At 44.4% G+C, this 144179-nt stretch overlaps 2 protein-coding genes across 2 annotated transcripts; both read right to left on the bottom strand.

Annotated features, from left to right (window-relative positions):
• Positions 1 to 5013: 5013 nt before the first annotated feature.
• On the bottom strand, positions 5014 to 5879 carry LOC121835953 (glutathione S-transferase Mu 1-like). Its single transcript, XM_042290534.1, has one exon. The coding sequence runs from the start codon at positions 5841 to 5843 to the stop codon at positions 5139 to 5141; it is 705 nt and encodes a 234-aa protein (XP_042146468.1). The 5' UTR covers positions 5844 to 5879; the 3' UTR covers positions 5014 to 5138.
• A 39195-nt stretch (positions 5880 to 45074) lies between these two features.
• LOC121835952 lies at positions 45075 to 138702 on the bottom strand. The gene is made up of 13 exons (XM_042290533.1): positions 138642 to 138702; positions 105168 to 105238; positions 99742 to 99822; positions 96236 to 96308; positions 93978 to 94033; positions 91130 to 91216; positions 75119 to 75197; positions 67042 to 67091; positions 65245 to 65322; positions 62695 to 62794; positions 53046 to 53116; positions 49187 to 49264; positions 45075 to 45179 (listed from the first exon to the last, which is right to left on the bottom strand). The coding sequence occupies exons 1-13, from the start codon at positions 138700 to 138702 to the stop codon at positions 45075 to 45077; spliced, it is 990 nt and encodes a 329-aa protein (XP_042146467.1).
• Between the last annotated feature and the right edge of the window lie 5477 nt (positions 138703 to 144179).

Genomic DNA, 144179 nt, shown 5'->3' with positions numbered 1-144179 from the left:
AAAATTTCTTGATCTTTCTTTGCAACTTAAAACCCAAGTTACAGTTGATAAAAGTCGGTATTTCGGCGAATCTTTGCCAAACTTCATATCTACTTCACCGGAGAAATTTTGGCGATTAATATCTCCACATTCTAGAGATTGTGATTTTTTCAAAATTGGTGGTAGCTTAACCCATGAAGAAAAAATAATTTCAAACGCATTTAATAAATATTTTAAATCGGTGTTTACTCAAGACGATGATGTGTTACCAAATTTTGACGCTGACTATCCGCCTATGCCTGATATTGTAATTAGTGAATGTGGTATATTGAATATGCTTTTGAAATTGGATGTAAACAAATCCCCTGGGCCTGATGGTATCCCCAACGCATTTTTTCCAGGTATGCTGAATGGGTCTCAAAATATTTGTTTGTTCTGTTTTCACGATCGCTGTCCGAAGGTCGGGTTCCAGACGACTGGAGAACTGCCAGAGTCAAACCACTTCACAAGAACGGAAACAAGCACTGCATTCAAAATTACCGTCCAATTTCATTGACTTCAACTACCTGTAAACTTCTTGAACATATAATATATAATCATTTATCAAAATTCCTAGACGAACACAACATGTTGACTAAAAATCAGCATGGATTTCGAAAAGGTTTTTCAACATGTACTCAATTAATTGAAACTGTTCACGATTTCTCGTGGGCAATAAACAATAGAAAACAAATTGATGCTATTTTTATGGATTTTTCGAAGGCATTCGATAAGGTCTCGCACAAAAAGTTACTATACAAATTGGAAAAAATATGTAAGAACACACAGTTAGTTAAATGGATTTCAGCATACCCTTCAAATCGTCGACAATTTGTAGTTTATGGTGAATATTGCTCTGAACGACTTTCGGTTGACTCTGGCCTTCCCCAGGGCTCTGTGTTCGGACCTCTCCTTTTCTTGTTGTTTATTAATGATATAGTAGAAGATGTTCCTGTAAAAATCAGGTTATACGCTGATGATTGTATAATTTACTCAGAAATAGCTAGTACTTCCGATCAGCTTTTGTTGAATAGAGCTTTTCAAAAAATCCTGGAATGGTGTACGTAGTGGCAAATGACTGTTAACTTTGAAAAAAACTGTTTTTATGAGAATTACTCATAAAAGAAATCCTTTGAAATTTGTTTACAATACTAATAATATTCTTCGATCAGAAGTAACACAATATAAATACCTTGGACTATGGATCACTCATAATCTTACTTGGACAAAACAGCTTGATTACGTAACTTCAAATGCTCTTCGAAAGTTATTCTTTCTTAGAAGGACTCTAAGACTTTCTACCCCTTCCTTGCGTCTTCTAACATATGAAGCCATAGTCTTGCCAACGTTAGATTACGCGGCTATCATTTGGGACCCCTTCACCAAACTAAACATTAACAAGCTCGATCGTGTGCAGAAAAAGGCAGTTCGCTACATTTACAATAGCTTTGGACATACCTCTATAACCGAACTTTTAACAAGAGCTAACTTAAAGTCATTATCTCTCAGAAATCAGCATTCTCGACTAAAATTTTTGTTTCAATTAATAAATGGACATTATAGGATAGATCTGTCTCACTTAATAAAGTTCTCATCAGGCTACGCTACTCGACAGAGGCATGCGCTAACAATAACTCCTTTTCAATCGCGTAATAATTGCTTCAAGTACTCTTTTTTTCCCCGAACGGTAACTGATTGGAATAGCCTTTCTGAAAGTTTCGTTATGCAGCCATCATTGTCTTTATTTGAATCCCTTCTAAATTAGTTTTGTCCCTCTGAAAAAATATTTGTTCTTTGTTTCTGCGACTTGTTTGTTATTTTGTATGCCTGCATGTCTTGTCAATCAAGTGTATACCCACCTGCTAAAATCCCTTTCTGGGGTTGCAGTATCAATAAATAAATAAATAATAAATAAACGTTTCGTCCGCGGGCGGCAATTTCCCACCGGTGGGCGTCTCCTTGCTGTTGTCTTCAGATGCGGCGACCGCTGTCTGTACAGGTAGTACAGGTGTAGTTGAAGGAGCAGGGGTGTTGCTGAACTGGCGTTTCCCTTCCACGCCGAGCGAATGCAGAAGAATGGCTTTACGTCTCTGCGGAGCGAGGTCACTTGCCCCCGACGCTTCCAAGTAGGTGAAAAAGAGGCTCTTCCACTGATTCCATGGAATAGGTGGGTGCCCGGGCGTTTGTAGGAACGTCGGAGGCGGCGTAAGTCCCGTGAAACTCGTTGCTTTTCCTCGTCTCCACTTTGTAGTATCGGCCAAAGGAAGGCGGCCGAGCAAGCGAGCCGAGCCAGCCGGTAGCAAAAACGCAGTAGGCGTATTCCGTGGTTTTCTGCCTGCTCGACTCAAGCAGCGCAATCTTTTATTGGCATCATGACGTCAGCGTTTCAGCAAAAAAACAAAACATACAAGAGTTGGCAAGGTTGCCGACGCGATACAACACAGTGTCACTTACGTCGTGACGTACAAGACATCCACAAATAACATCGTTGTTGGTGGCAGTCGAACAGTGAATGGAGTACGCCAAACGTTTTTTGTAATCGGCCTTTGAAGGGCAACTCCGCTCAATTCCAAAAAATGTAGGCTTACATGTGATTCAAATTCACAAAGCACTACTAAACAACTCTACGTCTTCGGGTTCGCGAAATGTAGAATAGTATTTGTGTAATCCTAATTTAAACATCAGCTGATACCGAAACCGAAACTTCGGTTGCGTCAGGCAACATTGGTCTCGGGTCGTCAGAGTCATGGCCACGTCACGTCGAACCACCTGGTCTTGTGACGTTCTGGAGGGAGCGAGAAACAGGACACGCAACGCGGGCCGGTCTTCTTTTTTTTTTTTTTTTGACGCGAGCAGGTCGCTTCGCATGGCGTGGACAGTGGTGGCCCGGGGGAGAGAGGAGGAAGGGGAGAAGGCGAAAGAGGAGAAGGGGTGTGGAGAAACAGACCGATAAGCGCGCAGGGCAGCGCAAACTAGCGCATCCGTGTTACGGTGATCACGTGAACGCCCGGTCAGCCAACACGGGGAGGAGAAACTCATGACGTCATAGTTCAATTTCGCCCTGAGAAGTAAAAACAAGCAAAACGCGAGAATGACGTAGTGGTTCAACGTTGGCCGCTCCAACTCCGTGGCATTGACTGCGCTGATGATTGCGCCTCGCGCCGCACGCTAGAGTTGGCAGGCTTCGGCGACTTGGCTCGCTTGAAGGTTTGCTGGCCAGTTTATTAAATATATAAACGGAATTAGATCATAATATTTGACATGGGGTCTTCCTATATGATACTGGAGAGGGCTACATAGTTTTCTAAATATCAAAAATGAAGCTGAGTTGCCCATTAAGGAGCTCTAGCTCCTCAACGAAAAGCTAATGATTCAGGTAACGTATGGCGTGTCATATTTTTCTTAGCAAAAATTGCTTAGAGCGTACTGGTTGCGTCAATTTATATTTCAGGCCATCAGAATAGTCTGCAGTCGACTGGCGTTATCGTCGAATAACTCGTGTTTGGAAACAAAAATCGCATTGTAAACGGTGTGTTAAAATTGTCGAGATCATGTTGCAAGCAGGAATGTCCCTGCAATATCTATTTCAGTTGGAAAATGTTAAATACCGAAATAATGGCATGTCTAGAAAATTCTTGCTTAAAAAACGAAGAGTACCAAGTGAGAGACCTCTCAGGGTAAATTCAGTAAACCCTTCATGTATTGATCTTTCAATAGCATATCATTCGCTTGGTCACTAGTATAGGCTGGACGTCGGTAAAAAAAAGTTTTAGAACGATTAATCATCACTCCTTATTGAATTAATTATTGATTAATTGGTTTTGTTTAGTACCACGAATAAAAGTTTAAAAAAGTCAAAATGATATATTTTGCTTTTTCTGAATATTGTTATAAACATCGGAAATACAATTCAGGATTTTAAATGAGCCTTGATGTGTAGTTGAGATCTGTAAAAAAAATTAACACTCCCCAATTGTTAGTCCAGCCGCGGAGGCAAAGAGGTTCATTCATATTCTCCGGCAATAGCGAACTCTTTTGATTATGCTCTAAACGGACATTCACCAGGCGTTAAACGTTACTGGAAAACGTTTAACCTCCACTTGCATTGCGGCAAAGAAGTTTCAGTCGATCGCTTCCCGGCTTTGAGGGAGTGCGAAGAAATTCTTAATTTACTAAGAATAATATTAATTTCAGACAATCATTTTTGTTTCCACAGATTCTCAACAAATTCGAGTGGCGCAGTGATGAGATACCCTATGAAAGCCTCACTGTACTTTTCGAGCAAAAGTCGGACCCGATCCTTAGGCTGCACATGTAGAAGATTCGCTCACGAACAACGGCTCGCGGTTCCTCAAACTTGCGCAGCTGGAGACGGCAGAGGAGAAGGACCGTAAGCAACACTCTCCGACATTTTTTCGTTCCCATTTTGGACGCTTCTCCCTCATCTCGCGTCCAATTCGCGTAGGTTGGAGCCAGCAAGCTTTTCCCATTCGCGGCGGCTCCTGCCATCTCAAAGTGACGTCACCGCATTTCGCCGCGAGTTTCGAAAAAGCCGCTCTCCAACCGCCTCAAATTCTCCGTTGTGACGTCACGACCTAGGGAGCGACGGCGCGCGTCATCACGCACGGCTCTGATTAATCGCGGCGGGTGGCAAGTTTGGCGCAGAACTCGCCTTAGATCTCTCCGTGCCGAACTTAGCCCCCCCAGATGCCTCTCCAGGTTGTCGACAATCATTCTTCTTGAAATACCGTAACCAGGAGCATAACAGTAGGAAATGATACACGTGATTAACTAATATATTTGACATCTTTACACTTTAAGACAAAGTTTAATTTTGAATGTCTGAAGCGAGAACACAAAAACGATATAACTGTCTTAGGCTTAATGCAAACCGTTAAACTAGTAATTCGCACAGCAGTATGCATCTCTTCAAAAATGAAACAAAAACAGGACCGACAAATTGAAGATTCGAGTTGGATTTTAATAAATGTCAACACTTTCTAATTGATCTCTTGATACAAAAAAGGTAAAAGCTTCTTATAACTATATCTACCACCTCAATTCATTGCTATTGAATATAAATTAGCAGCGGTAAGGTCTTTTTGAGGACACACAATAAATTATTTGTCACATTCATTAAATCCCCACTTGGCACGAGGTCCAAAGATGGGAAACTGGAAGTACCTTTGCGACTGGAAGTAGGTCTTGAGGTTGGGCAGGTCCTCAAATTTTCTCACATACGCATCGAGAATCGGGTAATTCTTGAACACGTCAGTCTTCCATAGGCGATGCCAGTCCAGCCCCTCGTAGAGGAGGAAGTCCACGTAGGTCAGACGATCTCCAAGAACCCACTGTCGACCTTCCAGATGCACCATCCAAGGTCCCAGTACTTCGTCCAGCCTGTCTTCGTACGGTCTCATGGAATGAGGCTCAACTGGAGAAAACGCCGCTTCGCGAATACTCTCGCAGAGATCTGTGGCTTGCTGCTCCAGAACGTCAAGCTCAGTAGTCTCTGCTTCTGTTTCAGCTGCCAAGCTGTGCTTCCTACCGAGGTGCCTCAGGATACACAGGCTTTGCGTCAATTTGACGTCTCCTTCAACGTAATAAGGCAAGTTTGGAAATTTCAGGCCAAGGTGAGGTTTCTCCGATAACCACTGGGCGTCAAAATATTGCAGTGGCCTGTGAATGAGATAGAGTTTTTCTTGAAAATTGACACCTTTGAAGACTAACAAATTCCTAATCGGATGTCCAAGTCGCCTCGATTTCCAATAGCCAAAAATTGGCTCATTAGACACAGAGCCCAGTTTCCACTCCTTTGACTGCATTGCCAAGCAGCCGACTGGTTGCTATTGCCAAAGAGGATATTGTGACCTTTCGCTGTATCGGTCATTTTATAGGCAATAGGCATTTATGATCTGACCGCAATAAACATAGAAGTGAATTCCCTGGATAATGGCACCAATTAAGTTTGCGCAAAGCTTGCGAGATAAAAGAGGCAGAGAAAGAAACCAGCTAGCAAAGATTGTTGGAAACTGTCGTGAGCCGAAGGCAAGAGACGAGGACCCGAGACCAGAGCTATGAGCTAGCATCGGAACGATCTTTATCTCCTGCGTGCAGTGACCCTGGTTCACGCGCTTTCTCACGAGCCTAGTTGTTCTGCTCTCCTATTGCCTGCTCCCTGACTCCACATCTCGCCAGAAGCGCTTACCCTGCCATGTGGGAGCTAGTGCTAACGCATTAGTGAAACACTGGGTCGGCACTCTAGATAATAGTCCCTGGAAATTTTACGACAAGGTTACGAGATAAAGAGGTACAAAAATGGCGGGTAACAAAGATTGTTTGCAATGACAATTAAGAAATGATCGTCTTTCTTTTTTCACAAAACAGACAGCGGTCTGCATAACTTCGAGTTAGGAATGACAAACAGCGTGACGTGATAATGTATCACGTTGGATGGCGTTTTGCGCGTATATCTTGGTCCACCGAGATCATAAATTTGCATTGCAATTTTTTTCAAACTTCTGCTTTTAGTTCAGGGTTTTTAAATTAATAACATACATCTAGACTAGAAAAACACGTTTTTAAAAAACACCTTATTTATTGAATTGTCTTAACACTGCCGCACCTGCATGAGCCCTTGGTCCTCCTTTTCTCTGCGTCAGTAATACTTTTCCCTACAGTTTAGTCTTAACTCATTCTGTTGTTTTTATGCCCCATCTCACTATTATTTTCCGAACAGCATTTTCAAACTCCGAGATATATGTCGGACATATGTTAGTTATCCCCTGGCTTTGAAACATTCTCTGCTATTGGTAACCAAGCACAATCAGACAATAATTCACGACGGTAGAGTGATTTTGAATAGTGTTATAAGGACTTGAATGCGAAATTTCATTTCAGGTGACCTATTTTGTAAGATACGTGTTAAAATAGGTCACCTGAAGCGCAATATCACATTGAAGTCAACATATCCTTATTCAAATTCCCTCTATCGGGCCAGGAGCGGGGGTTGAACCCGCAACCTTCGCCTGTCCGGGGCGACGCCTTAACATATTAGACCATCCCGGTCACCGGTTTCAGCGGACTGAATTCTTGACCAGCTCTTTGTGTACTGTTAGTTTCGAATTCGCTGAACTGGGTAGACGAGTTGTATATATATATAATATATATAAATATAAGTCGTCTACTTTGTTAAGCGAATTCTAAACTAACAGTACACAAAGGGCTGATATATATATATATATATACGTCGTAATAAACTTCGAATTAGTAACTCCGACTGTACGCATCTTTGACTTATTAACTTTTCCCGGTCCAATGTTTTTATATTTACCTTACTTCACCTATATATATATATATATATATATATATATATATATATATATATATATATATATATATATGTATTATCCGTAAAAAAAAAAACTAAAATGACCGACCGAAAACGATGTCCTCATGTAAGTAGGGTATTTTTCTAGTTGTTTTAGGTCACATGCCGTATTGAAGAACGAATGAAATATTGATGATAATTGGTAGTATTCCGACTGATTTATGTTTGTTCGCCGTTTTCACTGACAAATTTAGTTAAAGGGTCATAAATATTTACTTTAACCGATAACATAACAATTGTGGAGAAAATTATTGGTAACGTGCAAAACCAGTAATATTTCCGCGTGCGCAACGGAGTTGATCACGCACGAGTATGCCACACAGAGAGATGGGGTTCTAACCCCGCTTGGCCCGTTTTCTACTTTGCTATCCTGGTAAGTTCCATCCAACGTTACTAAAACTCTCTTTCGGGAAACTCACCCCTGAAACCTGGACCGCTGGCGTCCACCGAGACCGAGCAAAATAACAGCGCCATCCTTTAGCGACGAGTTGAAACATGAAAGTTGCTTTATATGGCAACTGCTAGAGTCACTGAATGTTCTCAGAGTACCGAAATTCCCAGGATCGAGGTGCCAAGATGGCGACTATTTTTTTTTTATTTTTTTTTATTTTACTCTTGTCACTATGAGCTTTCAGAAAGCTCGTGGTGACATCACAGGTATAGAAAGCTTGAATGTCATGTATGTTTCGAAAGAAGTGTGCCGGTAATCGCTTCTTTCTGAAATATTTATGACTGCAACTTCCGGTCCTCAGTATGCCTGCAGCAGACGACGAATGCAAGAAGTACGCTGTCTGCCACACGCTCGCCGGCCAAGCTGGCGCAGTCGTTTGAATCGTGTGAATAGAGACGATATTCTGATATTGCATTTGTTTGAAATATAATGAGTTTCAGAGACTTATAAGAATTCATAGTGTGATGCGATGCAAAATATGGTTTACCGAAAGCCCGAGCGTCGATCGAGATGACCGCCTGCTACAAGATCGCATTGCACCCGTGAGAAAAGCACTTTCAGGCAATCGGTTAAGATCCTAATTTTTTTTTTTTTTTTTGCAGACTTGCGTTATGAAAGGGTGCTTCGTACCTAGTTGTAACCATCACGCGGAGAAAGATTCTTGCAGTTTCTTCAGATTTCCGCAAGACCCCAAAGCGCGAAAGAACTTAATAAAAAACATAAGGTGAGTACATGTAGCACTGGCGGACAGTTGCCTCCATGTAAAAAAAGGGCCAAAGCAACCGAGAGAAAACCAACCGAGAACCAAGAAAGAAAAAGCAAAATACTGCGAAATTGCGATAGACATGCAATTCTTTATTTACGTGACAAGCTCAATAACAATAATAATAATAATAATAAATGACTTACCTCGACGGCGTACGATTTGTTTCTCATGCTAACCTGCACTACGCCGGTAATGCACTTCAGGTTGTCATCATAACTGATCTGCATGACGTGGTTTGATTTTACGGCATTTTCACCCCTCTGAACTAGCTGGGTTCTTCACAGAATAATGAAGAAAAAAAAACGCACACTGCGGAGGTTTCTACAGCCATGGTGATGCACTTGTTGTTTTTTTTCGCTCGTTTACCGACGCAATTCAATGAAGACGCCCCTCTGCAACAGAGGCCAGCAAATCTATCGTGTCGTCTGCTACCAAAGCAAAGCGGAGTGTAATGCTTCGGAAATGGCTTTCATTGTTCAAGATGATACTGACACGACAAGAACATGTTCATATTTAGATATGAAGAAGTTAGGTTGCTTACAAAAAATCATTTACTTGTAAGCAAAAATCTAGCCTCATGTGGAGTCTCCATGCATTAGTCCATAGCAACGTCCCTAGCAACGGTTCGTTTTGACCCAGACGCCATGTTGTGGCGTAGTCACTTACGGTGTCAATTCGCAGCGCGTCCATTTGGGAGGCGTGGGTGCATCCCTGACACCCCTTCCACCGCATATGTTTCGGCGCTAAAATTGCCGATTAAAGCCGAAATAGAACGGTCGCAACGGACGCTATCCAATGCAATATTCCCGAACCAATACAAGCAGCCGTGCAGTTTGCCGCGTAGCCGCTGCGGGGGAAAAGGCGGCGTTACGATCATCATTAATTCGGTTCTCGAGTGCAGATCGATTTCACTAGAGCCACTTAGTTAGCTGCGTTGAAAGTATCGGCACTCTGTTCCACGACATTGTGTGGACGCCGCCATTTTGGTGCTTGCGCAGAGCAGACGCAGCAACTAATCGTCATGATTCAAAAGTTCCACTTCCTCAGAATTAGATTCGGTGTTAGGAAGCTCCGGCAATATTGCTTTGCTCTGTCGGGAACTGTTTAAACATCTGTGGAGGGCGTAAAAGCGTTTCCCGTGATTTCAGAAAAAGCTTCAGGTAACTGGCCACAATGACTTTAAGCCACAGTATAGGCAAGTATACCGTTACTCTGAAGCGTAGCTTATTTTGTGGCACCATAGTCCGTCTCACCTTACGTCCGGACGCGGCGGACGATAGGAGCAATCCGAGCCGATTCCGCTCTGTGGATGTAGTCCGTCATACGCTTTCCGCGCGTCGCTGTGCCCCCTCTCTAAGGTCACGTGACCCACACACGGCCTTGTATTGGTTCTCATGGCTCGTATCATCCGCTGCGCTCGGACGTACGCTGAAACGGGCTATAGGTGCCACGTTTCCCGAGCAGGCTCTATAGCAGTTGCCCAGTTCAATTACTCTAGTAACGTTGGTTCCAGGTCAATAAAAATCACGCGGAGCTCTTTTTCCTTGCGCAGCGGAAGAACGTGCGCCGGTAATGTCTTCCTTTCGTAATGCGGTCTCTGAGTTAAAAGTAGCAGCTTAAAATGTGAATTGGGGCGGAAGCCCAATTACTATTGGAAAGCAACAAATGCCGTCGGAAGCCTCAACTGCCACAAAAAATGACCGTCCACCCGTCCGTGTATTCCTCCGCTAAATTTAGCAGAAAAATGAACGTCATGTGGACGAGGGACTAATTAATTTCCCCCCTCTACTATTTTCAGGAAAATTTATAAGTCACTGGACCTATATATTAATTCATTGCATCCACTAAATTTACCAAAAACATTGACGTCGCATAATCTATACACCAATGTAGCTTCCTCGCTAAATTTAGCGGAGTAATTGATAAAATTGTAGGTTCCTCTTTACTCCCGAAACAGCGGTTGAATGTCCTCTGAACAAATTGAAATCCTCGCTCTTCAGACACTCAGTTTCATACATTACAGAGCTTGGAAACTAAAGGTCGCTACCAATCGTTTTAGTCTATATTTGCCACGGAACAAACAATCAGCAAATGAGACGCGATAAACACCCTGAGATCTTAGAACTAGAGGACCTCTAGGAGCCTGCTAAGCTGTCCCGGTCGGCAGTTTACTGGAAAGACCAATATTCAACACGAACAATTTGTGGATGCAACTGAAATGAACGATCACAAATAGAAAGGTTCACCCACTCCAAGACCCTCCTTATATTCTAAACACAAACGATATAAGGATTCAAGTAAAACAAACAGAAACAGAAAAATTCGCCCCCCCCCCCCCCAACACCTTGGTTTTAGAATAATACTACATTTTGAATTGAACCGCGTCTCCGAAGTAGGTTAGAAATACTTCCAATCCTGGAAAATCGCAAAACAGCAAGCTTATTTTGGGTTCCTCATAACTTTGTCGGGTTATTGTCGGTTCATCGCATCTGTTTCTGCTGTGCCATCGAATGCAACCAAACCTTTTTGTACGAAGCCAAGAAAATATTAGATATCGTCGTTGCTACTTTATCTTAGCTTTCTTGATTAGACAACGACCAATCTCCGCCCTTTGACTCTTCATGCAAGATAATAAAAAACAAATTTGGGTGACCACTTGGAGAGCGTTTTATCGTGAGCTGGGGACAACACTCAGCTGCATGCAACTGTGAGGCACTTTGTCTTCGATGCGAAAGAATGAGCGCTGAAAGTGTTAATGGTAGCACATGACAACGTTTTATGATTATAAAGCAGCATTCTGTTCCTAGTTCACAGGTATAACTCATAAGAGTCTAACTAGCATCCTTCGACTGGAGCACATCAGCGCTTGAAGGCAGTCGCAGAGGTATCAGGTAAGTTGTTGAACGCCACAGTTCATTTTTATTCCTTATTAGACTTAATATTAGCGAATATCTTTTACTTAAAATTTGTCTCAGCACACAATGCGAAGGTTTTATTTTGAAGAAAAAAGGATGTGCTATACTTCGTCTCGCCTTAAGTGAAGACGCAGCCGACGCCTATGACCTGATGGGACCAACCAAACTTCGTCATAAGCCCTCTATCTTGGTCTTCGTCATGTTTGTTGACGTGTTATATCTTTGCTGAATTAATAATAAAATAACAGTGTCTGGGGCTTCTAGTGCTGCTGGATCAATCCCATTACCTCGTAGCGTCGGCTGCGTGTGTACTTAGGCTGAAACAAAGAATAGTTTTGTGTGCTTTTCCTCGCACGAGCATTGCAGCGGATTCTATTAATCTATGTATATTTACCGATGTATAGTTGGTTCAATAATAACGTTGTTTAGGACCTATATATAAACCGCCTAGCCGAACGGAGAGTAAACAAATATTGTACTTATAATCTGTTCATGGTTAAGATTTATTAAGGCCAAACAGAATATTCATTGTGTCTTGTCAACTGTTATGTTGGCGACTGAAAGATAGAGCATTTTATATATTCCATGTTTCTTATAACTAAGAAATCATACATTTATCAAGTACGATTACGGCCCAAGAAGGTAAAAGTTCATTTGATCGCATATAATTATCTTTTGTAGTGGAAGGCGAGAACAAGGTCAAGCATATATTCCATGCGGTTAGCTTAAATGGGCTTTACTTCGCGATTGATTGATACGTACTAGTACTCAAAACATGATACATTACTAAGTCCGCATAGCTTAGAAGTTTTTCTTCTTCACCATACTTGACATTGGAAGCTGGACTTTGAGTCGTGTAAGCAAGAAATTAAAGAAACAGGTAAATCAATATTTCGAGTAATCGCAGGCTAAGAGCTGCTATCGTCCACTAATACTTCGGATATTATGCCCGTCATATATTATTCGTATATATTCTGATAAACTGTTAATAAAAACACACTTTTTTCAGTTTACGTGCTAAGCAATTGGAGGGCATTTAGCAGACTCCAACAAAGGACTGGGAATATATATATATATATATATATATATATATATATATATATATATAACACGGGCACTTCACACCATCGTACGTGGTCTCCGAGGAGAATATAAACAAATATGTGCAGATGAATGAACCGTGCTTAATCCAATGAATCAAAGAATCAAAGTTTTCAGGAACCCGCCGAAAGCCGAAAATTGGCGGAGCCAGGATTTGAACTCTGGGCCTCCCAATGTCCGGTCGGGTGTGCTAACCTCTACACCACTCCACCTTGGCTTTCTGGCGTTTCCTATCTGTCTTATTAATGCACAAGAAACGAAATGTATCCAATCGGAGGTGTTCTGGAAAAACACGCCGCCGCGTGGAACGCGGTACGACGCTTAGTGTCACGTGGTACGTGCTCGTTTGTGCTCCAAAAATCCTCCCACTGTTTGTCCCGTCCCGTGTACATGTAGTATTACTTGTTTATGAGCTTTAGAGACACGGTATCATCATCATCTGCGAGAATCAAGAGCCACGTTATTGAATATACAACACGGGCACTTCACACCATCGTACGTGGTCTCCCAGGAGAATATAAACAAATATGTGCAGATGAATGAACCGTGCTCAATCTAATGAATCAAAGAATCAAAGTACACGGGACGGGACAAACAGTGGTAGGATTCCTGGAGCAGAGCCCCACAACAAAACATGCGTCAAAAAGACCACCTAGGGTACTTGAACTGTCAAAGAATAACTAAATAGGAGCTTGCAAGAAACGTTTCCGGAAGTCTGAGGGGCAGGCGACATTTGGCTGACAACCTGGGTTGTTCGGTTGCATGCCGATTGCCGCGTGTGATGAAGGGTGTTAGCAAAAATTTCGGCTGCCACTCTGAGGCTGCTATAGTTTCTTTTCCGTTTTTTTTTTCTTATTTCTAGCTGTTTCAAGTACTCTCGTATTTTCTGTTTTAATTACGCTCGGAGACTAGTAGTGAAACAAAAAGCCCTTCTATACTGAAAGTTGCGCCTTTGACTGATCCTCCAACGCAATCTCATTTTCTAGAAAAATCCCCCATCTCCTCCTCTACACAACAAAACTCGCGTGCCACTACTGCTGATTGTTCGAGCGTCCGTCCGGTTGCGGCTCCTCACAGCCATCCGCCATTTATTCTCTTCCGTTTCGCGGCCTCGCATTCTCAGGCGGCATGCATACGCGAACACACTGCGTCGCCGGCCGCCCGTTGAAGCTTTTTTTATCGGTACGGCGTATGTCGGCGTGCTTTGCTTTTATTAACATGACTGAACTGTCGGTATGACGTGACGTTACTTAATCACTTGCGCCTTATTAGAAAACGCTCATTCATGTTTCTTTTCTTTTAAATCTCGTCATTACTTCGGAGTTTAAAGGCAGAAACGAAAAGCCGCAAGCAGTGATGATATTTGCTGTCGACTGTTTTCGAAACGAGCGAGTCGGCGACACCGAAACATGCGGTGTGGTTTGCTGCGTTCGCTGCGTAAGATCACGGGTTCGCATTCCATAACAGAAACGTGTGTATTTCGTGCTTATTCCCTTGGCTCTCGTGGCAGCTAGGAGAAAATAAGATTAGGGCGATCTGTCTCACAGTTAAATTTTATTATATAGGTGTTTATAAAGCGGAAGATTGCGCCTCTTCTTGAACCGAATGTTCCGAGAAAACACACATCCGAAGCCTCGACAAAACTCGCGTGCCTGCTCCAGACGTGCAGCAACGGAAAGACATACCCTGTAGAAAAGACTTCAAGGACACCGGCAACTCATACCCTAGCGAAAACGCCAAAACTGCGAATCGAAATCGAACAGGAAACCCCGATTTAGCAAGAGTTTGCCAACTGTCACCTGTCGCGGCGCTCGGCGGAAGGGCAGCATAGGAGGCGCCAGCGTCGTTGTGATTCGCGGAAAGGAAGAAAGAGCGAGAGATTATCAAGGGGAGGAGCACTTGGTGCTACTTTCAGCATAGATCGACTTTACGTAAACTTACACAAAAAAACTATGTATCAAAACTTTATTAATTCCACAGGGTCCTTGAAGAATCTTGCAATGTATGCCCCGACGACAGCGCAGATAACAGATACCTTCGCGCAACTTTCTCTTTCTGCGTCGTCAGAACTGCAACGACCACTTCAATTACATTGGGGCAACATCTTGAACAGGAAAACATTCTGCGACAACGGAAGCGACTGCAAGTGCGCTAGTTGCTGCCATGCATGTCAAAGTACTAAGAGCTCACGATCTCCTGCAGTTCGGAAGTCTTCGAAGAAAGATAATAAACTTTGCGTGAACAAGCCGATGGAAGAATCAAAGGGGAAATGGACTATAAATAAGCGATCGTACAAAGGACCAGAAGACAAAAAAGAGACTTTTAAACTTGACAACATCAGTGAAAGAAACCTAACTGCAACTACTGCGTCGTCGGATGGTGTACGCACTCAAGAATGTAGCACACGGGACAGACATGAAATGAAGAGAAAAGAGATGGCTGGTCGTCGCCAGCGTTCTCCGAGAACGCGCCTGCCAAGCACAGATCTACTTTCTTACCTCGAAGCTTTTTCTTGGTACAAAGGCTTCCGACCATGAGAAACATACTAAGTGACAGTTCTCCTGTATTGTACTTCATAGGCTTTCTTTTTTTTTCTAAATAAACTTTTGATTCAGCAATTTCGAGTTTCAATCACTGAAACATTCCATAGTTTGCATTCCATAAAGGAAGGAGTAGCTCAAATTCAGGAGTGCTTCCCATTTTGTTAGCGTTTGCTACCTTAACTGTCATTCTATAAATTTCGTTTCTAGAAGAAAAGCTTTCTAGTCATTCCGTTCATTTTGTTTCGTGCCTCCGCTTTTTTCATCGAGACCATAGACAAATTCCTTTAACCAGGAAGCACATTCAGTAAACAGTTCTGAATGACGTGAGTGTTTCGGAGAGTAAACCTTCAATGGGGAGGTCTTTTTACGTAGTTCTCCTGCTACTCCCAAGGATCATAGTGACCTCTATGTATTCTAACTTTTGTGTTATGTTCAACCGTAACAAAACGTTTTCAGTAATTCACAGCTACGTGGATTTTTTGTCACCACAAGTAGATTTCTGAGACATTGTAGATGTCTTGTTCCTAAACAGTATTTATTAGAAGAGAAGACTGACAATAAAAAGATACCGATTACAAAACGTAATCTATTCCTTATCGGGGTTTGATTAGTTTTCTTGACCTACTTGAAATACCGCAGTGTTTACTCTCATCGGCAGTAATTTGTAATGTACATCAAGAAAATACACGAACACAACTGAGGAGCAGATTAAATCCTACTTAGTAAGTACTTGTAGCTTTAAACTTCTGTAAAACAAGTAAATTAGTAACTGCCTACAAGCTTTTGCTACGAGTAGAGTAGTGTATGTATGCTGGATGCTTTAAACCTCGACAAAAATAAGGTAAGTACAATCTACTCTCAGACAAAAGTACAAGCGTGTTTTCTACATATTTATATTAAATGTTTTGTTCCTTTCTGGAACAATGGGGTGAAACATTTACGAGCAGTGCCAGCGGCACTGAAGTATGCAGAGGAGAATTAGTCAGTGCTCACGCTCCCCTAATAGTGTAGGCCGAAGCTAAAAATGTCCAGACATGAGTCACTTAATTGATATTGTTGAAGCTCCTACATTAGTCTACTTAACTTCTTTAATTGTTTAAATGTATAATTAATGCCGCATCCCTAACCTGGAGAGTTCTTTTATTTGTTAACCTTGTACTGTATATACCAGGTGTGGTCAAGCTGCGGCTCGCGAGCCGCAATAAAATTGATTTGCTCTGTATGTTTATACAGCCTTGATGGAGATACGCCACGACGGGTAATCGGTCTCTCAGCTGTAGATGAGAAATTTAGCCAGTGCGGTACAACCGCTAACCTGGGATTTTTAACGTGCATCACGCAGTAGTGATAAGACGAACGCGTGCCGGTACGAAACTCATCCAGATCGAAATGGGCGGGCGCGGTGGGGAGGTTCCCAGCGCAAGCTTTCGCTCCACGCTCCGAGCTGAGACACGTTAGCCCACTCGGCCACTTCCTCCCTCGCGAGCCGCATGCGGCTCTTCGCGTTTTAAAGTGCGACTCGCGGCTCCTCTCTCCCCCCCCCCCCCCCCCCCCGCCTCCCTCCCTCCCTCCCGGCCACACGAGCACTTCCCCAGAAACAGAAATGGAATGCGTTTTAAATCGAAAGACAGGTTGCGGTTTGGGAGTCTTGTGCTACTGCTACCCTACGTACAGTTTGAACACGAAATCGCAAATTTATGGTTGTGCTACTCTAAAAAAGAACGCGGACAGGAAGGAATACACAATGTGTCGGGAGACGCCCTTCTTCAAGGGCGCCCGCTCGAAACGTCGTGTACTCCTTCCGGTCCACGTTCTTTTTTAGGGTAGCACAACCATAATTTTACGATTTCGTGTTTAAGCTCATTGTGCTCGGCAGCGCCCTCATGCTCTCACGTACAGTTGGATTGCTTTTGACTCGAGCCTCGTTCATTGCTCTGGACAGAAGTTTGCCCCCCCCCCCCCCCCCCCCCCCGCGGCTCTTGGAAGTTTAGTGGTTCTGTTTCTGGCTCTTGGGCTGTGTCATCCCGGCCACCCCTGGTATATGCCTTTGCACGGGGTGACTGACGCAGATCCTTTAGGATATTTTTCTCAAAATATTAGGTGCTTTTTCAAGCAAAAAATATCACTGAGTTCCACTGAGTTGCAAACGACATATATTTTGGATACCCGAGCTGCATTGAGTCGAACTGAAACAAACAAAAAATATTCCATCGAAGTAAACCTGAGCGTCACGTTTTTCCTTATTGTTCTTTTACTCACTGGCCTATGTACAGCTGGTTAAATTGGTCACTCACTCTATCCATAGGGAGTATTCACTGGCGGCCATAGCTGTGTGCGCGAATTCTGAGCGCGCGCTGATGGCGAGCTTTCACAGTTCTTTTGCAATGTGCATTCCGCACCATCTAGAGTGCCAGTCTTAGCAGCTTATTGAAGTGAGCTCGTTCTGAGCATGCGCTTTAAACAGCACCCACAAATATGGCGTCCAGTGAATACTTCCTATTACAACCCAATCCATAAAACAGCGAAAATATACTTGGTTTCAAATATTTTAGCAGCAATACCTCTAACAGCGCAGTCTTATTTACAAGTGCGTTTGGTTGCCCAGACGCGGGTACATGAATTGGAAGAGTGCAATTTTAAAGTTTTCATGATCTCTTAATTTGCATGACACGGCGCTAGTAACTCAAATCCCATGCACACATTCATTATGAATAATACAAGTTTATTACTCAAAATTGCGGTTTTCGGGACAACTCGCGTTTATTAACATCCAGGGCAGATCGCATTATTCTACTTTTTTTTATTTTACTGTGACAATACAAAAATTAGGAAAACTGCACATATTCTTTGGAGTACCTCAGAGTCGCAAATTCTTTGTGGCAGTTTAAAACATAGAAATGACGTTAATGTGGATAATGCAAGTATAGACTGTTTTTATAATTTCATTTATTCTTTTGCGCTTCTTAAAGACACCCGAGTCGTGATTATAAAAATTCAGGTTTAAAAAGACAGCTTACTTATAGTGCATCAACATATGATTACATGTTATCAAGAATGAAAGAAATGACGTATGTCTTAACCGTCTCGGATTAAATACACAAATTTGATCGACTTGTAGCCAGGTCAGTTCAACATGTCAAACAAGATTTGATGAATGGTCGATTTCAAGCATAAGTACAAAAACGTTCTTTGTTTCCAGTAAACCAGCAAACGTTTGTCGTTACTCACCATTCGTTTCTGTTCACCTTCTTGAAGCCGACTGGGGTGAAGCGGGCATACCCAAATATTTTTTTAGATAGTCGAGACACAAGAAGTAATTATAGCAATAGCATAACTAAAACAGCATCTCTCCGCACAAATTTAATTGTTTCAAACTGTGCTGTGTTTTGGTGTATTTATAGCAACAATAAAGACGAACTTAATTTTCTAGCTTTTGATTTCACTGTTTATAATTTCGTACAAAGTTGCACCATATAATTTATTCTTCAATTCGTCATGAATTTATTTATTTGATAGACTATAACGTGTAAATGACTAAGAGAGGATCTACCAAACCTCAACGCATATAAAACTGAAGCACAACAGGTTTTGCCAGGTGTTTAAGGAAAGTAATTTCTTCAAAGTATCTTCAAAATATATTACGTTCAAGTTAATAGTCCCGATGTACATTAGAGGCTATGGGAAAAAGATCAGAAATCGAAATCGGGAACGTCAGTAACAAACTGTTTGGGGCATGATATCAGCTGTTAACTTGCGACAAAAAACATATTTGAGAACCTTGATGACAGGCCTAATAAAAACAATTGTAAAAGCTAAGCAAAAGAGCATGGAGCTGCCTTCACAACTTAATAGAATTGGAGAGTAAAATTCAAACCTGCAACTTGTAAAAAGAAAGCTCGCAAAAGACATGTTGGAAACACAAATCTTCAGGAAAACGTCTTGTTCAAGTAATGAAAATGAAGCAAACCAAATAAAACCCCAGACACCTGTGAAATTATGAAGTTCTGTTTTAGACATGAATATAGTTGTAAAAGTGGTATATGCCTGTAGGAAGACTGCATTACGGCTTCATTATGCGTATAGTAGAACTACCTTGTTGGTACGCTGTCATTAGAGTGCAGAAAGACGTAGGAGGGATCATGTACGTTTAAGCCTCATCTTTGTTTATTTCTAAGGGCCGACTTCGTACAGAAGAACATACAAGTTTTGCAAATTGCACACATAAGGTGTCTCAAAACATAACCGTGCTCTGACCTGTGCAAATGCCTCCGAGTATGCCGGACACTAGGAGCTATCTGATAACGGTCAATTGTCTGTTTGAGTGTGTAGATAACTGCTGTGCGTCGAACACAGTTGCTGCTAACCGTAGATAGACGTATTTTCCATGGGGTGTCCCTAGAGTGCTTTCGTTGCGTCTCTTGTACCAAGCTATCCACCACTGAATAACCATTGCTTCAATGTTTCTTTCAAAACAATCCGATAGTATTATCCAGTCCGTTCATTTGTTACGTTATTCTACTCTCTTATCAGTTACCGTCTCTGCTTTGATTTAGCCAGCAAGCAAACAAGGTCGAAAGAAAAACGTCCCAGTAGCGGATAAATGCATTTTGTCGCACTATATATGACCATTATGAGAAGGAGCAGTGCAAAGAAAATTACGAGAGGGAGAGATTCACATACAATACACACAACGGCGCAGCTCTACCACTAAGAAATATTCTTGTTACACTACCACGCAAGGAGAGATGACACGCAACTAACAAACACCCATGAAATCTTTGCATTCGTAGCTTTGACCCTCTCGATAAATAAATAAATAAATAAAAAATATATATATATTTTTTTTTTTGAAAAACGGAAGGTTCTACGTGACGAGTGTGAAGATTTTGCGGGTGTTGTTTATTTTCTTGGCACTACTTTTCGCAAAACTATAGATGATTGAAATACCAGAGTTGTAAGTCAGCGCCCTTGTTTGTCTTTTGCGTCTGTCTCTCCCTGCTGCGTTCTTGCCCTTTGGCGCCTCCTATAACGAAGCACAAACTCGTCCACGTTTGGGTCTTAGTTACAGTGATGGGAAGTACTTTTATTACATGTGCTTAAAGTACTATTTAAGTGCTACTTGAAGTAGGTTTAGAAAACTTGTACTTCAAGCTCATCCTCTAGTATTCTTCTTGTACTTTCCGTGGAACCTACAACTCGCGGCTCCAAATTACATTCTCCAAATTTGGTCTTGTGAAATTTGTATCACAAAATGATGCTTTGTCAACCTTGAATAAATACTGGGAGGGACATTCTACTCTCTTTGAAAACGGGAGAAGACCACGCATCGCTCATCTGGTGATTTCTCTGAGGTAAGTATTGGTTTATTGGTGGCTCTAAGAACGATACAAACAAGTGCCTTATAAGCTTATTGTATGACATAGTTCGCCAGTGAGATTAAAACAACTACTCTGAGAACATTTAACATTATTTATTATTCACCTCCACTTCGAAAAATAATTGATGCACTCCGGATTACCCCTGAATGAATGCATACCAGCTAAAAAGAAAATAATTCAAGTGCACACTGAAAGATTACGTTAAACAAAGTACTTGTACTTTACTTTGAAAGCGCATAGCATTTATAACATTTTACTTCAAGCACATTGCGTTCGGTGCATGTGCTTAGTACTTGAAGCTCATAACCTCTTATTCACTTTGTACTTCCTTTTAAGTACTTTTTAGATGTACGTTATCAAACACTGCTTAATTCACACTTTATTTAATCCTTGAATTTTTGGTTTGAGGAAACGCTATATTGAGTCAATCTAGGACAGTTAGTTTTGTACACGCTGCAATGTCCTCCTACCTTGTTTAGCAACCAAATAGGGTTTAAGTTCTTAATTGTGAGTCTGCTTTGAGTTGATATACGTACTTCTAGAGTAACGTATTGAAAAAATATTGAACCGGCCAAATATGTGAGGTCTTAAAGGGGTACAGAAACGACAATCAAAATATACGGAAGCCTTTCCGAACTGGGTGAAATATTACCTATGATATCCGTAAATGACAATCGCACGTTCGCATTTCTAGCGGATGCTATGTTTTTCGCTTCAAGCGTCCGATTCTAGCGAGCGCTTCGAGATTGGCCATCAAGGCGTGCGATGCGTCATGGGAATTCCGTTGTAATCGTGACGTCAGGCTTCTCAGCACAGCAAAAGGCTGGAGTGATTATGAGTCTCGCTACGGGCGGTGGCTTTTGCGTGTTACATTCTGGCGTTTCGGAGTGGCGGGGGACAGCACAGCTGCACGACGACCGTCGTCACATATTCTTATCGGTCCTTTGTTGTCCGCGGTGCGTTCCGCAATGATCTATGAACTCGTGAGGACGAGGATTTTGTCTACCAGGGAGACTCTGAAGATGTCAGTGAGGACAAGTAGTCAGTCTCGCTCGCGGTGACGGAGAGGCGATTCGGGTTAGAGCCGTGAGAACCATCCGACAGACCGACCGTCCGCCCGTCAAAATCTGAAGGGGGTGGGAGTTGCCAAGAAATGCATCGCATTTAAAAATGATTGGCCAACTTGGAGGTATTCGCGACTCCAGCAAAACGGACCCCACCAAACAGGAAAACCGGGAACCAGCCGGAACAGGTCGCGTTGCACCTCTTTCCGCGCCTGGCGGCTTTCGCGGACACGTGTTGTCGGCGCGGTGGCGAAGAATGTAATTTGACAAAGGTCCCGAATATCTCTTAAGTTTGCCTGTGTGATCATTAGTGTGGTAAAGCCTCAGTCAATTTTTTCCTTCCATCACGTGTTTGAAAGCCCGTTTACTCCACAGCCCACGGTCGCGTGCTTTCGATTTCTTGGATGGGGAGGAATCACGAAAAATGTTTTGATTTATTGTCTGTCTCGAATTACATTCAAAGTGACGACTGTACTTGGTAACTGATAATCTTTTCTCTTTGTATGGATATATATAAGGATATAGAACACTGGACCGAGGACGACAGACGAGGTGTTTCACTGGAGGGAACAGCAATGTTGCAGTCAAGTGAATGGGAAGGTTCGATAGCTGCTTTTCTTGAGTTTTTGCGGTGTTTAATTAGCTTCAAGATTGAACCACACACGCCGGTCGGTGCGTTGGCTATTCATATTGGCTGCTTTTCGTCGAAAAAACCTCTGAACCACACCGGTTGAGTTGGCCTGAAATCGGAATTAGTTCATTCCGGAAAACCTGCTCGCTGCATACGATTAATGAGGGAAATTGTCTGCTTTCAAAAGGTGTGTGTGTCTGTGTGAGGGGGGGGGGGGGGGGGGGGCGTCTCGCAAAGTTAAGAGCTGTCACAACATTATGATCTATAGCGCCTCCAATATTTATATTATACCCCCGTCGAAGCCAGCAGCAATATACGTCTACATTGCTCCGGTTGTTCGGCCAGAAAAAAATGCTTAATTTCTCCGTTCAGGATTTGAGGTCAGTCAAGTTCAATGCAGAGAGGTTCTGCGTGAATCTCCGATGAAAACTTTCTTCAGTTTCTCCGCATTCGTCTCCTTGCTGCCGGCTAGAACCATTTGGCTGAATTTAAGTATATCTCTCTGTCTGCCTAATATACTTTTATTCAGCAGTTCACCTAGTGAACTAAGCTCATATTTCAACCCGAAGAATACACTAACATCGCTTTAGTGCGACATAGTACGTAATGCAATACATAACCCACACATTCGTCAAAATGACTTCTAGATTTCTACTAAAACCTGAATTGAAATACAAGTATCAGCTGCTTAGTGGGGCGCCAGCGGGTTAGCATGCTCCTTGGCTCAAGAAGCGCTTGTTTAATTTTTGTAATTTTCCTACAGCCTGTGTTGTTGACCGAGCAGACGACTGGGGCTGTTTCTTAAACGCGGATACGCACAAAAGCTCGATTTAGCGGATAGATAAGTCGCATGGTCGAGGCATGCGAGTTAGCTAAAAATTACTCTTGGTGGAACAATGCTGCAGTCATGGCCGCTTTCCTTAGCTGATCAAAACTGATTAGAGTCTATAACCGTCTCTCTGGAGCCGATAGTTTCGGTTTTGAACGAAATCTAAAAAAAAACAAAATTTGACATGAAAATAACAAAAAGCACCGGGAAAACAAAACTATGCTCAGCAAGTTTATGTGCACCGGCTACATTTAACTGTCGAAGTTCAAATACTTATAAAATAGAAAATTAAACAAATGAAAGCCTGTTAAATTGAATGCGCCACCGGTTCAGGCGGCCCGGCCGAGCCGACGCGACCTGTTCCCAACCGCCATGTTTGATTGGTTGTGGCGGTCCCTATAAGTCGCTGGAGTCGCGAATACGCTATTGGGTGTTTTATTAACGGCGTGCTCGCTTACCAGTTTGCTTCGTTTTCCGAGCGGTTCACTGAGCTCTCCTGGATTTATTTTCTTGGAAAAAAGGTAGTTGGCACAACTCCTGGTAGAAACCAAATATTCTTGGTAGGAAGACCCAGATTTCTGAGAGCAGTTGGTTTCCTTTCATTGTCCTCATTGGGAAAATTGTCACCACACCGAAGATCGGTTTCCACCGGCGCCCGAGAGAGGACGGACGGTCGCGACGGATCCACACGCTTCGAAATTTCTCATCGTTCGGTCGGCGTCTCGCAGTTTGGTGCACTGTTGCCGCAGCCCTCTGCCGCGCCATGCGCCTTGCAAGTGGGCGCATTTAGGTCTTCTGCGCATGGGAAAGGAAGTATGAAGGTGGGAGAGGAGGTTATACTAAGCTCCGACTCCTCGGGGGAGGGGGGGGGGGGGGGGGGGGTTCGCCGATATAAACATCTCGGCGTCGGCAATGGCGGACGTACTGTATACAGCTGTCGCTGTAGCCGTGAAACAGTGAACTAGAATGTGAGTCTTTCGCGTGGTTGCTGATTAAAAGAAAAAGAGAAAAGAACGTTCCGCTTCAATCCTGTGTGATTTAGAGGTCGGCTGCGCTCAGGCGCTGTCCAAGGGGCAGTGTTACCAGGGGAAATGAAAACGTGCTGCGTCTTCGGATGTGGTGGGCCATTCACGACGGTGCGTCGCATTTTAAATTTCTGGGAGGATTGGCAGATTGAAAGCTCTTTCTTGATTCGGTGAATGGTGGTGCGTACCCGTTCTTCATTGGTGGAGTGATTTGTCTGGTAAATTCCGATAACGAACGAGACCCTAGCCTATTAAATAGGTGCGTGGTTCTCTGCACCTTGCACCCTTCTTAGAGGGACAAGCGGCTCTTAGCCGCACAAGAAAGAGCAATAACAGGTGTGTGCTGCTCTTAGACGTCCGAGGTCGCACGCGCGCTGCACTTAATAAAGCAGCGTGTTTTTAGCCCTGTTTGTTAAGACAGTAAGCTTAGAAAAAAGTGGCTTGAGCAAATACAGAGGGCTATTTGAAGTCCATCGGACTACTCCCGAGCAAGCGTTCGTGTGTTTAAATAACAGGGCATAGAAAAAAACGTTTCTATAAAATTTCGCACAAAAAATAAAAACAATAATTATTTCTTGGTGTCAATGAGTCTACGAAATGCGGAGAGAAAGTAGTCTGGCTTCTAGCACAGGAGTTGCTGCGACGTCAAAACGACACCGAGCTATGAGTGGCTTTGATTGAAAGGATAGTGGGTAGACCTCAAGGCTAGATGCCTTGATCTCCACCCACTATTTGTTTTCAATCAACGAATAAGAGCTCGGCGTTCTGACATTATCGCAACCCCTGCAAAAAAGCAGACGAACTTGCTCTGTGCATAACTTCCGCAATACGCTCGACGCCGGTCGGGTAGCTCGATCGATCTTGCTCGGATTTTGAAAAATGCAGATCTCTCGTGAAAAAGTTTTTAAAACTTTTCAATTAAGATTTTTTTTAACCATATTTTAGCTTAAAGTATAGCGACTTCTGGAAGGTGAGAAACCAAAGTTAAATCTTTGAATGTTTACTCAGTATGCAAAAAAGGCCAGATTTTCAGCGCTACAGGTGGCGGTTACCGACACTATATGATTATTATTGCTACTCGAAACCACTATAGCGTCAGCGTGTACCACGCTTGTAGTGAACATTACAGTAGCTGCCAGTTAATGTATGTTTTATTTCCTATAACTTTATGTCTGTCTGGCCGAGTTTCTTGTTTCCAACAAAAGAATCAATTTGATATAGACGTTCACGACTATTAGCACCAAAAAGACGAAGTGGCGCCACCTGGCGGCGCTTTGCCTTGACGTAGTACCAAGTATCACGTGAACGCTTCCTCGCTTCGTTGGTAGCATGTAGGTTGAGGTGTATCGTTTACAATTCATGTTTGATTTGTTTGGGGTTGCGTGTGACCTAATTCTTTCGTTGTACTTCTCGTCAAAATTAAACTCAAGCAGCGCGACCACAGTGGCGTCGCGACCTACGGAGCAGGACCCAGTGTACCAGTTTCCTGTTATCACACTGACCACGACAACATCGGTTGTCGTCGTTGCTTCGGAGGCTTGTCAAGTGACCAGACAGGTAGATTATATGACAGCACAATTTACTAAGCGATATTTTTCCTGTCTGTTGGAAAAAGGCTGGCAGGGAAAATAGTAACCAATCGCGATGAAGGCTGAGCAGGCGTTAAACTTGAGATTTTGACCGCCGTTTTTTTTTTTTTTCGCAGTTTGGTCGCGCAGGTTTAGAAAGACACACACACAAAAATAAAGTTTACGTAGCAGGTGGTGTGAGGGTAATCCATAGCGTGTTTATTTGAGCTTTACATAAAAAAAAAAATTTAATTCACGTACGAGTGTGTCACTGCAACGAGAGCATCCCCCACTACCTCACAACACTCAGAAAATGACAAGTGGACGACGGTAAGATGAGAATAACTTTCTAACAGAAAGATCTAGGTCAAAGTTTAAACTATTCATACAGAATGGTTCCACTGAAAATCGCGCGAACTTTTCCATTAAACAATGCCACTGATCGCAGGCAGCGAATGACGAGCGCCTTGCTAGGCCATCAGCCCACCTTGCTTGGCCTTCCCACCGACTTGAGCTGCCGCTGAAGTCGTTCGGATTGCTGTCGTGTGCTTCCAGAACCCGTGAATCGAGCGTTTCCTTTCGTTTGTTGCTTGCAGTCGTGAAGCGTGCGAAGAGCACGTAAATGTAGAAGTTTGGTTGTTGGTTTTCACGGCGGAGGTATACGGGCGGGGTTGGCGGCCATGAAGCTATCGTAGGATTCCATCCTTACAGAAAACTTCCGATCGTTTCGCTTGGCGTATTCAAATTTGTTTTTAGGTTTCGTCCTATGCACATTTTGCGTGACAGCAAAAACAGATGCTACGCGCTAAAACACACAACCAAAGCAGAGCAAAGTGGAGAAAATACCTGACGTTGTTACGTGACAAGTGTAACGGCCCTACCTTGGAGCGATCGCAGCGCTCCAATCGGTCCCGCTCGGGGCCAATACAGCATAAGGTCTGCCTTTAAGGTGCGGCGACAATGGCTTGCGTTGTAGATAACGTCCCGCCTATTGCTTCTGCCTTGTTATATGAGCTCCAAATTTTAGTTCAGTATCCATTTAACATGAATCACGCAGTAGTGATAAGCGACAGCACGCCAGTGCGATGCTCATTCAAATCCCGGGATCCCTGGATACTGCAGCGCGAGCAAATACACATCGCCTCTGTGCGGGTGAACAGATCAGTATTGAGAAAGTTCAACACCTAAAGGGTACGCACCGCTCCGTCTTGGCAGCTAACGCTTCTTTATATTTCTTGAGAAAAAATAGCGGAAGATTTTTTTGTCCCTTATTTGACAGCTCCACAATCAACAGAGTGCGTGTTACGCGGCATTGTCTCGCGCTGCACGCCCCCTACTAGATCTGCGAATGCACCTGCTGCGTCTTGACCACATCCGCACATTCTCGCAGCCGTGTTTCTCGGTATCGCTCCGGCATAAAGGTTAGACATCTTGACCTTCGAAAATCTACCCTCGTCGAGTGTTGCTCTTCCTGTGTTTTCACATTATTTGACCTGCAGGAGTGGCTCACAGTTTAGATTCAATCGTGTTCCCGCAGTTGAAAGCGGCGACGGCGGCAGCAAGCCGCCGTGTTTTCCGTTTGTCCGTCATGCTGTTACAAAACGCTTCTGTGTTGGGCGATCTGGAAACCACTTCAGAACGATGTCCACAAGTGTCAGTGATTGATAATAACATGTGAGACGAGTGTTTTGCTCCTGTTTTCGTTAGCGCAAATGGGGATCTGTGTTCTCGATTTCCATACCTTGTGTAAACCAAAGTAGCGCCCACTGTGACCCAGCACGTTTTGTATGGAGCCGTGTTTAGGTAGGCCGAGACACCGATTGAGAACTACGGTCGTCTACTACAGACGACTTCTATGTGAAATTCTTCTGTTAGGAGCAACAGCGCGGCTCCTAACAGAAGCATTTCTGACAATATCGCTAATATTGTCAGAAAAGCATTAATAATCTGCGAGAGGTGTGTTATATTGCGGAGTATTACCCGTTGGCGAACACATCTTTTCTTATTCTGAAAAGGTTGTTACACACGTCCGCAGTCACAAACATACTTCGTACTAATTCATGACAATATGCTGGGTTTGCTAACTGACATAACAACTTCGGTGTTCGATTTGCTTTATGGTGACCTTTTTTGTGAGATACCTGTTAAAATGAGCGTGAGATATTTAGATATTATTGAAACGATCAAACGGAAAAGTATATTACGGTAAATAAATTACCCAGAACGATGTCCAATGAATAACACACGCCTCTATCTATTCGTGTTTTATTTCAGGCTACACACTGTATTTAAATGCGAAGGAAACATCATTGATCAGATGGTATTTCTACAAAATATATTGTTACAAAATTTGTTCGCCAAGCTCACAAAAAAATATATGAATGAAACAGAAATATTTACACTTTTCGACAGCGTGGCAATTGTGGTGAGAGCTATCGGCAACAAACATTGTGACTGCTGTGTGTGGCAAAGCTGGCACGCACGTGGTTGCTACGTGTAGGAGCGGTGTTCGAATCCCGCTTGACTAGTTTTCTACTCTTGTAAATCATTGCTCTTCTGCTAACTTACAGCTCAACCTTGTGGGGATTGTGATCCCTCAACATTCTGTCGCGTCAGCGTTTTGGCGCGCCGTGGCGGGCGCGCTGGCGTAGCGAGAGGTGGCGCTGCTTACCACTGTGAGTGGCTTCCTCCTCTCCCCCCTTGGGGCGATTTCCGTAACGGACCCCCGCACAAAGGAGATCGACGTGTCGCTCCTTGATTGGCCACTTCGCCCCCGCCGTTATCTTAAAACCAGCGGACAGCAGTCTCGCTTCTGGGTTCTGTCTTCTTCCTGGGATTTGGCGGCGGCGACAACGGGGAACCTTCCGGCGCACCGGTGAGCGTTTACCCCGTCCTTTGTACATTTGTGAACGACCGTTCGGCCGTGGGCGATCTCCACACCGATGGCGTTCACCAGCTTATAGCCGCTGTGTTGTTGTTATTTTGTTTCTTTGTTAATAAACAGAGTTTATCACCGTTACCGACGTGACTGGTGTCTCATTGCGCTCGACGAGCAGCATGCCACGCGAGTGCGAACCCGCTTCGCGGTAGAGCGTCTCGCCGCGAACGTGGTACTCCCAAAGGCAGTGACCCTAAGGAGAACCACAACCTCAATTGTAGAAAACGCTCTTTTTTTTTTTACAGTAGGAGGACGTGCATCGGCATCTTCATCCGTTGCATTAAGTTCAAATTAGCAGCGTAGAATCGAGAACCTGATTTAAAAGTTAAGAAGTGACAAACATGTGATGATCCTAGAACTAGAGGAAATCCCGGATCCTCCTACAATGTAAAAAATGTTTGTAATATAACAGGAAATATCCTGAAAATTTCGGGCACAATAAGGAGATGGTTCTTTTAAACTAAAATACAGACAATCATAACGGTTAAAAAACAAGGCCTTTGATATTCGTCCAGAACACAAACATTTGAGAAATAAACACCCTAAGGATATTTGTATTTTTGGTAAAAAAACACTGAGTTGTACTACACTAAAAAGCGTCGTTCTTCTTTAAATAAACACTTTACAAAACGTCCCGTCGTCTGTAAGAAAATAGAGCTTCTGTTATTCCCACATCCCAAACCTTTTGGGGGAATAAACAAGGTAAACAAACGTAGATGACTAAAAAAATACGGAACTTTCCTCATTCCTGCAAACAAATTATCATGAAACAGTGAACAAAGTCATAGCTGAAATAAAACATTTTTTCAAGGAATGTTGATTTGCCATTGTTGTACATGGTATAGAGTATAGACCGCTCTACTAGGAAGAGCGGAGAGAGAAAAAAATACCCTTGCCCTCTCACCCCGTGCGTTGTCTGCTCCTCCGAGTGGGCTGTACCTAACATCCGGATGGCGTTCATACTTGGTTTAAAATCACATCATTTTGATAATTTTAAGCAAAGAGGCGCGGATTTTAATATTGAAGTTCACGCTTCATCCTAACATGCGCAGTTTTTTTTTGTTTTTGTTTTTTTTTTTTGAGTACAAGCATTTGTTATGTCATATTTTTCAATACGCACTATTTTGCAGGAGCCATGCGGTCTCGGTTTCTCACGAGGTCGACTTCGTGCTCCTGACAACTGACGTCGATCAAGCTCCACAACTCTTACATGAGCGAACGAACTGCTAACTTTTATTTCACCCTTCCGACACACAGGGTTATCATTTATTAGACGCGCTGAACAACATCCTGGCTGCCTGCAAAATGTAACTTTTCAATAGAGACTTTTAACAAACCGTGAACTTACGACCGTTACCGTACTACCGTTACCGTGGGATCGACTGCGCATGCTCTACCACGTACCGTTAAAATCATGCAAACTTTGATTTTACCATACTGAGGCCTCGTACAGTGGTGCCGGAGCTCGACTGGAGCATTCCCTGGTGACAAAAGTTGACGGCAATAAATAAATTTCTAAAAACAGTGGCCCGATAAAGTGGAATCGCGATAAATCTAAGGATCGACATAAACCGGTTCCTGATACTCAGGAACAGCGTTTTTCGGCAATGGAGTCAAAGCTATCGAGATACTTGAGCTCGCGCAACCGGGGCACCGATCAAGTCTATGCGTGTGCCCTCTATTTATTCTGGTATGCCATGAAAATCTGCCCAGAGTGGGGAGAACCGGTATTTTTATTTGCAATACTGTGAACCTTACGGTCAACACAGGAGACAAAAATAAGTTGTACAAGCCAAGCAAAATGCATTCGCACTCGAGTGAGCACTTATGTACATGCAGGGGTGCGGTCACACCCTGCACATCTGAAGATGTATTCCGCCACACATACATTATTCAGTTAAAAATTCGCGTCATGATAATTCAAATGACTTCAGATTACAGCAGCTGACGACTTCGTTTGGCAGAGCGCTCCACTCTACTATTGTCCTACAAAAGAAAGAATACTTAAATACATCATTTTTGTATTGATATGGAGCAATCGCCCTGACGTTGCTAGTCCTTTGGGAACGAGACGTTGAAGGCCGTAATTAAAGCTGCGGATCTAGGTTTGTCATTCCAGTCGTTATGAAAAAAAGTTCTTTTAACCTTGATATTTTCCTTCGCTTTACCAGCGAGTCAAGCTGCGCCTCTTGTCTCATTGAAGAAACAGATTCTGTACGTTTATATCTGGAGAAGATAAATCGAAGAGCCAGATTTTGTATTCTTTCGATTTGTGATTCGTGGCATTTTCTATACGGGCCCCATACAGTGCTTGCATATTCTAACAATGGGCGAACATAACACATGCACGCAAGTTGTCGAACATCACTATTGGCATGCCTAAGTTGCCTTCTGAGGAATAAAAATAACACCCTAAATATTTAAATTCGTCCACCTTTCGCAGATGCCCGCCACCTATGTTATAGGAATACTCTAAAATGTTATGTTTGTTTGTAATGCTGCAGAATACTGTTTTATCGAAGTCAATTACCATACCCCACGTTTCACACCACAAGTAAAGTTTTTCTAGAGAGGCATTAAGCAAGTCTTGGTCTTTGACTGTACGCACATTTGAAAACAACATGCAGTCATCCGCAAATAGCTTTACCTGGACAGCTGGCGGCATATCATCTGCGATATCATTTATATACAGTAAAAACAAAAGTGGACCTAATACCGACCCTTGTGGCACACCTGAATACACTGCAAGGCGGGTAGAACATGCATTATTGCAGTCGACATACTGTGTTCTGTTAGTTAGGTAAGACCGGACCCGCGACACTATATTGCTGTTTAGACCTACAAGGTGAAGCTTTTCAATTAATTTGTTATGAGGCACGCGGTCGAACGCTTCTGAAAGATCCATAAACACGACGTCAACCTCACCCCGCTCATTTGCAACAGATGAGAACTCATGCGCACACTCAATTAATTGTGTGACCGTCGATAGACCCCGTCTAAAACTGTGCTGATGTTCGTATATTAAGTTGTTTTCTTCTAAGTACTGAGTGACATGATCTGAAATAATGTGTTCCAGCAGTTTGCAGCAAGTCGACGTTAATGATATAGGACGGTAATTTTGGACTGTCATTTTGTTTCCAGATTTGTGAATGGGTATAATTTTATCACAGAACCAGTCTGCTGCCAATTTGGATTGTTGGAGAGAGGCTTGAAATATTATGAAAATATATCGAGACACCCACTCAGCATATCTTTTCAGAAATGCATTTGAAATGTCGTCTGGCCGCGACGCCTTTTTTACATTAATATTCAAAAGCAAATTAAGTATACTACTTTCCGAGACAACCAAATCTGACATACGAGGTTCATCAGAGCTGCTGACGTGGTCTACCGGCGGGTCAGTCGAGACTGTAAAGACTGACTGAAAATACATGTTAAATTCCTCTGCCACTCTTATGGGGCATGATACAACCTCATCGCTTACCATCGCTTCTGTTATTACTTCTTTTTTTCGACGAGAAAAACCGCCAGAATTTTCGCGGAGATTTCAGCAAGAAACGAGAGGGCACATTGCCACAGTAATTTTCCCTAGCTTAAGAAATAAGATTCTTCAATTGTCGCCCAAATTTGCAGTGTCTGAGGAATTTTGTTTTGCTTTCCTTTTGCGCTTGATCTTTCGTTTTATTTGCAAAATTTCTCTTGTGCTCCCACGCCCCTTGTCGGAACGCAGTGATATGTACAGTAGGAAACAATACTCTTAAATGTTTTCCATAATTCGGGAACATCACTTAACTGACTAAAATGGTCAAAATGTTCATCTAAATAATCGAGGATAGACAGATCATCAGCATTTTGAAAATCTCTGACAGTACGTTTGTGACGAGCATTATCGGCAGCTGTTTTACGTAGTTCTAAGTCAAGAAACACCATTTTATGATCTGACACTCCGTCTAGCACATGTGCTTTATCCGCTTCCACTATGCTGCTAACAAAAAGTAAGTCCGGAATTGATTGGCTCGTATCTGTTACTCTTGTCGGGCTGTCCACTAACTGTTGAAGATTAAAACTGAGTGCTATATCTAACAAAAGCTCGGAGGACGCGATTTCATTTTTACCTAGTTTTTGCTTTGCCTAATTAATATCGGCATGATTGAAGTCTCCAGTCGAAATAATTTTAGTTTTGTCATTGAAGCGCAACGCCGTGTAGTCGTACGATTTTTCTAAAAACCTCGGGGCGGTGTTTGGTGGCATGTATACAGCACCAACAACAAACACGTTGCCGTGAACTTTAATCTTACACCATAACACTTCCCCGTTGACAACGCAATCTAATGGTACCAGGTCCACCGAACTCTTGGCGATAATAGCCACACCGCCGCCCCTTGACCCTCGGTCTTTCCTAATCATTCTGTAACAAGACGGAATAACTTCATTATCACCAATACCACTGTGAAGCCATGTTTCCGTGATGACGACCACGTGGGGTCATGAGTTAGCAAGATTGCTTCCAAATCATCTACTTTATTCACAATACTTTGCGCATTGAAGGCAAGAAGTCGAAACGTCATTCGATGGGTTTTCCAGGAGTGTGCTTGACGTCATTTTACACTTTTTTGTCGAGTTGGCCGATTTTTTTCTTCGCATATTTGCCCCACATTATCATCCCACTCGAAAACCTGGCCTCCTATCTTAATTTTATCGTGAATCAAGAAGACAGTTTCCTTGTTATCGCGATTGGGTTTCTGGTTTCCCACAATTGTTTGCGCTTTTGAATAGTCTGCCAAGAATAATCGTGTTCTAGCGTTATTTTAATCCATTTCAAACACCTTCACTTTTTTGGCACGTTTTCCTTTTCTGCGTAGTCAAGAAATTTAACTACAACTGGGCGGTTTTTGTTTGTTTTTCGTCCCACGCGATGTATACGCTCGACTGTATTAACATGATTTCCAAGTTTTTCTTTAAACACATCACCAAGTACTTTCGACCGCAATGAGTCATTTGTTTCCTCTTAAACCTCTGGAAGACCAAAAACCATGAGGTTTTTACGGCGGTTCCGATCTTCTAAGTCGATGATTTTCTTTGGCATTCCTTCAAGTCATCATCGATTGCCTTAACATGTTTTTCAATGCTTATGATTCGAACCTTTTGTTCTTTCATTTCTTGAACTGTTGCTTCAATTTGATTTACTGTTTTAGTTAGACCTTCAATTTTGTCTTCAAATTGCTTTTGGTTATTTTTTAATTGAGTTAGATCTCTCATAATCACGTTTTGTGTGTCCAGAATCGCCTTCACCATCTCTTCCATTGTAGGGTTATACCACTTATACCTCTTGGCAGACATCAGGTCCCGGATTCGATTCAATGTCACCGCTTAACAATAAATCACGAGTGACAGAAATGCACTCAATAAATAAGGTTAAGCACATCCTGGGGCAAGGCAGCAGGAAAAGGAAAGTATTGCTGAATCGTTTACAATGCAATGAGTGACAATTACTCACCTCCGTGAAGAATAGAGAGAGATTTTGGGGGTTTATGGCGCAATAGCTACGAGGCCATCTGCGCCAAACTAATTGAAGGTTCGTACTATAAAACGGGTTTTACAAGACGGATAACCAAAGAGCTATAATCGGTGTAAAAGGCCAATACTAACAAGAAATTCAATTACTCGTTCAAAAGAGACCAGCAGATTCACTCCCAGAAGGAGAGCAGGATGAAATGGGATATGATGTTGAAAGAATTCAGGGAAATGAATGCGGCGCTTGGGCTCAAGGCCAGGGCAGAACCACAAGATATGCAAAACAGTGAGCCTATCACCACACTGATCGCAGACTGGTGGATGTTCTCCCGAAAGCAGATACCTATGGGTTATAAAAGAGTGTCCAATTCTCAGACGGCACGACAACGTTTCATGAAGTCGGCTCTTGCATGAAGAGCTTTCCCAAACCCCCAAAGCCGGTTTGGTAACATGAAGCTTGTTACCGCACTCCATTTCCCATTCCAATTGCCAAGAATGAAGAATCGAGGACTTCACCAAGGGCTTAATATCTTGATAGGGTAAACAGGACAGAGATTGTGGAAGGTTACCGGCAGACCCTGCAAGCTTGTCAGCTTCTTCAATGCCTTGTATGCCAATGTGACTGGGTACCCAACGAAATTTTATATTTTGACCTCCATGCAAAGCAGTGTTGATTTATATTGAATCTGTTGTACAAGCATATTTTTAGTATCTTTAAGAGAGTAAACTGCAAGAATCACACTTTGAGAGTCAACAAACAGGACCGCCCTCAGTATTTTTCTACTGATAATGAATTCCATCGCCATTGATACCGCATAGAGCTCCGCAGTAAAAATGCTGGTGACACAATCGAGTCGTTGAACCTTGGAGGAGCATTCAGAATACACGGCGCAACCGACAAAAGAAGAGGTCTTTGCACCATCTGTATAAACATGAAGATACCCATCATACTTAGTTTGCAGTTCACCAAACTCTTGCTTAATTACAGCATGAAAAATCCCGTGCTTGTTGAACTTCGCAAGTGACCAGTCGGATTCAACTCGCTGTGCTTTCCAAGGTGGAATACCGTTGACTTTCCTAACGAGGCCTACCTGGTCCAGAGGAAGGTGCAGAGAAGTGCGAAGATGTTCAATACGGAAGCTTAACGGTGTCACAATGCTTGGTTTATTTTCAAAAAGGCGAAAGAACCTTGACCTTGTAAGTGAAGAGTACGTCGGATGCTGGGGGTCGGCCAGGATCTTGTAAGCGTATGTTAGACTAAGATATGTACGTCGTTTGTTCAGGGACAGCTCATGCATACAAACTGAGGACGGGCGATGTCCGGAAGGCTCCTGTTGCCAGTCGCAAGCCGAGATGGTGAACTGGGTCCAACATTTTAAGGGCAGAGGGCCGTGCCGATCCATACACTACTGCACCGTAGTCAAGACGGGATCGTACAAGGGCGTTGTAAAACTGCAGGATACATTTTCTATCACACCCCCAAGACTTGTGAGATAAAACTTTCAAAAGGTTTGTAGACTGAAGGCATTTTTGTTTGAGAACTTTAAGGTGGGAAATAAAGTTAAGCTTTTTATCGAATATTACACCAAGAAATCGGTGCTCCTTCCTAACTGGAATAGGTGTTCCATTTAATTCCAGGGATGGATCCAAAGACAGCCCGCGTCGGAAAGAAAAAGGAACACAGACCGTTTTAGAAGCAGAGAAATTGAACCCATTTTCGTCGGCCCACTTGGACAATTTGTTTATGGCTAACTTCAACTGGCGCTCACAACTAGAAAGGTTACAGGACGATGATGAAATCTGTATATCATCAGCATAAAGAGAATATAAAATAGAGGGTGGCAGCAGTCGTGCGAGTGAATTCATTGTTAGCAAAAACAAAGTCACACTTAAAACACCCCCTTGAGGGACTCCATTTTCTTGAACAAAGGAATCAGATAGGGCTGAGCCGAGAAGAACTTGAAAAGTCCTGTCTGTCAGATATTCCTTTATGCTTTGCAGCATACGGCCCCGGATACTACAGGCATACAGGCTTCGGAGAATCCCGTACCTCCACGCTGTGTCATATGCCCTTTCTAAGTTGAAAAAAACCGCAACACAGTGCTACCTGTTTAGAAATGCCTCACATATCACAGTTTCCAGGCAAACTAAGTGAACAAGGGTAGATCGACCTTGGCGGAATCCACATTGATAGTTATCAAAGACCCTCTGGCTTTCTTACATGTAGACCAGTCGCCTGTTTATAAGCCTTTCGTATGTCTTCCCAAAGCAGCTTGTGAGTGCAATTGGGCGATAGCTTGATGGTTGTGAGGGGTCTTTGTTAGGCTTTATGAGGGGGATGATTTGTGAATGTTTTCAAGCCTGGGGGAAACATTCCTTTTCCCACAAAAGATTAAAAAACAGGAGAAGGTTTTCAAGGGATTCTGGGGAAAAGCGGCGGAGCATTTCATAATGAATTCCATCGGGACCAGGGGCAGAGAGCTTTGTCACATTAAGAGCCATCTCAAACTCGCATCGCGTAAATGGTTGGTATAGGATGCTGAGTTTCCTCCTGACATGACAAGCTTTTGTCGTTCCGCACGAGCTTTTAACTGTCCGAAGGTAACACTGTAGTTGGCCAAACTAGATGAATTATAAAAATGTTTCCCAGAGTATGTTCCCAATATCTTTTAGTGACGAAGAAGGAGCATTAAACGTTGGAATGGCAAAGCACCTGTAATCCCCATTTACTTTCCTGTATCTGTCCCAGGCCTCCTGGGCTGGGACCAAAGCTGGTTAAAGAAGAAAAATATTTCATCCAGGACTTCCGCTTTGCCTGCTCGAGGTCCGAATCTTCGAGGTCCGAATGTTCTACGCGTTGAACATTCTACGCCAATTATTTCAGAAGCTCACGCATGTACAGTCGGGGACAAAAGTCCCCAGGACGCGCGAGCTGCGACTGAAACGCATTGCTGTGCCATCTGCCGGCAGATCGCCTGGTTTCGAGATCGCACAAAAGCGCATGCGCGTCCTACTGTGACTGCAAACCATTTCTGTTTTCCCGCTCTTATGCGGCGTGGCACCTAACTCGGAATCGGGCGCGTGGTACCGCCTCGGAGATAGCGCTTAGTGACATGGCACCTATAAAGCAAGAAGTCCCGGCAGCTCAAGTGAGCGATATACTCAACTGGTCATAACCAAGGTGCGCTGACACGGCGAAATGTGGCGCAATTCCACAAGCGGTATCTCCAGTTTTGGAATGTGTAGCAGACGCAAGTCATCCGCGAGCGCTATCTCTGAGGCGGTACCACGCGCCCGATTCCGAGTTGGGCGCCTCGCCACAGAAAAGCGGGAAAACACACATGTTTGCAGGCACAGTAGGACGCGCTTGCGCTTTTGTGTGATCTCGAAACGAGGCGACCCGCCGGCAGATGGCAGAGCGATGTGTTTCAGTCGTAGCTCGCGCGTCCTGGGGAATTTTGTCCCCGACTGTACATAAGGGGCGCCGCGTGGCGAACCGGACTCAGTCTCGCCCCAGCGCTCGATCCCTTCGGTTTCGCCGACATCGACGCCCGCGACGCTCTCCTGCTTTCTTCTGTTTCCTTTTCCTTTTATTAATTTGGGCACAAGTTCGCCCCCATTAAACGTTTAGTTTACTTCAGTTTTCGTCGCCTCATCACTTGTCGTCCGTGACATTTTTGTGGAGGTGCGGGGTACCATCCTATGCCCGTAAAGCGTACCCCTACAAGGACACCCCGCCCGAGTGAGGTGCTCAGCCCCGGAAGACTACACTTCGCCGAAGACGCCGAAGCCCGAAGAAGCCGTTGGACCAGAGGTCAGTTCCCCGAATTGGGTCTCTTGCCCGAGAACCCGAGGAAGAAAATACCGACCATGACCACCGCACCCGTCGTCATCCTGCCCGTCACTCCCCGCACTCCGACGCCCTTTCACGGCGAAGACTACGAGGATGTCGAAGACTGGCTGCAGCATTACGAACGTGTTGCTCGCCACAACGGATGGACGGATGCGCAGCGCCTCCAGAACCTGTACTTCTCGCTGGAGGACACCTCGAAGCACTGGTTTGAAAACCACGAAGCCTCCTTCACTACATGGGAGTTCTGCGTCGCCGAACTGAAGCGGACGTTCCTTAACCACCACCACCCCCAGCGAGCAGAGGACCTACTTCAAACAAGGGTGCAGGGCCCCAACGAAAGCGTGACCAGCTTTGTTGAGAATGTCCTGCGGCTAAGTGCCCGAGCCGATCCGGAGGCCGCCGAGGAAAAGAAACTTCGAGTCCTAGCTCATGCGTGGCGTCAAGGCAGAAATTTTCGGAGGCCTGGTCCGCAACCCCCCGACGACCGTCGATGGTTTTGTGAGGGAAGCCACCAACATCGAGCGCGCACTGATGGCCCGAGCAAGCCACTACCAGCGAATCGCCGGCGCGCCTGCTGCCCCAACTGTCGCTGCTTCCCTTCTGGACCTAAATACCAGCGGTGCCGACAGCCTTCGAGAGATCGTCCATGAAGTCGTCCTGGAAGAACTCCGCAAGATACTTCTTGCTTCGGATCGCCCATCCTCACTGTCGCTCGCCGAGGTCGTCCGGGAGGAAGTTCACCGAGCCTTCCAACCTGAGGTTCCGATCAACACGACGACGCCAGAGGAGCCGATTTTGAGCTACGCCGCCATGGCCTGACGACCGCCGCAAGCTAACCGCCAGGCCACGGCGCCACCCCGACGAGACCCTCCGATGCCACAGTATTCTCGACGCCAGGAAGGACAAGACCAGGACGTCCGCCCGGAGCAACCCTCGCCGAGGAAGACCGACGTGTGGCGAACGGCCGACCGACGCCTGCTGTGCTACCATTGCGGGGAAGCCGACCGTGTGTACCGCCGATGCCCATACCGACGACTCGGGCTGCGCAGATTCCACCCAAACGACCCACGCCCCCGGTATGGTGAACGCACTCGGGAGATCGACGAGTACCTGCGACGACCTCAGTCATCCGAGCCTGGGTCCCGCCGAAAGTTCCGGTCGCCGTCGCCACGACGTCCAGCTTCGCCCATGCACCGACCCCGACGTGAAAGCCTGTCGCCCCTCGCTCCACGCCGGGGAAACTAGGCGCGGCAACCCCTGGAGGTGGAGTTGCCGAAGAGGACCGACGCCAAGATCCTCCAGGAACGTCGGAGGGCCCCCACTCGAACGCTACCAGAGACCGAAACGACGCCCCTGCAGCGGTGTCCAATAACCTAAACGTCGTCATCGACGGCCACGACGCATCAGCACTCGTGGACACCGGAGCAGACTACTCAGTCTTTAGTAGGAGGCTCTCCCGCCGCCTTCGAAAAGTCACGACGTCGTGGGATGGACCCGGCGGTTCAAATATGAACCGCCGGAGGGCACCTCATCACAAAGGTCGGGAGATGCACTGCATGAGTCGAGATCCACGGTGAGACGTGCCCTGTCAAGTTCGTCTTTCTGCAAGACTGTTCGAGGGACGTTATCCTCGGAATGAACTTTCTCTGCGAGTATGGCGCGTCATCGACCTCGGAGAAAACCGGCTGACGCCACGAAAACCTGCTCCATCACCGGAGGAACCCAAAGCAACGTCATCCGCGGTACGAGTCCTCGCAAACCGCGTGAACCTACCACCGCGGTCAAGCGTTTTCGTACCCGTCGGGGTTGATGAGACTTTCTGCGGCGACGTTTTGCTCGAAGGAAGCCTTCAGTTGCCTTTAGGAAGAGGGATCGGCATCGCAAGAGGCGTCGCGGAGCTCCAAGACGGACACACTGTCGCACTCGTAACGAACTTCCGACAGGAGGCCCAGCACCTTACGAAAGGCACCGCCGTGGGTCACGCCGAGGAACTCCCGGACTCAGCCGCAATCGCCGGAATATCAGAAGACCTCTCTTCATGGCCATTCGAGACAACGCCGCCTTCGCAGTTTGACATCGACCCAACCCTGCCTACTCCACAACGACAACTCCGTGATTTTCTCGCCGAGTTCAATGAGTGCTTCTCCACGTCGTCAAAGGTGCGCCAAACGACCGTTGCGAAACATCGAATTGTCACTGAAGACAACGCGCTTCCTGTTCATCGGTCGCCGTACCGTGTTTCTGTGAAAGAGAGAGATGTCATCCAGAAGCAGGGCCAAGAAATGCTCGATGACGACATTTTCCAGCCCTCAAGCAGCCCGTGGGCCTCACCGGTAGTCCTTGTGAAAAAGAAAGACGGAACTCTTCGGTTCTGCGTGGACTATCGCCGACTGAACGCTGTAACAAGAAAAGACGTCTACCCTGGACCGGCTGCGCAACGCCCGATACTTTTCGTCGATGGACCTGAAGAGTGGGTACTGGCAGATCGAGGTCGACGAACGAGATCGTGAAAAGACTGCCTTCGTCACGCCGAACGGGCTGTACAAATTCAAAGTGATGCCGTTCGGACTATGCACAGCACCGGCGACGTTCCAGCGCGTAATGGACCGTTCTTTCCGGCTTGAAATGGCAAAGTTGTCTCGTCTATCTTGACGACGTCGTGGTATTCGCCAGCGACTTTTACGAGCACCTCAGACGTTTGCGAGCCGTGCTACAGGCTATCCAGAATGCCGGACTGACACCGAAGCAGTCGAAATGTCGGTTCGCTTACGGTGAGCTCAAATTCCTGGGCCATGTCGTGAGTGCTCAAGGCGTAAGTTCTGACCCTGCAAAGACATCCGCTGTCGCCGAATTTCCGAAGCCATCAGACAAGAAAGCCGTACGAATATTTCTTGGGCTGTGCGCATACTACAGACGTTTCGTTCGCGATTTTGCCACGATATCTGCACCGCTCACGCATCTGACAAAGGACGATGTGAACTTCCAGTGGGGGGAGGAGCAAGAACAAGCGTTCAACGAACTGAAGACTCCAGTCGCCTCCTATCCTCAGACACTTCGATCCATCAGCGGAAACGGAAGTTCACACAGACGCCAGCAACGCCGGGCTAGGTGCGGTGCTCGTCCAAAGACAAGACGGAGCAGAAAGGGTGATCTCTTGCGCAAGCCCGACACTGTCCAAGGCAGAGAAAAATTACTCGACAACCGACTAGGAATGTCTCGCTGTCGTCTAGGCGTTAACCAAGTTCCGCCCATACCTGTACGGGATCCCGTTCCGCGTTGTCACGGACCACCACGCTCTCTGCTGGCTCGCCAACCTCAAGGACCCGTCAGGACGCCTCGCTCGCTGGAGCCTTCGATTGCAAGAATTCGACGTGACCATTGTGCACAAGTCTGGCCGCAAGCATAATGACGCCGATTGTTTGTCTAGGGCCCCAGTCGAATCTCCTCTCGACAGCACCGACGACGATGATGACGCCCGTTTTCTCGGAGCAATTACAGATACCGACTTGGGAGCACTTCAACGAGACGACCCCGAACTTCGCACCGTGGTTAACCACCTCGAAGGTCAAGGAAGCTCAGTTCCGCGATTCTTGGCCCGAGACTTGCCAAGCTTCGTTCGGCGGCGAGGCGTGCTCTTCAAGAAAAACTTCGGAACGAGCAACCCTGCCTGGCTGCTGGTTGTTCCGGCCAGCCTGCGTGAAGAAATCTTTCAAGCATGCCATGACGACCCGACGGCTGGACACCTTGGCTACAGCAGGACGCTCGCCCGGATTCGTGACAAGTATTACTGGCCGAGACTCCCGAAAACAGTCCACCTGTACACACAGTCGTGCCATGAGTGCCAATGACGTAAGAAGCCTCCGACGAAGCCAGCAAGACTCCTTCGAATGTTCTACGCGTCGAACATGCTACGCCGATTATTTCAGAAGCTCACGCATGTACATTAGGGGCGCCGCGTGGCGAACCGGACTCAGTCTCGCCCCAGCGCTCGATCCCTGCGGTTTCGCCGACATCGACGCCCGCGACGCTCTCCTGCTTTTTTCTGTTTCCTTTTCGTTTTATTGATTTGGGCACAAGTTCGCCCCTATTAAACGTTTAGTTTACTTCAGTTTTCGTCGCCTCATCACTTGTCATCCGTGACAATATGCAACAAGTGTGCGTAGTCACACGATTAAGTTAGTTGCCTCCAAGTCATCAACTGTCGTTGCCCACAAGGTTCTTGTAACAATATGCTTCTTTTTTTCTTCTTTTTTTGAAGGAAAAGGGCGAAGTGGATAGTTTTTTTATAGCTTTACTGATTTCTTTTTTAAACTTTTCTTCGCAATTTTAATCAGCAAAATGGGTAGAGCACGCAGAGATAGAATAATCACACCTGGTGCATCAGGGATTCAATCAGCAAACTTCCATACCAATCAAATCTATTTCAATAATTTTTTTAATAGGGCAAGTATAAGAGTAGGTGTCATTATTGGTGATAATTATTTGTGAAATGTGGCTCAAGAGAAAAGAAAAGAATTCGTACTTATGGAAAGATGAATTAGTTAGTTTGGAACAACCATGCCTGTTTGTATTACGCACTAAAAGCGCCAAAACATAAGGTCCGAGTAAAGACGACTACAAATCAAGGCACGTTGTGTTATCGTTTTTAGTTTTGTTTTGTTTTCATTTCTTTTGGCGGATTTGCTTGCTGCATGCGTTAGCACCAAAAAAATCTTTTTTTTTTTTTTAATATGTTGCAAATTGCCTTGCAATTGTTTTGCTACCTGAAACGTTCTTGGTTTGGTGCAGGTTGTGCTAAAGCACTACGTTAAATCAAGTGTTCAGTGGAGTTAGCAGTTAGCATTAGACTTAAGGTCCATACGCACATCCGCGTTTCAACGCGTTTTAGTGCGTTGCTGAGTCCCTGCGGCCAGGCGCGGTCGCTTGCGGAGTGACGCGCGCCTTCCCGCAACGCTCGGTAGCGCGACGCAAGCGAGTAGAAACTCACTCAACTTTCCGAAGCGTTGCGGTGCGTTCGGGTGCGTTCGACCAATCAGAAGCCGAAAGAGGAGAGGGGCTGACGTGTTCGCTCGCCCCACCCGGCCGACTCGGTGAGACGTATCCGGTTCGCCGGTCGCAGTGCTTGCTTTTTCGTTTTGGGGAGCGGTGGGGACTGTATTTTCCAAGGCTGCGATGGTTCAAGCTTGAAAAAACGTCGGGGAAGCCGGCGAGATTGTCCCAAGATCGAACACTTCAACACTGTCGCTGCGCGCCGCCATGTTGCCTTGGATTTCGCTTACAATTGGTGAGCCACTAGCGACGATAGCGCGTCCTTTTTGGCTCTTGACTGCGGTTGACTGCTTGTCAATACAACTGTGCGTACACGTTTGGCGCAAGCGGTCTTCGCAACGCAACGCGTCTATTTGCCGCTACGGAACGCACCGCGCTGAAACGCGAATGTGCGTATGGGCCTTTAGTGTTAGTCAGAGTTTTGTTAGAGTTAGAGTTAAAGTTAGTTAGAGTTGTTAGATTTAGAGTTATTTAGAGTTAGTGTTGGACGTTTGGTATACGTATGTTTAGGTTACGTGATATGAAGTCATGTGACGTCATTTTTCCCGTTAAGTTTAGCAGGGAAACTGGATCGGTGTTGATGTTACGTGAAGTCAGTTTTCCGCTAAATCAAGCGGGGAAACGGATTTTCCATATACGTTACGCGATCATGTAATACGACGTCAATATTTCAGCTAAATTTAGAGGGGGAAACTAAATTTGCTTATAGCTCACTTGACAGGAAGCCATGTGATGTCACTTTCCCCGCTAAATTTAGTGCTGAAATTCGCGATTACGCACTTTGAGGCTTCACTTCATCTAAAAACCTAGCCCATAAACGTTTCAAATTAAAATTAAATAAATCGTATTTATTTGATAGTAATCATATTTATTTGATATAATCGTATTTATTTGATTATACTATAATCAATTTTATTTACATCAATTAGCTATTGATATAAATCCACCGATCACTAAAAGCAATGCGGAAGAAAGATTTACTGTAAATTTAAAATGCACTTTAATTAACGACTTCTTATTGATTGAGTAAACCTCGCCATAGTAGAAAGAAATTTGTTTGACATTTTAGTTCGTGAAAAACTTTCTTTGCTTTTCTTTTGCATTCTCATTTTCTTACAATTGGAAGTGACGTAACTGAAAAGGGAAGTAGATGGTAAAAAGGAAGCCCAACATTCCGATTTGCTGAGAAGACCACTGCGTTTTGCTCGTGTTCAGCCTAATAAACCTTTCTTGTTAGGTAATTCTTTGCTTTAAATAAAAACAAATTCATACAGGGAGCGTGAAATGATACACAAATGGTAAATAAAAATATATTTTAAGGATTATTTTTGGCTCCTTGGATGTTGAGGTAACGCAGGTCGGTAACGCGTACCTATATTTTGTAAATAGGGATTAACGTGTGTTGTCAATTATTTGTTCCAGTAACGCCTACAACACTGCGTAAGAGGAAAAACAAGAAATTGGACACATAAGACGCCCATGATAAGATTATCATCCACGTTCCGCCACTGCTAGCTTTGCGCCTGCTTCGCGTGTGGTAACTTGGGCGGGCCCCCGAGTTTCCCACGGCCTTCAAGTAGTTCTAAAAGAGTTAACTTTGTGGTTTTCGATGACGCTCAGCAAGTTTCTGATTGGAACCATATGTCTATTCCCTCTAATTAAGAAGTTAACTAACTACTTTTAATTAATTACCCGACTTATCGCAAAGATTACGCACCCATATATTGTCCCCCTGCCCATAAGTCACCTGCACAAACCGCCTAAGTGTAACTTTTACGACTTATTTTTAAACAAATCTGTAAAGCTAAAAAATCTTCATTTACTGAAATAGGACCATTGATTGATAGATTGACTGATTTAATAGTGTATATTAAATATGCGCTTTTTTATATATAAAGCCGATAAGTAAACTTTCCGAACATGTGATATTTAGAAGAACACTTTATTCGTTTCTCGCGGATGTAATCGCCATTCCTTCCCATGTATCCCAGCGCCATGCCCACTACCTCCGCTGAGTTGAAGAAATGGCTTTGGGATAGTTTTAACGCTGGACCACAACATCGTAATTTTCTTGTTGCTCGCAGATCCCAGAAAGGCAAGATCCAATACTGAAGAAATCATGATGCGTCCTCCGAATATACTCCCACTGGAAGTGAAAGAAATCAAGGGGAAAATCTTAGTTTGTCGTTATTCATGAAAGGGAGCATTAAATAATGCCGATATGTTACACAAAGTAACCTATCGTGTTCCTTCCCACCGCATCGTGCGCTGCTGACGACATGTGGCGATAACACTAAAAGGGCATTGCCGAAGTGGACAATCTCATGGCCACAGCGGCGCTGCCCGAGGATGACAAGCTACAAAAGGGAAGGAGAGACGACGGTTACGGCTGTCGGCTGCGCGGAACGAATGAGAACCACTGCCTGGCTCCTTGAGTGCGGTGCTCTGATTGCCGCCGCTAGCCGGCGACATGCTCGCAGCTCCGCCCCCCTCCCCCTTCCCTTCCCCCCCCCCTCCCCCTTCCCTTCCCCCCCCCCCCCCATGGAAGACGACGACTGCCCGGCTTCTAGACTGCGGGGCTTGGATTGCCGCCGCCAGCCGGTGACCTTCCCGGAGCCCCTGGATGACGGTACTCCTGGAAACCAACGGGGCCTCGGGCCCGGAACCACAGCTTCCCATGGACGAAGTTCGCCTGCCGCCAAGCCATCAGGAAGCCGACCCGTGACGGCGTTTGCGTGCCGCCCGCCGACTGCCCGGACATTGGCGTGAGGCTTGCCTCGTAAGCATTACGTTGGGTTAATAAACAGTTAACCTACAGCGTGTGTTGTGTCCACCCGAGGAAGGGGAGTTAAAGAACCGCCTACAAGTTATGAGCAAAACCAGAACAAAAGTAAAATTTAGCATCATTAAAAGCGACAAAAAAAGCCCATCAGCTTATAACCGAAATGAGGGCACATTGTACAGGATAGGTCCTGTAGCATTCTAGAAAAGAGAGTGCAAAAGAAAAAAAATTATAGACGAAATATTATTGCAGCTTAGAGACACAAGCTCAGTGGCAACAAAAGTAGAAAATACAAAATTACAAAAAAAAATTAATTATATTTTTTTTCAATCAGGTTTAAATGATTTAAATCAGATTACTTTTGTTTGAGCTACTCTAGCTATGAAATGGTCTTTTTATTCACTAGATGTATTTTTAAACATGATAGATTGATTGGTCAATGCGTCCCATCACTGAAAGCAACATGGAAGGAAGAATTACGATAGTTTTAAAGTACAGTTTAATTCATAACTTTTTCATTGAGCTACAGCAGAGAAAAAAATACAGCTTGATTTTTTTAGGTCAATGAAAGAGCTTTTTTCTATTGTGCTTTGTCGTTCCGATTTTTTTTACGATAGGTCATTACTTTTATAGTCTGTTTGCTTCTTTCCGTCATTTATTTACCTGCAATAGGATGTTACGTAGCTGAAGAACGATTTCAATGCTAAAAAGAAAGCTCAATGTTCCGATAGGCTCAGATGACCGCTCCTCAGCGTTTTGTGCTTACATTCAACCTGACGAAACATTTTTTTTTATTTCTTGATTTAAATAGAAAATTAACGCGCATAGAGAACATCAAATGATAAAAAAAACTAATAGAACACAAATTTAAAAAAAAAATTTTGCGGATATTGTTTGATATAAATTAGCATATAATAAAAGCGCTTGGATTTGAATTGCGACTTAAATCGCGAGTTAAATCATCTTGACATTTTTTTTCCACCCTTTTGACAAAACCGGATTCAATATTTGAAAGCGAAAATGGGAGTAGTCGCGGACTGTTATCGCTGAGAAAGTGAATTCGTTTTAGATGAAACACTAGGTACACATAGACGGCTACAAGAAGGCATCTTCAAACAAATGATTACTGCTGCCTGGTACCAAAACGACTGTGTACCGAAAAGACAGCGTACAGAAACAACAAAGTATAAAGCTAACACGCACCTAAACGCCCACCGAATTCCGTGGTCCTGAAGCGTCTAGTGCCGAGATATCTAGATAATTACCGTGAAATAAATCAACCTACCGGTTAATATATAAATGCATTAATCGTCCACTAAGGTTTAGAGCGCAGCTCTTAGGCGCCCGCTTCCGGCTTGAGCGGCGACGCCGTTACCGTCGGCGTAACCGCGCTTGGCATTATGGGAGGTTTCCCATAATGACGTCACACGTGACGTCACGTGTTACGCCACGTGGGTCACAAGTGACTACACGAGGGTCACTAGGGTCACGAGTGACGTCACGAATGCCACTCGTGAAGGCCTCGACGAGGGTCACTAGGGTCACGAGTGATGTGACAAGGATCACGAGTGACGTCACGACGGAGGTAGGGGGAGGAAGGGGGAGGAAGGGAGGCGGTGCAGGAGGGGAGGAGAAGGAGAGGAGGTTAGATGAGGGGGAGGAGGGGAGAGGAGGGTGGAGGAGGAGGATGATTGAGGAGAAGAAGATGAGGAGTTGAGGAGGTGAGGATACCATCCTTTCCGTTCCCTCCCCCATCCTCCTCAAGAGCTGCGTTCTAATTCGGCATTTTAGGGGATTGTAAACGTCTTTCATCTTTTTTTTTTTTTAATGAAGTAATTGATCCAAAGTAAACCTTTTTATCTTTTTCGTCGTCCGTGATTGTTTGGCGAATACACAGAAGGAAATTATTCAATGATTAGTGTGATATTTAAAACAAAACTAATAATAAATTTAGTACAATATGTTTACTAAGTATCTTGTTTGGAGAGAATAAAAGAGCTAGAAACAGCAGACAAGCATGCAGAAGAATAACGGACACAACAGAGAGACACTTTTAAATCACATTTATTGATAAAAGAAATGACACTATCCACTTTTTTGTTTTTTTGACACACACGCCAATCGAGCAACTCCGCACCACAATAACCTACGCTTATTAATTCATTTCAAACTATTTCACGTATTCCATCTCAAAACCAGTGGGTGTTCTCAATAGATTTCTGACATCTGTACAGTGCTCACCAAACCTATACGGAAAACATCGACTGCGTTTTACACCACGTGAGAACCCTGGCGGCACCCGAAGAAGTGCCTAATGGCGTTGAACTTAATGAAACAGCCCGAGCAGAGGTTGGCAGAGGAGGCCTTTCGCTCAAAGCCGAAATCGCGGCTCAACCGAGGACAGTCCATTAATTTCGCATGCCGTCAGTTTACACGCATCGCGCACATTGCTTCGCGAAGGTGCATAGGTTTTGCACCGAAACCCTTGGTGATTGCTTGGCCCATTTGCTGGGTATTTCACGTTTCTACTGAATGAGCAATCGAATAGCCGATAATTTCCGCAGTCACCTTATCATAGCTGTGCGAGAGTGTCGAAAAACATAAACCATCTGGCAGGCAAAACTGCTGCGTTATCTCCTATCCAGCCACGATTTTCTGTTTTTATACGCTAGTACAGGTTTTACTCTTTTTCTGCATTCAGATGTAAAGAATATATCATACCATAAAAAGAAGTCGGCATACATCAATCGTCTTAATGATTTCCTTTGAGTTTGACGAACATTGCTGTAGTTTATAGCTCTGTATACGAGCGATGCGCCGGAAGCGGCACTTACACAATAAACTTCTCTTACGGTATCAAAACACACTCTCACTAACCACCTAAATTGTAACAAACGAGTGCATTTTTCTTAGGTCAAGGAGTTGGATCACACTATACGTCGTGCAATTTCGTCTGATCCTTGCGCACACCGTGCGTTTGTTTACCCCCTAAACGCGACCACGTGATTTTGCTTTTTCCCGACCTCACCCAATGAGGTCACGCTCTTGGGAGCCTCGTCATCGCTTCGTTCCCTGCGTGTTTTCTGTGGTGCCCTTTGATTGGCGCGCTCCTCGTTGCGTTGCGATACGCCAAAGACGCATTTTAGAGCACTTGCTCGCCGTACTAACACCAACTGGAATGTCATCAAATCATTCACCCCAACAAAGCAGAGAAAGAGTGCGATATAAAAAGACAGAAGTCTGATATTTTTCCGGGTGGGGAATTTTCTGGGGAGCGCACTCGGGCGACGTTTCGGCCATTCTTTTTTTTAATGATAGATGCTAACCCTTCCCATAATCGTCCCTTAGGCCACAAAGTCAAATATACTCACGAGGCAATATATAGAGTCGGTTCGATTCTCGAAAGTTCCACCACTGCACTCTGCTCGGCAATTTGACGCGACTGTCAGCTGGAATTACGACATTTATATTTATGCACCAATAAACAATAATAATTTGAATATTACACTAAATACACTTTGATCTTTACAATAGTAGTGCCGATCCAGAATTTTTTTACTTTGCGCAACAGTTTTTGACTTTCTTTAGGCAATTCTTGCTAATTGCCTAAGAATAAACAAAAGTAACTATGTTACCAAACTACATACCTCTACGAGAACAAAATATAATTCTGAACGATGATTTCGAATCGAAATTTTGAAAATATGTAACAATCAATCACGTCCGGTTCATCAGTATAGCTTGGTGCAGTACGTTTGTTTTATAGATATGCACTCTCCTGCACTAATGTGCCTATAATGTTTGTCACAAATAGTTCTATTGCACGTTGAAGTGCATTTGGGGGTAGCAGTTTAATTTTAACACTTCATAAGGACACGTTGTCTTAGAAGTCGATGAAATCTGAGGCTTTAAACAAGAACTGGCATTTGTCGCACACAGAGGATGAGAAACAGATCCTGCTCGAAAAGGCCAAATATATTGACCTACTTCTGTTATATATTATGTGCTATAGAGGTAACGACTCGGATTCCATATTGTCTAGAAACATCTCTATAGATATAACGCGCGTTTTAGTATGCGTCTAATTTCCTACGTCGGTAAGCACCTTCGGAAACAGTTAAACTCACTCGTTTTAGAAAGACATTAAGCAGCGACAGCATTTTACAGCGTTCCGAAAAAAAAAACGCTTAACTTGGACTGTAAGCAGTGAGAGAGTGCAGGCGAGCTGGTAATCAATCGACATCTTGTAAACCCTGAGGTGGGGAACGATGAGATTTTGATGTGTTCGTCCGTTTTTTTATCGTTCCCCAACTCAGGGTTTACAAAATGTAACTTGGACGCCGTTTCTAAGTTTCGGTTTCTTATCGAAGCGCGTCGTTGAGCCAGTGATCCTGCTCCCCGGTGGCCGAGGTGCAAACCACAGCCTCGCCTCCCTCGCACGATGTGCGTCTTGGCCAGTTCTAGGAGCAGGGCCGGTGGCGAAACGAAGCGCTCCGATAGGAAACCAGAGCGCATCCAAATTCGGCGTTTTTTTTTTAATGCAAAAGCCTTAACTGTCCCATGCAGCGGGGCCGGCGGAGTCTGTAACCACGAAAAGCGGAACCTAAAACCCGTAACCGCGAAACACGGCACGTAAAAACCCGTAACAACGAAAAACGGCACCTAAATTGACTGCGACGCGACATATCAGGTGCTTTGTCACGGAAGCCGCCGCGGCCGCTCGAGGTCAAAACGGATGCGCCTTGGAAATAAAACACAAAGAAAACCACAGCAATTTGTATTGCAATACAAATTTCTCACAAGGAACCTCTTGTTTTCTTTGATATTCCTACCCGTATATTTTCCAGAATGTAATGAATTGCAGACGACGCGACCAGAATAACTAAAAAAAAAAATAAATGTGGGTAACTTGTATATATGTTTATTTTATTTTGAAGAGAAGTCCACGAAAATCCTCCAAAACATAGTTATGCTCGTTTTCCCCTTAAGAACCGCAGTAAAAAAAGTCCGACCTCCTCTCGGAGAATTACTATCTTCCCCCTTTATGTAAAACATTAAGATATATATAGGTGCATTGTAGATTACATATATGTTATATCATCAAGACGTAGACGCTTCAAACACCAAAATCATCGCTCCTTTCTCCGGCAATTAAATCCTGTAAGAACTACTTCGCGTGTCATAGGAACAACGCTAAATAAATATATATATATATATATATATATAGTTTTTTTTTTTTTAATGTGAAAACGAGTGTGGAGTATATATATGCTACCAGAATAAATAAGCACATTCACCGTGACGACTGCGGTTCGTTTATTTTTTATTTTTTTTTCTAAATCTACTGTGTTGGCTTTCACATGAAACGTTTGAAAGGAGAGAAGACGAGAGCGGGCGGAGACGTCAGGATGCCAAGCTCTGCTTCGGGTGATTAGTAGGTAGCTTTAAAGCCAGCTACCTTCATTTTTACTGCATTCGTCGAACGTGTTCGAAAGGGAGCCAAGGTCCGGACGCCGGTGTATAGCGTTCTAACGCGTTCGACAACTACACTGAACACAAACCCGCAACCTGAGGACTGCGGCCTCCCTTCTCAACAGGCACGACAGAAGGATACCCCCCATGCCCGCCGGAGTAAGCCGCAAAGCCCAGACTCTCGTCCGTCGTATCGCCACGGACACCCTTATGCCGCCGGCCCTGCGCAACCGCATATTTCAAGATGACCCGCAGCAGGGCTACTGTTCAGCATGCAACACCCTTGCGACGACGCAGCACCTTATCTGGGAGTGCCCCGAGCATGCTGCGGCTCGCTTCGAGGCCTTGGCTGACATCCCGGTAGCAGACCAATTTAACACCTTTGAGGACTGGGTGATCCCACAAGACAAGCCGCCGCGTACATTGGGCGCTTCTGTGGAACCAGCTCTGCAGCTTCTACGCCAGTGGTTTCAAAAACATTTGAGTCTGGGGGCCAGGAAGCCCATACCGGAAAGGTCGGGCCAACGCATCACCTTAAGGGGGCAGGGGGGGGGGGGGGGGGGGGGGGGAATGGACAGACGATTGTAAAGAGAAGAGACATCTATGCTTTTTGTAACTCACAGTTCTGCCAATGAGATGTTTATTTTTGATTTGGTTATAAGACTACTTTCGAACCTGACGTCATGTGATAACAAGAATTGAAATGACAGCGCCTCGCCAACATGCTGCCATTTTTAATCGTACAACAAAGAAAGGTCACTGTCTTTTTCGTTGCACGATTCACTGAGGAATTAACCAAGCTCCACATGTCTCTAAAAAAATTAATCAGTTAATTTGGCGGTTCTTGCTTTCCTGACGATTTTTATTACAACACTGAAAAAAATACTTTGAAGGCTCTAATCCTGAGCTCGTAGCTTTATCTTTGGCAGCTACTCCTGCTGATCGAGATTTAGTGCAGCCGAGATCTATCCTTCAAGAAATATTTCGTGATTGCAGCAGTAGAGGAATTGTGGTACATCGCAAAAGGCTGGGAAGCAAAAAATAAAGCGAAACAAAGGGCGAATGAACACAGATAAGTATAAGCTATGTGAATACGTTAAAAGGGCAGAGCTAATTTTAGCGAAAATTAATCGGCGAGATGAGATCACTATGGCGCATGCCATTTCTAGCGCATAGGCACCGGGACTAGTAGGCGGTTGCTCGTGGGCCGCGTCCCAGCAAGTCGCGGGCCGCGTGTTTGAGACCCCTGTTCTACGCGGACGGCGGATTAGCGGGGCTTTTGCCCCGATGGCCATCGGTGACTGCAAACTCCCTTCAATAATCCCATTGCACGGTCGCGGTTTGGAGCGTTTGGCGACATTTTGCAGCGCTCCATAGTGAAATGTCCGTCGGCCGCCCTCTAGCGCGGCTGTGTGAATATATATATATATATATAATCATTTTTTATGCCGGTGCGGATGCTTTAAAGCAAGAGCAGCTATCTATGGCATTAAATAAAGATGTTTTCTCAACTCAAGGCTCCATTTGACTTTCCGGCATTCGTCGAACTGGCTCGAATGCGAAAGCCAAATGCCGAACGCCGGCGTTCCGCGTTCGACAAGTTCTGATGTTAGAACGGCAGAGATCGGAGTTCTGACGTCTCCACGCGCTTTCATCTCCTCCTCTCCCTCGGTTTTTCGACGCATAGTATAGACATATTATAGTAGATATAAATCATGATTAACAAGGTAAGAAAATAAATAGATAGGGATGTATTACATTCGGATGAATCAAAATATCTGTTGCCTTGCATCCTTTCGTGTGCATCTGTTCGGGAGGCTTGTAGGGTTCTGAAAAGTACAAAAAGAAAGCATAATTGTTTGGTAGTTTGCTATGTAAATGGAGTCATAATTTGGTAATGATAGTACAGCATGAACTTGTTCCAACATGAGCATCAAATAAATTCCATAGAACTATAAACCAAACGTTCTAGTCACGCCTCGGCAACAGCGGCTCAAGCAGGGACGTGTAAACCATCTCAAACAGCCACTGCGTTGGAGGTCTTGTTTGCTTGCGATTCATCAGAAGTCAAGCCCCACATGTGTACAAACATGGAATTGGTGGCAATGCAATTAATGCAAAAATGCAAGCAAGCTGTACAAGAATGACGAAAATAATCCCTGGAAAAGGGGAACAGCGGACAGTCTTCCGTCCCCCTCTTTCCACTTCACCAGGGAATTATTTTCGTCAAGGGATTAGTGATTTTTCTTTCAGCTGCTCAAAGACTGTGATTAATATTTTTCAGAGCTGTGGTGTACTCGCCTATTCTGCACCAACATCGTAATAAATTGTGATGCTCAACTTAACCAACCATAAGCAAAATAACAGAGAGCTCTGATGTTATATTCGCGCTTGCTGTGTTTTATTTGTAGTTTTTTGACCAGATGTTTGGCCGTTGTATGTAATGTAGCATTAGAAACAGATGCTTCCGAATTAGGGTGCCAATGTGGGGTATTTTGTTCGTACTGACAAAAGGTAGACCAGCGCGCAAAACAACAGGGGGAAACTAGAAGTAGTGCGCACAGGACAAGCGCTGATTTTCAGCTGAACTTTAATCAAAACAAAAACATCAACACCGAACATATCACGGTTTGGTCAATCGACATGTATCAAAAAACGCAACCTCTTTGCCGTGTTATTGCCGCTACGTCTGGCTGACGCATTTCGTACCCCCTATGTTAATCGCATAAGGTTATAAAATTTCCTGAGTCATTCGGCCTCTGTCTTTGCCAATAACTGTAGTTGACACATCTTCCCGTCTGGCCAATGTAGGGTTTTTTACACGTAAGCGGATTATTGTAAACAACTCCCACCTTGTTGTCAATATATGGACTTTAGCGCTTTACCGAGCAAGTGGGGCCATTACCTTTCCCATTTGCAACTCCAGGTCAAAGTTGTCCAAACTTACAGGGGACAGAAGACAATAAGGACAGATCATACCGCAGCGAAATTTTTTCAAGTTGTGTGAAATTTCGTGCAGGTACTGAATGACAAGCGGTCTTCTGCTCGGCTTTTCTCTCTGGGGTGAGCTTTTTCCCTTTAGTTTCCTTAAAGGGATACTGAACCGAAATTTCGAGCTCACTAAACAAGGCTGGGCGGATAGGTGGGAAGCTGCAAAACCAAAAAATATCACTCATACGGCGATTTATCTAGCGGATAGCTGTATTCTTTTAAAAAGAAGTGCGCGATTGAATCCGGCCCACGAGGCCGACGAGACAAGGCACGTCACGATTCCCATTCTCTCTGCTCATCGCTACGTCCCGTCAAGCTGGTGAACCGAAGCGAGGAGGAGAGAAGCAAGGGCGCTTCTCCTCTTTCTCAAATTCTCCCGGAGGACTGTTACGTCAAAGAGCTCGCTTGATCGCGCCCTTCGTTTCCAAAAGTACGGCCATCCGTTTGAGATATCGATGTACGAGTGATGTTTTGGAGTTCGTAGCGTCCCGTTCAACACTTCTGCAGCCTTACTTTGCGAAATCCAAATTTCGGTTCAGTATCCCTTTAACAAGACCTCCGCAACGCTCAATAAGACTGATTTTGGGAAACCCGCAGCGGCCAGCCGTTTTTCCTGCCGGCCAAACACGACTTCTCAATGGAAGCCTGTAGGCAAGAATAAGCTGTACTTCTTTTTACTCATTTGGAGTGCGGCAAATCAAATGGAACGAGATCCTTCTTCGAACGTGGGAATTAAGACTAGCAGTCGTGTCTAGCCGTGAATTTTAATTTCAGCTCTAAAAAAAGTGGAAACCCTCCCTTCCGTACCCTTTCCTGTTTCTCTTCAAGAGCTGTGCTCTTATTTCGAATTACAGAAATTCGTTAACAACTTACATTTTTTACACAAGATTCGCCCGTATATATGTGAATTTTCGACGCGTAAATACAGGCAATGGCGGATAAAGTGAGTTGCTTAAGCACTAGTAATTGGGTATTTCATTCCTTTTTGATGCCTTTAATCTCAAGTTTCACAACGGGGAAAGGGAGTCTTCATGGAGGTATCATTGGAAGTCCAAATGAGCCTGTATCATCAGGGATGTTTTGCCCCATTTATGACAATGCCTTCGAATACTCTGTGAAAGGTCATTTATTTGCAAGATTAGCAAGTAAGTATTTACTATGATTAGTACTATGTCCTAGATGAACTCGCAATGTTTTTGCGTTATTAGTACCTCTACAGGTGTGGCGCGTGCCTCGGCAACTGTGCCCAGAGTAGAGACACGAGTAACAGGCCCAAACAGCCAGCCACGGAGGTTTCGTGCTTGAACTGCTCTGAGGCCTTTGATGTTGGTTTGGCACGTGCCATGTAGAATGGGAAGGCTATATCGAAATAAACAGACAAATAAGGCCATACATATTCGTAATAGTGATCTTACTGTCGCGCCCCACGTGGTTCTATCGATGAAGCGTCAAGAACATTGACACTGGCGAGCGTTTGGCGCAAGTACAAAATATGACGTGACCAGGTTAGGCCCTTGTCGATAATGATTCTAAGAAATGTGCGGCATTTAACATATGCTGTTGCTTGTTTGCCTATCTTAAGTGGGTATTTGTAAATGTTTAGGATGGTAAACGACATAGCTGCTTATTTGTAACTGAAAAATTTGAGGCCACGAGTGCGAAGATAATTTTTCATTTCCTTTAGTGCAGACTGAACCCTTGCCTTTGCTTGAACTCGTGTAGAGTCAGAGGCCCATATACAGATATCATCAGCGTAGAACGATGCCTGGATGGTTGGGGGCAGTATTTTGGTGAGACGGGTGAGAGCGATAACAAATTATATAGGACTCGGGACGCCCCCCTGAGTTACACCACAGGTCAACGGGTAAGAAAGCGTGTTTCCTTCTTTTTAGACACACAAATTTATCTTCCTGTGTGGTAGCTTACTATCCACCTGTATAAGTGTCCCCCAATCTCAATTTCGCGGAGAGCTTAAAATATTTTTGTTATGAGTGACGCTATCAACTGATCCTTTGATAAGAAGCTATTGTAATTTAACGATGTGCTTGTTCTTGTTGTACGTAAGTTACGAGATCGATGGTCCCTTGGCGAAAGCCTTACATGATTTCTGGATATAACCCTTGCTGTTAAAGATACCGATCTAGACGGCGGCGGATTATTTTTTCCATTATTTTTCCTACGCAGCTCGTGAGCATGACCGGACGGCACGACGTTAATTGAAGTGGTGATTTGCCAGGTTTGAGAAGAGGCACACTCCTTGCCATTTTACACGAGTCTGGAGATCAACGAAAGGTTGTATATATGCAAAAAAAGCTTTCGCGCGTACTTCCCTATACGTATCAAATAACTGTACCACGTACGTGCCGTCAGGTCTCGGTGAGGTGTGAGTTTTAACAGGAGGCAGTGCAGCATCCAGTGCGCTCATTGTGGAAAGGTCATCCATAGCTTGCTCACAAAATACTGACTCGACTGTGGTGCGAGTTGTGGAATGGCTTTAAAAAAGGTTGTGTATGTTGGCAACAAAATAAAATACTTGTTTGCCACCACTTTCTCTGAACAATTTCTTGAAAACGCCAACCAGCGAAATGGATGGAGTTGCGAGAAAGATTTAAGTCCTCGTCATATCTTTTATATTTTACATAATGCATTTTTCGTATCTATTTTTTCGCAGAGCGTCCTCTAGTAACGTCGGCCGAGCGTCTTAGATTAACGACAAATTTGTTTTAGCACTCTGCGCAATTCGTGTAGATTTTGTATGTATTTAGTTGTCTTGGATCGTCGTTCAGCCTTCCGACGTCTAGCGTGGTGGCGCTCATTTATTTTGCGTCGATTATTTTTTGCGTTGACGGAACGTTAAATTCAAGTGTGTTTTATACTGCACAAAACGCAATGACCTTTCTAAGTGAGATAGTTCAGTAGCATTCTTGCATTCGCTCGTCATTCCTTCTTCAAACGTATACCAGCTAGTTCGTTATAGGAAGTTTGTTTTTCGTATTTTGGGCAAACGCCTTAATTGTGTGCGTGGGTACGTTGTCACTCCTACGAGTTTTAATATTTGCAAACCATGTTGTTTGCGATGTCATTATGGCGGCCCCGAATCAAGCGAATCGAGCTCAATAAGGCTTAACGAGGACGCTACGTCTCTTGTACGGGACGAGAGGAGCAGCAAATAAAAGCGTAACACGAGCTTCCCGCGAACTGTGTTTATTTCCATAGCCAGATTCCCGCAGGTAGAAGCTTGCGTTTCAAATGCAGTTACTCAGTCTTCTCGTCGTCAGCACTGCGATGTTAAACGGAGGCAACCGATACCCAGTTATTTCGCGCACATTACTTCTTACCTTTGCTGTTCCTCGAGTCACAATTCCTTCGTCAACCGCACATCAGGGAGGAATGGGAAACCAATCCTCGAAACCAGAAGCCGCTCTCAAAAGAACAAACTCGAAGCCACTGTTTATCGCGTAGCGTGAAAGAAGGCTAAATCGCTTGCCACCAGATGGCAGGGTCAAGCAGACTAATTACACGAAGCTAAGCTAGGTAGGCGGCGCCATGTACCGCCCGATTCATGTTCTACAAAAAAAATATTTTATCTCCTCACGCTACCATTGCGCTTCAGGATCTTTGGGAACCTCAATTATACACACATGTAGACTCATTACGCACACTACAAGCATCAGCTGAACGCACATTCAGCGGATACACATACATGGCACATACAAACATCAATACAACAGCAAACAAACCCGATCACTAGTCCCGAGCTCTGCGTTTCTGTCTTTCATAATGGTCGTTTTGAACACACGAAATTTCTCGGTGACTGCCTGAGAAATAAAAAATAGTCCGAGCATGTTGATTTGTTTCCAGTAGTGTCATACCTCTGAAAGTATTTTGAATAGCTCACGAGATGAATCTCTTAACAAAAAGAAAACGCTCGCATGCCGCTTCAATGCGGCTCCAAGCCATGACTCTGTTTCCCCGCACAGCACGTCGTAGCCAGTACTCCTACTGTAGTGATTGTTTTTTACTATTTGTGCTGTTCGCGCACGGCTGCAATGGCCGTCTTGAATTAATTTCTGTAGAGCGGATATTCACTCAGCTGGAAGTGATGCTTCACGGGCAGAGAAATCTCTTTTCGATCAACTTGAATGCAGTCAAAGCCGCGACTGGCGGCAGGTGTTAAGTGTACAGAGCTACGCTGTGGCGAGCTCGAAAACTTCTAGCGCTCATCCCAGCGCGCCACTTGGAGGGCAGTCTCTCCAGGAACCGTAGTATATTTAAAGGGCAACTCCACTCCACTTTTACAATTTTTGGGTTATGATCTGTTTAGTCGAAGTCGGCGACCCTGAATCACGAGATATTTGTTTTTCGGTAGTGTGTATAGTTTTGTAGATATCGCGAATCCAAGTATCGTTCCGGCGGCACGGCGAAACCGAAACTACCGGCTGAAGCAGCTTGGCAACACTGGTATTATGGCGTGTCTTCGGCATGACCTAGTTCTAGTGCAGAGCTCCTGAGCCAATGCACCCACAGTGTCGGCTCAGTCGCAGGTGAAGTTTCAAAACAGAAGGTAATTCGCACATTTTCTTTTTTACCACTTCACTTTGTTAATATGCAGCAAATGTAGTTGGTTTAGTGTGTATTTATAAATATGCCGGGCCGAAAGCGAATCCGACTGCTATAAATATGACGAGGTCAGTGCCGGCGCAGCGTAACTGTATTTGTTTCTTGCTCGCAGACCGAGAGCAAAATAAATAATGGGAGATAGGTGGACAGATGAATCCACAAGCGGTCTAAGTTGTTAAAACTAAAGTGCCTTTATGTGCACGCTAGTTAGATCAGCCGCGACCTGCTGCGTCCGGCCGATCGTGCTGGAACAGCCGGCGGACGGTACGCGAACACCGACGGCACCGCATCGTTCTTCAAAAACGCGTGTATCGTGGAGAAACCCGCAACAGTCAGCAGCCGCAGATCCTGTGTGTAGGTGTCTGTCGTAAATTGCTGGAAGCAGAGCTTCGCGTTGGAGCTCGGAGTCGACGGTCTTCCGAAGTCTATCCGGCAAACGGCACCGACCCACACCTTGTGCTTCTTCCTGTCTCTTGGGAACTCGTGGAACCGCCGGGATGCGCACCGGTTGTTGGTGCAACCCACAGCACTACAAGTCGTGCTCGACATTGCCCAACGCGAGTCTGGCGAGTCTTTCGGCTCCACGACACGCGTGTGAGCGAGCAGCACCGCTTCGCTATCTTTCGCGCTGTCGCGGAAGCAATGCTGGAGTTAAATGAACTGCCCGGACGCTAATAAAAATAGGAGAACACAGGACAACGTGGTAAGAACCTCTTGCCGTCAGCAGAACGCAGGATGCCACGGAAAATGAAGCGTTCGCGGCGTCCGTACGAGAGCGTAGGACTAAACCTACATCATTGCCCAGTGTTGCTTCACTAGCTCACCCGGTGCCAGGGTTGCTCACCCGGTGCCAGGGTTGCTCACTCGCTAACCGAGCCAGGAAACGATTTTTAATATTGGTTTTAATCAGTAATGCGGCGTCGGTGATATTTTGGGTATGACCGTATTTTGACCCCCTAAAGTGATATCAGTCATTTCGATAGGGTCGACTTTTTGAGTGGAGCTGCCCTTTAAGCAGCAAAATAAAGGATAGCTTTTTTTTCGATTTTACCTACTATTCTTTTTTAATGCTAAAATTTTACACTGTAAATATACGTACTTTCCGTTGTAATTTCGTACTGTTCAGTCCTTTCCCCATAGCACAATCGCTCTCGGGGAGAAAACAACTGAGAGTCACATTGGCCACTCTACGATAGGAGCTTACGGTTCAGATTAGCTCTCCAACATGGCTATCCGCACGTCGATTGATTGCACATAATCCCTCAAGTGGTCTTAAACTCTTTAATGTAAAGCGGAATGTCAACCTGCAACACCCTGCCCCCTCCGATTACGGCCCAAAGAGCCGCATCAATGCCCAACGGTTTACGTCATCTCGTCTTGTTGTTACACCACTGATACGCGAACACACGGTCACATCTGTGATAATTCGAGTCATTCGCTCACAACGCACAACACTGCCATCACGATGTTGCTGCTATGTTGCTGACGCGCAGAAATACAGAGCCACGTTGAATGCCGGTTGGCACTTGGCATCGGAAAACACTACCGAACTCAGCACGGAAGGCAGCTGGCAGCAAAACCTGCCTGTCTTGGACGCAGTTCCTGCGATTTCCATAACGCCGGAATTGTCGACACAGTTCCGCGTGGTTCCGCTACACTGGCCTAGAGGGTTTGGTTCCGTGTAGGTCCCGCAATCCAGAAACGGCCATCTTACCCAGTGTACGTAGCGCTGCTGGCACTGCTCCGGAACTTCGCTGTTTCTAGCGGCTTCGTTTGCTCGTTTGATAAATTAGTGGTAAAAAACGTCGATACAACCGAAATGTTCTGCACGTTTGGACTAGAAGACGCAATTACAGGCGGCCTTCGCTGCCACTGAAGCTCAATCAACTCAACATTTTTTAAGCAATGTGCGCAACGTGCTTAAAAAACAAAACCGAAAGAAGTTTAGTCGGGATGGCGAAAGCTTTCCCCTGTCTGCCTGGAGAAGGAGAAAAACGTCTCGTTCCTCCCTTCTTCTCGTGTCCGCTTGGGGACGCGTCAGGAGAAGGGGATAAGACGCGCCGTTGCTACCTTTTTGCTCTATATTTTCTTAGAGCACAGGAGCTCCACGAGAGCTCTCGGTGAACACTGTTGACTGGCGCGAGGAGCGCAAGAAGCTGTCGCTCCGTCGTTCGCTTTTTTTTTTTTCATTCGGGACTGTACTCGCCCTACGTAAGTATTTATAATATGTTTCTTCGTGTTCTTTACTTTCGAAGTCCAGGGTCCCTTTGACTCTTCTAAAAAGCGTGCGGGCATTTCCGGTTAACCTTTTCATTGCATAAGTGGTGACACAATTTATCGTGCAGTGTACACATTTGGAACTTTTATCTGCTCTTTCACAAATAACGCTCACCCATGTGTTGGTAGCATATTTTAAGAACAAAACAATGCATTGCATGAATGTAGTAAAGGTTGACTGGGAGGATTTGAAAAAAAAAAAGCCTCCCGGGAGTTTTAGAGTGGTGGCCAACGCTTTGCTTGGACACCGTGTGCGAAAGCTAATTCGTCATTCTTAAAGGCTAATGAAAATGGACACTGAATGTGAGATATCTGCAGAGGGAATTCCAAGTGAAATTTCGAAATGCTGTTTTGGTATACCCGTAAGACATACGGGCCTGCCCGTACAGGCCATCGGCCTTCCGGTACGGTCACACGACCAGGCAGCTACAGCCCACCGGAACACAATACTGGTCACCATTCTTAAGATACCGGTACCGGTATGAGGATACCGTCCGCTTGCTTATACGCTGTTTCGCCAGTAGCGTCGTACCGGCGTTATCTGTATCCCTCTAATGACGACCAGACACCCGTGTTGGCGGCCGCCGTCCGATATTGGGTGACCCGTATCCATGAAGCGAAAACCGGTATATGATAGGCGTCACCGGTATGAACCTGTATAAACCAGTATATAATCGTACAAACTTTTTTTTTTTTTTAATAAAGAAGAGAGCAAATTATTGGCTCCACTTCAGGGCCTTCAGGAACGTTCTTTGAAATATTTAAATAGTGCGATTTTTTCCTTGTTCTTTTCTAATACAATCAAAACTTTGAAGCTACTTAAAAAAAAGCAAGGAAAAAAAGCTTTGTGAATGAGTTATAATATATCAAGAGAAAGTGCGGAATAAGTCAAGAAAACTATGTAGGCTAAGTAGTAACGTGGGCATCAACATGCACATATTTTGAATATTTTATATTTCTTATTTTACTTTAGTTTTTATTACCGATCACCGGATTTCGCGTTGTTAGAGGATTGATGGCTGTACAGAATTATACGAAGCGACGACATAATATTAATTCGGTGCGTGATGCTTTGTTTTCTTAATTATTTTTATGAATCGATACATAGAAAAAAGTAAAGGCTAGTTTTAAGTTCAAAGCTGATTGACAACTTTGTTGGTTTCCTGTGATTGAGGGACGTGCAAATTTCTAGAAGTCTAGCATTTTCTCTAGAAACTAAATTATTTTCAGTGAATCCTTGTTTTTAAGCACGGAATTGTTATTTTGCAAATAACACAGGTGCGGTGGCTATGAAGTTTAGCTTATACTATTCTGGTAAGATGTTATTTTGCTTTCTTTGGCACCTAAGGAGCTTGTGGTTACCTAGTTGCCATTTTTAGAAATATGATGGAAAGAAAACTAATTTATCGGATTGTCATGGTGCAAATGTCAAGTAAAACCAAGTTGGTGCCTTGATAACAATTAGTATCACTTGAAACAATATTCGCTCATATCCACGAGAATGGGCCCTCATACTCACCTCGTTGAGCACACTGTCCATTAGAACAAACACCAATTTCCTTGACCAATACAGTCTTACGCCAAAACCGGGGCCACAGACGTTTTCCTCCAGATTGAAACTGCAAAGATAATCAGAGTTCCAAAAAATATGGAGTTTCTACAACTGTCATCGGCCATGTAAGTACCGGTAACAATTTGTTTTTAATTATTTGGGCATGTGATAAACTAGTTTTGTCGAAAAGAGAAACTGCTAAAACGAATTTCACAGAAAGCGATGATCTTAGAACTTAATTAAAAGTTCGAGAAATTTCTTACGTGTTTCAGTTCTATGCCTAGTTGCCTCCGTTTTACGTACAGTGGAGACAAGTAAGATAGAGGTTATTATTAATGTGCATAGCTGCCTTATTTAATCATAGCTTGTCAGTTTTATCTAAGATAAATGTTTCTGTCACGTATGGTCTATAATTTATTATTCGCGTTAAAATTACGGCCTCTGCGCGATCACATTGATATCGGGTAACGTATTGAAAAATAAAAACCAGTTAGTAGTGTTTGTCTTCAGTACACAAGGACAGAATAAATAAATATAGGTATTGAGCGAGCTGACGCATTATTTTTGAGTAAAGGCGGAGTACAAACGCTTCTTGAAGAGCTGGAAATATCGGTCATACTATTTAATTTAAGTATCCACAATGAATCTTATAAATAACGTTGGAAATATTTTTACAGTGTTTTGAAATGTCGGCTCTGTCTTTTAAGTTCTTAATTATTAATTTGATGCACATAAAAAAACAAATATGAGCTACCTTTACCTTCAAAATTCTGTAATGCATAAAATTTATATCTACAATATGAAATCCATGAGGTGGTTATGAAGCTCAGAGCATCGTATGAATGTTTTTAGAAGACATTAAATTGGTCTTGGGAAGTGAAAAACACATGTATAATAATTTATCTACAAAACATTGCAGGGAAATTGACGACACATAACCTGACGTCACGTGACGTCTTTGTATAATCAATGTTATCAGATTAACTGATTTACGGAACTGTGTATAGACGCTGCTTGCACGAGCAGTAACCCCTCCCCTCCCCCTCACCCACCACGACTCGCCTCCCGTCGCTCGACGCGCCACGCGGCTGCTGTGGTAACTACAGTGTATTCTAAGCAATACGTACATTTCGAAGCGCAGCGTCTAGATGGCGTTCCACCCAAGTGATTGAGGGGGTACCCCCTTCAGTGGGAGTTCCACAAATGAAGGAATCTAGTAACATTGGTATCACCTGACACCACAACGACGCCGTGACGTCGGGTCCCATACGCATACTTCTCACGACTTGGGCAGGTGACATAACGCCGAGGTGTTACGTGAGCTTACGTCACGTTACGTCACGGAGTCAAACGGTCTTGTCAGGAGATTTTATGGCTCCTCGTCACGTGACCATACCATGTGGCGCCAGGTCACGTCATGTCAATTTTTCAACCAAATGTAGCCGTAAACTGCCTACAACGGTTCCAAATCGTAATGTCGCGTGAAGCCATGAAGTCGCGTAACATGAAAGATCGTACTAAATTTAGAGGGGTATTAAAGTTGTGGTGACAAGTGATACCATGGTCGTTGCCTGACATCTACTTCCCTGCTAAATTTAGATGTGCAGTGCACGCAGTGTTGGCAGTAACGTGTCGGTAACGCGTTACATTTTTGTAACGTCGTAGAGGACTGGTTACATTTTTCAGAACATTAACAAATAATTGAGTTACTTATTTCGAGAGTGGATTTACGTAGTTACGTTACTTCTTACATCTTTTCAAAATAAAGAAAAACAATTACACTTGAACTCTCTCGCATTTCGAGGCACCAAGTTTCCCGCTAAGTGGAGTCGGACAGTTCACGTCCTGTGACCTACGCAAATCCTCGTTCAGATCATGATGGCTCCATTTTCGAGCTCTTGGTTTGCTTCGCGAAGAAATGATACTGGGGAACTGAAACAGATATGTCTAAATACTCGCCTAAATAATTAAATTACACAAATACTCTCCAGTGTTAAAATAAATGTCCTTTAGTTCTAACAAGTAATTTTTACCCAAACATTATTAGAAGTTCGTGTTTAGACACTGTTAGGTCGGTGCGCGTTTGATGTATGGCGACGCTAGTTTACGCTGCAATTGAGAACTTTAGCCAGTGCAGTATGACTGCTAGCCTGAATTTTTTAACGTGCATCGTGCAGTAGCGATACACGGCTGCGCGTCGGTACAATGCTCATTCAGATCAGAACGGGCAGGGCGCGGGGTTGAACACAGGGTCCCTAGGTTCTGAAATGTGTGCTTTACCTCCACGTGCTTTCACCAAGCATCGATGGTCAAACGCACTTGGTCACCGATCCCCCCCACTAATTTTTAAGAAGATAAAAAAATACTGAAAACACTGCTTCAACACAAGAATATTTCATGAGCGAAACACATGCAAAGGACAACACGGAAATTTATAACGTGGTGTGGGAATCACTTATTATTTCTTTTTCAAGTATACATTAGCTAATACAAGAAACTTAAAAACAATTTTCTTACCACGCACTGTGTTCCATTTTCTAGCATTTTTGTTGTGCCATTTTTACACGTAAGTGTACAACTTGTATCAATATTGACCTGCACAGAACATAAAAAAATGGTTTGGTACCCACGAATAAAGGAATTCATTACTATTGATCCAACGCACCAGAAATGCATACATCAATATGCTTAAGAACGGTCGTCTTTGTCATTGGACACCAAAATGTTAAGGAATCGATATGAGATTTGTTATTGTGAAATGTTGTTTTAATCGTTTTTTTTAGTAGTGAATTTTAGTTTAAGACTGGGGCCAAGTAGACACCACCGCGGACACTAGCGCAGCACAAGGTGGATTGCTGTGCTTGTTTGGTTAAAAATGAAAGCCGTTTACAAATCCCTGTAATGCCGAATTGGAGCGCAGCTCTTGAGGAGGAGTAGGGAAGGGTACTGAGGGGGGTCACGTCACCTGCGGGTAGTCACGTGATCTCGGGGGGGGGGGGGGGGTTACGTGACCTCGGGGAAGGGGGTCACGTGACCTTGGGGGTGTCACGGGACCTGGGGGGGGGGGGGGTCACGTGACCTCGGGGGGTCACGTGACCCCCCCCCCCCCCCCCCCCTCGGTTACACCGACGCCGACGGCGACGCCGCTCAGGCTGGAAACGGGCCCCTAAGAGCTCCGCTCTAATACCCCATTCACACGACCAGCATAAAGGTACCTTTAACATAGGTCCCTTTGCACCCAGCGAATCAGCCCGCGCTAGTAGATCGCGAGCATATGCCATGCGCGGAGGATCGCGAACCGATTCGCCTTTCGCCATAAAGGTCCCTTAGCTAAAGGGACTTTTATGCTCGTGTGAATAGGGTATAAAACGAGGATGTCTCTTCGGGATCTCTTATCGTTGCGGTTGGGCAGCATTCACCGATGCTCCTTAGACGTCAGCGTGATATGCGCTGCCATAGGGGACTATTTGCGCATAGCGGAGGAATTAGCGGTGAAGGGGCGTAGAAGGAGCTCCTGACGCATTCTTCAGGTGTACCTGACATTTGGGATTTGTCCATGCCAAAACTCACGGGACATGATTTTGTAAAGGCTGGATGGACTCTATGGAGCGAATATGCTGCAATATATCGACGAATTTTGCCCGGCAGCTTTTGCTCTGCACGTGGTATCAGCACAGTGGCTGCTACGTCGCGTGCAAAGCGAACGTGCCGTCGGCGATGTTCGTCAGTTATTTGCCGCATAATTTGCTCCTTGGAGTTCAGCCTATGTTGCTTCCGATTTAGCTACGTATTTAATGCAGTGTGTGCTGCCTCTTGATATGGATAAGACGCCGGGAACTTGGCGTCTTTGTATTTTACGCTTATCGAACATAATCACAGTAAATTTATTTCTTATTTTAAAGTCGGATCAACTATAAAGCTGCCAAAATTGGAGCAATATTTTAAGCAGTCGTCAGTTATATTACAAAAAAAACATTAATAGTCAATCATACCAATATGGTGCTACTCATCAGACAAGCGACCGAATCTATAAATCTAGAAATCCAATAAGAATGTCGTGTCATCCTCTGATACTGACACCCTACTGATAATTTAAACGCGTGATTTCCCACCAATCTTTAAGGAACCTTGTCTAGTTCGCTTATGTTTTATTGCGAAAAGCGTCACCGTATTTTATTATTAATTTATCTTGTCAGGAGTGCTGGCACAGTAAGTATGCTGAGGAGGTCATTTTCGCCTTCCACGGTGTGCGATATAGATTTTACGAACGAGCATCTTCAGCTCGAAATAAAAGGCAATGTTCAACGAACTCACTCCTGAATTGATTGTGAGTACCTTCCTTCCACATGTATCTTCGGTTGGATCTGGAAGAAGATTAATATTTTTTTTTTCTCAGTGCCTCCACAACGTTATTATACATTGTTTAATGGAGGGGCCCTTGAAAACACAAAATCCGTTTTCACTTTACTTTATCAACACAATCTTGAAGTACAAGACACCTTTGGTAGTTGAGCAATTGTTATTACACTTGCCATAATCCTTCTCATACATTGCTAGCAAACCTTATGGCACCTAAACGTGGACCTCGTTTTTGTTTCACTTCGTTTAGAACTCACTTTGCTTTAAAATTCAGGCTAAACCAATTTTGAAATATAGTTCGCTTTTCACCTAGAGGACACTTTAGTAAAATATGGTTTTACTGAAAATGTTCCACACATTTTCCCATGCAGTTATTGTAAAATGTATGATCTATATAATACAACAAAAAATGAGCTGTGAATTGTTCTACTTGCATTTATAATTAGGACTATGTCTCCACGTAATTCCTTTAAGAGCCTTAATTACAAAAGATGTGTAATTATTTTTTATTTTTGTTAACTATTCTTATGACACCTATAGCCTTTTTGCTATATAGATGCGGAACATTATGGGTCCCGGATTATACTTTTCGACTAGTACAATTTGTTGGTTGATTGGAAAAACAAATTACAATAGTACGCCTAAAAAGCAGAGGTCAAAGTAAAAAGACAAGGATTATGAGAGCAACTAAAAAAAGAAACTTCCATTTAGTCGCTTTGAGGTGAACCTATTTCCACCACTAATGGCTATCCCAGAGTACGCTTGCTCGAATTGACATTAAAAAAAAAAGTTATCTGAAACTGATGTGGAACATTCTCATTCGTTTTCTTCACTAAATGCCTCAAATGCTAGATTCGACTGCTGTATAGCTGGCTTTCAGTTATTTATAGTTCTCGCCAACCATCTGGATAACCGTGCGCGTAAAGGGGAAATAATGTAAATCCCCAGTTTTAGTTATTCAAAAACTTGGAGTTTGGTGAATAGGTCTGGATCGTTTGTGGTACAGTGAAGGTGCTAAATCCCCAAACTTCAATTAAATCTAATTAACTTTTTTTTTGTTCGCTGGTTTAGTAACGCTCTCTGCTCACCATTTTAATTAGTAGCCTTACTTCCTCTTGCAGTAACTTCAAAATCACATAAATAGATCGTTGAAATTAAGCTAATGACAAGGAAAGGTGCCCTAGTTTATAATAAATAGTTGCAACATATTGATCGCAATAAAAGGACCCGGACACGCAGTAATGTCGTCGACCCAACTGTGGGTGTATAAGAAGAAACAGGTTTAATCAGACGCAATATATAAGAAATCAAAGCGGAAGCGAGTCGGTTAACATACATTAAATAGAACTAGTCCTCTATAGTTTTTAATTTTCATTGTTCGCTCTTTCAGCATTGTTTATCCATCTTAAAGGCACGTGTCACGCATTAAAAAAGCCATTAAACGATTTTAGACAGAAATTTACCGACTGCATATAGCTCATGGGACCAAAGGAAAACAAGAACGCGAGATTAGGAAGGATAAATTCTAAAGCAAAGTGATTAGGTAGGCTAGTTGGTTCATAGTCTTTAAAGAGTAACCACAGAAAGTTTCAACCGTCCTGTAAGTTTTTCAGCTCCAAGTCAGATGGTTCGACTTTGCCACAAAATCAACAGCACCGGGCAACAGTCTGATCTCTGCAGCAAAAAGCACAGAACTAAATTTGCTGCGTGTGCCTCAAAAGTTCTCTATAAAATACCTTTGTAATGCGGCGTTGTGTATATTGGCCAGGTGGGCAGATGCGTAAATGCGAACCAGCCCGTCTGGTCATCTTGCCATTCATTGCAACAGAGTGCCACGTACCCCTGTTCTACATGATATCAAGATTTTTTATCGGTATTATGATAGAACTAGCAAAGAGCTGCATGAAGTGTTTGGAATCAGGGATAAAGGAGCAGATTGTATAAGTGAAGCGTCACTTGCCCTATTGAAGAAAGAGTTTGAATATATTAGGGACAAGCAATCCAGCGACACGGTGATTAATGACACGTTGTTGTGGGCCTATTCCCGGTGAGAAGCTCGCTAGGGGCGCTTCTGATTTCTTTAATCTGGATAGTGCACGTGCTACCCACGCGGTTGTTTTAATTTTTATAGTGCACAGAAGCTTGGCATTGAACGTGCTCGCACTAGCAGAGGAAGTTGAAGTATCCTCACTCTGGGTTGTTAAAAAATTCCACCATGCGGCGCCACGCAAAACTTCTCTCCGCAAATATTATTAATGCTTCTTTTTTTTTTCGAATAAAAAAACAGTTGCCAGTGCCCCTCGTGTTCGTTCACTTATTTGTCCATGCTTGTGTGTTCGGCGCTATCACTTTTTAAAGGCTAAATCCTAATTTTGGCATGACATGTTGAAAAATAGAAGCGGACTATATCTTACACTCTCTTCCTCCAACGCTCGCAAAGAAGCTGAGTGTATGAATGGGTGGATGAATAAATTAGTTATGGCAAAACTTTCTGTAATCGGCGGCAGCTTGCGCCACTTAGCAACGTTACGGCAATATCCACAGTGTCAGTCTTTTTTGTTTCCTCTTTTTTCCGAGCACTTCAGTTGAATTTATCTCCCATATTGAATACGAGTAGTATACTGGAACTGTGCTCGCAAACGATGAAATTGTTGATGAATACCATCAAGGGAAATGACCGAGTTCAATATCCGGTTGCATAAGCCGCAGCGTCAACGAGAGCACGAGAGAGTTTCTAGCAACGTTACTAAAACCATATATATGTATAGTGCCTGGAGCGCGTATTCGAGTGGTGTCAGTTTAGCGTCCTATGCTGCCCATACATCAAAAGTGGTCGAGAAGTGGCAGCAAATGATGTCACAAAGGCCGAAGTGTCATGCTGTTGCTTGTTGCGATGCTGGCGGTTGGTCTTAGAAATGCTGGCGAAAAGCTGCGAGTGGCACAAGCGAACGCAAGTGTCGCTTTCGTCACGGCGTCTGACTGCCGAAGATTCGTGGACTGCCACACTAAAGAGCGACCTGCAACAGAACAGGCGTCTGCCATATACACAACAGCTATTGGGACGCCTCCAGGATCGCGACTGGCGACGGCATGACACTTGCATGGGTGTGTTCCAAAATTTACTCGATCCGACTTCAGAGTAAAGGTTTCGTACCGTGTCGTTTCAAAACTTACTTGCGCTTACTCGATGATGTCAGAACTCGTGTTCCAGAAGCGGTTTGTTTACTCCGAAGTAAAGGATGGAAATGTTCAGATACAGTAAATGATGTGGAAGTCTTTTTTTTTTTTGGAGTGTGTGTAATGAAGGTAACGCTGGTAAAGCAGCGAAGACACCGAAGATTTCATGTATATGATCAGTCCGCAGCCCCACCACATCTCCCTCCCCAAAAACTGGCCAAAGCGTCGTCAGGCGAACAAAGTGGTGACGACGAAGACTGCGAGCACTTCTTAACTTCGAAACATTATCCGCATCTGCTTCATGGGAGCGGGAATTTGTAGAGTATACAGAACTTGCTCCAGCAAGAAGTCTGGAATAACTCCAGCACACGCTGTTGCTGAAAAGCGTGTTCTTAAAATTCAACACTGGGCTTCCAAGCACTGTGGTGGTGGAGCGCGTTTTTAGCGCAGGAGCAACAATTGCTACTAAACTGCGATCGAAGATGTCAGATAAACACTTCGAGGAGGTCCTGATAGAGCACTTATGTGAAAAAGATATGTCATGGATGAAGAAAGAACAAAACAATTAAAACAGGGACAACACAACCACATCTTTCATAAAGCGTAAAAGATCTCTGAAAGATGTGGTTGTGTTGTCCCTCTTTTCATTGTCTTATTCTTTCTTCGTCCATGACTTAAGCCAACACGCTCTTCTCCCAAGCATACTGAAAAAGATAACGCGTCCTGGAATGGCCATGTGAATGCGGTTTTCCTTATTTCTTGCATTGACACCAATAAGCATTTATCGAACACGTTTTTGTATGTATCCTTAGTAAAAAAAGCCTTACTTCAAATATATTCCGACGAATTTGGGGAAAATAAATAAAGTATGCTTGAAATAACTGTACCTGTATCTAGGTACATTTTAAGTGAGTAGCTATGCCTGTACTTAGGTACCTTTGCATATGACTATATGTAACTCTATCTTAGGTACATTTTTAAGTAACTTTTACAGCCTTGGCAATAAGCATCTATTTTTATTGGATTGGCTTGAAATGGCTATGCATGGCTATCAGCAACTATTATTGACAATTCATGGAATTGGAGCGTGTATACATTGGAATGACTTCAACTGGCTATTTTTGTATCTAGCCCCTTCTATTGACTTGGTTGACTTGAATTGGTTATAATATTGAATATAAGCATATATTCCTGACCTGATTGGTTGGAATTGGCTAAAAATGGCTATAAGTGACGAGTATAGATAATTATTAGCTATTTCTGTGTCTTTAAGCATAAATGGCCTCATGTGGCTATTTTTGGCTATGAGCATGTATTTTCTATCAGACCGGATTCCAATGGCTATATACGGCTATTCTCGTATATAGTTGACAATAGACCTATCTCACTAAGTGCTCGGCGCATGCGTGGCACCGTAAGAACTTTAGGTCACTGACGGCAGACCGCAGGGCACGAGGGCGCTCGTGACGTCGCGTGCCCTACACGCTCAGAGCTCCAGCGAGGTTGCCGCACCTGCTGAAAGGCTAAAGGTCCCTTGATTTATTGCGGCAGCGGTGGCGTAGTCAAACTGGCTGGTGAAATCGGTCTATTGTATGCTGTTTCACTCTTTTGGATGAAAACGGCTTCAAGTGACTATTATTTGCTATAAGCATTTATTTGCTATTTCATTGGCTTGAAATGGCTACATGTAAATACTGAAACTAGTAATTATGATTATGGCCTGTTTCTATGGTTACGAACTGGAATGGCTTCCAGTGGATATAGTTAGCTAGTAGCATAAATTTTATACCCGGTTCGCTTTAAATTGCTACCGATGACTATTTGTGAGTATAATTTACAATACTGCGCTCTTTCGGTGTTTAGGAATGATTATGGCTTCACGTGGCTATTTTGGCTTAAAGAATGTTGGGTCTTTGCAGCTATTTTAACGAATTTGGCTTAGATTTCTTCAAACTGGCTATTATTGACTAATATGAATAATGATGTACTTTTTAATATTTTTGAATAATTGAAGTGGCTTGAAGTCGCAAGGAGCAGTGACCTTTGGTCACTGCTCCTTGCGAGATCGGCTTGAAATAGCTGTAAGTGCTTAATTGTGACTATTATTGACACGTTTTGAAGTTGGTTTGTTTGCAGATTTGAGTGACTTCGACTCGCTATGGTTGGCCATAGGCACCTATTTTTGCAATGTTCTGCTATTCCATACTTATGGCAGACACTGGTTTCAAGTGGCAATTGTTGGCTTTAGCATCTATTATAAAGAAAATCGGCTTAAAATATTCCAGAATGACTCTTAGAGGCTATCATTATCACTCCTGGCTACCAATGCCTACTAATAGCCATTGCTAGCCATTTACACCCAATATGGCAGAACTTAAGTGCTAATAGCCAAAAATAGCCCGTTAAAGTCCTTCCCAATTCTGAACAGACAAATAGCATATATTTTTCAATAATTATCATTTAAAGCTTTATGCAATCATTTGAAACCTATCTACTTAAATATATGATCAAAGCCAATTATAGTCACTTGTGGCCGTTGTCATGCATAAACATTGAAATATCACAAATATTTTATTCTTCTCGGGATTAGGCCCACCTTTAAGTTTGTCGACGTTTAGCGCACTCGAAAAACAGTCATTCAAGCATTCACACACCCAAAAAACACTCCTTTCACACAGCGCTCACTAACAACTTTGTATTTCGTCTTTTACTTTGGCTTCTACTTCTTCAGATTTTAGACGATTTGCAAATAGAAAAAGACGACATAGGAGTAAAGATTCCTGTCTAACGCTTAGGCTAATTCGCGGCTAAATAATTAATCTCTTTTCGTGATAATGTTATCGACGGCGTATTAACACATTTGTCCTCTAGTCGTATGATATTGTCGGCTTCGATGGTTTCCCTTGTTAATTGGTTTACACTTTTGCCCAACACGGTGCTGTTGTTGAAGTGCGCGACACACCCACAATCCCTAGGGTGTATCCCCAAGTGGCCAGAGTTAGCGTTTACAACGTTGTTTGAGTGTTCTCGAAGGCGGTCATTTAAACATCGCCCAGTTTGTCCAACGTATTGTCTTCCACAGGAAAGGGGGAATGAATAGACAACCCCCTCAACGCAAGGCACAAAGTTGGTCCTATGCTTCTTGGAGCAGCAGATTGCGGGATTTGAGGGTGTGGTGACGTTTTTGCAAAGGCTGGTCAGTTTGGTGGGTGCTGAAAAGTTAAAACACGATGTCAACATTGACTCTGTTCGCTGTTTTCTTGAGGCCGTGGGAAAAAATTGCGGATGTAAGGGACGATGACTGGTCTTCTTGTCCTGTCTCTATGTGTTTGTTTGACACAGTTCTCTTGCTTCATTTCTTTAATAAGAGTTTCGACCACTGACACCAATAAGAACACAGGGTACCCTACTGACTTCACTGTCTCTGTATGTTTGTTTGACACAGTTCTCTTGCTTAATTTCTTTAAGAAGAGTTTCGACCACTGACACCAATAAGAACACAATGTACCCGCTGACTTCCCTGTCTCTGTGTGTTTGTTTGACACTGTTCTCTTGCTTCATTTCTTTAAGAAGAGTTTCGACCACTGACACCAATAAGAACACAGGGTACCCTGCTGACTTCCCTGTCTCTCTGTGTTTGTTTGACACAGTTCTCTTGCTTCATTTCTTTAAGAAGAGTTTCGACTAAAGTCCCTTGATAAAAGCGTTTTTTACAAGTACCGCCAACCATTGCTCTGGAAGCGCGCGAGACACGTGCCATGAGCCGGTGCTCCGCCGCCATTCGCTTCCAAGGCCCACTCATTTCAGTGCTGCGCCGCCATTTGCTTCCGAGGGCCGCTCGAGGCATGGGCCTCGTGCACTCGCGCATTTGACGCTACTTGCAAGACAAGCGCAAGCATATCGAGGGACTTTAGTTTCGACCACTGACACCAATAAGAACACAGGGTACCCTGCTGACCTTTAAGCATTTTCAACAACGTCTCTGCACCACTAAGCACAACCGAACAGGGGAAGCCCGCGGTTACAAGTCTCTACACTTGTCCACTGAAGCTGTTATGCATCACATGACGACGCTACTTCTCAAGAGCTGCACGTAGGCAAGACGTCGCGTTTCTCTTCTTCACTAGCTTTGAGTGAGCGGAATCGTAAACCAATACCAGATTTTGAGTCCGCGCTTTGAGGACCGGCGAATGTGACACATTCTGTATTGCAAACGTCGATCTAAAAATTGCAGAAAGTGGCCATCTTGACGCTCAGGAGGGAACTTCAGGCCGTAACAGTTCCTCTTAAACAAATTCAAAACAGTCTGCACGACCTCACCAACAGTCACACCAACAGTGCTACTTGAAATCAATAATAGTCGTCCATTATCCAAAAACCTTAAACACAGGCAACACGTCAATATTCAGAAGAATGGCTTGGTCACACTTGGCAAAGTATATGTCACAAAGAACAGAGGCTGCGCTGGAGTCAATGCAGATACCTTCCTTCTGCACGTAAAAATTCCCTTCAAACAAAACAGAGGTGGACTGCAAATAAAAATCTAAGATCTCCATAATAGCATCCACCCCACACCAGAATTGAAAAAGAGCGTGTTGGTTAATAGATACGAAACTTGAAAGTATAAAACAGAGGGGACGAGGACGGGAACAGGACATCTTCCACACCACAAACCTTCTGTAAACTAGCCACTTCGTTTAGTTTAATTCGCGTTCGACAGGTGCGGTGGAGACAAAGACAGATAGCTGTAGGTCTGCCCATTAATCATTCCAACCAGAGCTTAGCGCTTTCACATCCCCGCGCGCTCTCATGTTCTCCTCTGCTCATCACTGTCGCCATAGAAGTCTGTACTCACGCTTTTCTATGCATGTTCCGTTTTCGCACATCCCGACTGTAGGGCCTTTAAATATTGATAAAAAGAAAGATCTTGGTACCTGTAAAACGTTATAAAATATTTAACAGCAATAAAAACACTAAAATTATGTATTAGATATTCATATTTTTTACATATGTTTTAAATAAGTTAAAAATATGCGCATAATTTATCCGCTGCCAAGGTGGCAGTGAACCTCAGTGTGAGTCTCTCTCTACGAAACCGGAGTCTGCAGGTTTCAATATCGGCTGTGGTTCCTACTATTTAACGAATGTTAATAGCAAGAAAGCTACCGAACAAATGAAATTTTGGCTGCGCTTCTAAAAGGCGTGTCAACAAAATGCGCCATTTTTAACGCAAATAAGGCGACTAGGAAGCATTTCGTTAAACATTGGTCAAAATGTTTGCGAAGAAAACTACGCACTGCACAGAAACAATATAGGTATCGTATTGGTCCTCATTAAGGGATCTATTTATTTTGATGTATTTAGTTTAGGATAATATGGCTGTTCATCAAAAATGCACTGTTATATATTTTTCTATACAAAAGGAACAGGCAATTCTAGTTGTAAATAGTGATGTCAATTAATGAACACCACAATGTCAGCCAATACTGTTGTATTGGCTGACATATAGTGCGTGCTTAGTTGTTGAGTTCCGAGGATGCATCCAACTTCGAATGCTACCCGGATTTCCGTTTGTTATATTTCGCAGTTCCGCTCCACGCTCCTGTAGAAGAAGCGCTAACTTTAACGCACAACCACGCTTTGTAGGTGCTTTGAATTCATCTAATTTTTGTATATGGTGGTTTACGTTAGGGGGGCGCTGAGTGACTAAATAAAAACAACCCCTGCAAAAATTAATACATCTGAAATATGCCCAAATGTTATTCAAGTGCACTTCGAAAACACGTCATATCTGTAGATACACAAAAATATGCTAAATATATTCACTGGTATTTTACCTAATATTCAAAAAATATAACTTTGTAACTAAATATAGAATACTGTTAATGAACGTGCACTATAAATGCAGTTTAAATACGCCGAAATGCTTAAATGCAAACATAATATATTCTAAACATATTTCATATGTATTTTGTAAATAAAAAACATTTGTTCAAACCATTACTATAAATAATTATGATTTGCATATATATAATTCACGTAGACTGTGGTTTTTCTTTTTGAGGGTACCACATATATTAACGAAGTTAGTCTGTGGGTCCGTGGACCGACGCGTTTATTGGCTGGAAACTGGCGAAACTCATGAAGCAGTCGCGACCAGTTTCCGGTGGAAGCGTCGACCTGAGCAACGACGCCACACCTTCAGAATCGATGTCCTGTCATCAACAGGAGGAGAAAAAGAAATTTTCCTGGGCGGATGCGGTCAGCCGACGAGCGTGAAGGCAACAACTTCAACTAGAGAGACAGAAAAGGAAATACCAGCTGAGATTAGCAAAACTACACCGTAGCCCACATGATGACGGTAGCTGGGAATCACTCGTCGGGAAACATGGTGCCTACCAGGTATCCCCGTCAAGGAACGGGAAGCTCCACTTTCATCTATAATCAAGAAAACAGAAGCCGCTGAAGCAGATACAGGCCCATGCGCCAGAGGAGGCTGGCACGACTCCCACTTGACGACTACAAAGTGGTCATCCGGCCAAGAGATGGACTCATTTTTAGAGCTTGGACAACGGATAAGATCCCGCAAGCCATCATCGCAACGGGACGACTTTCCGACGCCGAGGCGGCCCAAGCCAACATAAGGATCCGCCGAGATAAAATTCTGGTCGAACTTGGAATTCTCTACCCGTGTGCAACAGATTTCAGCGCTCACATTTGACACCAAGCAATACGAAATTACGGCGTTCCTGTCAGTCCCCGACAACTCGTGCAGGGGCATCATCTCTGGTGTCGAAACGCGGCCTACGGCCGACAAACGGACTGAAACCATACGCGCTTCGTGGGTCAACATTCCCTATGCCCAGATTATGGTTCAAACCAACACCGCTATGATCACCTTCGAAGGCATCACGGCACCGCGCTACGTGTATCTATCGGGCGAGGAATACCCCTGCCGACCGTACCAGCCGAGGCAGCAAGTGTGCGATGTGAGCTTGACACCGCACCGACGTCTGCCCACAAACCAGAACAGAGCAACTGCTCTACACCCTAAAAAAGGGTATATTCTTACACGCCCATTGTCACATTTACGACACCTCAAAACTTCAGTTGGATGTACAGCGCGCTGACGTCGAACTGACCGCTCTAACTTTTGTTAGAGGGTTGATGACGGTGCGATATAACATATTAGACAGCTAAAGTACGTATCAAAGTCTACAGGACAAAAAAAAAAAAAAACCGCAAAGGTTTTGCGGTTGAGCAAAGAATGCCCCAATAACTTTTTTTTTTCAGTCAGTCACACTTATATTAGCTATTTTAATAAGTTGTACGACTTGGCTATCAAGCCTCTCGTGAAAGTTTGTAGCGTCGGTACAACGCCAGTGCACTGTACGTCCAACTGAAGTTTTGGGGCTTTATATATGTGACAAGGGGTGTAATAATATACCCTTTTTTAGAGTGTATACGCGCGGCGCACCTGGCGCCATGAAAGACGACGAATGCACTGCATTAACTGTGGACGCGAACACCCGGCAACCGACCCCCGCTGACCAGCTCGTCAAAGGGCCCCCTACAACAAGGGACATGTCGCGCGTTATCAGCGGAAGAAAGAACAGCAACAACGAACTCTACCATCATCGCCCCTACCGCTACCATACACTACTTCGGCGAGCCACAACTGGCCGGAACTGCCAAGCTACAACCGCGAGAGCTCGACTCCACAATGCCCACTAACGTGGAAGACAAGGAATATGATCGCAGCAGCTCACGTCCTCCCCTGGGACACCCGAGACACACCAAAACGAACGCTGCACCAAAAAGGAACGGCGACAGACGCAGCCCAAGCGACAATGCCAACAAGGCCAAGACCCACACCCTGACCAGATCGCGGAACCAACAGAGACATCATGAATGGCAGCAACGGGCGGACCAGCAAAAGCAACCAGATATCAACACCACGGAGACTGGACACAAGGGTGCAAAAGTGAGTTGGGCAGCGCGGCCTCCATACCGTTCTCATTCCCCGTGTCCCGCGTGCCTCCCTCCATTGCGATACACTAACACTAGTACTGTGGAGAGAAAACACCGCCAACCTCCCCCTCCCCTAAAATAAAAAAAAAACGCTCACGCAACCGACGAACCAGCAACCGAAGGGGCCGAACAAACATCCCCGCGAATACACGCCGAACGAAACATCCCCGCGAATACACAACAGCAATACGCCCAATCCCAGCTTTGAATTCAGTAAGGAAATAAAGTGGACAAGAAAGACAGAACTCTTCAGACAAGAACTTAGAGCTGAGGCCAAGCGGCCCAGAGCAGAACTAGGCAAACGCTCTTAATACAACCACGTGACGAGCTACATGCTCTCATAAGAGAGGTACGACAAAATCTACGGCAGGAGATAAGGGAGGTACAACAGCAAATAAGGCAAAACATTGTGCAGCAGCTCCCCCAGCTAGTCTCGGCCGCTATCAGCGACCCCCGGAGCAATTCCCCTAAACAAAGCAAACCCCTTTCCTACAAATTGACACACACTGTGAACACGGCCAACGCGAAACAAGACGAATGCACCAGTACCACCGTCCAGTCCCTGAACCCACCCCCGACTCGTCTTGCACCACGGAAGTCAACATCCCTCAAAACCACTACCACCATAAAAACGGGCAATAACCAACAAAACACAAACCGACGCTATATGAGTCCCTCGCACACCCTCCCACAGAAGAAACAACAATCTAATCATACGACCAATCACATCCCGCACAGCAACCAACCCAAAATTCCAATCAACATGATGAACAGTTCACCCAACAGTAGCTCCTCGCAAACACGAACCACAAACAACGAAAATGCAACGCGAGTGTTGCAGTGGAGCTGCCGGGTGTATCGCCGCAAGCGCAGCAGCATCACACGGTTTATCGCCGCACAGGAACACAGACAAGATGCCGTGGCACTACAGGAAGTGGATCATGTACCGTCCTTGTCGGGCTACGTTGCGTTAGCCAGGAACTGGCGGACGCGGAGGACAAACCTTGCGTCTGCACACTCGTAGCAAAACACACCCCGATAATTGTAGACACTCAGCAGCTGAGTGCCACATGTCTTCCTAGAACTCCTGCCACGGGGGAGGGACGATAGAGGCCTCTTTCTACTAAACGTACATAGCCCACCGAGCGGACCGCAATTTGTGTTTGACGATCTCTTCCGGGACACGATACGCACCGCCCGCGGGATGACTCACGACCTCGTAATGGTGTGCGACTTCAATGCAACGCACCCCGCGCTCGGCTACGCCAAGGCCACAATAAAGGGGAGACGGCTGATGGGCGCCATTAATGTCCCCCGGCTCACTCTCCTAAACAAGCCCGACTAACCGACTAGGATGGGTAACTTTGCCAGCCGCGACACCTGTCCGGACCTCATGTTCACTAGAACGCGCGACGAGTGCACTTGGACGAACCTCGGGGAGAGCCTGGGGTAACATCACCTCATTCTCATGAACAAGGTACCCGTCGTGCTAACCATAAGCGTGGTCGGCCGCAACGGTTTGTGAACTGCGACGGGTTCCGACAGAACCGCACGACTACACCAACCGCAGACCATATGATCAACGAAGACGACGCGCTCAATCAGTGGGTCCAACGGCTACAGACAGACGTCGGCGGGCTACCAAGAAGACCTACGCGACCGAAAAGGTGCCCATCATAGACCGCCCACCTTCTTCATTTCTGGGAGGCACGCCGTGCTCTCACGAGGGGGTAGAAAAAGAAAAAAAAAACACAACCGGAAACTCCGCGCGTGTAACTCGCCTCGCAGAGGAGGCCGAACAATACGCCGAAAAGCTAATCCAAGCCGATCGGCGCACACTATGTGACCAGCTGCACAGCACTGTGGGCGCGAAGAAAACTTGAAGCTTGCTGCGTACCTTGCTTGACCCTTCTACATCTCGGATCGAGTCGAGCAAGGCCATCACTAAACTGCTCCGCTTTCTCCCGAAAAATGCGACCGGCGACCAGCTCTGGATGACGCTCAGAGGCCGCTACGTCGCGGTCGCGCCTCGCCCCGCATACGCGCCGTACACACATGACATGGCAACACATCCAACCCACTCGACTCGGACCTCACCCAGCAGGAAGTGCAGAACTCGCTGCAAAACATCTCGCGCAGCACCGCCCCGGACAAAGTACGCCGTCACGTACAGGCTCCTAAAAAACCTTAACGATGGCTCCATCACGGAACTCACACAATATTTCAACCGGGTCAAAACGACCGGGAAACCGCCCGCGTCGTGGAAGTGAGAAGACATCACGCGCCTTCTCATAATTGGCGAACCTCTGCCGCTCCAAAACCTCCGTCCCCATCTCCCTTACCTCGTGGATCTGTAAACTCCAAGAGAACGTGTTGCAACGCCGGCTTCAGCCGCACCTAGAGTCGACGGGCTTTTTCGCAAATTTCATATTCGACTTCCGACCGGACCCCTCCATCCGGGACGTCCGCCTAAAGCTTAGAGAAAATGCCGTCGGTACCCCGGTGTGGCCCAGAAACGGGTGGTGCGGGCTCTTGACCTCAAGGGCGCTTTTGACAACGTGTCGCACAACGAAATCCTTGACGGATTGTCCCGCGCACGGTGCGAGAGGTGGGCGTACGATTACGTGGGTTCGTTCCTCACGGACTGAACCGCCACCCTCGGCCTTGGAGACTAGCGATCTGACCTCATTCTGCTCACCGGTAGAGGCATTACTCAGGGCTCCGTCCACTCGCCCACCTTGTTCTACATATCAACGCAATTCCACGCATCCACCACGTGCTGTACGCCGACGACATCAACGTCTGGATTGAGAACGGCTCAGATGGCGAGGTCCAGGACGAGCTGCGGGAGGCGGCGGAGGCTACCCAACTGTACGTCCGAGCGGCCGGCCTGTCGTGCTCGGTAGACAAGTCAGAGCTTCTATTGAATGGTGCAGCCCGAACCAAGGTCAACGAGAAGATTTAGGTCTCTATCGAAGGCCTGCTCGTCCCGACAGCGGATCGCCTCAGAATTAATCCGCTGTCGAGACGACAGGGGGTTCTGAGGCGATTCATTTTCGTCTCAGAATCCACAGTTGGCGGATCGCCTCAGAATCCTCCAACTACACCGGGACGGGAGGGCAACGTACACCATCCAGGTACTGCGTAGGCAGTGCCGACAGATAGCTCACTTGATCCGCCAAGTCAGCAACAAGCGCAGGGGTATCAAGGAAAGAGACACCGTCAGGATACTCCAGGCACACCTCATAAGCCGCGATGCTTATCACGCTTCCTTCCACAAATTCCACTTCCGCGAGGTGGAGGCGCTGGACGCCACGCTCCGCATAGCTGTCAAGAGACCAGCGGGCTTCCCGCAACACGCGTCTACAGAACACCTCCTCCAACTAGGCCTTCACAACACGGTGGAACTCGTTAACGCGCAGCACACCATGGTGTGCTGCGCGGCACAACGGTCCTCTGCTCGGGAGCAGAGGACACGGCTCGGTCGCACGACGAACGGCAGGGCCCTCGTCCGGCGCCTTAGGTACCGAGTCCCGACCACCCCACTCGAAGACGGACGGCAGAAGCCCGCGCCACCGACGATCGCCGCGAAGGGGGTGATGCCATAGCCTCCTCTACACTCTAAGCCCGGTCCCACTTAGTAAGAGGGACATTTCTTCGATTTTTTCCCACTTAACTTTAAGAGGGGCGACAGACCTCTTAATATTACATGGAGATGCTCCCTCTTAATTAAGTGAGACACCACCCCTCTTAAAGTAAGCGAGGCGGCGTCTCCCTTAAATTTGGGGTCAGAGTCCCTTATTAAGAGGGACAGTTTTTAGATATTTTCTTCCTTAAATTCGGAGGGACGGTGGCCCGCTTAAAATGCAGGGGCATAGTCCCCCTTAAGTCGGGGTCACGCTGCTTATACTTCATACAAAATACATTCTGCAGACATGTTCCGAAACGAGTCGCCTCGACATCCGCGCTTCGTACGCCACGAGGTAACCAATCAAGAGGTTACTTTGTCACGTGGCATACAAAGCACGGATGTCGCGGTGACTCGCATTGGAACATGTCTGCAGAATGTATTTTGTATGAAGTATAAGCAGCGTGACCCCGGCTTTAAGTTACCTCTGTTATTGTATCGTACAATTTCTGCTCCTTCGTGTTTTGAGTGTAAGCTGACATGCTGCACTGCTCTTCTCGCACTTTCGCTGATATTGTTTAACCAAAGTTATTTTGTGCTGCGTAGCAGAATTGAAATTTGATCTGTATATCTTGTTTGATGAACGGAATCAATGTGTTAAAGAAAACAGTAACAATCTTTAAGAGTAAACACTGTTTTATTTGCCATGACACAAGAAAATATTTTGATATGTCTTTATCAAAATAATAATTCTATAACGATGTTCTGGTAGCTTTTACGAATAAAAAAAGACTTAGAACGACGCCAGAAATCGGCGTTTCTTGGAAACAATCCCACAAAAAATTTCGTGCTGCAGAGTGACTCATTTTGCCTATCATAAACAATAACAATGCAATCGTGCTGAAAAAAAAAAAACTTTTTTTAGCGGATAACACAAAAAGAAAAGTACATTCTAAAAAAAAGCCCGTGCGTCTACTTTCCCGCACAACACTTGGAAAGACAATCACCATAACTCTCGGAGGCAGCTCAGCGAATGTAGATGCCGAAACATATGATTATACCAAAAAAATGAGTTGCGACATTAAGCCCAACAAGCGTGATGTTTTGCATGGGTTAATATCACAACTCGGACTGGCTTTTTTGGTCTAATCTTATGTTTCGGCATCGTGATTCGCTGAGCTGCTTCCGTGAGTTACGGTGATTGACTTTCCAAGTGCTGGCTCGGGAAAGTAGATTCCTGTACTTTTTTTTTTAGAGCGTAGTTACCTACTTTATAGCATTAAAAACTAATTATTCGGCGTCTCTTGCCATCAGCAGAAGCTCAGAATTTCTGTTGTTTTTGAACGGCCATAAGCGATTTTATGAGCTTCTCCGACATAAACTGAATCGAAACACTTTATTTTCAACGAGCAGACCCTAGAGGAGTCCAAGGGTTTGTCCACATGCCACGGTGTAGGAGAGTCCCGTTATGTAATACACCCATAAGCACATGACTAGTGCCCCCTCCATAGTCGTGCTAGCGGTGAGTTTCACTGACCAGTTCCCAGAAACGATCCTTTTCTCCGAACCGAAGAAAGTCTTGGGTCTTGGAACTTTTTCGTCAGGGGTAAAATCGTCCTGAAAGCAGCAATTGTTAAAAAAAAAAAAAAAAAAAATTGCGTCAGCGTTAAATTTAGATTTCTATTTTTGCATTCGCTTTTTCACATACCATAGGTGATGAAAGAACTTCTGGCCAATCGAGACCGGAGGATGTTGTTGGGTTGTCTCCGCAGAAGGCCCCTTTTACCTCCTCCAGGTTTCCCAGCATGGTGACGATCGTGTTATGAAACCGAAGTCGTGCATCCACCTTTAGCTGAATGAAAGACCATATTGTTTTCCTTTAGATACAGAGAGTGGGAATTAGAATGAAGGTAATGAAGCGCTTTCACCTGTTATCAAGCAGGCGATAGGAAACAAATGCGAAAATAAAGTGCAAACAGTTCAAAGATTCGGAACCCAATCTGTATACGATGAAATAGCGAGTGACATTATCTTATGACGCAACTTCTGCTACTATTAATTTTTGGTACGAGAATAGACTGCAGTTTTAATTAATTTACGAGAATCAATCGTTTCTGTATTACCAAGACAAAACGAAAACGCATTTAGTAGTAGATGAACTTTTGAAGCCCCATGTGCTTTGGAAAGCATGGATTGCATTTGCGGCTCGAAGCTGCAGAAGTGATCTAGTGCATGTTTTAGAAAGCAATATAATCAAATAAAAAATTACATTTCTGTAAATATTTCGCCGCAAGCCATTCATTTTCTTTTTTTAGAAGCAGTGCATATGCCAACAGAACGTAAATAGAGCCTACCTACATACCAGAATACAAAACGGTAATAATTACCGAGTTCGTTGTGAACCGTGTGCGGGTGGCCGCAGTAGGCTCACCACTCAGGGTGGTGCGTTCCACCGTGCAAAGGGTCCCGGTAGAGCTCTTTACACGAGCAATCCGAGCGGAACCCCTGCCTGATTCCCTTCATGTCAACGTTCGTTGCCATTGCCTCACTCTGAAAACAAGATTGTTAATAACGGTCAGTCATTTAACGCCCACAGTCAACCTAGCCCTAAAGCGCATAAAAAAGAAAAAAAAAAGAAAACTTCTGTTTATATATTTTTCGCGGGTGTACGACACAGAAAAAAAAACATTCAGCCAGCTACAGAAAACAAAGAGCATAATAAACATCATAAATATAAACATCATAAATAAAATCTCCAAAAACAAAAACATGGTCGGCGCCAAAAAAAAAAAAAAAGCCGGTAGTTGTTCCGGCACGACCGTCAAAATATAACGAACAAAACAGTACGCCAAAGAAATACAAAAAAAAAAAAGTACTCTTTGGCCGCCGCTACACCCTTCCCCCCTTTCCGCAGACGCCGACGCAACGCGAACACGCGAAGAAAAAAAAACCTTTATTGCTTCTTTTTGTTTTGTGCTCGTCCAATCCCCCTGCCCTTTTCACAAACATACACACACATTGTGGGTTTTTGCTCGCCGCCCACTTGAGAAAAAAATGTTCATAATCACTGCAACGCTAACGATGTCTACAACATAACGTTGCAGTGTAAATTGCTGTAAGGAATTGTGAAGGCAGACAAACGCAAAATCGCCAACATTGTTTATGTCAATCAACGCTCTCGGGCGGTCAACCTCAAGCATTTAGAGTGCACACCGAGAAAGAATTCGGCGAGCCAAGCTTACAAACACTGACTGCCCCAGCTAGGGTGCCTTTATGTTGGCTTTGCCTTAGGGAGGGTGATGCCATCCTTTGTAGTACTCGATGCCGACAGTGTACGCTCACGGATAAAATACCAGGATATTGCCGGTAATAAAATGCCGGCGTAGCACTGTCAAAGTTAGCAGCTCGAGCTGGGAAAAGAACGATCGCGCGTTCCAAATTGAAAAGTAGACAAAAGCGTCGGACAGAAAATGGTCTGATATCACCAGCTTAAGACAGACGCGTACACATTGGGACACCCTAACCCGCTAAAAGTGTTTTGTGCGAAAGACAGCCCTGCGGCTCACGGCAGGGCAAACGATTAGCGACGCTTTGTCCTAGCTGAACGAGCAGATCCAGGAAGCGACCGCGTCCGCGGACTACAGCTGAACACTCTCACTCTACATGCAAAGCTCGTGCATCTCACAGCCAGCGTGAAAATATTGATGGCTCGTTATTCCCACCCGCAATGCACCCAAAACAAAAGCGTCAATATGACAGGATTACTCACCCGAAGGAAGTCAAACGAGCAGCATGACGCTTGCGACTCTCCGGCAACGACCGTTTCCAGCTCTCCGTGAATTGGCGCGAAGCCTTAGCACCGTCCGAACTCTTTGCCGTGGATTAGTGCGCCTGCCCCCCTCCTCCTGACCGAACTACATTGGTCCAGTTAAGAGGGACCAGTCCCCTCTTAATATGAAGGGACACGCGTGAATCTTTTTGTCTGTCTTTCCCGTTCAGAGGGACTAACGAAACGGTTTCCTTGGTCTCTCTTAATATGTTGGTGTCCCTCTAGATGTTGCTATTTTATTTTTCAATTTCCCTCTTAAAAAGGGCTGTCCCCCTGAAAGCATTGTTGTCCCCTCTAAAATCAGAGGGACAGCGTTTTTTATGAGAGACCGGTTTTAGAGTGTATACTCGTCCATCTAACCTACTCACTAAGCCTGGCGGTTCAACGACAGAGCCGTAGAGTGCCCGGTCGTAGATTTCCAGCGCAAGTATCTGGTAACACAGTGAATCAAAGGGCCATTTGTCGGGGAACTTGGACGTCAGCGCGCAGCTTTTGCAGCGCCGACGACCCGAAACATACTTGCTCGCTCGGGAGAAGTTGTTTCGGCATTTCGCCACAGCGCGGCACCAGTCAAGTGGCTCTCCTCTCATCCGTTGTCTGCTGCTCCACCTTTTTCATTTTGCGGCCACTTCTCGCGGCGATCTGCCAGGCTTTGTCAGTATATAGGAGGCTATTACGATACGCGAGAAATCATGATTGCGCTTGAAGACAGGGACATAGGAAGAACAGACACCACAGAGAGCTAACAATCGGCACTTGCCCAACAATCAGCACTTGTCAAGCTATTATGATGCCCATTCCCAAAGGACATGCACCCGCAAGCGCACGTAGGTGGGCCACTCGCGCGCGTCCGCTATCTCCGCAAACGCTACCACCACGACCCGGACGCACTGTACACGGACACGGCGTCCTGCAACTCTCGCTCAGGCTGTCGCTTCGTCGCAGTGTGTGACTCGGACGGCTGCAACGGAACCGCAATTTCACTGCGTGGCTCCCCCACCTGCGCGGAGGTGAGGGAGCCGCGATAGCACTGGCGATATCGACCACACACGACAAACCCAAACTTTGATCCTGACACGACCACGCTCACCATCCTGACCGACTCACAGCCGCGTGCAGAGCCCTGGCTGGAAGTCTGCTTTCCCCCTGGAGCAAGAAAAATTTCTCCCTATTAGACCAGAGCAAACGACAGCTGGTCCGCATTGTGTGGAACCATGGCCATTCTTCGCTTCCAGGCAACGAGGCGTCAGACGCGTTAGCCCCAGACGCGACTCTTCGGGCATTGCCTCGGGAGGGACGGCATGACGGGCCTCTTTACGACTGAGCGAGGGACTGGACTTGTGACCCACCTAATCCCGCCATAAATACGTACACCAAGGTCACGGAGTATTAACACATATTGTTCAGAACGTACCCCCTGTTATATGTGTCGCAGTGCTCGTGCCTTGACGTGCAGCGTGCGCGCGAGACTATCGCGTGAAGTGCTTGACTGACTGACTACCCGAGCGACAGCATGCAGCCGTGTTCCAACCGGGCTGATTTCTGTAACCCGTTTTTCTTGTAAATACACCACATTTATTGGCGACGAGGATGGGATTCCCCGCACAATTCTGAAGCAATCTGGCCCAGTGTCGTTCCAGGTTCGAGTCACGACTGCTCGGGGCACATATATCTGGCACCGTCACCAAGACCAGATGCTACATCATCATGAAAACTCGATGCAAGGCACATTGGATGGATTGCTGCCCGACCTGAGGAATCCAGAGAACTGCGTCGACGAGCCTGTGATCATTGAGTTTGCAACCACCCCACAGAAGGCAACCGACAATCCCGCTGTGCAACAGCGCTACCCCGCAAGACATCGTCGTCCTCCGGACAGATATGACGCATAAGTTTTCGGCATTGTGTGCAGTGTGCTTTTTCCTTTGGTTTCATCAATTACGCCGGGGTAATAATATATGTGTCGCAGTGCTCGTGCCTTGACGTGCAGCGTGCGCGCGAGACTATCAAGTGAAGTGCTTGACTGACTGACTATACACAAGCGACAGCATGCAGCCGTGTTCCAACCGGGCTGATTTCTGTAACCCGTTTTTTCTTGTAAATACCACCACACCCCTCTCCCCACAAATCCCTTACCAGACAAGACGCGACTGGCTGGAGGAAAGTCCACTCTCATTTCCTAACTTCCTCCCCCTCCACCACTTCTTCCCCAACAGATTCCGGTGCGAATGCCCGGGCCTGTCACTCCCCCGAACCCACTCTTTACCATTTCACCTGGGCCTACCCACACCGGTCAGATTGGGGATCTGACCCATTCCTAATTCATCTCAATCCTCTTGAGATGCCGCAATGCTCGCCTCACAGCCCGATCCGCAGCTCGCGCTGCTCGATCAAGCTAGGTGGGTGGCTCAAGCCTGCGGGGACCTGGACTAGGGGACCCGACCACGAGGCTTAACCACACACAGACCCTATCTCAATAAAGTTTTTCCAACCATGAAAGACGCACTTCTACACGTAGTGCTGTCGTGCACCGCGCGACGGCGCCGCACGGTACCGGTGCAATCAGCGTCATGAACATGTCCTAAGTGGCATGCATTTTATTTTTTGCTCAGCACCTTTACTTAAAAGGAATACGAAAACGAAATGACGTCAGCGCAAGCTCTCCGCCCCTCGCTATAAAGTCGTGCAGCGAGAAGCACAATCCGTATCGAGCTCGTGACGTCAATAGTTCATGCACGGTCAAATGTACTGTGGTTTCGAGCCTTGCTGCTTAATGGCCTCAACGCGTGGCAATCTCGCTTAGTAGTAATCAGAGCCGTATATATAAGGAGTATTCACTGGACGCCATATTTGTGGGTGCCGTTTAGAGCGCATGCTCAGAACGAACTCACATTAAGAGGTTGCTAAGACCGGCAATCTTGATGGTGTGGAATGCACGTTGCAAAAGAACTCTGGAAGCCCGCCATCAGCACGCGCTCAGCAGTCGCGCACACGGATATGGCCGCCAATGAATACTCCGTATAGAGAGTTTGGCCATTCGTTGGGAAGTATAGGAGACAAATGAGGAGGCGCCATTGGCCGAAAGCGGGCTGGGCCTGTTCCAGGGCGTCTTCACAAAGTCGAATTTGGCCAACCAGAAGCCGGAAATAATACCCTGGTGGTGGTCGCGAGAAACAAACTTGATAAGTGCGTCGGAGTAACTCTCGGTGACTAAAAATATAGTGCACGTGATGTTTCAATCGTGGTCATCCAAAATCACGGTGTAAGAGTGTGACTAGCGAAACGACCGACATAATCCGTACACCAAGCGCCGAGGGACGGGAATCTGCTGTCCGAGCGGTCACACTCTTTCCGAGCAAAACAGAGTTGAGCGGCGCATTCGTTTCTTACATCTTTCTGCATGATCATGATCGAAACATCACGTGCACCCTATTTTCAATCATAAAGGGTTACTACACTTCACTCTTACGCGCGTATTAAAACCATATACTAACATGCACCTTTGACCACAACAGTTTCTCGCTACCACCGCTAGGGCACTCTTTTAGGCTTCTGCTGGGTCAAGGGAGCATGTCAAGCCGACTTTCTGCGTCTGGTGCACTCCTTGGCTTTCCCCGCGCCTCCCATTGACCAAACTTTTTGTATACACGGCTCTCGTGGCAATAAACGAGGGCGAGAGCTCGAGGTCGTTGCCTTGAAGCGTTATTCCGCAAAACGAGCGCTCGCGCTAGAAACGCATGTCTCAAAGCCAGGAGCACGGGCTAGCTCGCGCTTGTAGCTTTAGCTGTAATCTCAGCTTATCGCTGAATGCAGTATAAGCCCGTTAGCGTCCTCGGCCATGTCACATTCAGGACTAAGTAACTGCACGAGCGAGCCATACTGCTGCGAACTGGCGCTGCTTAAGCAGCGCCAGTTCGCAGCACAAATGCCGCGACGTCATGAGCTCCCCAGAATTCTGGGGAGCTCATGACGTCGCGGCATTTCATCGGAGCTTCACAGATAGCCTCCAGACGCAATTTTGAAATATTTTCATTCGTTTTAAGATTAGTTTCTTGAATTCCCTGGCTCCAGCCCAGAAGCAGTAGTCTAGGCCAGTGTTTCCGAGCTGCCGGCCCAACATAAACCACATCTAAAGAAAGAAAGAAATGGAAAACATTTCGTTTCCGTACCTTTTTAAAGCCACCATACGAGCGCTCTCGCTTCTCCTCCTTTCCTCCAGTTTCTCGGCGCACAATAGACCGATCTCACCAAGCGTTTAGCGCATGCGTGACGCCGCCATAACTTTAGTTCACAGGAGTACGGTGTAACAGGAGGCAGACGGCAGTGCACGAGAGAGTTTGTGATGTCTCGTGCTCCTCACGCGCGGATCTCGAGCGAGGTTGTCGCACATGCAGAAAGACTAGTTCCCTCGATGCATTGCGGCAGCGGCGGCGTAGTCAAACCAGCTGGTGAGATCGGTCTATTAGTGACGAGGTTAAAATGGAAGGGAAGCACTTCAGTTGTCCCGCCGTCAGCGCGAGCTTTTTACTCTCGAGCTCCCGCGTGCAGCCAAGCATGGCGGAGGGCACGGAGCGTACGCTGGAGCCCGGGCGTTCAAAAGAAATGTGTTGCGTTCTCATTTTGTCAGTGACCAAAAACCATGAACCACTTGAAAATATGCCGGAAACAAAGCAGCTTAACATACCTGTGTGATAAGATATTATTTATAATTTATAACGGGACGCCTGAATTTAAGAAACGAAAGTATTTTTAGAGCAACTTCCCCCTTTAAGATGTTATTTGTAACACGAACCAGATGTTCCACGCGTGAGAGTGTAACATTCAAACATGGAATTCCAAAGAAAGTTTGAGACTAACACTCTACCACTGTGCTGGACCGGAGACTTGTCAAGCGATAACTATTACGTGCCGTTCTCGTCTCCTTATTCCGCGACCCAGACAGGTTGCGCGGGGAGGCGTTCACTAGAGGTGCCACAGTCTTCATAATGCTTTGCAGAGCGAAGGGGCGGGCTGAAGAGGAGATAACAAAACAGAAGCGGCGACGGGCTGAGTATGACGGTTTGTGCTGAATGAAGCTATATGAACATTTTATGCTTAGTCATCCGCCATAGCGTTCGTCGGGACTTATTCATCGGAATATAGTCTTCATACAGAACAACCAGTGCCTTTACATATAGACGAAGCGTATAACGAAGCAGCGCAGAGAGACAGGTTTATTTTTTTTTAAGCGTAGATCCCATTAAAACTGGCTCAGAACTCAACCTGTGTCCGCTACTGGACGCGTGTTACAAAAGGATAATCGTAAACAATGTAAAAACTTAGCGGCCAGGCGAAACACCTTGATGTTTTACGTAGTTATGTTGAACCGAAGTACTCACCACACATTTCTGTCCGTTTGGTAGATTCGTATCGCTTACTTCATCCTCAGAACTAAAGCAAACTTGGCGGCACACCGTTGCTATTTCCTAGAAAATGTGGTAAAATGAAAATCAACGTATGATGCAGTGTAATTGTGAAGAAATAAAACAAAAATATACCACGTATTAACATTAAAGGCGAGCGCGTTGGTAAATATACTTAAACAACCGAAAATATTAAACAGATCCGTCCCGTTTTCGTGTTTATTATTTCCAATTGTTTAAATACCACGTATATTTATTTATATACTTACTCCTTTTATTCCGATCACATTTCTCGTGTTTTCTTTATAAAGTAATCGCCGAAAACAGGCATTACGTAAGTTCAAACAAGGCAAAATCTCACGCAGCAAGGTTCTAAGGTACCTAAGATTAAGTATCATGTATAATCGTGAACTCTATATTGTTCCTATACCTCAAGTTAAAAAAAAACTGCCTGTACTTTAATTTTTTCGGTGTCGGTATTTCCAGTTTAGGCATCATTTTGAGTGACGTGCAATTTTGACGAGTCATTTCCTAGAGATACTTTTATTATATGTTTAACAATTTTATGAAGGACTTTTTCTGCAGTAAAGGTTTTGAATGGTGAAATCTTATCAAGGTTCGGACGGTTCATAGCTTAAATGTTTAATGGCAGGAAATATGGAAAATGACGATGAAAATAAAAACGTTAACAATTCCCTGTAATGCCGGATTAGAGTGCGGCTCTTGAGGAAGAGGAGGGGAGGGAACGGCGAGGAGGGAATGGCCCTACCACTCCTCCGTACCCCTCTTCCTTCACCCCCCCTCCCCCTCCTCCATCCTCCTCTCATTCTCCTCATCCCCCTCCTCCCCCTCCCTCCCTCGTGACACTCGTGACGTCGCTCGTGAAGGTAGTGACCTTCACGTGACCTTCACTGTGAAGGTCGTTACTTTTGTCGTGACCTTCACGAGTGACCTTCGGGACGTTACTCGTGACATCACTCGTGACCCTAGTGACCCTGGCGACGTCACTCGTGACCGTCGTGATGTTGCACGTGACGTCACGTGTAGCGTCATTATAAGAAACGTCCCATAATGCAACGAGCGGTTACGCCAACGGCGACAGCGACACCGCTCAAGCCCGTAACGGGCGCCTAAGAGCTACGCTTTAAAATGCCGTCGTATGGCACCTGAGAATTGTCATGCGTGAAGAATTTAGGGATGATATGAGAGCCCTAATTGACGAAAAAAAACTTTAGGCCTTTCCACTCTGGTGAAGAAGGAAGACCAACGAAGCTGTACTATGGTGGGAATGAAGTAATGGCCGGCCGCAAGTCGGTAAGGCAGAGTGGAAAAGGTGGAAAGGTTGACGCAATCAGTGAGCGTCACTGATAGATGGCGGTAGCTATCCATAGTTTTGTGGCATCATTTATTTGCTGCCGGACAGGATACTGGGGAAACTAGCCCTTAACAGCTCCGCTGTAAAAAGCTTTTGGCTGTCATTAAAAAAAAAGATGATTTACAAAAGGGACCTTTCAGGTTGTTTATACCAGAGGCTGTCTGAATAGGTGCAAAACACTGTTTCACGAGGTCTAAGGATTTGAGATAAAATTAATAGTTTAATCAGAACCATATTTTGTCATTCGTGAAATTCGTATACTAAGAAAGATATCACAATGTGCCTTGCACTTTTTTTTTTGTTAAAAAATTATTTGGCGGGAAGACCCCACAATATTTGAGCTCTCGTTACTGATGGCCTCAGGATGACAGGGTGTAGGGAGTTCCGACCATCTTATAATTGTTCCGCAGCCAATTAGATTATTTCATTAGTTGATTAGAATGCCAACAAAAGAATCACGAAGACAAAGCCTGGTCATAAAAGAGGATGATCTGCGTTTGTTAAGATGTCATTAACTGTATAAACGCTTGCATCCCGCTCATAGCGTATGCTTCCAACATATCAGCTTGAAGCACCGGGAATTTTCTATTTTTGGTGTGTCAGTATAACTATACTGACACACCAAAACATCAGTATAACTATACTGATGTTGATGTTTCAAATAACGTTCCGGTATTTGAGGGAAGCGGGTTTGTCTTCGTCTATGAGGCCGCTAATAGAGATGAGCACTTGGGATGAACTACCTGAAGAAACTGCGATAATATTTCAGATTTATTTCTTTAAACAGGATAACGTTGGTTATTGTAAAACATCACCCCAACACGATAGGAGGTTGCCGCGGTGTTGGGTGACAATGTGAAAAGGCTGACGGTACTAAGCTCTGCTTTCCACGATACATTCGTCCACCGTATCTATTCGAGCTGTCTTCCTACATTGAATTCGTACCAACGAGCCCCATTTTCTATCCCACGAATGCGATATGTTTCATTCCTCCAATGCATATTGTATTCTGTGCACATTATTCTGCGACAACATCCGTTTGTTTCGCTTGATGCAATATTGGAAGTGGAAAGAAATTTGCTTGCGCGTAAATGAACATTAAACCATATTAACAGAGCCAAATATTAATTCATTTATTTCTTGACTTGGACGAAATCACAAACAAGTCAAGATACTGAGGTATCAGTATCTTGAACAGTTTCTGATATATATAACGCTTCCAGTGATTTACCCGTTCTGTGACTTATATAACACATCCTGGTATAACACATCCCGTGTAAAAATGCCTTAAAGTAAAATAATGCATAGCAAGAGTCGAGAGTATAGTTTCCACAAAATCTATAAAAATATGAGTCGCGTCAACGTAGCAAAATCGGTACCGGTGGGAGTGTTTACCAATGTAGCGTGCGTACGTGCAGTATCCAGCGTGTTAAAAGCCAGTCATCATACCTCGCCTTGGATATCCATTGTTCTGTAACCGGAGCACGCAGGATATTCTTGCTTGTCTTTCGTCGCGACGATATATGAAATTATAATTGGAAACGTTCCTTTGAACATGGTTTATAAAACTTTAAATGGGCTGTCTCGAATTTTTTTAACAACAGAGGAATGCGTGATTCCAAAAGGAAACTAGGGAAAACAGTTTTTTCTACGCCGTAAACCGAACGGAAAATTCGGCGGCTGCACATATCAAGCTTATGCTTTTACCAAATATACATTTAGGTGCAATATTGTACTGAGGAAATTTCAGGGCGTAGTTATCTTCCACTAAATTTGGTGTTGTGTTGCTGCGGTGCTTTGATTGAGATTCTTTCATGGAGGTCATACTCCGCTGATTGAACTGAGCTATTTTTTTAAAGCTGTCGTTTTTGAAGGTGAGATCAACAAACTTGCCAAACACTATGGCGTACGTGTTTAAGGGAGAGTGAGTTAGCGATGAGTTTAACTTGTGGCGACGACTTATTTTGTTGTCTGTAGCAGCTCGAGAAACGGCTCCACAAGTTGCATTTATTGCTAGTTCGGTTGTCTGAGAAAACAACCGCCTTTGACTTTCGCGAGGTTGTCTCATTCTTTAAAGAAGAGAACTACGCCTTGAAATTTCCCAATGTAAAATTCATCACCCAACAGCACATTCCGTGAAACTTCGACTCTCCCATGTGCAGGCGCCGATATTTGCTGTTCGTTTTACAACGTAGAAAACTCTCTGGCCACCCTATATAAAGCAACAAGATCAGCGAATAGATGAAGGAAAATGCCTGAAAATAAGTGTAGCACACTTTCTCGTTAAAAAAAATAGTTAGAGGGTTAAAATAATGAATAGAGAACATCTTATGTGTACGTAACAACATCGTTTTCAAAATCGAGTGCAAACGTGTTCGCGCAAGTTAAATCAATTCGCTAAAATTACGATTACCGATGTGAGAAACTGCATTTCAATTCATAATATTTACTAAATATCGTTCCTATACATATATATCTTATATAAAATCTAACAGATCAAAAGTGGGGCATACATATATCGCCGTCTTGTATTAACTTTGCATTCCACATAAATTGCTCGTTTGGGCTGTCCACGTACATGGCCAGTAAGTAAGCGGGCTGGCCCTATTAAACTTCGTGAACATCTTTGAATAATTCACAATATTTCCACGAGTTTGTTCAGAGACTTAAGCCTATCAAATACGTATTTCTAAATAATTAAGCTAATTAACTTCAGAACAAAGCTTAAAACTAGATAGAGATTTCCAAATTGGAAGTCCACACAACTTTTTTTACTTTAGGTGCGACCTGCAGGTGATGCTACATTCAGATGAAGTTAATAAAGCGGCTCCAAAAGTGCACAGTCGCGGCTCAGGTTGTCTTTGTGGGTTTGCTATAACCAACTAAACTAATCACGTTAAAAAAAAACAAAACAGCATCGCTGCGTTTTCACACTGCATGATTAGTTTAGGAGGTAATAGTGCTATACAGGGTGTCTTCTTTTTAAGTTTAACATATTAGCTTAGAAGAAGTCCTGATATCAACACTAATGCTGTTTTGTGAAGGTAAATTATACTGCCAAAAGGGACGAAATATAGAAGGTAATCGTTGCGATCAGTCGAATAAAATTTGTTAATTAAGTTTTTAATTTGTGAAAATTGACAGATGGTTCCAATTAGAAACTTTCTGAGCGTAATCAAATACCCCTAAATCAGTAATTTTTTTATAAATGCTTTCAGCGCGTGGGAAGCGTAGTAGTGCGCTAAATCTACCACCCGTGCAAAAGGTACGACGCTAGGGCTATGATAAGAGACGGAAAAATTGCGGGGGCGCCTTATCGCACCCGTAGCCTTGCTCCTGCTGAACGTGCGGGAAATTTAGAGTGCTAAGGCGCTTCTTACGCGCTCAGAAGTCTTTCTAAAAAATTTTAATTTAGTGTATTTTGATGACGCTCAGCAAGCTTCTAATTGGAACCATATCTCTATTTTCAATAATTAAAAAGTTCATTAACAAATTTTACTTCATTAAACAACTACTGATCGTTATGATTAGGCCCCTATACCCTGTCCCCCAGGCCGTACAACCCACCTTCACATGCCCCATATTGCAGCTTTCACAGCTTTTTTCTAACAAATATGTTAATCTTAAAAAAAACTGTTTGATGAGCAGCGAAGGATTGGTATTATTTATTTTTAATTTGTAAATAAATGGCACATCGAAGCACTCACCGGGAGATTCGCAACTTCCAGTCACACACTTTCCAGTAAACTTTACGTTTTCTTCTGTTCCAAATTCAGCAACCTTAGCAAATATTATGTAAAACAAGTGTGACAAGAATATAGGTTTAGGAAAAGGAAGGGAGTGTAATAGTGCACAGCATCATAAATATTAGGTTTTAAAAGCGTCTAACAAATATCTAAGCATGCAAATGAACTTGAGGAAATGAGATGAATTAGTTAATTCATTTAGAAGTCACCTTGCATTTATAATTGTTGAATAATTATATAGTACATATCTTATCGCTGTTTATTGCTTGGTGTTAAACGGGGAGGGAGAAGAGAAATCTTTATTCGAAGCGTCAGCCAATAGCCAGGCAATAGAAAGTCGTTCGTCCAGCGGAGCACAAAACACAATAGCCGCTTACCGAAAAAACAAATTATTAGCTGTTCCATCATAAACAACGCAACATGAAGACGTAAGCACCGCTTTACACGTAACGTGGTACATCTCCGTGTCTCCCCAGTTATTTCTCGTATCGGTTTACTCTAACTCGCGTAGATAGCAGCTGGTTTATTACTCAAGTTAAACACAAGAATGTTAACATTCAGTAGTCGGCGGTCAGTTTGCTGTGAAGGGCACCGCGTGGGGTATAAATGTTGAGGCTGTCTGTCTCAAGTCAGGGGGGAATAAGGAATAAAACCTGTTCATATCAAGACTAAAATAATTGTTAACGAATAATTGCATACACTCCATATGATTGCAGTAGTCCACACATTACAGAAAGAGCTGAAATCTGCAAGATCACGACAGGCTAACAAAAATAGGAAGATGTATTAAGCTTGAGAATCTCTAAAGCATGCATAATGCCCGACATCCTTGGAAGCAATGCGAGAGTCTGGAGGTTAACAGAATGTCTCGTTCTACTCAAACGTTATAAAATTAAAAAACAAAAAGATAGAAATTATTTTTGTGAAGTGCTGAAAATATTTGAAACTATTCTTATATTTGCCTATTCGGGCAGTTAAATAATTGTTCAACCGGCTCGGGGACCATATGCGACCGAAAATAACAGATGCTGCTTCAAACGTGGGTAGGTGGTTACAGAAAAGATGGAGGCGAGGCCTGTTGGAGCAATGTTTTTAGATCTATCAGTTGACAGGCTCCACGTAAAAGCGTCGTTCAAAAACGGTTATTTTCTGCTTCGCGCAGCTAGGCGAGCAGGCACAGGCGGATAGGTCTCCTAGTGCTAAAGCTCCCCTATAGAATAAGTGTCCGAAATCCTAGCCTCCAGCGATGAAAATGGAAAATAATAATCTAAAACGTAAATGCTCATCGAACTGCTGTGTAATTGACCAAGGTTTGCAAGTACTTGCAGCACTTCGCTTTGCGTGGTGTCTACTTGCCTGTTAATGTAACTTGTAATGTAAATGTATAACACGCGGCTCTGGCGTCAGCCGCTGGGGTGGCGCTGCTGTCTGCGCGGCGTGTGCGCACGCGCTTCACTTCTCGAGATTCTTTTTTGTAAGCTGTTTGTAAGCTGCATGTTGGTCTATAGACCTTTGGATCACTTATAAGCCTGGCGAAAAATGCTGAGTCACTAAGCTATGGAAGCATGCACAGCCGCTTATATGCCGCGCAGTGGACCTACAGCGCATGTCCAGAAGGCGTTCCACAGCCTAGCAGACAAAGATGGCAGCGCGCACAAGGCGATCTTTGCAAAGGTCCTATACACTCTCACTCTCATTTTTAATGATATAGCGTTAAGGAGCTCGTGTCGCAGAAACGCCGGCGTCGGTGTCGGCGGTATTGTGACGGGAAAATCCCGATTGGTCGATAGGGGCATGACGTCACAGCCGCATGACCTCGCGCGGAAATTTATAACAAACCAACGCTCCCGTGAAGCGTGACGTCACGCGTGGAATGAAAGTGCTAAAAACATTGCATGTAATGCAGATTAAAGGTCGCCACATGTCTAAAAAGATTTCACTTTATAAAGTAATTAATTTGTCTTAAAGAAATTTCTTGAAGTTTTTTTAGGGGGAATTTGAACTTCAGACCTGTCACCTGCGAGCCATACAAACACCATTTATATAAGCAGAAGGCCTCCGCACCGTCATCACTGTCAGATCGATGGAGGCCTGAGATTGGGCAAGAGTGCTGCATCAGTGTTCGGCCGGGGCTCGTGTTCAATCAGCGCGTCGTAGGTCGGACTCGGGTCCAACAGTCGAGTTTGCGCGATCCGACTTTGATGAAAATTTATGAAGGAAGAGGAGGCGATTCGGAGGCTGATTATTCTAGGTGGTGTTGGCCAGACAGGCTACGGACTAGGCTATGTCCGCCGCACTTCCTGCTCACTGGCAGGAAGAGCATGAGAAGCGGACGAGAAGGCGACGCGGACAGCCCGATTATGCTATCCCGTTTCACTCTTAAGGAAGCTTAAGCGTCCCCTGCGTTTTATTTTAAACAACTCAATAGTCAACAATTACGATATTTAATGACGAGGTAAATATTAAGATTTTAGAGTAAACCTTATCAAGCGATCGGGAGACCGACATAAGTTATTCCTTGCAGTACGACTCTTCCGATATGGTTCTCAAAATTTATTTTAAGAGCTAAATATCATGAACTGAATGCCGGGAAACATTTTTTATAATGTCGGTATTATGAACCTGTATCGTGCACTTGTTTTTCTTTATTCAAAACTTGAGTTTCGCATAAAGGTGTGGAACTTTGTTGGAGTAACTCGGTCCTTCATTCTAGATAAAGATCAGCGTCGTGTTGCGTGCCTTCGTTGCAACCGATGACAGTTTGGAAGGCGTCTTAAAAAAGAGTATTAGCTTTATTTTTTATGCTATAAGAGATCTGCGATAGCTGCAGACTACGTTGAAACTAATGCTAAAGCTACAGGGTGATGTGGTAGATACTGACTATGTTGAAGTACTGCTGCATTTCAGCGTAGTCCGCGGCAGAGCACAGTGGGAACACAGCCTTTTCTTTGTGTTAGGACGATGTTGCGTCTTCATTGACGTGCTTATACAGCTTCTCTTTTTCGCGATAACACCTATTTATATTTGCTTTCTTCTTTAGTAACATTTAAAAGAGGCTTGCTTGAACCTTCATATGGTCGAGAGCTCTTTGTGGGCATAATAAGCAGAACAAGAATTGGAGGATAAACATATTGTTCAAATAAGAAGGAACATATTTTGCTTTTCTGGATCATCGGAACATTTGATAAGACAAAAGATGGAACGGGACCGAAGTCGAAGTTACGTTATCTCTTCCCTTCATTGTTTTCGCGATATATGATGTCCTAAATTTGAAAACATTTGAATTGAAATGGGAGCCTTTATTTTTATGCACCTGCTTCAACCTATTTGTGGTAAATTTCCAGCCGGGTCTTGCATGTAAAACTATATTAGTCACTATTTATTTAATTTGTTCGAGATTTATTTTTCCCTTGTTGCATTGCAAGTGTATCATAGAAATCATAAATATGTAAAAAAGAAACACTCACGTTGCATAGTCTTTGGTCAGGAGCATATTCCCAATTGGAAGACCCCTCACAATCCATCAAACAATATTCGAGCACTGCGAACTGAACGAAAATACAATAATCAAAAAATGCCATTATTCTGTAGCGTGTGATTGAGTAATTTTACCGTCACGTGAAATCACAGAGCCTAGTCATGGTGCCATATGACGTTACGTTAGGAGATGTCATGATGCGTTAAATGATCTCATAACACGTTACATTGCGTGAGATTACACGAATTCAGTGTCCCGTAACGTTGCATAACGTCGCGTCACGTCGTGTTACATCCGACAACGTCACTTAACGTCAGATGACGGCTGTACTGACATGCCCTGTCATTGGCAATGCGAGTATAAGTTTTTGTTAGTAACTGTTGCCCAACTAGTAGTTGGAAAACAGTTACTCTGAGACATTAAACTATTTATGGGACTCCCCCTGTGAAGTTTTATTATAAAGCTGCACCGCGTTGCGTGAACTTAGCAGGCTTCCAAATACGGTAAAACGTGTCGAGGAGTGACCTTACATGACATGCAACGAACGACGACATGGCTTAGTGCTTTCAGAACAAAAGGTTCCTGGTAGTGTTGGGGCCGTGGGGAGATGATCTTATTATTGCACCAAAAGTGCCAAAACGCAACGGGAGCTGCCGCTTTTATGCGTTAGGGAGACAGTACGTACTCCCTGGTTAATGCTACAATCCCATTATTGAGCAGGAGAGCAAGCAGTCACGACTTAGCTAGTATTTCACTTCAGCTGTGGGAGCAGTAAACATAATGCTTAACAAAAATGAAGGTGAGTGTGCAGGCGAGGTGATTCTGACTAATCATAATGTAACATCTGATGCTGTTGCGTAAAATTGAGAAACTTTCAAGTCAAAGAAAAAGACAACAGTAGGAGAACAATTTATGATAAATTGCTCGCTCGTTTTTGGCGCGGCGTTGGGTGGAAGTGGCCGAATACTACGTCAGCGTTTGGACACGTGTTAAATTAATAAAGCACCAATTCAACCCGAGACCAGGCAGTCGAGTCCAACATGCGCCCCAGACTCAATCGAGACATATGAGACACTGATCGAGTTCACAAGCCCTCTGCTGGTCAAACAGGTGGCCGTGTATACCTACCAATCTGGACAAAGCTTCTCTTAGAGTTTAATAGGTATAGTTTTCGTAGACTGTTTTTACCGTCCCGCGAGACCCTCCGCAACCCGCTACGATACCCGGAACTCTAGAGTCAAGGACATCGGCGCACAGGCGCACTAAGAGCTTCTTCGTTGCGGAGGGCTTAGCGGAGAGAAAAACGCGGTCCACGAAACCTCTCTAATACCCTTTAGCACATAAAATCTGTCAGCGGCGATGGGCGGTTATAGCAGATTTAGATTAAGCTTTCTAACCACCATTCCATTTGGTCAGTACGCGTTATTAATCTGCATATTTGGGCCTTTGGAATATACAGCGTGTCCTCCCACATATTTAGTGTTTTTTGTTTTGGTTTATTCAGCGCGAAAAAATGAACTACGCATTGTCGAACGGCTATTTTCAGCTCAAATGTAGCGATAGTGGTCTGAACAATATGCCTAAGTTTCAGAAAGAAACATTTCTCAAAGTTACAAGTCAAAAGTTATAAGGGATTTTTCTTTTCATCGTAATGGGTGCACTATCGCTCGTATTCGCCGGTCTTCGGTAACTGACGCCATCAACTCCGTGCATTCGAGAGCTGCGTCAGCCGCCATCCTCCCATTGAGATTTTCGGAAAAACACGAACGGTTAATTTTAACACTTTGGCTTTTGGTTCGAAATGCTAGCGCTGCATTAGGGCGGAGAATGAGCGTTCGGCGATGCATAGTTCATTTTTTAGATAAAAACGACCACTGTAATTTTTTTTATTTACTTATCAGTCGCTTGGTTAATATTACGAAAGCCTATCTCGTCATTTTGTAAAAACATCTCGTTATATTTACGTATTATGACACGATACGAAGAAAGATTTACGGACAGAAATTGGCTCGCAGGTTTTTGTCTATAATATAGCACCACAAGTTAGAGCTCTGCCAAAAGCTCAAACACACACGGACGAGCATATACTAAACCTTGCATGGTCATCGCGTACGTATTTCGCTTTATTGATTTAGTAAATAAGAGCATACGAAGAAAATGATCACGAAAGCTGTGGCGTTGCGTCTGTACTGTTGCTTGATTTGCCTATCAGCTCTGTCAGGCTGTACTTTGACTTCAACTATACCGCCAGTTATATATCGGTTTCTATATCGGTTTCTCATAGTAGCGCGCTGAGATTTACTACAGAAATGCGACTAGCTGATTGAAGTATGGGGTCAAAATATAAACTAATGAACCTGGTTCGGGTAATCTATGGCACCATTACGCAGACGAAGCCATACGGGGCAGGCTACTTGTATAGGCCGCCGACAGATGGCGCCATATGAGGCACGAGACGATGCGGCGCCTCCAGCGACCATTTCTGTAGAAGAAATGGGGGCCCTGAGGGATTTGAACACCTTTTTTCGTATTTAGCCTATTTTAAAAATATATCTCACATTGCAAATTATATATCAGAGATACTCGCGGTGTGCAGAAGAAAGCGTAGTCAAAACTTTCGGGAGATCGCCTGGTAAGCACGGCGCCGGCGCGCCCCAGAGCCGTTTATTGGGAGAGTTTGGCCAATGGGTGGAGCAAAGGCTGCCACCAGCGCCGAATACTGCTCCCGCGTTTAGAGCGTAAACTAAAAGGGTGACACAGCGTCGACCAATCAGCAGGCCGCGACGTTACAATATTGCAAACGACGTTTAAAGCGTGAAATAGAAGCGTTCAATCTCGCCGTCTCGGTGACACTTTTCTGTGGGCTGGCTTGGTAGAACAGCGACTCAGCTGAGACTAGCTAAAAGAAAACAGTGCAAAGGCTGGAGCGCGCGAGCGTCTCGAGACGCGGATTGGGTCCCGCTCAGCTCGTCCGCTGGCTTCAGGAGTGCTTTTTTTCCCCCAGTTTCAGCTGAGACGCTGTTTCTAGCAAGTCGGCCCTGGGTTGGAGCCCACGTTCGTTCATTCTGCCGTTGAATATGGACGTGACGAAAACCTCACATGCGCCAAGTTTTCAGTCACCAAGAGTTATACCTTTTCGCTCTAGCGACGCTAAAACGGCTTGAGTTAGTTGTGTCACATATTTAGAGCTGACGACCACCGCTAGGGGCTATTTCGAGGCCTGTGGTTGGCCTCGAGATGCTTGCCTATTCAAACCAATGTATGGCCAAACTCTCCCGATAAACGGCTCTGGCGCGCCCTCGACGCTTCTAACATGAGAGTTACATGATGCGGTCGGCGCAGGTAAGTTATACAACCTGGAGGGACATATCATAGGCGGGTAATCGTAACGATAAGTTCGTTAATTAACAAAAATAATACTATATTACTTTTAATTATTGGTAACAAAGATATGGTTTAATGTAGAAACTGTCTTAAAGGTTGTGGAAAACCACGATATAAGTAAAATTTTTAAAGATTAGGGGTGTGTGGAAAGTTCCGTCACTCGTGCAGCAGGCGACTGCCAGCATGCGAAAACACGCCCGCGTGGGTATTCCGTCTCTTATCTACGTTTTTTGCACCACCAGCATGGCGCCCGTTTTAGATATACACATCTCTAGACTTTACACTCCGTTGGGCGTACCAAAAAACCCTGCTGGCTTATCACGCGACAGATCCAGCATAACTACACACTCCGTGCGACGCGACTGGCGCGCCGCATCGCGGCCGGTACCGAAGGTAGGCAGTGAGCACCCCAGAGAAAACGAAACCGAAACCACGGCGCGTACGTTGGTACGCGTTGAAGTCGGAGTGGTGCTGTTGCGCTGGGTTCACAGCATGAAGTGCTGCCTGTGTTGCGTCATTAAGTGCTTCAATAGTTATGCGTCGTATCTCGTGGTGACAAAGTTTCACAGTTTTTCACCTCGCCGATGTTTTGTGGGACAGCTACAACGATGGAGCCGTGCCGCACGACGCGAGAAATTTGGTGTCCCGATCATGTCTGCCACTGTGTCGGCACGGCTGACATATTCTACACTGCCGCTTTGCGCTCTGCGTTTGTTTTCGTACCAGTAACGCCTACATGTGTCAGCGCCGATGGGACGAACTGAAATGCCATCCCACACTCGCGTGTATGCAGTGCCAATTTCGTTGGAGGAATACCCTCCAAAGAAGTTTCGTCCCCATCGTACGTGTCGATAATATTTCCGGACAAATATGGCACGCAATCTGTACTTCATGAAGAAAGATTTGAACGGTAAAAAAAGTGACAAATATAAATCTAAAGAAAACAACCATGAAACTCGGCATCACTGGAGAATCGGCGTTTGAGTATGGAAGTTTATGTGGTGTGCTTTCTTCCTTGATCAGCCTCCTTTTGGATGTGGAAACACTGACACCCCGAGTTCTGTAGATAACATTTTTTTTTCTCGGCTTTAGAGCAACCTATCGCAAAGTGGTTCGAACTGGAAGTACCGTCCACTGGTCCCTTCTTACCTGTAAAGTGTGCACCTCCCACGATGAGTGGTATTTTCTGACGGCCTTTGACGGTCAAAGCCAGTTCCCATTTAGTTACGCCGCCCAAACTAAATTTCCACCTGGTTCCGCTATTCCAACTATTTTTGTTATAATAAGTGTTCTGCCAAGTGACGGTCATGTTAAAGTACCTGTGGGCCGAAAATCAGCACCTCGCACAACAGGTTATTACACAACAGCTGACCGCAAAAGCCCTTGGCGGCCAAACCGTCTGTAGGCCGACAACTTCGTTTTCTCGGCTTTGGAACCACCTTTCGTAAAGTTGTTTCAATTGGAAGTAAAGTCCACTAGACCCTTCCTACCTCTAAAGTCTCCACCTCCCGCGACCAGTAGTATTCTCTTGACAGCCTTTTCATGGTCAAAACCGGTTCCCATTGAGCTACACCGCCCAAACCAAATTTTCACCTGGTTTCCCTATGCCACCTTTTATTTTTGTATAATAAGTGCTGTGTCATGTTACCGTCAAGTCCAAGCACCTGTGTGCGAAAATCTGCACTTTGCACAGCCCGCTATAACACAACATTTTGGGTCCAATATTGGAATCTGCACTTTGTACAGCCTTACTTTTTCATTCGTTAGAAACAACTTTCACACCTGCTGTCTTAATGAAACTTGGCACACTTCGTGCAGGAACTTAGTGGACCTCTCACTCGCCTCCAATATCATCGTTCCAGCAGTCCTACGTTTACAGCGACGAGCGAAATAAATTTCCCACTCAAAGCAATTATGGCGGCGGCCGTCTTGCTTTTTCGGAAAATTGCTCCAACTCCTTTTTTGGCCGCAATATCCGTTCTGGGGATAATAAAATCTTACTCTGTAAAGACAAGGAATGGAACTACTCACATTGTCCGCGACCTTTAGCATAGTGGCATTGCAAGTTCCATTTATTGGCACTGTTGTTTTGAAATCATTGCCTGTAAAAAATATTAACCATAGAAGTTAACAAGATTCAAACAAGGTGAAAATTTATCTCAGCGTTGTAGCTAAATATTGCGAGATGTTGCGAATGAGTTCTGCGTTTTGAACATTTTTTTTTTCTAGTTTCATGGACGTTTCGAAAATGCGATTTGTTCGTAAGAACTTTCTTTTCATGAAGTTAGTGATTGCTGTAAACAGACAACTTTGGTCGGTCACATATATCATGCATTTCTATTAAAACGTTCATCTCGAGGCGTCCTGCTTCCTTTTCAGAATAAAATCTTTTTTATGAACGAAATAAATCCCGAAAAAAAAATTAATGTAGCTTTTTGGCACTTCGACGCTTCATTAAACGATGTTCTCTCTCATTTGGGCCTCTTTGTAACATCATTGTCTCCTAGTTCGTTTTTTTTTTTATTTTTTTGCTTTTCTTTTTTTAATCTTGAAAATTATTTTTGCTTGAAAAAAAATTATTAAGGTTTCCGTCGTTCAAAATCGTAATAAGTGAACATTTCATTTAATAAAACTTCGAACAATTAGCTGCAGACAGCGTCCACACCCATCGAAGCCTGTTCTTCTAAACAGAGGTGTATGATGAAATATGCAGCACAGCACTGTTTGGTGAGGTCGGGGTTAGTTCGAGGACGTGCAGCTGCGGGGCGCCAGCGGCGCTTGGTAGAGCTAGAAAGCCTGTATTACAGAGTTTCCAACAGGTTGTGCGGAATCACGCGGTCGCTACTCCTCGCCACGGGAGAACGCAGCGCATGCGCCCTTGAGACCAACCTCCGCCGAAGGCGTCCGTCATTAAATTGCAAACGCTTCTCATGGTTTGAGATAGATCAATCTGGGCTCAGTAGGTGGAGCGGACGCAAACATAGATTAAGGTTATAAAATGTTCAATTAGTTCTGTACTGCGCCTATCTCTCCCTGATCTTGGCGATTGTAACTCGCCAAAGATTTTTAGTCCCGGAGCAGAGACGCGTTGCGGTGACGATCACTTGTGCGTGCTGTCTGAGACAATCTTAGCTAATGCAGTCCTCAATACCTACCTGGAAAACGCTTTGGTATAAAGTTCCACTGGAACCAGAGATAGGTCCTATTATGTTTCCCCTTTCACGAATGGAAAAATAATAAGGCTCGGTGGAAGTATGGTCAAAGCGTAAAGCTAGCGTGATGATTGCATTTTATTTAATCTGGAGGATGGTGGGTGCGCTGTATTTACTTAATAATTAAGCGAAAGATAAACACAGTCTCAGAAAATTTGCTGACGGAAGTGTCTTCGCTCAATGCAGGCTGCGGTACTCAGGCTCGCCCATCGTTTCCCTGTCAAGTAACTACATCCATCCCCAGCTGCACTTCTGTTTTTTATACACTGTAGAAAAACATAATTTGGCACTTATCGCAGTCAAAATGCACTTGGGAGAAATCTTTATTCTTGGAAAAAATATCATAGATTCTTTTTCAGGAAAGTTGCATCATAACCGACATTCCGGGCTTCTCTTTTGTAACTTCGAGCTAAAGATTTCGAGAACACCTTCTCCAGGTCATACCCGTCCGCCATATAGAAGGTGTAGTCAGCGAACACAGGTTTGTGAGACAAAGCAGGAATTCTCCAGTTGTTTTATGTAGTCATCGGTACAATTACACATAAAAAATCTAAAGTTCGCCAGTACACAAACAGCGTTCTCGACAGCTTCCGGCAGTGGTTTCTGTCAGAACTCGCCTTTTGTTCAGATCACCTCAACCTACTTTTTTAAGGTGTATAGCATACGTACAACTTCACTTGACGGGTACAGAAGCTTTCCTCAGCATCAGGTTATTGCTTAAAAATTAACAAAAGCTTTAAAATTTATTTTTTAATGAATAAATAGGGAGATTTTTTGTGCAATAGGTCAATTTTGTACAAAAATTTACCACCTAATTTTTATCTGGATTAATTGAAAGTGAATCATATCTTCATAATTTATTTTCCCATCAAGCTCTCTGTACGGACAGTATAAGTCGAGTCCGTAAGAAATAACACATGCATTGTGCACGCCTTGAAAACATTAAAATTCCGAACGTACAAACCCGAAATAGGGAATGCGAACGTACTTCGTCACAAGTTATATGACTATTTTCTACAGCTCAATTCTGAGGCATTGAAATATTAAAAATAAGATAAGATTAGAGTCTGTGTGTTTTTTTATTTGTTTCATTGGCCTGGCTTTCGTGTGCGCACTGGTTTATGAGCATGCTCCGGGGTGGCTTGCTGTAGGCAGAAACGCTAAAACCGAAAACCAGAGGCTGGCGATGAGCAAGATAATCGCGATAACTAATACGTTTGGCGGCATATATGGACAATGATCACCTAGGAGCAAGATCTCAAACCAGTGTGCTGACGAAAAACATTATATGGGGCATAGGGAATGCACGACCGTCGGTTCTGCTCTATTTTTAATATATTACCGCCTCTGACTTGAGCTCTTAAGAAAATTAGTCATAAAACTTGTTGTAAAACTACATTTGTGTTCCCAATTTCAGGTATGTGCGTTTAGAATTTGAATTTTTCAAAGCGTGCCAAACCTGCTATACTCCGCGACAACTTTTCTTGGCAATGCAGTGGAAGGTACGTCCCGCGTCCCCTCTCCCATTTTGAGTGTACGCAGGCTCTCCTCCTCTCCCCGGAAATGGGGGAGGAGGAGAGCCTGCGTACACTTAAAATGGGAGAGGGGACGTGAGCCTGTACCTTCCACTGCATTGCCAAGAAAAGTTGTCGCCGAGTATAGTCCTGCACATCAATGAAGCATTTGCTTTGGGCGTATTCATGTTTCATATAATGTGATACTACCCTCGAGTCTGTACAGATGACCGATACATTTCTCGCAAATGCACATGTTGCATTCATGCCTGTCGCTAATCTGGAGTGCTATTTGCGATTAATTGCGTACCTGGTGTGAGAGCGTTGCAACAATTATTCCTTATCTGGCGAGCAAATCAAGAAAGCCTATGTTCATTCATTAAAAATAGTTGAATAATCGGTGTACACTGAAATGCATTTTTATATTCTTAGTCCTGGGGTATATATCTTAATTTTCTTGCAAGAAAAGATGAGCCAACCTGTTTTTTTTTTTTTGGTATCACGTAAACGTTCATTTTACGACAAAAACCGTTATCACGAAATTTCGCAGCGGAGGCTTACACGTGTTTATTTTACGTTATATATCCTGGGAAATTTTGTGGCATATATTTACACCAACCCATGTTATCAAACAATCCCGAGCGCCTGTAGCGGCACGTCACCGGCGTCCCGCCCCGCATGCAAGTTGGGGTGTCGGCAAGAAGCGCGCCGTCCCTCGACAACGAGCGTTTAGAATGCGATGTTGTTGGCGTGAGTCCCCGTGCTCTTTTTCGCGTTAGAATTGTTTATTATACATATTCCTAGCCATGACTGACTACAATAGTGGCCTCAGAACAATTAGGAAGTCTTAGTAGATCGTACAACGCAGACAGCGAGTCCAGCAGGCGCGTGCTCAATCCACGCTTGTAAGTGACGGCGTGCACGAGCTCCCGCTATCAAAGCGTACTCTCGAATACAGTCTACTAAAGGCCTCTATTAACAAGGTTCGTTACAACGTAAATCTTTGCGTGAATCGTCGGTAGTTTTAGTAGATCGCGTTTTCAGGACACGCTTTTTGTAGCGGGAGATCGCGCTGCCACTTCGATGCATGCTCTGCAGCGCGCGCGAGTAGCGGTAGCGGGCCTTGGAAAACAATCTACGAAACTCTCTAATAATCTCACGTGTGAAGAATTATTCCGCGAAGACGCCATAGATGGACGTTAAAGCCTGATTCACTTTATGAAAATCTGGTCGCTATTTTTTATCGCAACGTCGCTCAAGCTGAAGGAAAAAAGCGTGGACACTTGCTGCCATGCTTGACCTCAATACTTGAACTCGCAAGCAGAATCGGACCGTGTGAATCAGACATAACGAGTCGGTAATGGCCACCGGTAACAATGATCAACATTCCCTGTATATACTATTTGCAACGGGCCTACTTACACCAAACAACCTTCATAATGAAAAGTATTTTAAGGCCTGCACTAACTTGGTCGCTATATGTAGTTAAGCACGTCAACGTGTGACCTACGGGCCGTTGTCATTTGAATGGGCACGGCGACAACTTGAACAAGCAGACAAGTTTGTACGAGCAGACGACACTTGAAATATCAGACGGCTGTTTGAGTGTAAAGGCGCACTGGACCAGGGGAGTCCGGACTACTTGTAGGGTTTTTCACGTTATGTAGGAACAGAACGAAATAATCAGATGACCACATGTCTCCGTGAATTCAACAGAAGTTGCTTCCCGCACAAGCAATGGTGTCACGACGGCGTCTACCGTATTTTCCAGGCTATAGTCCGCGGACTATACATGTTTAAAAGTTGAAATGTGCGAACTATCTACGCGTGCGGACTGTACAGGAATATGTTTTTCAAGATCGTTTATTATGACGAGACGTGACAAATTCTGCGCACGAAAGTGTATGTTAATGATGATTTATGCACATTATAGGCTTTATTGTGAGCTAAAAAGCAGACATTTCTAAACGTGTGCCGTCTATGAGAAGATTTTTGTGTCGACTAAGCACCAGGTGCGCACTATGCACCGGGTGCGGGCTATCTAAGCAAAATCTTTTATTTTTGACCCCAAATTTCCCCCTGCGGACTATACACCGGGTGCGGACTATAGTCCGGAAAATACGGTAGGTTTCCCTTTTTGTGGCATCTTTCCGTGTTTTCAGGCGAACAGGGCAGGCAGAAAAAACCGGTGAAAACTGCTTTTGATACATTTTCTGGCTTTTTCAGTACAGCCGCAGTTGCGAAGCTTTGAGGAGAATGCAGGTTTCAGATATTGTTCTCGAAAACAACGCAGGAATGTGCCGACGGCGTGGCGCCTTCCCCCACACCCCAGATGGGAAGTGCGCCTGAAATGCCGTCACCGCGGCCTGACGTAGGAGAGTTGGGTTGGTATATAGCAGTAATTTAATGGTATGATCCGTCATGGCGTGACGAGACCTTTCAGTTTCACATGAACACCGTCTACTAAATTTAGCAGGACGTAAGTCGGCTAACTTAAACACGACAGTATGACTATATACAGCGTTTTGCAGCCTCTCAGCTGTCGGCAAAGTTCATTCCCAGTACATGGTAAGAAACTGGGAGTTTTTGTATCCAGTAACGGAAACAAGGATAATGGGTTGCCAATGTGCCCGGTCCAAAATGTTTCTTGATGCCTTTATAAAAAAAATATCTCTCATTTATTTGAAAAATTAAAAATTTTCGCTGTCATAATATGTAAAAATAAAATAAGTATTTTTATATATATATGGGACAATCATTATTACATATTTTTGTTCGGGTAACATTGAGAGTGTAGTTAATCAACTACAGCAATATGAAACATATTATATGTTGCATTGGAATATTTTCATACTTTTAGCCACCATATAAAAAAGGCGGAATTAAGATTTTGAAAGCTCATGCAAAACCGGTATGAAATATGCAAGTGCTTATCGGCTAGTGACATGTAAAATAAAATTATTCAATTCAAATTAATACCGCATTTGGCCACATCTAAGCGACATAAAACGTTCCCAACGTTATTTATTGATTTTTCCCTCGAATATATCATTGTTTCAAGACCACATCAGTGATTGAGGTCATAGAATTCCAGGAAAGCTGTGTGTTTGTTCCTTGATAAGTAAATGAAAATGGGGTGTTTTTCAGAGATAATTACATGTTGACTTTCCTGGAAAATGCTTCATACCTTTTTCTGTTAAAAATGCAAGGTTTATTTCAAGTCAAGGATGAAGAAAGAATAAACAATTAAAACAGGGACAACACAACCATGCGGTTGTGTTGTCCCTGATTTAATTGTTTATTCTTTCTTCATCCTTGACTTAAACCAACACGCTCTTCTACCAAGCATACTTATTTCAAGTCTCTTGCATCTGGTGCTTCCAAATGATATGGTTTGAACCGGATAAACAAAACATCATCTCCATATGCGTATACGGGTAAGGGTGCTCGGAGGGGACATGGCAATTCGGTGATTATCGTGAAGTAATGTGGGCTCGATAAGACCATATTGTGATACGCCTCTAATGGTGCCTGTTGTTATCAGTGCTTGCGGTTGCTAGAAATCTTAGGTAGCTCAGATTTTTTATTTTTTATTATCAAAAAGTAGAACCTGTTTTTGTACCATAAGAGAGATGAATCTCTCGAGAATATGAGCGTGTCTAACGGCATCGAAATAACGACGGACATTGAGGAATACAGTAAGGTTGATTCTCACAAACCATATCATTCATACTGTGCAAATACATTCCGTTCGGCATTTTATTGGACGATAGTTTGCTATTTCTTCTTTAAATATTACACTCGCCTCAGTACCCCGTTTCGTGGAACGTGCATCATCTTCTCAAATGTTTTTCCTCTTTTCAGGATTACTGGACGGAACGTGTTGAGATGCACAGATTACTTCCGCGGTTTTTGAAGCTGAAACATGTTTAGCTAGTTCCTAAAATTCAGGCGGTAATTCCATTTCAAAATCTAGGAACGGGCGGAGGGTAAAGGCAGGCATAGTGTTCCTGAGTGCAGTATACGTCACATGATCAGGTAAAGTGGCCCGTGTTTTTCAAATTACACAAAAAGAACAAGAAAGTTCACAATTAGCGAATCAAAACTTTCTATTTTATCTTATCAAATGCAGCTTAAAAAGTGCCTATTGTTTTGTTACACAAGAGGCACGGTAGTCCGCCATTTAAGCTGAATTCTTTTATCATGTAAACAAGGCAAAATGTATACATGTATACCAGGGATGGGCAAAATACATGCAAATATGTATCGAAATACAAATACAAAATACTTGTTCAAAAATGTATTTAATTACAAATCTAATTAAATTTCCAAAAAAGCATTTAAATACAAAATACAAATACAACCAAATGTATTTGGACTCCTCCAAATACTTTTCCAAATACATTCCTCAAAATTTGCGTCAGCGACTTCAGGGCACCTGCAACGGGTTTCTGGGTATCTCATTTTAATTTTGCATCGCACACTCGGGAGTTAGTGTGCGAGGCTCTAGTAACGTAATAAAAATATAATCACCAAAAAAAAAAAAACGTAATCAGCTTGGACGTAATAGCTGAAAAAAGTACAGAGCTTCAAGCAGCTTTGTTTGTCGACTACATTTTGGTATAGACCAACAAAGAACCGATACGACCAAGACGAACAGCAATATACTTCGTTTCAGCTTCGGTCCAAACGCAGCTAAAGCTACAAGCGTGAGCTCCGGGCTTTCAGCATCCCTGCGAAGCACGCGCGCTCGTGCAGTGCAAGCACTGTTCTGGGCCACATGCTCGCGCTTGTAGCATCGGCTGCGTCTGGACCGAAGCTGAAACGAAGTATAGCTAGAGATTTTTTTATTGTTGCAACTCGCACCAGTTACGAAAATCTGGACGACCCGCGCATTTAGAATGTTCCAGGCAAAAATATGGATGGAAATCAGGCTGGAAAGCATCGCCAGTTGTCACAGGCACTTATTTAGCCAGTCTGCCTGTGAACGTCGATTTCGTCACTAGCCTTGCCCTGGACTAGCGCAGTGGCGGTCCTAAGGGGGGGGGGGGGGGGGGCGAAGGGGGCGACCGCTTCCCCCCCCCCCCCCCCCAAATCGATCGCTTTTTATAATTTTTTATTTTACAGCCAAGCAAAAAGACCACAGTCGGTCTTGATTGGAAGATCTGTGAGCTCGGACGATGTCTTCACATAGGGACGTAGGAAAGGAGACCCCTTTAAAAAGAGCAGACTCACTGGAGCGTGTGTGCTCTCTGAAATCTAATTTCGACAAAATGAATAAGGTGTAAATTTTCATTAGAAACCTTTCACTGCACTTTTTATATTTGTTATATAAAACCCCAGTCCTACGACACCTTTCAATGGAAGGTAGTAACATTTGTGAATAAATAAAAAAAAGTATATGCAATGTTGTACGATTGTGCACGCGTCGAATGTATTCAGCGCTAAAGCTATATTGCGCGCAAAGGTTTACATGTTGCGCCTTTCCGACTTGCAAACAGTGGGACTAATAAAAAAAAATCTTTATTCACAAAAAAGTGTGATATGTCTCTTTTTTTGTTATTTAAGCAGCAATTTCGCCCCCCCCCCCCCCCCCTAAAACCAATGTCTGGGACCGCCACTGGACCAGCGCCGTAATCACAAAGTCACTAAACGCTTGTGCTTGATTGAAGACACTGCATTCGGTGCAGAAGGTAGTTTTCTTCCTGCTCTAGACAGTGACAATAAATTTGAGGGATGTATTTTCGCCCACAAAATAGTATTTAATTACAATTGTATTTGAAATACCCACGTTTTAGTATTTAAATACACACGTCAGATACATGACCAAATTTGTAATTAAATACAAATGCAAAATACACAAAGTATTTGAAATACGTATTTAAAATACTTGTATTTAAAATGCTGCCCATCCCTGATGTATACATATAGATCAAATCAAAGCTTCATTTTTCAGGAAACTGGAGGGATTACCAGAAAAAGAGCTGTTCAAAACAGGTCGACTGCGTCTAGGATCCATTTACATTTACATTAGCAGCAGCTTTGACACCCTCAAAAGCACAAGTTACCATTTATAAATAATCTCAACAGAAAACACGTGATTTATAAATAATCTCAACAGAAAACGCGTGATTTATAAATAATCTCAACCGAAAACACGTTATTCGAATTCCTACTATGCGAAGCTTCACACAGTACAAGCGGAGGTCTCTCTTAGTTAACCTGGGCGTAAGACGTGTCTTTTCGATCGTCAGAGAGCCAGCCAAACCAGTGCCACAGACCATGTCTTCGATCGACAGGGGGTTCTCACGCTGCCCAGTTACAAGCTGGACCGCAAGCTGGGACACTCCAAGGCCCGCTTTCGTACAGACCGCCGCCTGGCCAACACCGGCGCCAACCCCTGCGGGGGTGCTGGACTCCCTGCGCCGCCGGTAATTCGGCCGGCTCGTATGCAAGTATGGCACGCGAAGAGCCCTCTCCAGGCGCTTGAGACCGGCCTGCCAGAAGTAAGCAGCCCATGGCAGCACCGCGAAGACCATCACCGCGAAGATTGCTGCTAGGCCTAACACACCATAACTTTCATCTGTACATTACACCATCGCATAATCACCATCACTAGACACGGCACCGCGGGCCTCCTTGGTACGGGCTCTTGCCTTTCTGCGGTGCCGCGGCTCTCCTGAGCAAATAAAACATTACATTACATTACATTACATTTATGTTGTTTGTGATACACTCGTTTAATGAGGATGGTGCAATAAATGTAGTGACTGCAATTATTGTTTGTGCGAGATTGGGGTAGCATATATGTCTCCGTACGACGTGTGTTCACATTACTTTCGTTCATTATGAGTTGAAAGAATGTACAAAATATCTACAAGTGCCTCAGATGAGGAACAAATCGCATAAAACAAACGGTATTCGTACAGTCGTGATACATTAAACTATTAACAACAGAGCGCGTGGCTTTCTATACATACTGCGCAGCCTGACGACAGGCTAGGGAAGGTTGCGCACGCGCAGTAAGGCCATAACTGCGAGGGTTCGCGTCCAACTATAATATGCCTTGCCGTGGTCTTGGGCTATCATTCGGTGTGCTAGAGCTTGACTTGGCGCAACGCGTTGCTAGGAGCCCGTTCGCGCCGCCGTTTTCCCCCCGTCTTCCGGCTGCGTCGTGCAGCTGCAACGCGCCGTGACAAAGCGCTCACACGCCCAGCCGAAGCGCTGCCACACCGAGCGATTGTCAAGGCATATCTTAGTAAAACGCGAATTGTTGTATCTCAGGCCTTATTGTGTATGCGCAACCTTCTCTTGCCCGTCGCCGGGCTGCGCAGCGCGTACAGAAAGCCACGCGCTCGCTCTTTCGTATTTCAATGTATCTTGATTGCGCATGAAGTATTTACAGGAAGTAACCACAGGAAATATTTGAAGTTTTGTAAACCAAGGTCTTTGTGGTCTGTATACAAATTATCCGCAAAGGATAAATTATCCGCTACTGAGAAAAACATTCGTTTTTCTCAGTAGTAATAGCTCAAAGTCGGGGCGTAAAACACTCCGGCAACCAGCGACGACAGTACCGACAACTCTAAAAAGTTTACCACCTAGATAGTTGACATGAAATTCCAACGTCAAGTGCTCCGAAAAAAATACACCTAAAGGTTTATGTTTCTTTACTAATTTAATGTCCGAAGTACCAAGTTTGCTTTATGATTTACCGCGATTGGTTCATTAGCAGCCCTCTATAGACGCTTTACACACGCGCCAAATTACAGCCGTCATTGCTGACATTCTCTTGTCTTACCGAGATGCCGAGCAACTGAAACGGTAGTTGACGATCCTCTACAAAGGCCAATGCTTTAGAAAAGGACACAGCTGAATCTAATGTGGCAATAACCTGGCCTGCCATGGTAATGATGAAGTGAAATAAACGGAATAAGAGGAAACAAAAACTGAAGGTCACTTATGGCGGCGTCCATGCACAGCTGCTGCAAAGCGTCTATAAAGCAGCGTTGGATTTCGCTGCGTTTACGTTGAGCGGAATTACGTCAGACCAATAGAAAACTTTTGTTGAACATAGTTTGCTGTGCCTATTACTATAATAGCATCATCAGCAGAGAGAAACAGGCATCTATTTTCTGCATAGATAATAACCTGCGCTCCATTATAAATGTTCCCAATATCATTGATGCGCACATTATACAAAAGAGTTCCTAATATACTCCCTTGAGTATATTGCTCTATATTCACCAGAGAAGAGCGATGTCGATCATGAACAACACACCCTTTCCTATGTTGTAAATACGATTTTAGAAAAGCAATTGCACACCACGATGCCATAACGACTTAATTTCGCAAGCAAAATTGGGTGATTTAGAACATAAAATGCTGTGCTAAAATTGATGAATACCGTATAAGCCTCTTTTCCATGTTCTACAATATAATTTTACTCTGAAATAACAGCGTAGCTTCAGTTGATTTGCCATTTCGGAAACCGAACTGATTGTCTGTTAGCTCAGAATGTTTTTTAAAAAAGAGTTATTGAGACGTGTAAGAACAATTTTCTCGAGTGCAAAAACACGTAGTACGATTCGGGGTGTATAGCTTTTTACCATGTTTTTATCACCATCTTTTTATATGACTGCAACTTCAGCCAACTTTATGCTTGCGGCAGGAGTATGGTGCAATAATATCCATTGCAAATGTAACTGGCTTGATTTCTAGCTTGTCAATATCACTACTCTTACTGTTCTTGAGCCCGATGTTAAGGACTTCTTTCTTCACAGTGGGCTTCAGAAAAACGTGTCATCGACATGCCTGAAATAACAACTGGCTCAGTCGTCGTAGACAGTAGTCTCTGTATTTGTAAAGTGGGCGTTAAAACATTCCACCAGTCACGCTCCCGACATATTGCGACATTCTAGGGCTAATTCTCCTAATACAAGAATATAGCTTATTGCGACTAAGAGCTTAATTTCTAACTTTCTAAATAACCTCAGGGCTCAGTTTTTGTGCCCTCGTAGAATTTTTGCTTATAGTACAACTATTAAAATTTCCTTAGTAAGGACGTTAATCCTTTTCTAAGTTTCTTAAAACGTAATAGCTTGTCTTGATTTCTTTACGTTTCAAACGCAATACATAAGTGTGTTTTTTTCCATCATTTTTTATTTTCCTGTTTACAGTTACTGTTTTGAACGGAAAATGTGAGTAATAAAGTGCTTCGAAAATGTGTAAATATTCGTTACAAGATTCATCCGCATCTATCGAGTAAATAGGTGTTTGATCACAGTTTAAGTCCGCGTCCCTAATTGCTAGTAGGCAAACATCTGTCATTTTCTAAAAGGTGGGGGTATAGAATTCGAACTTCATTCTTGCGGTTCATAATTATATACGGAAAACAAAAATAAAATTCCTGATATCGCAGCTTCTGGTTCCCCTGACTTTGACTTTGGTAGATGTATTGGTAATAAAAATATCCATTGCATTTTATATGGATAATGTAACTCTAGTCGCGGATATGATAACGTTTTGAAAAACGTTAAAGTGTAGCGTAGAATTTATCGTTCATCTTTAAATAGGATTCCCTATATATTTATATTAAAATCATCCCCAGCAACAAGCGATCGCTATTTACTGAAACATAATCCAAGAACACTTCAAGAAAAAAAAAAACATTTTGAAATTTTTTTAAGGTGGTCATTACAAAAAGGTAACAATACTGTTTCCATATTTTAGACTTAATATTTCATAATCACTTGTAACTTGAGAACAGATCTTTATCAACTTACATTTGATATAACTTTTCAAGTGAATAGCAACACCACCACGCGGTTTAGAAAGAAATGTTTGTAATCCTGTATAATAAGCATATCAACCTCCTGCTGTCACCGCGTTTACGTAAGCGTTATACACCAACTCATGTTTACAAACAAACCGGAGCGCCCGGAACGCCTCTAGCGGACGCCACCGGCGCCGCGCATGCGCGATGGCGGTGTGGGCAAGACGCTCGCCGTCGCCCATAAACAAACCATTGAAATGCGATGTTATCGGCGTCTGTGTGAGTCCCCCTGCCCTTTTTCGCGTTCGAATTGTTGATTCTACGTCTTCCTGGCAATGTCTGACTACTTGAGCGGCCTGAGCAAAATTTACAAGGCTCGTTACACCGCAAAACTTCGCGTCAATAATGTGACATGCCGCGATTCATTCCGCGTGGACGCCGCAGAATGTACGCTCAAGCCTGATTTGCATGATGAGATTTCGCTCGCTATTTTCAGTCGCAACGCCGCTCGGGCTGCAAAAGCGTGAACCGAAGCTGAGATGGTCGACGTCGATACTGAAAATCTAAAGCAGAATCGAATCTTGCGAATCAGGCCTAGCGAGTCGGTGATGGTCACTGGTAACAATGATCAACATCTCCTTGTATCTACTGTTTACATCGAGCCCGCTCACCAACCTTCAAATTTAGGTCTTTTGAGGCGCGCATTACTTCTTATCGCAAGTACCGGGCCAAGATTCTGTCTACGGGCCGGCGTCGTCTGAGAGAGCAGACGACAAGCAGACACGTCTGAAAGAGCAGACGACAGTTCGAACGATCAGGTGGCCGTTTGAACGTGAAGACGCACTGAACGTAGTCCGCAGGTGGTCCGCACAACTTGACGGTTTTTTGGCGTTCATGTTGGAACAAAACAAATAAATCTGATGATAACAGCTATCCGTGAATTCAACCCAAAGTGCTTCCCACCCAAGCAATCGTTGTCCGACGGCGTCTGCTTTTCTTTTCACGGCACATATCCATATTCTCGGACGAACCGAGCACGTGAAAACTGACCTTCAAACCATTCTCGACACTTTTGGTACGGCCCCAGTCGCGGCGTTTTGACGAGAAGGCAGGTTTTTTGTCTCGTTCCTTTCAAAACAACGCAGGAATACACGTCTGGCATGGGGACTTCTGCCCACAGCCCCAGAACGGAAATGCGACCGACGCGCCACCACCGCGCCGTGACGTGACAGAGATGAGTTCGTGTATAAGATCAAAGTAAACTTTACACTGATCAAGAAGTTATATTATGGAGTCACGTTTATTTGCTGCTGAACGAGCATTTAAGTGAAAGATGTGAGAACAATCTTTTGAAGACAAACAATGATTGAGCTTTTCCACAAAACAAGTACTATGAGTTTCATTGAAAAAAGGAGGAGCAGTAAAACTACAAATATAAGGGAATCATTTCAACGTCTGTCTGTCTCACTGCTAAAAGGAACAAGCGGCGCATTCTCGGCTTGACGATCGAAAATCCTGCCGTTTCGCGCCCAAACATATCTACAGTTACAGTCAAGCTTTTTTTTTTTTTCTTTTCAATTGTTTTACCGAGAACACGCTTCAGAGTTGGGCAGAGATGTTCATTAACGAAAAGTGGGCGCATACGTGTCAAGACCAAAGTTGAAATTTGAGAGACGCTTCTTTTTTGCCTTATGAAAAACAGCGTCACACTTCCCGCGGCTCACAAACTGCACAACACAGTTTTTTTCTGCATACCAGGTTGGCTCGCGATGACAAGGAGCAGTACCAGCTCGAGCGATTGGTACATCTACCCCCCCCCCCCCCCCCCCCCCGTCTTCTCCATAAAATCTGGAAGTGCGCCACGATCGCGTTTCCCGACACCCTTAATTTCTATGTTGACGTCACGCGAGTACTGATCAGAATCTATGAGCCTTTCATGGCTGGCCTTTATACGGTTTTCTATTTCGTCGCATTTTTTGACGGGTTTACGTCTTCCTTCCAAATAACTTGCACCAAACAAAAAAAAAAAAAAAAAAAAAAGCGAAGCACTGTGCGGGAGTGAAACCAATCCGGAGCGCAAGGTTGTCTGCTTCTTTTGCAAGGGTTATGGTGGCGTCCGAACGGCGAGCTCTGATTGCTTCTGAATGAAGGATAGTGTGTAGACCTCAAGGCAGTTTGCTTCGAGGTCTACCCACTATCCTACAATCAAAGCCAATCAGAAATCGGCGCCGTTCTCATGTCGCCGGAACCCCTGTGCAAAAACTTGCTCTCCGGATTGTATTTTCTTAGCACGGGTCTTAGGAAAGTGCACCGATTTTTTTTAATCTGATTAGTTTTTTTTTTTTTATTTCAGACTAAATAGATAACTTCTTCATTTTTCGCTTAAGAGCCGAGGTGTGAGTTTGAAAGTCGTAGAGCCATTGAGAAACATTCAATTAAGGTGTTTGCTAGATGATACGCTTTGCGAGCTTCTTTTAATTACCCTAGAAAAAGCTCGCAAAATATGAAAAAAAGACCATGTCACAAGGTGCAAATAAGTCGTGTTTGAAGTCGAAAAGATCGCCTGCTAATGACGCCGGCTCTCGGAGCCGTATGCTCCTTCGCTGGCGGCAGTTGACGTCGCGACCGCTTGCGCCATCTCTTGTCTCTCGTGCTAAACGGCGCCCAATGGTTTGAAGACCAGTGGCTTCGCTGCGTTTCCATATGAGTCAAGCATTTTTGTTTTGTTTTTTACCTTTTCCTCAGGTAAGTTCGCTCTTTACAAATTTTACAAAAAATGGACCATCTGTGGGCAACGCTGCACAAAATTGTATCGCGATAGGTTAAAAAACCGAATTTTGCGGTCGATTTAAAGAGCCTGGCCACTATTTGGGACAAGCTGTACAACGCTCTAAAACACCCCAGGGAACATAGCAGTGTATTTCCGCTTTGTCACTAACGCTTCGCTACGGCCATCCGGCAGATGTGTTGCTAAAGATATGCTCCATCCGTGCTTCGGATGTTTTTGGCTGGGAGCGCGGTCTGAGGCTTCCGAGGGTCTCGTGACAATTTACAGCCTCAGTGCCCCGCGTCGCAGGTGATCTAGACCGCCTTTTGCGGCAGGAAATGCAATCGTTGGCTAAATTCATTTACCCTTATTTTGTCGCAACTAAATTGCGGCTAAGATCAAATTTTATTGTAAAATTAATAGTGTACCTAAAACGTTTTCTTTTTCAAACGAAATTCGTAGTGTCCGGTACCGAGGAGCTTCCTCTAGAATTTACCGGCAGAATTAGGGATGGAAATATACGCCCTGAAAATTTTATGAAGACTGTACTTTAGCGGTGGGTTTCACCTAGTGAAGTTTCAAGCCGCATACCTTTCTGTAAAAGTTAGAACAATACCCGTGTAATATTGAAACGCAGCGCACATCAAGTATACGCGATCGAAACCAGACCCCTTCATCAACTCGTTCCTTCGCCTGTTTGGTGATGGTTTCACGAGCGAAACTCGCGGGGTCGCATGCGTTAGATGTCGCCATTAAAAGGGTCCTTGTCGTTACCCTAATAATTGACCGTATCAAAACCTACATCTAGAAATTTCACAATGTGAAATCAAGGTATGTATGTAACGCGTTACTAGTAAGAAGTTACTTCTACCTAGTTACGTTTCTCGCTAACCAGTAACTTATTTAATTACTTTTTAGCAAAGGAACGAGTAACGTACTTAGTTACTTTTAAGTCCTAGTAAGGAGTAACGGCATTTCCTTACTTTTGAGGAGTAACGTGTGCACCACAGCTTAAACAGGCTCGTTTCAATTTTTACTTGAGTATCCGTCCATCCATTGCGACAAAGGCAAATGGACAACATGAGAAACAACTAAGCAGCATGACGGTATAGCAACGTTTATCACTGAACACGTCAGTCTATCTCTACAACTGAGAATGTTCTTCACTTGGCGAACACAATAAGGTTCGTTGGTTGAACCTTCTGGAATCGTGCACAGTTTGAATGTAAACCCGGAAAATGCCAACACGGAAAGGCACAGACCCCTTTGTCAAGTTGGATCTTTAGAAGCAGAGAGAACAAACAAGAGGGGGGAATCCCAGATTCACCAGCTCCTGAAGCTCAACACTGCCGTTCCTTCGAGCTCGTCAGTAGAACGACTCTTCATCGTCGCCAGAAATGTATTCTCAAGGAAGCGGGGAAACAAGTCATGAAAATTGGAGAAGCAGCTACTTCCTAAGTGCAACGATTACTGAAACGAAAACAATAAACCATGAAACAAAAGCTGCTGTGTCTGGCCGTCAAAATAACGAGAAAAATAAATAGTTACTTTTACAGTACACTGACACGTTCCTTTTGAGTAGTGGTAAAAGTAACGGATACAGTTATTTTTTGGGGAGGGTACGGAGGGAAGGGTACGGAAAGGAAGGTATGCCCATCCTCTTCCCCTTTCCCTTCTCCCCTTCTCCTCTTTCTGTTCCTTCACCCCCTCCCCCTCCTTCCCTCCCCCTCTCTTCTCCCTCATGACGTCACACGTGACCCTATAGTGACGTAACTCGAGGCCTCGAAAGGTCGTGACCGTTACGAGTGACCTTCGTGACGTCACTCATGACGCCACTCGTGACCCTAGGGACCTTCGTGGCGTCACACGTGACGTCACGTGCGACGTCATGCCTGACGTCATTATATGAAACGTCCCATAATGCAACGCGCGGTTAAGCCGACGGTGTCGGCGACGGCGACGCCGCTTAAGCCGGGAACGGGCGCCTAAGAGCTGTGCTCTAAAAGTAACTTATTTCGTTACTTTTTGAGCGAGTAGCGAGTCACAGTATTTAGTTACTTTTTAAGGTAATGTGTACATTTGTCTGGTGAAATCCACCAGTAAACCTAACTTTTCGTGGAAGTTTTAACTTGTTAAAGGGGCCCTGCAATGACTTTTTGACTGGTTTTTAATTTGCACTGAACCTGAGCGTACTGAACGTAGTAACTTAATCCAACTTTTCTTTTCTCAAATTTCGCTTTATTTTAAAAGTTATAGGCAAATTAGAATTACAAAAACAAGCAAAAAATAACCTCCTTCATGACGTCGTAGGTCCTGCCTTGAGTAGCCTTGAACTAGAGGAGGAGTAGTGAGCTCATCGAGCGCACACGGCTGCCGCACTCCGTGTCGACGGCTCGAGAGGGCGCCACTAAAGCACGTGTTGGATAGGCTGTATGAAGCGGACGGCCAGGGCAGCTCGTATTGCATTTGCAGCGCGACTAAACACTAATTCGGCATAACATTTTATTGGCCGCAAACGACAGCAAACACGGGGTAAAGATCAGTTCAGAACGGGAGCCACCTCGCGCTGACGCACCGCCAAATGGCCGAATCGCCAGCAGCGCCCGCGCCGAAGGCCTTCGGAACGCTCGGAACCGGTCGGATTCTTGAGCCGGTATACGACCACAGCGCCGCCGCGTACATCCGGGACCTTTCTACGCTCCTCGTTTGTCGTAGCCTCATCCCACTAGCCTTTTCTAGTATGCAGCTTGGTGGCGGGTATGTCGACGGGTCATTTCTCGTTTCCGTACTTTCTAAACTGCATTTGTTTCTTTTCTGATCTAAAATATTGAACAAAAACTACTTTCATACATGATTGAAACGGTTCGCGACACTTATATTTTGTATCTCGACTAAAAAAAAGCTCTTAGCGGCTTTGACCAGTGGCAAGCCCAGGACCAGAGACGTCACATTTTGGGCGCTTTCGGTACCGCGGGTCGCCCTTGTCGGTGGAGGAGGTTTCCGCGTCGTCCGGTTAAAATATGACGCACTGATATTTAGTTACTCTCTCCGTGCCCGCTGGCTTGCCCCAACCCCAAGAGACGTGGAAACCGCAAAAAAGGTAGACGCTTAAATATGATTGCAGGACCCCTTTAAGTTCATGTTCCGATTTTCTACGCGTCATTTAAAAGCGAAATCTACGATTCCTGACACCTTTTGGACTGCATATACTATATAACTTGAACTCACGCCTCCTGAGCGGAAATTGCCTTGCCGCCGAGTGTGTAGCTTCTGTAGCACACATTTTGCATTACCGATTTTGTTATTCTCACCAAGAACGAGGAGGAATGACTACCAGCATGGTGACTCTGACGCAACGTTCAAGCCACGACACTTTGCAGCAGTTGTGCATCGGCGCTGCCATAACCGACCTTCAGTTGTTTTTTCCCCTTATTCTGTTTACTTAATCATCACCATAGAAGACCAGGTTGTTGCCATTTTGGTTTCTACTGTGTTTTCCAGAAGGCATTCGCCTTTCTGGAGGCTCGTCAACGCCGTTTCGGTAGCTCAGTATCTCGGTAAGACTAAAGAAGGTCGGCAATGGGGACTGCAATCTGAAACTTGTGTAAAACGCCCATATGCTAGTCATTTTGTGGCGGTCTTCATTAACAAAACCTAGACGACAAAGGAAGCACTATACTTCATGATCAATCCCCGTGTATCTGCGAGGTTCGTTACTTTCACATGACACTACAAATGTCGCCAACTTATATTCGGAGCAGAATGCCTGAAAGCTGCTCAATGATGTTTATATTGTGGTGACGTTAATGCCACAATTCGAATATTGAAAATACGCTTTTGTTTTTCTCTTCCATTGCGTTACTGCCGCCTACCGCGTTACCTCTAGTGGGCTCTACCAGGCTCAGTACCAGTCGGTGCGGCCGCTCTGTGCACTCTCGTTTACTCCTGTAAAAAAAGAAATTCGGCATGCCGTTTCCGGCGGGGCTGGAACTAGAACCGAATACTCGTGCTATAAATAATGCCCATCAGATATTTTACTTGTTTTATTAAGGGTACTGCACACTTGGTGGGTCCCGGTTGTGCATGATTTTTGAGGTTTTGAACATAGGGCGACAGACATTCAAAAAGGAACCATATTGAAATATTTTCAACAAGACAATGATAATCAAAATTCTATGTCTCGAACGAATGAACACTCACGAGTTTTACTTCCATGTACGGTGGTGCACAGTTGGGCGGCAAGGAGTAGCGCCAGACGCATATTTCAGCCGGATAGGTTCTGTTTTCAGAAGTTAGCAAGGACACGTGAAGTCTTCCTCGAAAGCCTATGCAGCATATGGCTCTGAAGTGTGAGGTAGGTTTTGACGTTGTATAAAAAGCTAAAGAAAACGCGCTTTCATTGTGTTTCATTTTATCTTTTTGCTTTTTTGTTTACCCGGATATCGGATGACCTTTTCAGTCGACTAACTTTCCTTTGTTAACTCTAAAAACAAAAACAAACAAACAAAAAACAACAACTGGGAAGCCAAAAATTTTAAATTACTTGCGTCACAATATATTGTTTCCCTCAAGCGATTCTTCGTATGTTTCTATATAAAACCCAGATGAACTTTTGTTGTCTTTGGCGAGTACCACTGCATATTCTTTGTGTGGTTGTACGGAAGTTATTTAGTCGACACCGTAACCTAGGTGATTTCAAGCGGGCAGCTCTATTTTTTAATCCCTGTTAAAATTTTTGTTTTGTTTTGAACCCTGTTTACGTTGGGGTTAATTAATAATAGCAGAATTAAATTATAACCTAGATTATCTTTAATCTTTTAGCAGTTTCAGGGGTATCGATTTTCTCAATTTTTACATATTTTGAGCTGCTGTACTTCACAGTAAATTTTATACAGCTCTACAGATGGCAGTAGAGTAGATTGTTGGGCTAGTTGGTTTCGGAACTTGGAATACATTACTTGGAGCGCACTTGGAGCGCACTGTGCTGTCTGTTTTTCGTCTCTTTGTCCTTGTTTTTTGAGCTCTAAAATGTATTCCAAGCTACAGATGGTGTGTGGTCTAAGCGATTTTTTTATCTATATATTAGACTCAGTTACTTGTTCTCATCTCATAAAGCGTTGTTGATTTAGCGGCATAGCAGTGAAAACACTACGAAGATGTAGGTAGTAGCAGTCTGTTAAAGTACCAGGTTCATACTGGTATGGCTAAACTGTAACCGGTACGAAACTGTTTACTTTCATATAGGTGCAACATGGTTTTCTTCAGTAGGGAAATGCTGCGCATGTAGGTAACTATGTATGTGAAAAAGAATTAATCTTTTCGATCGCTTTCAGAAGTTTATTTAACCATTATCACTACACACAGCAAAACTCATAAATCAAACACAAAGAGCCGCGGAGATTAGAGAGTTTTGGTAGATCGTTCCGATGACTCCGATAACGATACCGGATACTCCGCCGCCATATCTGCGCATACACGACACCACCCAGAAGACAAGGTCGCAGTGCCGACATTTGTGCGTCACCAGTAAATGCCAACACTGGACGCAGATTGGAAACGAGTGCTGGGTCAACACTCGGCTTCGAGTCAAGTTTCAGCAGAACGTTTACGCTATCATCCTGTCCAATCTGTGCCCAGCGTTGACCTTCGCTGATGACGTCATCTCATTCAGTACTACAGCTTTGGTATCTAGGAGGTGTTGGCCTACATCGTATCGTTATCGGGGGCTTCGGAGCTATCCGGACGATCTACAAAAACTTCCACATCGCCACGAGAGCGAACACAAGTGTCGCTGCGGTCGCCACGCCCTGATTGGGTGAGGTGTACCATGACGTCAAGGAAGGACTCCGCTTCGCGATCTCGCACCAGCTCGCTTCCCTGCGCCGTTTCCTGGCTTGCGATCATGCTGACCTACTTCTGGGTTCCATCATGCAAATCCCATAAATAAGTCAGTATCAGCTTTCAGCACTCGAAGATGTCAAAATTAAAGAAAGCATCGACAATCTAACTAAGGGTGGGAAAGGCACCGTCACCGTCGGTCCTTGTGTGCTGCAAGCACTTCGGGAGTGGGATTTTCGTTAACCCGGTCTACAGGACGCCAGGTAAGAGCGATGCCGGTGTGCTTCCGTACCGTTTGTAAACGTGTTTGTCACTTGTACCTTTATAATTACGTTAAAAGTACCGAATGCCATCGGCGGAGGCAATTCCGCCGATGAACCACCCCCCTTCCCCTCCCGTCCCCCCATTCCGTTTACACGACACAAAGTGATCGTGCGAGGGGTCGGTGAAGTGGCGGCGTAAGTGTTTCAGACGCTGAAATTTTGTTCCTTGCATGCTAATGGGTGAGGAGAATATTACAGCCCGCTTGGCGCATTTCAAATGACATTTATATGAAAGGCCTTTAGGTGATCGGCGCTTGCGATCCCGACTCTGCGCGTGCACTCTGCATGCGCTCGCTCGCAGATGCTTGGAATGCCCTGTCTCTGAAGGCCTTTGAAATGCTCGTGAAACCAAGTTGTTCTACATAAATGTAGCTTCTTTATGAATTAATGATATAGTTCGCACAAGTATGCAGACATGTTTTATTTTTAGAACACGCATAATTACTGAAACTGTTTGTAGGATAGCAGGAAAGACAGCCGAATCGCTCCCAGTTGCCTGCATGAGATGCATTGAACTGTCCAAAATATACACAGAATTATAGTACCATAATTTGACGCTGCTTCAGGTCCCCCAAAGCTTCCTCGCCTCCAAACCCCCTACAGCTGCGCCCCCTACCAACGGAGAAAAGCAGAAGGAACAGTGAGCATTCGAACGGCTGTCCAGTGGAAGATTCTGCACTAGTAGCAGAAAATGTGGAACTTGTAGAGGGTGACAGTTTGCATGAGAAAAGCTTCTCGTATTTTTGCTTTAAAACAATAGGATATAGCTAAAATTTCAATTTTAGAGGTTGTCAAAGATAAATTGTTGAGAAGAGATTCATAGCGGGCTAGACACTTTCACTCACGTTTGTTGTGGAGTACTTGAGGGATATTATAAACAAATCCGCAGCTACCACCAGTGGAGTCAATTGAAATACTATGCGAATCCAGCAAGGATCAAATGCGAGCAATGTAAATATGTATAAATAAATACATGGTACATTTCTGTGCTTCTTTCTTTACTTTGCCCCTGTACTTGGACTGTCTCACTTGCGATTCTCTCCCCATTTCCTAGACTTTATTTGACATGCTTATCTTTTAGCATGCAGCTCTTCTCCTTCGGCGTTTTCGTTCAGAAGCAGAAATACAAATAAAAAAAAAAGAAAGACGTTTACAACTTCGTGTAACGCCGAATTGGAGCTGAATTAGAGGGGGAGGAAGGGAGGGAACGGAGAGGACGGTATGCCCCTCCTCCTCATTCGCACCCTCTCCTCTTTTCTTCCAGTGGTCCTCCCCTCCTCCTCCTCCCCTCCTTTCCTCTTCCTCCTCCTCCTCCTCTCATGAGGTATTTCGATTTTGCGGTATACCGTGCTAAACATACTCCACTCTAAGTTCTGCCGGTGCCAGAAAACAGGACAACAGGAGCAAGGCGGGTGAACGAGACAGCGTTACCGCTCATTCACACTGGAAGTGGATCCGCGTTCGCAACCGCTTTGCGAACGCGGATCCGCTTCCAGTGTAAATGAGTGGTTAGTCAACAGTTTGACGAAGCACGTGATACTCTCGATGTCCTCCTACTTTCTCTCGGCTCTGCTGAAGACTGCTCGCCTTTTTTATATTTCCTCAGCATTAGTCTTGAGCGTTTCCCCCCGAGATGGCACAGCAGAGCAGCGAGTGCACGTCCCATAAGGCAACGCGCGGTTACGCCGAAGGCGAAGGCGACGCCGCTCAAGCCGGAAACGGGCGCCTAAGAGCTGCGCTCTAAAAAAAAATAGTATACATAACTTGTCCATTTGTTCAGACCATCAGTAGCAGTGATTGTGTGAGACGGGATTCTATTGTGATGCTCCTGCTAGTATGGCCGCACTGTGATTCATGCGCTGCTGCCCTGTTAACCATGCCTGAAATGTTGGTTGAAGCTTCGCCTGCAGCTACGGGTCATACCTTAATAGACCCACATAAAAATAAAATTTACACTTCCTTCGAAAAATGCGCGCAGTAATTTAAATAGAACTGAGCGTGCCCACAGCTAACGTCATCACAGCCTCCACAACACGAACGGGGCGAGTAAAAAAAAATGCAGCCCTCGACGTGACGTCACTCCGGTTCGCAGTAAGGGGCGCCATGCAAACGTTTCGGGGCTAATTGAGACGGAGTCAGGACCGCTATCAGAAACATATGCTTGCAGTGTACTTACAAATAAAACAGCAACATCATGTAGTCTGTGATTGATGGATCATTCGCAAGCACGCAAGCACGGAGTCGAGAAAGAAGGACGTCCATATTCAACGGACGTCTCGCTGTAGCCGATCAACAGTTCTTTGTCGAAGCGCGTCTAACAAACACGGCACAATAATTACATACTCCGATGAAGAAAACTGCCGTTACCGAAATCTTGGCATATATGTATTCCGGCCGTTCACGACGAAAAGCCCCGGCTGCAACTGCAACGCGGAAAAAGCAGCAGAATACTGAAGAACACGTTTGCGAAACCAGGCCCTGCGTGGCCACCTACCCATCCCCATAACTTGGCAAACGGCGATGACTACGGCCCGAGTAAACCCATCAGCGCATCAGAGCCAGTCACGTGACAAATTCTCGTCCAAACGTTTCTGTTCTACGGAGAGCGGTCACGTGCTTCCCTCCACCTAGGTGGGGAGCTTTAACAAAAGGCGAGGTCGAAGGGAGATGGACAATGGAGGGATCAGTGGCCGAGTGGGTTAGCGCGTCTCTGCTCAGAGTGTGGAGCGGAAGCTTGCGCTGCAGAACCTCCAGGGTTAGACCTCTACCCCTTGCCTGTTTTATTTCATTTCATTCATTGATCTCTTAAATGCCCACGTAGGGCTTTAAATAAGGGCAGGCAGTTTTTGTACGATTCAGGTACACAGTACAAACAGGAAATACAAACGACGGATAAAACACAAGTGAACTACAGGCAGTAGAAGGTGGCAAGTGATTCTCTAAATTTTGAGATATCAGATATCGTTATTACTATTGAGTTTGGTAATTTATTCCAATTATTAATAGAAAGCTGGAGACGAAAAAATATATATATGTTTGTCCTAGGAATGAATAAAAGAAGCTTGCAGGATTTATCTAAGCGAGGGGAGGTGTGAGGTGCAGGCATGCAGTATAAAGATCTCTGCTAAGGAAGACGGTGGTAAATTTTATGTAGAACAGTTTAGACGGATACCGTCCTACGTGTTTTAAGAAAGGGGAGGCCGAGTTGAGTTTTAAGAGCACTGACACTAGCCGTGAAATTATAACTTCTCTGAATAAACCGTACCGCTAGGTTTTCAACTGCTTCTAACATCTCTTCTAGAAAAAAACTGATAGGGATTCCAGACAGATAAGGCGTACTGCAGCTGGGGTTGAAGAAGTGAGGTCTATGCTCCCCTTGCTATATTGTGAAGACCGGTGTTGCCATCCTGTGTCGATATGTAGATTTCTCTTTCATTTAGGTAATTGTTTATCCACTTGTATACACGTCCTCCAAAACCAACGTTGTGTTGAATAGCGATGTGTTCTACACAGTCAAATGCCGACTTTATGTACATAAATACAGCTGTTTTTTTTTATTTACTACATTCATTTCTTCAATGCTAGTTACTAAGTCAATAACGCAGTCAATGCTGCTTCTTTCCCGTAGAGATCCTTTCGTGGACGAAGGATATAGTTCCCTATTTTCTAGATTCCACTCCATACGGGTAAGCAGCGTTCGCTCCATTATTTTGCCTATTCAACTTGTTGATGCTATCGGACTGAAGGAGTTAATGCCTAAAGAAGATTATCCATTCCTTTGGTACAGAGCCCTTTTCTCAGAAGAACTTAAATATTTGTAGCAGTGCGGTCCTCGCCCCCTCCCCTGAGTGGCGTAATTAAGGCTGAATACCGCGTGCACCATCCTTGCCTGGGGATGACCTGACGTTAGACGTCTCGAGCGCCATATCAAGTTCCTTTATGCTAAAATATACATCAATAGCCTTGCATACACTTACATATACATGTCCCTCCTGTGCACTGACTTTGTCATGGGGTATTGAAGAGCAGGAAGGGATCTTGAGATAGAACTCTTCGGCTACGACTGTTTCTGATATTTGGTGACTCAGACTGATGGTGCAGAACGGGTGAACTTGCTGTGGCCTTGCACGTAGGCTACGCATTATCTGCCATGTTCGATTGAATGCTTTCCTCGGGCCAAGGTTGGAATTAAGTGACTTCCAGCGTATATTAGAAAGTTTGTCTAAGCGGGGTTGAACACGTTTTTGCGCTCGCCTAGAAACCCGAACATCCTCAACATTTATAGACTTTCTTGCCCGGCGTTTTGCCGTTGACGAATGGCACGAAGACGTTAATATGCACCATCGATGGCAATCTTAGGTTTTGTCATGTTGACATTTTTAGTTACATGAGAAGTTGAAAAGGTTATAGCCTCAGCAAGACCTTTTTGGCTCGGTTACCGCGATACATGCGGATTCCATTATAGTTTTAAGGAGATCCCAGTCAGTATAACACATTGTGGTACGCCGCTTCGTGCATTGCAATCTTTGAATCGTAGTGTATGTAGAAACATGATTGCTACCATATGTTTCAATGTCAACAAACCCTATTGAAAATTCTCATTTGTATGAGAAATTTCTGTGTCCAATAAACACATATGAATCATACAAGATATATAAGAACACATAAGAACCATATAAGACCTATATAAAACCTATATGAGATATATGAGAACATACAAACGCCATATAAGAGACTTGTGAGAAGTTTCTTATAAGTTTCTCATATAGTTTTTATATATCTTATATAGTTCTTATATAATTCTTATAGGGTACTTATATGGTTCTTATATGTTCTTATATATCTTGTATGATTCATATGTCATTACGAACCAGCGCACAAGTAGGCAGTTACTCAAAATCCAAACACACAAAAAATACACTCACACAGCGCTGAACTATCAACCTGATTTGTATTTCAAACTTCCTCTTCTTCGACCCCAAGGAATAGGTCGCCAAGAAAAAAAAGGGGAAAGACAAGGCAAAGGTTGGGAAGGCGAAAGAAGAAGAAAAGGACAACAGATGAATAGAAAAGGAAAAATAGAAGACAAAGAAAACGAAAATGAAGGACAATAGTACTAATTCAGCAGAGTCCAAGAGTTACAAAAAGTACAAAAATAATTACAAAATTAATCACCAACAGGTATAAACCAGGTGACATGCTGGCCTGCTGTCGACTACACTCTCGGCGTCAATAGTTTGAGTGATGCAAAAAGTCCAAGAGTTACAAAAATTAGTTGTTAAAAAATATGAGATGTAAGCAAAAACAAGTGGTTATACTGGCTTACTGTCTTAAACACCTTCTGTCTAAATAATGCATTTCTTTCTCCGATAAAGCTAAGGACGGAGTGCTAACGCACTGGGCTTCCCGTCTTGCAATGTTGTCCGCTTCTATAATTTCTCGGGTGAGCTGGTTTTTACTCCTGCCTAACACAGCACACTTGTCCAGTCGCGCAAAACAGCCACAGTCCCTACAGTGAATACCTAGGTGACCGGACTTGGCATTGGCAATGTTGTTGTGCTCTCGCAGGCGGTCGTTTAAACACCGCCCCGTCTGTCCAAAGTACTCTTTTCCACAGGAAAGGGGAAACGAATAGACTACCCCTTCAACACATGAGACAAAGTTGGATCTGTGTTTCTTTGCGCAGCTGACGGTGCTGATTGAGGAGGTGTTTACTTTTTTGCAGAGGCTGTGAAGTTTGTGTGGTGCTGAAAACACTACATTCACATTAACTCTGTTTGCTATTTTCTTTAGACCATGATATAGATTATGCATATATGGCACGACTACTGGTCTGGTTTTCCTGTCTCTGGGTATTTTTGCGGCGCTACCGAGCTTGATTTCTCTGAGGAGAACCTCGGTTACCGACGTCAATATGGGTAGAGGATATCCAGCGGACGTTAGCCTTGATACTTGTACGTCGAAGCTCGTCTGCATTGAATGTAAGCATGACTTGCTAATAGAGTGGAAGATCCAGGAATCGTAATGATCTTTCGACCGGCAGTTCGTAGGTGAGTTCCAGAGGAGTCACATAGATCTTGAAGTTGTAAAGGGCCTCTTCTACCATGGCTGTGAAGTTTGTAATTTCTCATACGAATGACTTTTTTCACTAGGGAACCATGTTGTTTCCTCAGAGAGTGTTGAAGATGGGATCGAAACATCGAAAGGGCTACTCAGAGATGCACCTTTAAAATACGTCGGACTTCCGTCATTGAGAATGAGTGATACAAGATCATGTTTTAGAGTGAGGTAAAATAACGCGGGTCATCGAGTATTATTCTTTTTACTTCCCCATAATGCGCGGTGACTGTTAAAATGGCCCCTCAGAATATTTATTAATTTATTTATATTATTTTGAGTGATCCACCAACAGCTTAACGCCTCCTTAGTGACGCGCTTATCAATGAGTCTATTAGTAGTAAAATTTTGAACAGGGTACAAACAAAATGTTAGGACAGAACAGTAGTCTCAACAATATGAGGGGACGGGGTTTGCTGTAGAATGGTGTTGGATAGCCGGGGTTCGAAGACGACGAAGCGCATAGAGAGCGGGAGCTCTGCATCTCGTGCGGGACATCGGGCTAAGTCAAGACGCATCACTTCATCTCATTCTGTGTACATAGCTGAGTAAATCCACCTACTACAAAACAAGGTGTCAGAAGTGGGGTTATCAGCAGACGCCTCCAGCTACGGTGTAGGAGCAGTGCTCATGCAGCATCAGAAAGATGAAACTATCTGACCAGTTGCCTACGTTTCAAAATCATTATTCAAAACAGAAAGAGGGTATTCTCAAATCGAAAAGGAAGCGTTTGCAATCACCTTCGCCTGTAAAAAGCTGAAAGACTATCCTGTATGACTAACCTTTCACATTGAGACTGATCACAAGCCTCTCATACCACTGTTTACCAGAAAGCCTATGGACGATCTTACACCCAGACTTAAATAAATGCGTCTCCGGATGATGAGGTACGACTTCACATTTGAACATGTTCCGGGAAAAGACCTCGTAGTCCCAGACACCCTATCGAGACAACCTCTCAAGAATGAAGACGGCCTGTGCACAGCAGAAGAGGTAATAGGATTCGAGCATGCTCTCATTCATCACGTACCGGCTTCAGATGTCTTTCGGAAACAACTGTAGGCAGCTCAAGACAATGACCCGATAATGAGCATTTTGAAAAAGTATATAACCGGAGGGGGGCCCGCAAGTAAATCAAGAACACCTCAGGACTGCCTTCAATACTGGCAGTTCAAAAACGAACTTACATTGTATGACGACATTATAATGAGAAACTCGCGATACCTTGTACCCCTCTCAATGAGACCTTAAGTACTGCAGTTTCTACACGATGGACACGAGGGCATTTTCAAGTGCTCAAGAAGAGCCCAAGAGTCATGTTGGTGGCCTGGCATCACTAGAGTCATTACAGAATTCATTGAAAGGTGTGCCAGCTGTCTGCATTAGAGGCAGCACAGAAGCCAACCACTGATCCCAACTCCGCTCCCAAGACGCCCTTGGCAAAAGCTGGCCATGGATATCTTCTACGAGGAAGGCAAGAACTATCTCCTTATCACTGATTATTATTCTAGATACTTCGAAGTAGCCCTCCTCGAAGACAAATTTTCGGGAACAACCATTCTCAAAGCAGAGTCGATTTTCGCTAGACACGGGATACCTGAGACGGTCATTGCAGACAATGGCCCCCAATTTCGATTGGCATTCGTGTCATTTAGCAAAGAATGGGGCCTTCGACATGTCACGTCAAGCCCAAAGTATCCTCAAAGTAACGGGGCAGCAGAAGCGGCCGTCAAGACAGCAAAAATTAAGTTTAAGAAGTCAATTGACCCTTATAGAGCGCTTCTTGCTTCTCGTGCTACACCATTAGCTTGTAGATTCACGACCGCAGAGCTCTTGTTCAGCAGAAAAATTCGAACCCAGGTGTTAGTCCTACCACATTCAATCCGAAGACACCTGACCTCTCCCTGTTGAAAGAGAGCGAGAGCCAAGCAAAAAACAAGCAAGCGTCTGGCTTCAACAGGCATCATGGAGTTAGGAACCTCCCAGAGCTGCAGTCATCACAGAAAGTCTGGATCAATGACCTGAATAAAGGGGGGGGGGGGGGGGGGGGGACAGTACTCAAGAAAGCCGATTTGCCGCGCTCATATTGGGTATCGACAAAGGATAGCACTGTCCGGCGAAACGCGAAGTTTCTGGTTATTGACTGAAGCGAAAACGAGGACGATGAGAGGTCGTACGATGATTTGCCAGGTACAAGCTTATACAAAGGCCACCAGGACAATGAACCACTCAGTGTTGACAATGAACCACTCAGTATTGACGATAAAACACTCAGTGTTGATGATGAACCACTCAGTGTTCACGTAGAGCCCCAACGTGGGTACATTACACCAGCGGGAAGATTGGTCAAGCCACCAAGTCGTTTTGGTAAATAAGGAAAAGGAGAGATGTTGAATAGCCGGGGTTCGAAGACGACGAAGCGCATAAAGAGCGGGAGCTCTGCATCTCGTGGGGGACTTCGGGCCGACTCAAGACGCATCACTTCATCTCATTCAATGCACATAGCTGAGGAAACCCGCCTACTACAAAGTAAATGGTATCGAGCCTTTGAACGTCGAAGGGTGCTCGAGGGTGTATGTAGCCAGCAATAACCGTAAGGGAAGCCTCTGCTTCTCTAATAGTTGTACGGTGTGACGGGATTTGTAGGGTGTGAAGGGATGTTATGTTGAACAAATGTGAGGTCCCTCAGTACGCCGTGAAAAATTCTGCTGAGCTCATCTCCTCTGTGAGATTGATACAGTTAATATCCTGATAACCTGGTATTGTGAGACACTCGCTACTCTGAAATCGCAATAACAATAAATTGATATTTAAACACAAACTGACGACGCTATATTTGAACTTTGCATTGAACGTTTTAAGAACACATTTGTGCTGAGGAAATCGGCGTTGCAAACGTTGCCACATGAAGCTGATGCAACCTTTTTAGTTACGAAGTCCGCACGCAAGCAACGACACTGGTATTTCAGTCTAAATGCTAAGACCGTCGTCCCAAAACGAACGCAGCGATGCGAAATCATGGGCTGAAGCTGCGGCACATGGCCTCGGTGGCACTCCTGGACACGTATACCTTCCAATATGCTTCATCTATTAGATCAACTATTAAGTGAACACTGTAAATACCCTGTTCCATTGTTACACTAAAAGAACCGCGATTTCCATATACAACGTACATTCCAGCCCTATATATGTCAAAATTATTTGAGATTCGTAACCCTTCCATTTTTGTCGGTCACACGTTTTATCTTCAACTGTCATTCACGTGTTATAAGTTGCGCTAATGTATAGTGGCTATGAATAATTTGGTCGGAAAATAAATTTGCCGTGAAACCAAAATGAGTGTAATAGGACTTAGTTATTTATAAGAAATATAATTTTTATAAGGTTTCAGGAGTACACGCGAAGCGGCAAAAAGGCGGATCGTTTAGAGAAGGCCTGCTGGGCTGCGGCTAATAAGAAATTTTAACTTTCGCATCGCCCACGCGTGTTATCACTAAGGATTTCACGAATGAAAGTCGCTTGTGTGGCAGAAGAAGCACGGCGGAAGCTGCAATGCCCAACGTTGCATCTGCGGTGTCGAAAGCAAATTGGCTTCATGCGAATCAGACTTTAGTTGCAATCATTTATGGTGATTATGCATGAATTGGCGGGCAAACAAAACGACGTTGATTTGACACCAGAGCCTACGTAATGAAATGTAGTTCTTAATAGTTGTTGTAACATTTATTAACGTTCCGGAAAATAAGCGTAGCCGCTGAAAGACGAGTTATTCATGCAGTGAATGTTTGCTGCGCTACGCCTTAAAGAAAATGTCATATTCGCATTTCCGTAGAATGAAAAATAAGAGATAGATTGCCAGCTGTCATCCACCCGGTATGTCTGGTTTCTGTAGCCAATTTCCCCCCTGCTGTTCTGCTGCTTCGTTCCCGTCTTTAAGCATATCGCAGACCAATATGCCAGTAAGCATTCTTGAATAAATAACTTTTCGAAGTTGTCATCTTCAGCTCACGCACAGCAGAAACCAAACAAATATGGCGAGCCGAGGCAGTTATACGAACTCAACTGCAAAAAAACCCTTCCGGCGTAACCGGTACTTGCACTCGTAGTCTGACGTGGAGTATTTAGAGGTACCTCGAATGTTTTGAGACTTCAAATGTCTTCAAGAATCTACTGGGTGATTCAAGGAGCGGCCAGGCTCTTTAAATCTACCGCAGAATTCGGTTTCTAAACCTATCGCGCTACGACTTTGTGCAGCGTTGCCCACAAATGGTGCATTTGTTCTTGTAAAATTTGCAAAAAACGAACCTACCTGAGGAAAAAGTAAAGAAAGAAAAAGGCTTCGCTTCTATGGAAACGGAGCGAAGCCGCCGGTCTTCAAACAATACGGCGCCGCTTCGCACGGGAGACAACATGCGGCGCAAGCGGTCGCGACGCCAACTGCCGCCAACGAACGCGCATACGTCGCCGAGAGCCGGCGTTTTTAGCAGACGATCGTTTCGACTCAAAAGCGGCGCGAGCTTTTCTGATATCGGTTGCCAATGCATTATTTTATCATTCTTACTAATAAAACTTTGAATGGACAGATAACCGATTAAAAAATAGTTCGTCGGGATATTTTAACTGTTTTTTTTTTTTCGGGGTACTGATGTCGTCTGCTTTGCAGTTCCTTGTTGTTACCGCGCCTGTTTTTGTTTCTGCGTCTGTCGCCGCCTGCGGAACGAGCGCCGCGTTTGAGTCGAAACAATCGTCTGCTAAAGACGCCGGCTCTCGGCGCCGTATGCTCGTTCGTTGGCGGCAGTTGGCATCGCGACCGCTTCCGCCATCTCCTGTCTCCCCCGCGAAGCGGCGCCCGGTATTGTTCGAAGACCGGTGGCTTCGCTGCGTTTCCATAGGAGCTATCTTTCTTTACTTTTGCCTCAGGTCAATTTGCTCTTTGAAAATTTGACAAAAAAAGCACCATCTGTGGGCAACGCTGCACAAAGTCGTAGCGCGATAAATTAAGAAACCGAATTTTACGTTCGATTTAAAGAGCCTGGCCGTTCCTTGAATCACCCAGTATAGACATTTTATCTTATTTATAGACGTTTGAAACAGCTGTGATAATCATAGCCTCCTCTATACTGACAAAGCCTGGCAGATAGCCATCAGACGGAGCCGCCGAAAGTGAAAAGGTAGAGTAGCGGACAATGGATGATGAATAATGCCCATCACCACAAAAGGCCAGGTTGTTGCCATTTTGGTTTCTATTTGTTTTCCAGAAGGCATCGGCCTTTCTGGAGGCTCGTCAACGCCGTTTCGGTAACTCGGTATCTCGGTAAGACCAGAGAAGGTCGGCGATGGGGGCTGCGATCTGAAACTTGTGTAAAACGTCCATATGCTAGTCATTTTGTTGGGGTCTTCATTAAGAAAACCTAGAAGACTAAGGAAGCGCTATACTCCATGATCAATCCCCGTGTATCTGCGAGGTTCGTTACTTTCACTTGACACTACAAATGTCGCCAGCTTACATTCGGAGCAGAATGCCTGAAAGCTGCTCAGTGATGTTTATATTGTGGTGACGTTAATATTACAATTTGAATATTGAAAATTACGCTTTCATTTTTCTCTTCCATCGCGTTACTGCCGCCTACCGCGTTACCTCTAGTGGGCTCTACCAGGCTCAGTACCAGTCGGTGTGGCCGCTCTGTGCACTCTCGTTTACTTCTGTAAAAAAAAGACATTCGGCATGCCGTTTCCGGCGGGGCTGGAACTAGAATCGAATACCCGTGCTATAAATAATGCCCATCAGATATTTTATTTGTTTTATTAAGAGTAATGCACACTTGGTGGGTCCCGGTTGTGCATGATTTTTTAGGTTTTGAACATTGGGCGAGAGACATTCAAAAAGAAACCATATTGAAATATTTTCAACAAGATAATGATAATAAAAATTGTATGTCTCGAACGAATGAACACTCACGAGTTGTGCTTCCATGTACGATGGTGCACAGTTGGACGACGAGGAGTAGCGCCAGACGCATATTTCAGCAGGATAGGTTCTGGTTTCAGAAGTTAGCAAGGACACGTGAAGTCTTTCTTGAAAGCCTATGCAACATATAGCTCTGAAGTGTGAGGTAGGTTTTGACGGTGTATAAAAAAAAGCTAAAGAAAAAACGCTTTCATTGTGTTTCATTTTATTTTTTTGCTTTTTTGTTTACCCGGATATCGGATGAACTTTCAGTCGACAAACTTTCCTTTGTTAACTCTAAAAACAAAAACAAACAAACAAAAAAAACAACAACTGGGAAACCAAAAATTTTAAATCACTTGCGTCACAATATATTGTTTCGCTCAAGCGATTCCTCGTATGTTTCCATATAAAAGCCAGGTGACCTTTTGTTGTCTTTGGCGAGTACCACTGCATATTTTTTTGTGGTTGTATGGAATTTATTTAGTAGACACCGTACCCTAGGCAATTTGAAGCGGGTAGCTATATTTTTTTTAAATCCCTGTTAAGATTTTTGTTTTGCTTTGAACCCTGTTTAAGTCGGGGTTAACTAAAAATAGCAGAATTAAATAATAACCTAGATGATCTTTAATATTTTAGCAGTTTCAGGGGTATTGATTTTCTCAATTTTTACATATTTCGAGCTGCTGTTCTTCACAGGAAAATTTATATAGCTCTACAGATGGCGTGTGGTTTAAGCGTTTTTTATCTGCATATTAGACTTAGTTACTTTTTCTCATCTCATGAAGCGTTGTTGATTTAGCGGCATAGAAGTGAAAACACTACGAAGATGTAGGTAGTAACAGTCTGTTAAGTATCAGGTTCATCCTGGTATGGCTAAACTGTTACCGGTACGAACCTGTTTACTTTTATATAGGCCTTAAACGGTTTTCTTCAGTAAATAAATGCTGCGCATGTAGGTAACTATGTATGTAAAAAGAATTAGTTGTTTCGATCGCTTTCAGAAGTTTACAAAACCATTATCACTGCACACAGCATGTTCTCCACAAATTTACAAGAGGGATTCTTGTCTGTAGAACGGAAAGCGAATTATTAAATAGAATTACCCTGTTTTCCATGCCAAGCAAAACTCACAAATCAAACACAAAGAGCCGCGGAGATTAGAGTTTTGGTAGATCGTTCCGATGGCTCCGATAACGATACCGGATACTCCGCCGCCGCATCTGCGCGTACACGACACCACCCAGAAGACAAGGCCACAGTGCTGACATTTGTGCGTCACCAGTAAAGACCAATGCTGGACGCAGATTGAAAACCAGTGCTGGGTTAATACTCGGCCTTGAGTCAAGTTTGAGCAGGACGTTTACGCTAGCATCGTGTCCAATCTGTGCCCAGCGTTGGCCTTCGCTTATGACGTCTTCTCATTCAGTTATTCGGCTTTCCTATCTAGGAGGTGTTGGCCTACATCGTATCGTTATCGGGGGTGTCGGAGGTATCGGAACCCCCCCCCCCCCCCCCTCCCCCCAATCTGCTAAAACTTTCACATCGCGCCGAGAGTGAACTCAAGTGTCGCTGCGGTCGCCGCGCCCTGGTTGTGTGAGATGTTTCATGACGTCAGGGAAAGGACTCCGCTTCGCGATCTCGCGTCCCGCTCCCTTCTTTGCCGCCGTTTCCTGGTTTGCGATCATGTTGACCTACTGTTGAGAACCATAACGCAAATCCCCAAAATAAGTCGGTATCAGCTTTCTCCACTCGAATGCGTCAAGGTTAAAGAAAGCATGGACAATCTAACTTAAGGGTGGGAAAGGCACCGTCAACGTCGGTCGTTGTGTGCCGCAAGCACCTCGGGAGTGGGACTTTCGTTGGCCCGGTCTACAGGACGCCGGGTAAGAGCGATACCGACGTGCTTCCGTACCGTTTGTAAACGTGTTTGTCTCTTTTACTTTTACAATTAGGTTAAAAGTACCGAATGCCATCGGCGGACGCAATTCCGTCAATGAACCACCCCCCTCCCCCTCCCCTCCCCCCATTCCGTTTACACGACACAAGGTGATCGTGCGAGGGGTCGGTGAAGCGGCGGCGTAAGTGTTTCAGACGCTGAAATTTTGTTCTTTGCATGTAAATGAGTTAGGAGAATATTACACCCCGCTTAGCGCATTTCAAATAACATTAATATCAAAGGCCTTTGGGCGATCGGCGCTTGCGATCTCGACTCTGCGCGTGCACTCTGCATGCGCTGGCTAGCAGATGTTTTGATTGCCCTGTGTCTGAAGGCCTTTGAAATGGTTGTGATACCAAGTCGTTCGACATAAATGTAGCTTCTTCACAAATTAATGAAATGATATAGTTCGTACACGCATACAGGCATACTTTATTTTTAGAACACAAACAATTACTGAAACTCTGTTTGTACGATAGCAGGAAAGGCGGCTGAATCGCTCCCAGTTGCCTGCATGAGATGCATTGAACTGTCCAAAATATGCACAGACTTATAGTACCATAACTTGAAATGTTCGCACTTTTTTTTACATTCAATTTTTAATTATTATTCCAGCCTTATGTATTCAGATAATAGACCGTTTAGTTTGAATTGTCCTTTCCAGGTAAGAGAGACGCTGCTTCAGGTCCTTCAAAGCTTCCTCGCCTCCAAACTCCCTACAGCTGCGCTCTCTACTAACGAAAAAAAAAACGAAAAAAAAAACGGAGGAACAGCGAACATTCGAACGGTTGTCCAGTGGAAGATTCTGCACTAGTAGCAGAAAATGTGGAACTTGTGGAGGGTGACAGATTGCATGAGAAAAGCTTCTCGTATTTTAGCTTTAAACCAATAGGATTTAGCCAAAATTTCAGTTTTAGAGAATGTCAAACGTAAATTATCGAGAAGAAATTCATAACGGGCTAGATACCTTCACGCACGTTCGTTGTGGATTACTTGAGGGATATCATAAACAAATCCGCACCTACCACCAGTGGAGTCAATTGAAATACTATTTGAATCCAGCATGGGTCAAAAGCGAGCAATGTAAATATGTATAAATAAATACATGGTATGTGTCTGCGCTTCTTTCTTTACTTTGCCCCTGTACTTGGACTGTCTCACTTGCGATTCTCTCCCCATGACCCAGACTATATTTGACATGTTGATCTATCAGCATGCAGATTTTTTGCTTCGGCGTTTTCGTTCAGAAGCTGAGATTCAAATAAAAAAAAATGAAATACGTTTACAACTCCCTGTAACGCCGAATTAGAGCTGAATTAGAGGGGGAGGAGGGAACGGAGAGGATTTTATGCCCCTCCTACTCATCCGCACCTTTCCTCCTCTTCTCTTCCAGTGCTCCTCCCCTCCTCCTCCTCCCCTCCTTTCCTCTTCCTCCTAGTCCTTTTCTCATGAGGTATTTCGATTTTGCAGTATCCCGTGCTAAACAATCGGAGAAAGATATATATATATATATATCTTTCTGATTCTCTAAATTTTGAGATATTCGATATTGTTACTATTGAGTCTGGTAATTTATTCCAATTATTAATAGAAAGCTGGGAAGGAGAAAATTTAAGTATATTTGTCCTAGGAATGGATAAAAGAAGCTTGCAGGATTTATCTAAGCGATGGGAGGTGTGAGGTGCAGGTATGTAGTATAAAGATCTCAGCTAACGAAGATGGTAGTAAATTTTATCTAGTATGGTTAAGACGGATATCGTCCTACGTGTTTTAAGAGAGGCGAGGCCAAGTTGAGTTTTCAGAGCACTGACGCTGGCCGTGAAATTATTTCTCTGAATAAACCGTACCGCTAGGTTTCGAACTGCTTCTAACATCTCTTCTAGAAAAAAAAAACTGATGGGGATTCCAAACCGATGAGTAGTACTCCAGCTGGGGTCGAAGAAGTGAGGTGTATGCTCCCCTTGTAATGTTGTGAAGACCGGTGCTGCCGTCCTGTGTCGACATGTAGACTTCTCTTTCCTTTAGGTAATTGTTTATCCATTTGTATACACGTCCTCCAAAACCAATGGCCTTCCTATCTTGAAGAATAGCGTTGTGTTCTACACAGTCAAATGCCGACTTTATGTCCACAAATACAGCTGTTTTTTTTTTTTTTTATTTACTACAATAATTTGTTCAATGCTAGTTACTGAGTAAATAACGTTGTCAATGCTGCTTCTTTCCCGTCGAGATCCATTCATGGACGAAGGATATAGTTCCCTATCTTCTAGATGCCACTTTATACGGGTAAGCAGCGTTCGCTCCATTAAGTTGCCTGTTCAACTAGTTGATGCTATCGGAGGGAAGGAATTAATGTCTAAAAGACATTTTCAGGTTTCAGGATTGGTAACACACGCGCAATTATCCATTCCTTCGGTACAGAACCCGTTTTCCACGAGCAAATTAAATATTTGTAGCAGTGCGGTCCTCGCCCCCTCCCCTAAGTGGCGTAATTAAGGCTGAATACAGTACACCATCCTTGCCTGGAGATGGCCTGACGTTAGACGACTCGAGCGCCATATCAAGTTCCTTTAAGGTAAAATATGCATCAATAGCCTTGCATACACTTCCGGAGACATGTCCCTCCTGGGCACTGAATTTGTCATGGGGTATTGAAGAGCTGGAAGGGACCTTGTTATAGAACATTTCGGCTGCGGCTGTTTTTGACACTTGGCGACTCAGACTGATGGCGCAGAACGGGTGAACTTGCTGTGGCCTCGCACGTAGGCTTCGCATTATCTGCCATGTTCGATTGAGTGGTTTTCTCGGGTGAAGGTTGGAACTAAGTGACCTTCAGCGTATATTAGAAAGTTTGTCTAAGTGGCGTTGAACACATTTTTGCGCTCGCCTAGAAGCCCGAACGTCCTCAACATTTTTAGTCTTTCTTGCCCGGCGTTCTGCTCGTCGACGAATGGCACGAAGACGCTTATATTCACCATCGATTGCAGTCTGAGGTTTTGTCATGTTGACATTTTCAGTCGCATGAGAAGTTGAAGAGGTCATAGCCTCAGCAAGACCTTTTGGCTCGGTTACCGCTAGACATGCGGATTCCATGTTAGTTTTTAAGAGATCCCAGTCAGTTTAACATATTGTTGTACGCTGCTCCGTGCAATGCAATCCTTGCACTGCACGGGGTATGTAGAAACATGATCGCTACCGTACGTTTCAATGTCAGCAAACCACATTGTTTCGCCAGAGAGGGTTGAAGATGCGAACGAAACATCTAAAGGACTACTACTCATAGATGCGCCTCTAAAATACAACGGACTTCCGTCATTAAGTATTACAATATCAAGTTTTAGCGTGAAGTGAAATAACGCGTGTCATCCAGTATTATTATTTTTACTGCCCCATAATGTGTGGTGACTGTTGAAATCACCCGTCAGAATATTTATTTATTTATTTATTTATATTATTTTGAGTGACCCACCAACAGCCTAACGCCTCCTTAGTTGCGCACATTTCAATAAGTCAATTAGTAGTAAAATTTTAAACAGGATAAAAACGAAATGTTATGACAAAACAATAGTCTCAACAATATGAGAGGATGGGGTTTGCTGTAGAATGGTAGC

The sequence above is a fragment of the Ixodes scapularis genome, unplaced genomic scaffold (assembly GCF_016920785.2).
Source record: "Ixodes scapularis isolate PalLabHiFi unplaced genomic scaffold, ASM1692078v2 PGA_scaffold1__304_contigs__length_218370807, whole genome shotgun sequence".
In the NCBI taxonomy this organism is placed as follows: domain Eukaryota; kingdom Metazoa; phylum Arthropoda; class Arachnida; order Ixodida; family Ixodidae; genus Ixodes; species Ixodes scapularis.
Note: the sequence above shows the minus strand (reverse complement) of the source record. Positions and strands in the feature narration are given on the sequence as shown.

What these genes read in the sequence shown, in the direction of transcription:
- LOC121835953 (XM_042290534.1), bottom strand. Translation starts at nt 5,843, where the DNA reads ATGCAGTCAAAGGAGTGGAAACTGGGCTCTGTGTCTAATGAGCCAATT.
- LOC121835952 (XM_042290533.1), bottom strand. Translation starts at nt 138,702, where the DNA reads ATGCGTCTGGCGCTACTCCTCGTCGTCCAACTGTGCACCATCGTACAT. An exon ending in TGCTAAAGGTCGCGGACAAT is followed by an intron (nt 99,823 to 105,167) that starts GTGAGTAGTTCC and finishes ATTTTCGTTCAG; the next exon opens with TTCGCAGTGCTCGAATATTG. An exon ending in TGGAAGTTGCGAATCTCCCG is followed by an intron (nt 94,034 to 96,235) that starts GTGAGTGCTTCG and finishes TCGCGACGAAAG; the next exon opens with ACAAGCAAGAATATCCTGCG.